The 111,015-nt window shown below is 39.9% G+C and overlaps 4 protein-coding genes and 2 long non-coding RNA genes across 6 annotated transcripts; 2 read left to right on the top strand and 4 right to left on the bottom strand.

Moving 5' to 3' along the window:
* Positions 1 to 17,158: 17,158 nt before the first annotated feature.
* LOC143414705 (uncharacterized) lies at positions 17,159 to 19,206 on the bottom strand. Its single transcript, XR_013095394.1, has 3 exons — positions 18,901 to 19,206; positions 17,937 to 18,698; positions 17,159 to 17,809 (listed from the first exon to the last, which is right to left on the bottom strand). It is a non-coding gene; the product is annotated as an uncharacterized LOC143414705 (long non-coding RNA).
* A 6,596-nt stretch (positions 19,207 to 25,802) lies between these two features.
* Positions 25,803 to 47,055, top strand: LOC106676135 (uncharacterized). Its single transcript, XM_076879335.1, has 2 exons — positions 25,803 to 25,817; positions 46,414 to 47,055. The coding sequence occupies exon 2, from the start codon at positions 46,428 to 46,430 to the stop codon at positions 46,815 to 46,817; it is 390 nt and encodes a 129-aa protein (XP_076735450.1). The 5' UTR covers positions 25,803 to 25,817; positions 46,414 to 46,427; the 3' UTR covers positions 46,818 to 47,055.
* LOC143414466 (uncharacterized) lies at positions 42,736 to 43,678 on the bottom strand. The gene is made up of 3 exons (XR_013095084.1): positions 43,606 to 43,678; positions 43,099 to 43,193; positions 42,736 to 42,991 (listed from the first exon to the last, which is right to left on the bottom strand). It is a non-coding gene; the product is annotated as an uncharacterized LOC143414466 (long non-coding RNA).
* Positions 47,056 to 48,163: 1,108 nt separating the features above from the next.
* On the bottom strand, positions 48,164 to 52,728 carry LOC106676131 (C-type lectin domain family 4 member E-like). Its single transcript, XM_076879414.1, has 7 exons — positions 52,389 to 52,728; positions 52,182 to 52,262; positions 49,462 to 49,575; positions 49,140 to 49,226; positions 48,750 to 48,901; positions 48,518 to 48,642; positions 48,164 to 48,434 (listed from the first exon to the last, which is right to left on the bottom strand). Exons 1-7 carry the CDS (start codon positions 52,447 to 52,449, stop codon positions 48,230 to 48,232), a joined length of 825 nt encoding a protein of 274 aa, XP_076735529.1. The 5' UTR covers positions 52,450 to 52,728; the 3' UTR covers positions 48,164 to 48,229.
* Positions 52,729 to 69,236: 16,508 nt separating this feature from the next.
* Positions 69,237 to 74,309, top strand: LOC112430133 (uncharacterized). The gene is made up of 13 exons (XM_076879612.1): positions 69,237 to 69,262; positions 69,617 to 69,654; positions 69,951 to 70,035; positions 70,135 to 70,225; positions 70,365 to 70,453; positions 70,534 to 70,661; positions 70,756 to 70,807; positions 72,128 to 72,225; positions 72,328 to 72,464; positions 72,548 to 72,613; positions 72,801 to 72,847; positions 73,013 to 73,161; positions 73,880 to 74,309. The coding sequence occupies exons 1-13, from the start codon at positions 69,237 to 69,239 to the stop codon at positions 74,200 to 74,202; spliced, it is 1,329 nt and encodes a 442-aa protein (XP_076735727.1). The 3' UTR covers positions 74,203 to 74,309.
* An 11,137-nt stretch (positions 74,310 to 85,446) lies between these two features.
* Positions 85,447 to 86,620, bottom strand: LOC112430248 (C-type lectin domain family 4 member E-like). Its single transcript, XM_076879693.1, has 4 exons — positions 86,547 to 86,620; positions 86,009 to 86,160; positions 85,802 to 85,926; positions 85,447 to 85,709 (listed from the first exon to the last, which is right to left on the bottom strand). Exons 1-4 carry the CDS (start codon positions 86,569 to 86,571, stop codon positions 85,535 to 85,537), a joined length of 477 nt encoding a protein of 158 aa, XP_076735808.1. The 5' UTR covers positions 86,572 to 86,620; the 3' UTR covers positions 85,447 to 85,534.
* Positions 86,621 to 111,015: the final 24,395 nt, after the last annotated feature.

The following is a 111,015-nucleotide window of genomic DNA, read 5'->3' as shown; positions in this document are numbered from 1 at the left end:
TGCAGTCTATTTACACCTACAGGCCAGTGGACACTCTTTCAATGATGAGGATGTTCACATCTTGGACAGGGAGGAACGCTGATTTGAGCGTGGAGTCAAGGAGGCCATTTATGTGAAAAGGGAAAGACCATCTCTGAATCGAGGAGGAGGCCTAAGGGTACATCGTTCGCCATCTTACAATGCTGTGATTGCAGCCATTCCCCAACTCTCTGTGAATGGTAGTCATGGCCATTGATCAGTGGTCTTTGATCAGGGGGTTTTGGTCAATGGTTGTTGATCAATGGTCATGAGAAGCCCATTGTTCCTTCAGTGGGCTGGTTTCAGTCATTATGCAAATGTACTGTTTATAAGATTTGGGGAAACCTGCAGTCAGCTGAGGCTGAAGAAGTCACTTGGATGAGAGACGAAACGTTTCTCCCACAAAACGCTACGTCCAGATGATCAGAATCAACTTTTGGAAATTTACTTTCCTGGATGATTGAGAATGCATCAAGAAGATTATGTATGAATGATTTTCCCTGGGTTGTGTGAAATCCCAGAAAAGAAATAAACCCATACAAACCGAATCGGTGCACTAAGGTGTAGGTCTGTTAGGGGATGGGTGTTGACACTGGAGTGCAAAATTAACACCAATGGAAGATAGACATGAAAAGGTCAAAGGGAGGGAGTGTTTGCCCAGGGCACGAAACAGGCTAGGACCGCTCCTGTGATCATGTGACTCAGATAAAGACATGAGAAAAAGTCAGTCCCTTCACTGCTGCTTTTTGCCTCATTATTAACATGTGACTGTTCTAATCTTTCTTTACATTTCAGAATGTATTCTTAAAACACTACAGGGCCGTCCAATTTGCTGGCATATAAATAAAACTTGCTAGTCTCACTGTCAAAAAAATCTTCACCTTCGTGTTGTTGAATTTAAAGGACTGAGAGTTCATCATGCTTAAATATTTTCCTTAAATTCAGATCAATGAAACATTTGTATTCTGTCATTTTTAGGATACAGACAATTTGTTGGTCAATAAGCTGATATCTTTTAGACATCTGGTATATTTAGCTTAAATTTATAAGACAGAGCGGGAATCTTTTTCTGAGAAAAGTATGAGAGTGTGCCCTGAAACCACACAGTACATAATCTTCGTCTGCACTGTTTGTGTGGAAAAATGTGTGAAAGTAACATCAACAAGAAGTCAACAGACTGAAAGTGTTTATTACTCAAAAACACAGCACATCTAATATATGATGTTAGTTAGTTACACTATATTTATAGTCAAAGGAGCTTGTAAAGAAAAGTGTCTGGACTTCTTTAAGTTGCTTGAAGACGTTTCACCTCTCATCCGAGAAGCTTCTTCAGTTCTAAGGTCAAATGGTGGGGAGTCCCAGATATAAACCTAGTGAGAGTATCTCCCCGCAGAGGGACAAAAGGACCCCCTGATGATCCTCTAATCGCCTGAGCCAAGGTGGGAAACTGGGTGTGGGTCCCAATCAGCCAGAGTTTTGGGTGAGCTCATTGTGAAACCTGGCCCCACCTTATCATGCGAATTCCTGAGGTCAGATGGCCCAGGATGTGAGTGGGCGTTAAGGCGTCTGGGGAGGGATCTCAAAACTGGATTATAGATGTCAGACAGTTGGTGTCGTAAACCAGCGGTCCCCAACCCCCGGGCCTCGGACCGGTACCGGTCCGTGAGTCGTTTGGTACCGTGAGAGTTGAGGCTCAGGTGTGAAATGTATGGTTTTCAGGGTTTTTATCGGTTTTCAGCGTTATTTTGTTATCGTTTTTATCGTTAACTCGGTTTTCCTGGGTCTTTTCACATGTGTTATGAATAAATCTTCTTTTTTTCGGTACCGGTACTAGTTTTATTTTGTTGTATTTATCCGCGACACCTTGAAGGCCGGTCCGTGAAAATATTGTCGGGCATAAACCGGTCTGTGGTGCAAAAAAGGTTGGGGACCGCTGTCGTAAACCACTGCCTCTGTTCAAAGATGGTCGCTCACAGTGGACATAGATGGCTTCTTTCACTCCTCTTTCAAACCATCCTAATCGAAGGCTCCTTCCTGCCAATAAAGACTAAAACTTACAACGATCTTTTTTATGTACAGATTCAAATTGGGCTTTAATTTCTGTCTACCTTCTGTTTTGTTGCATCTACAACCAAGACCAACTGAGTTTCACCAGTTGACCTAAAAGGTGTGTTTTTGGACTGAAGGGAGAAGCTGGAGTACCCAGAGGAAACAAATATATACACAAGACAAAATGCTTTTTCTGTGTTGTTCTGTGGACAGCTCAAAGTGTCAAGTTAGTCCAACTGAATCATAAAAACATTTATTTTGTGACTATTCATATTTTACTCAAGGTTTGATAACAGCGTAAGAACTGTTTGTAGTGCTTAGAGCTGGTACAAAGATACTAGCACTAAATATAATATTTTCCTCCTCCCATCTTCTCAAAATAAATACTCTATGTCATCTTCATGTTTCACACCATCGTGTTAGAAAAAACCTCTTCCTGTTAGATTTAAAAATGGAGAAGAGACTTTATCTACAGCCCACTTTATGTTTAATGAAATGTTTTTCTTTCCTTGTATTTTTCTTGATAACAGATAAACCAAATCATTACTTTCTTCAATTTTAACCTGGAGTTACACATAATATTTTGATGCATTTTATTTATTTTATCCTTCATTTCATTTTGGAACTCAGGCAGATGTGAATAAGTTGCTAAATGAGCTGTGGTTGTTTTTTTCTACCTGTGGTTTGCTAACATGCAAATGTCCACTGAAACTTGTCAAACCACACAACGACTAAACCTCTCCTACATGTCCTGTCTGTATAAAAAGCACACATGTAAGTTAAGTACCAGATGTGTTATAATGAGTACTCAGCTATAACTGAAGCTCCCCTTTTCTTTACTTTTCTGTTGATTTACCCACATTAATGCTTTTACTGTCTACGTAGCTCAGTGTTCTTATGTAGTGGATCTCAAAGTGTCTCAGTGTAGAAGAGTGTTGAAAAAGGTGGTAGGTAAGCAGACTCGGCAGACATTTCAGGTTCCCAGAGATGAGCAATTTATTTACAGTTACCTCCATTATACATAAAACTTAACCAAAACTTTAACATATTTCAAGACCCAAGAAAAGTTTTGCTGCATGCTAACAGTATTTACATGATCAAGTTCTTACCTTCTGTGTAGCTCTGTGGACGGCTCATCACACTGAGGCTTCAAGATCTCAACTTCAGAATTACTACAAGTGTCTCTGCAACACAAACAAACCCTTTTACTCTATAAATATTAACATCTGCTCAAGCTTTAACATACAACAGAAAAATATATCTTCGTAATTTGTAAAGAAATGTTTTTGTTAGCTAGATAAGCACTGAGACTCACTGTATACGCTTGCTTGCTACTATTTGCTGAGACTTCTTTGAAAGAGCTACTATACAACACTTGCATGACTCACACATTTGTCAGAAACTTCCTGTTCAGTTTAAATAATGAGGGGGGGGGGGGGGGCTTCATCTACAGTGTACTACTTCAACTGTTTTCACTTCATTTCACTCAGTAACACTGAGGATAATCTAATTTATTTTGCAATAGAATGCCTCCTTTATTGTCACTATACAGATGTACAATGAGATACACAGCAAACATGGTGGGGTGGGGTGTTTGGGGGGGGCACAGTTTCTGCAGCTCTATATGCATATGGACAGTATTTACGGAAAGAAAAATATAAAATGTGCAAGTGTACAATTGGGTTAAAAAAAGGAAATGAAATATCTAAATAAATAGTATATACAGTTTGGATTATTGCACTTGTTGGTTTATAGAGGGAATCCTTGGATTGAGGGAGAGTGGCACTGTGTTTATCAGTGCACGTGTGAGTTGAGGGTGGTTACGGCTTTTGGAAAGAAACTGTTCTTGAGTCTGTGGGTCTTTGTGCTGATAACTGAGGGGAGCAGGTTGAAAAAGTTGGGAACTGTCTTTGATGATGTCTGTGAAGGTTCTCAGTCATCCAGGTCATCGTAGTCAAAGGAGCTTGCAAAGAAAAGCGTCTGGACTTCTTTAAGTTGCTTGAAGACGTTTCACCTCTCATCCAAGAAGCTTCTTCAGTTCTAAGGTCAAATGGTGGGGAGTCCCAGATTTAAACCTAGTGGGAGTTTCCCCCCACAGAGGGACAAAAGGACCCCTGATGATTCTCGAATTGCCTGAGCCAAGGTGGGAAACTGGGTGTGGGTCCCAATCAGCCAGGGTTTCGGGTGAGCTCATTGTGAAACCTGGCCCCATCTTATCATGCGAATTCCTGAGGTCAGATGGCCCAGGATGTGAGTGGGCGTTAAGTCGTCTGGGGAGGGAACTCAAAACTGGATTATAGATGGCAGACAGTTGGTGTCGTAAACCACCGCCTCTGTTCAAAGATGGTCGCTCACAGTGGACATAGATAGCTTCTTTCACTCCTCTTTCAAACCGTCTGTCCTCTCTGTCCAAAATGTGAACATTGGCATCCTCGAAAGAGTGTCCTTTATCCTTAAGATGCAGATGGAATGTTGAGTCTTGTCCTGTGGAGGTGGCTCTTCTGTGTTGTGCCATGCGCTTGTGAAGTGGCTGTTTGGTCTCTCCAATGTAGAGGTCTGGGCATTCCTCGCTGCACTGTACAGCATACACCTGTATGCTGCTGCACAGTGCCATCTGACCTCAGGAATTCGCATGATAAGGTGGGGCCAGGTTTCACAATGAGCTCACCCGAAACCCTGGCTGATTGGGACCCACACCCAGTTTCACACCTTGGCTCAGGCGATTAGAGGATCATCAGGGGTCCTTTTGTCCCTCTGTGGGGGGAAACTCCCACTAGGTTTAAATCTGGGACTCCCCACCATTTGACCTTAGAACTGAAGAAGCTTCTCGGATGAGAGGTGAAACGTCTTCAAGCAACTTAAAGAAGTCCAGATACTTTTCTTTGCAAGCTCCTTTGACTGTCTTTGATGATGTTTGTTACTCTGTTGAGGCAGTGGGAGGAATAAATGTACATCAGGGAGGGGAGAGGGCAGGTGATGATCTTCTGTGCTACCTTGACTACACTCTGAAACCTCGCTTTATCTGCCTTAGTGCAGCTGCCGTACCATACTGTGATGTAGTATGTCAGCAGGCTCTCAATGGACGAATGGTAGAAGGTCAGCAACAGGTTGAAGTTCAGTTTGTTCTTTCTGAGGACCCTCAGGAGAAGGCCCCTGTTGGGTCTTCGTGATGACCACTGTAATGTTGTCTGTCCAGGAGATGTCAGAGGAGATGAGGACACCAAGGAACCCGAAGGTGCGGACCCTCTCCACACACTCCCCGTTGATGTATAAGGAGGTGCTGTGCCCCCTGAAGTTGACAATGACCTCGGGTTTTCTTGGTGTTCAGTGCCAGGTTGTTCTCTGAACACCATGCTGCCAAATTCAGGACTTCCTCTCTGTAGGCTGCCTCGTCTCCGTTTGAGATGAGTCTGACTACCATGGTGTCATCAGCAAACTTGATGATGAGATTGTTGTTGTGGGTCAAACAGGACGTACAAACTAAACAAAAGGAGTACCGAGACTGAGAGCCGTAAGCCACTGCAACAGTGTGCGCTGCCATCTTGAACATGACCTTCCTTTTATGAAGGAAACAGAGATCTGTATGTGCTGTGTACCTTTTATGTTTGTATTGTTTAATTTTAGTATCTTTCTCCCTGAGTTATTTAATTCATGTGAATTCTACATCAGGAGCTAAAGTCTAGTAAGCAGTTTTGATCTTCTTATCATTCTTTAACCTGTTTATTTTGTTTTTAGTATCAGGGGATTTATATGATCTGTGAGATACAGGGGATACAGATACAGAGTTCAGAAAAAGTGAGTTATTGAGGTCAAAGACAATATTGTAATTGTTTAAATGTTTGATTTTGTCTTCATAGATCAAAAATTTCCAACAGATAAGCGTGGGCTGCCCTCCTGTGGTTTAGTTTATGTTTGTCGAATTAGGACTGCATTTTTTCCACTCAGTATTTTACTCATGTGCATGGTTTTTGATAAAAGTAATACATAAAAAAAATATCAAACTTTGTATTGTATTAATTTTTAGTTTTGTTGTAATCAATTGTGCTGCAGAAAAAAAGATTAATTTGTCTCAAACACAAATACAATCTGTAGTTTGTGTAGAAACATGTAAATAAATGAATTTTGGTAACATATTATTGCTCAGTAATAACATGGCAGAATCAGGACTAGGGATGGGTACCGGTGTCCGGTGCCATGATGGCACCGGTTCTGACATAAACGATAGTAACCAGACCGAAAAGCAGCGCATATTTCAGTGCTTTATTTCGGTGCTTTTTTTTTTCCTGAGATGTGATACACTTTAGATTCTAGCCAATCATTTTACGTTTCCGAGGATAGTAGGCGGGTCCAGGTACGTACGTTCTTTTAGAGCAGAGCTACAGATTAAAAACACCCAAGGCGAAGCGGTCAAAAGTCTGGCTGTACTTCACAGCAAAATATGCAAACTCAGCTGCCTGCAACAAGTGCTTTAAGCTGATACTGTGATACTGTCAAAGGAGGTAACACCTCAAATCCGATTACACACCTGGCGACGCATAGCGTTTTTTTTAAAAGCCGAGCTATGCGCCGTATTTGATAGCTTGCTGCGAGACCTCACACCGTGCACATCTACTGCGGGTGTGGTGCCTGTTATCGGACCCGGAGTTAGCAACATCCCCCAAAAACCCGAAGAGTAGAGTCCTGGCCCCTAGCCCTGCCAGTGTAGCAGAAATGATGGTAAATGGTAAATGGCCTGTATTTATATAGCGCTTTACTAGTCCCTAACGACCCCAAAGCGCTTTACACATCCAGTCATCCACCCATTCACACACACATTCACACACTGGTGATGGCAAGCTACATTGTAGCCACAGCCACCCTGGGGCGCACTGACAGAGGCGAGGCTGCCGGACACTGGCGCCACCGGGCCCTCTGACCACCACCAGTAGGCAACGGGTGAAGTGTCTTGCCCAAGGACACAACGACCGAGACTGTCCAGGGCTCGAACCGGCAACCTTCCGATTACAAGGCGAACTCCCAACTCTTAAGCCACGATCGCTCGTTATCTCCATGATGACGGATGATGATGCAGCAGCAGCCGTTCTTCTCTGCGTGAGTAGCTTAATGTTGTTCGTGTGTAATTTACGTTGAGTAGGCTAACCACGTCATTACATTAATGCAGTAAGGTGAACTAGCAAACATCATCATAGCTACACGCGGCTGTCTTCTTGTTTGATGGCAGATACTCCCTTCACCCTGGCCAAAAAGGCTAAAATGACCAAAGAAAAAGTGGAAAACAGTTAAACATGAGGGGTTTTTGGACAAAGTTTGTGTTTTTTCCATTGATTAAGCACTGCTTCCAGCCAAGAGTGATACCATATATGCCCCATTGCTTCAGAAAAGGCTAACATTGTTATCTTTTTACAAAAAAACAGCTGAACATGAGAGGTTTTTTGACCAATTTTGTGTTCTCCATTCTTTAAGCACCGGTTTGAGCACCGTTTAAGCACCGGCATCGGATAAACCTAAACGATACCCAGCCCTAATCAGGACAATAATGTGGAAATAAAGAGGTAAAGATGGATGATTGTGCAATTTCCAAAAATAATAACAGAGCAATAGCTTGAAATCAACTGTATTTAGTAACATTAGATTAATGCTTATGTAATGATGTATAAAGGGAGCAGAAACTACGGTTAATAAAGTGGAAACAAATATGAAGATGCTATGAACAAATTAGAAGTGGAGAGTGCTCTCCAGGTGACAAACTATGCAGCATCATAACATGATTACAGGATGCTTCTTCCATCTCCTCACCATGTTCTTCATTTGCATTTACATGCAGGGCTGTACTGATAATCTGGCATATTGGGCATGTTTCTGATGGGCCGACCTGAAGGGCCACTGGGAACCGCCCCTTCCTCAAACGATGCTGTGCGCTCATGTGGCTTGTAAAAAGAAAAAGTTTGGTGTGGAAGAAGTGGTGAAAACATGCTTCTGGGGCTTCTGCACCGTGAAGCCATCAACAAGAGTAACCAGGCCTCACTGCCACAGGCAGCTGCTACTACTAGAACCAGCTGTGGAGAAGTGAGAAAGATATGGAGGAAGGTGAAATTATTGTGGTTAGAAATTAGATGGAGGGACATAATTAGGAAGGGAGTGTCACTGTGACCCAAATGCAGGACTCTGAGGTGGAGTATTTAGCATAATAATAATAATAATAATAATAATAATAATAATTCAAAAGACAAAACACTGGATCACTGACCCAGGACCGCAACAGAGAGATTCAAGGATTCAATGGATACTTTGACAATGACCAGTGCTAATAGCTAAGGCTTTTAATTGTCACATGCCACAGGGCAACTAAGAACTAACCCAACAGCATTTGTACCAACCTGATTAAAATATCAATAATCAAACATAATCAAATGTATACATAATAATAATAATGGATTGGATTTATATAGCGCTTTTCAAGGCACCCAAAGCGCTTTACAATGCCACTATTCATTCACTCTCACATTCACACACTGGTGGATATATGTATGTAATATATGTATGCATTTAAAAAAAAATCCCTCCTGCCCCTGCGGGCGGTCTATCCTTCAAACTTGTGTCCTCTACCTGAGACCTTATTTTGTACACCCAACATTGCTCAAGGCAGAGGGGCACACTCACGATGCATTAAGAAACTCCACGGTAACAGAACAAGGAATGTGATCTGTGCAGGACTAAGTTTTCCCCTTCTGTGTGTGCAGATGATATAATGCAGATGCTAAATCACTGTGCAACAACCGTATTCTTACTTGTTTGTATTCTCAGTTGTTCATTCTTATATACAGTCCTGTAAATACTATATTTATTTTATTTATGTATTTATTTATTTTATTGTACATACATAGATCTCTCTCTTAAAAGTCCCCGCTTTTTCACTTGTACTGAACGGGTTTGCATACAATTTTCATTGTTTGAAAGCACAATTACAATAAAGATTCTGATAATATAAATGTATATTTTGCAACATGAGCAGTCCCATTCTGCTGCTGTCTGCCTTTATGGAGTCGTTATTTCAAGTAAACACAGCATACCTTTTTTTTAAATCCAGTAAGCAAATGTTCTTCTACATTATTAAACTGTATCACTGGAACTTTTTTAAAGGAAACATTTTATAAATGTTACAAAGGGAAACATAACTGTAACTAATGATTTTATCTTTATTTATCAAACCAACTGTTCAGATCAGAGGTTTCATCTTTTACCCCCATTCTTGCACAATCCTCTCCATCAGGATAATCCCCTTTCCAATCGTCTGGCTCGTCGTAGCCCCAATAAGTCAAACTAAAAAAAAGAACAGAAAGAGGTGTTCAAGTGAAAACTGATAAGTTTGATGCTGTAAATGAACAAAAATATTCCCAATAATCAAACCTTTTGTCCAGTAGCGAGCCATCCACCCACAACCATCTACCCTCTTCTGCTGAGTCAGTCAGTCCAAACCAGAACTTATCCTGAGGATAATTCATTATGTCTTTCAGTCTTTGATCCAGGAATTTCTGAATAGGAAATTCAGATGAAAATTACCTTACAAGACTTCTAAATATGTGATAAAATAGACGTAAGAACATAAACCTGCAACAGCTTCTTATATCTGCTCCTCCCTGCTGTCTATCTTAACCAGGTCTCCTCCTTTACTGCTTCACTGAGTGAATGGGTTAAATGCAGAGAGGGATTTTCCCCACGGGGACCAATAAAGTACACTTTCTTTCTTTCTTTCTTTCTTCTTTAGATCTACATTCACCTCTGCTCACAGTCCAGGATGATTTACTGATGGAGAAATAATAGCACTTTCCTCCATGGTGCTCCCAGCCTTCTCCACATTTAGAACATGGCTCATCTTTGAAGATGTTAGAGCACAAAATTTCATTTAGGTGGAAGAAAGAACTGTGCATGTTTGTGTGATTTAGACTACGTTCACACTGCAGGTCTTAATGCTCAATTCCGATTTTTTTTTTTTTAACAAATCCAATTTTTTTTGTTTGGTTGTTCACACTACAAATAAAATGTGACTGCAAACGCGCTCTAGTGTGAACCCTCAAAGCGGCCCGCATGCGCACAAGAAGACGTCACACACAACACGCTCTGTTTAGACCCAGACCAAACAGTATTGTTTGACTGATGGCCTTAATACAAAGACTTGTTTCGGACTTTACGTTTCCCAATTTTCCTTTAAGTTATAAAGTTATTTTGTTATTTAGATGTGGTCTAATAATGATCCTTATTGGAGCGGTGCTTCAAAGGATAGTTGCAGATTTCTGTCAGAATCTGCAGATTATACAGTACAAATAAAATGTTCACGTTGTCTTCCCAACAGTTTCACTAACATCTACACGGGATGGCCAGGAAGCGTTCGCGATGTCTTCTCGGGCGCTGATTGTTGGCGTCTGTCTTGTGTCAGTGACGTAAAAGACGGATTTAGTGCAACATGACCATTTAAATAGCAGTTGCATTCTAAAACATCTAATATGGGTCGCATAGGGTCAAAAAAGTTGGATTTGATGCGCTTTCGCCTGCATTGTGAACGTAGCCTTAGATGTGACAGGAAATGATTTCTGTTCTGCGATTACAATCTAACTACTTCAGTCATCAATGCTAGGCTGGTTAAAGGTATGAACAGGGGTGGGCCTAGCCAACCCACTCAGGTCATTTTGCCCACCCAGTCTAATAAAAAGAAAAAAAAAATCTGTATTAAAAAAAACTGAAAAAAGTGATAAGCAGAAAAAAAAATTAGACAGAAAACACGAGTACTGTTTCTAAGATGTGGTTTGGTGTGCCTGGTTCAATGTTTTCTACTACCCACTCTCTTTACATGAACAGAGGTGAAATCTGAGGTGAGATCGGAAAAAGAAGAGACCACCAATCTGAAGTGGTGCTAACTCAGAACTCACAGGAAGAAGTAAATGCCGCACGCAGGCACGCACACATGCACGCACACACACACACACACACGCACGTGCACACACAGCCCTACTGCTTGTGAAACAATGAAAAAAAAATTGCTTGACTGTGACCACATTCATTCCAGCAGTATTTGAACTTCTTTTCAAAGAAGTAACACACTGTGCAGAGAGCCTTCATCTTTGTCTCTTAACTGTGTTTCTGATAATACACACACACACACACACGTATGTATGTAAATATATATATATATATATATTCTTATTTTGAACTGTTGGAACACTCAGAGCACTTTATACAACATGCCTGATTCACCCATTCATATCAGCACATTTTTCTACACCTAGTGCATTCTATCTAACATCCACATACTGGGGTTCAGCATCTTGTGTGATACCTTTGGTGTGCAGACTGGAGAAGCCAGTGATCAAACCACCAACCTTCCAATGAGCAGATAACCTGCATTACCTCCTGAGCTACAGACACCCAAATTGTACAGCTACAATATGTGGACCCAATAAATCAGTAAAAAATTGTATAATATAAATATTATTTGGGTGAAGTTTTTATTCACTATATGTTTTTTTTGTTGGAGATTGTGTACAAACAATAATCTCAGAAATCATCAAAACAGGGACTCAGACCAACAACCTACTGATCAGTATAGCACATCTATAACCTACTCAGCCTAAAGCAGGGTGAATCCAGGACTGCATCAGAGAATACACACATGTCAAAACAAAATCCATAGCTTACTTATTTTTACTTCAGGTTGGGAACATGGCTTTGATTCTGTTAGGAAAAAGAAAAAGAAATGCTTTTATCAATTTTTCAACAGGGTCATCTGTTTTTTATTTGTCTTGGGTTTTTTTTTTTCCAAATCCACTAAAGTTATTAAAGATGAACCTAATATAATTACACGAGTTGTTTAACTGAGGTAATCACTCTTTCCCCCACAGTCCTACGATTTTTCCCTTTTTCTGTAAAGCAATGCAAATACATTTTTAATACTTTCAGTCAAGTATTTAATATTCATACAGGAATAAACTACAACAGAAACACAGTCACAAATATAGGCATTAAATATACAGACACCATATTTACATACACATTTAGTACAAATATAATGTTTAAAGGGAGTCTGATTCTTCAACTGAAACATTTTTGTAGAATATATATGTACTGGAAGTGCTGGGTATACAAGTCTGGCCTAAGTCTTCGGTCAGAAAGACTGCAGCAGTCCAGGAGTTTAGTTCACCGTCTTTAATGAAGCTTCACAGAAGAAATGGTTACAGCAGGGCTTGCCAGGATAAATCCAACCGTGATACAGCCAGATATGCACTTATAATCGTGGCAGATGCAGTATAGGTGACTATAAGCATGGTTGTCTGGAAACAGAAACAGGTAATACTATAATTAGTAGGGTCCGCAAGGGGTCGCTGTAAGACCAGAGGTTGGCTAAATAGCACATATCTTCCCAGTTGCTAGTACTAAGGCAAGAATGTGGCAAGCTAACAACAGTTAAACTAAACAATAAACAACAGAAAAATCCTTTAACCGCGGGATGTAATCATTGGAGGAGATTCTGGCAGCAATAATTAAAGCTGACATGGGCTCTTTCACAAAATCAGGAGGATGTGTGCTCATCTTCCAGCACCACACAGCACAGAGGATGCAAATATCACTCAGTATAAACAGGTGAAACGGCGCAGTCCTGTACCGCGTCTTCACCTCGGCAAAATTAAACCAGTCGAAATACCAAATGAGGCCAACAGTGGCTCGATGAAGCCATTCTCCACAAGGACTTTCCATGAAGTTCGTCTTGGCTGTGCAAGCGAAGAAGAATAAAACTAGCCAAGTGCAGATGAAGTGAGCGAAGATGAACCAGGGTAGCACGGAGGCGAAAAGAACGAGGGCAGTGAGACGACAAGAAATGAGTACCAGTGTCACGGCCTTTTAAGTTCTGGCGTTTATTTCGTTGAAAAATATAAACAAAAATCAATCCAATAATTTCAAACATAAACGAAAGTTAACTTAACCTGATTTGAGAAGTTCAAAAAGTGGCAAAAAAATAAAATAATTTTAAACCCTCCCGTCGTCCCAGCTGATATTTGGTAAATAAAACTTTTCCACCACACCCTCCAGGGTGCTCTTAATCCCTTAATTAATGAGAGGGTCCAGAAGTAAACAAACTAATCACTTTTACAAACCTTTTCCAAAAGTAAAATTAATGGCTGGGGCAGCAGTCGTGTGGTGTTGCAAAGAAGGACCCAAAATGCAGGCACTTGCTGTGATGCATGGGAGCTTTATTGTGGACGGTGAAAATAACAAAAGCGAGGACAGAACTAAACATAAACCTAAACTGAGGAAACCATAACTCACGGAATAAGACACAGGGGGAAAACATATGGAGTTGATATGGGGATGAGAGCGGAGACTGGAGAGAGAGACGCGATTACCAAACAACACAGATGGAGCGACGACGAGCAGAAGCAAACACACAGTAGAAATACACACCAGGTGATTAGGAAAAGACACGCAGGGGTGGACACAGCTGAAACTAATGGCTATAACGAGACACAGACCTTCCATCAGCGTGAATGTGTGTGTGGATGGGCGGATGTCTGAATAGCGTTTTGGGGTCCTTAGGGACTATAAGTAAAGCGCTATACAAATACAGGCCATTTACCATTCAAAGTAAAAACACCAGGAAAGGAAACAGGTAGGGATAACAGAAACACTAAACACAAGACCCAGCCCCTAAGAACGAATACAAAAACAGAAGAAACTAGAAAATAAAAACAATAAACTCAAAACACTGATTCAGCAACCCAGGACCATGACAATTACAAATTTTCATAGCAAAACTAGGTAAGCATATTCTTACTGTTATAACAAACATAACTTTTTAACAAATCTGTATTTTTATTGCAGCGAATAGGTAAGGTTAAAGTTTAACACTCACTTTTGAGATTTGCAGACATGAAAAAACGGGGATCCAAACACTGTCTCGCAGCCTTTTCTATTAAAATACCTCATGTAGCACTAAATCCGGTATCTGAACATAGTGAAATATCTTCATTTTTAACATATTTATGGCTGTGATGAACCAGCATCTCTCTCATGTGTTCTACTACGTGTGACATGACGGTCATGAGTCTGCACACAGACGTCGTGTCGATGGCGCTGTGGTGAGGTCAGAATAACTAAGAGCTGATTGCGCTCAAAACGGAGACTTTTTTTTTCTGATTGTAAACAGCCTTGAAAGTTAAATGTTGCTACCAGGGGCGTCATAGTGGAAGCAAAAGTGATGCTCAGATAAAGACACCCAAGGAGCCAAAGGAAGGAGGCAGCCGCAGGTCTCTCTCTCAAGGATGTAACACAAGATGAGCTCATACAGTGGCAATTAAACGTTATTAAAACAGCAAATATATTTTATCGGTGTGGTTGGTTTTAAGGCTGATTTAAAAAAATGCGTTCTTTTCTAAACAGAGGAGAGTTCAGCTTTTTTCATTATAACACAGAAAACGAAGACGTCATTTATTCATTGTTGAAAATCAGCGCAGTTTCAAGTAAACTGTGTGTCGGAAACATTAATAGATCAGTGCGCCCGCTTGTTTGAAATATTATGAGTAAGCCACAGGACCACAGGCAATAATCTGGGAGTGGGCAAAAAGACGTGATAGAGGCGGATAGAAGTGAAGAGAGCGTGGAAACTAAAGGTTTTCTACCACAGAGAAGAGCTTTTGCGTAAGTGGTGAAAATGGTTTTCGGGCCTTTTTCAAACATTAAAGGAAAGAGAGAATCAGGCCATGACGTCAGAAACTCTGACAGCCCGTTCTTTGTGGGCGTTACCTATTTTCAATGAGCCAATATGGAACGTTGTTGTGGGCGGGGCCTGGTTCAAAGATGAAAGGCAAGAGAACCAGGCCGTGACGTCACAGTCAACCCAAGTCTATAAATTGCAGGTGAAACCCACACTGGACCAGCACGTTTCTTACAGTCACGAGCGATTCACTGGATGAGATTTTGTTCTGCGACCCTCAGTCATATTTGAATGTTTGATTCATTGTAACATCGTAGCTTAAATGTCAAAAACGAGTGACCAACAAGCAAAACCAGAATTAGTGTGCACTCTGCCAGAGAGTACACTGGGCGACCTGGAGGTCGAGGAGGAAGAAAATTTAAAAAAAGTCCTGGAAGAGCAGAAAATGGTGAAGGACACAAAAGAAATCCAGAACAAAGTGGACGAGCAGACAGAACCATTAGCCGAGGCTGAGACAGAGAAAAAAGACACGGCAACCCCAGATTCCTCCTCAAAGTTGTGTGTCAACAAAGCTGTTCAGTTGATGGTTTCAAACGCCACAGAAAAAGCTGAACTGAACCAAGTGAAAAATGCACTCGAAGAAACGACCAAACTGGCAAAGAAAGAGTGTGAAGAGGCCAAAAAAGCAGTGAATGAAGCACAGGCAGCACTGTCAGAGGAGAAGACAATGGTAGAGGACGCAAAGAGACAAACTGAACAGGAAAAACAAGTGTTAGAAGAAGTGCAGTTTGTATTCAAAGATGAGACCAATCGGGCTTCAGCTTCAGCTTTGGAAAAGACACTGAAGCTGCAGAAAAAGGTGCGCGTCAACTGGGTTATTCAGTTGGTGGTTTTACTGGCCAAAGAAAAAGTCTCCTCCAAATACAAGATCTTCACAGAGCGCCTCACTCCTAACTGCATCAGCCATCGTCTGATTGAGAAAATCTGGCCTGAAGTTGAGGAGAAACACTTGAATTTATCCCACGACAGCATTTTCAAAGTGGGCAAGGCCATTCTCAAGGATCTTTGCAACACACACAACTGCAAAGAAAACCTTTTGATTTTTAATCTGAGGGAAGAGCTTGACAATATTACCGTCTCAATCTTCACCAAACACCTCTTGGCATTACCAGCAAGAGTACTCAGTGTCTCTAAAAACAGGCAAGAGTACAAGGAAGTTGTAAAAAATGTGACCAAAGATCTGGTAATGCACGCCATGAGCGAAGGAAATGAGACGATGACACTGAATCCAGTAGCATCCGAGTTTATTGTAGAGAGGCTTTTCCAGAAGATCTGGGACAAAATTTTGTCAAAAAAGTACAAAATGTCCTTGGAGAACATTGGAGAACTCGCCCTGACAATATACAATGAACTCCATGACAGGTGGGATTCTCCAATACTCTTAATGTGGTCAAGAAACCCAGTAATGGATGAAGCAATCGTCAGCAGCTTCAAAAAACATGCAAAATTGAGGAGCCAAAACATCATCTTTAGGGCTTTCTCATGTGCACGCTAAAATCGAACCAACACGTGCATGTGAATATTCATTTCAATTGGGCTTTCTAAATTTAATTTTGAAACCAGAGTGGTTAAAAATCACTACTCTTCTTCTCCCAACTTCCTTCCCTCATCACCAACTGGCCGAGGCAGATGGCCACCCCATCCTAGAGCCTGGGTCTGCCGGAGGTTTCTCTCTTTTAAAAGTGAGTTTTTCCTTCCCACTGTCGCCAAAGTGCTTGCTCTAGGGGATTGGAGTCTTTGTGCATTATTGTAGGGTCTTGACATTATAAAGCACCATGAGGGAAGTGTTGTTGGGATTTGGTCTGTTTCTTAACTCAAAAAGTCCAGTTACAACAGGACATTTTGAGTTAAAAAACAAACAAAACAAAAAAAATTAATAAAAATAAAAATAAAAACTTTGAATTTGTGCTTTGTTTCATTTACTATTTAAGAAGTTTGTTCTTCCTGCAACTTTTACAAACCACAAACAACAAATAGCTGAGCTGTTGGATTTACTAAGTGCATCCAAGAATACAAACAAGCAGTCCTCACACACATTTGAGAAAAACTGAGAGACCTTTGAATCTTTATAGCTTACTGAATATTCATCTCTTTACTTTGTCTGCATGTGTCCACTTTTTTTCTTTTTCTATTTGTATTATTCTCATTTCAAAGACATTCAAAGCTATTTGGAGACATGCAGAGTTCCTTAAAGATGAACCTAATATAATTACACGAGTTGTTTAACTGAGGTAATCACTCTTTCCCCCACAGTCCTACGATTTTTCCCTTTTTCTGTAAAGCAATGCAAATACATTTTTAATACTTTCAGTCAAGTATTTAATATTCATACAGGAATAAACTACAACAGAAACACAGTCACAAATATAGGCATTAAATATACAGACACCATATTTACATACACATTTAGTACAAATATAATGTTTAAAGGGAGTCTGATTCTTCAACTGATAAACATTTGTGTAGAATATATGTACTGGAAGTGCAAACTGATGGAGGTCAAATAACAAAGTGTTTGTGAATAAGAGCAGAAATGCGAATAAACATGAAAAAGACTTTGAGGTTTACAAAAAGGTTTGACAGCTGTTGAATGCAAGGAGAGAAACATTTTGGACTTTTAACTGTTTCTTAAGTGTTACAGCATGAACTTCTCTTATGGCTGTTCATGCTTTCGCAAAGTAATTAAGTGAAAGAAAAACAACTAAATGACAGAAAAGTTCTCTTTATTTACTACTATAAAATACTATACTATAAAAAATGACAATGGGTCCACAGTAAGAAAAAGTATCTGATGACCAATCATAGAGGAAGGAGATCCTAGCAGGGACAGGAGTTAGAACAGGATCCCCAAAGAGTGAATAAGATCAATCTTACTGTTTCAATGAAGTCTGACTGTATATAATATAAAACACATGAATTATTAACAGCAATATTTCCAGAGGAACTGAATGACGGTGAGGCGAGGGAACTGAAGCAAGTGTCCTGAAGCAAAACAAAAACAAAAACACAGGACAAGGCTTTATGATGGAAATGTCTTTTTTAAATAAAAGCAAAAAACAAAAATAACACAAATATAATCTAAAAGAAATGTTCATTCTTTTATGCTCACAGTAGGCTGTAACATTGACACTTTCTGATGTCACCACTGGAGGGGGCTGTGGTCCAGCTGGTCTCAGCTCCAGCTTTGTTTCGCACCAGTACTGGGCTCCATCATCTTCTCTATTGGAGGTGATGTTCAGAGTGAAGGTTTCATTCACGGGTTTCTTCTGTTCACTGTTGGACTGTAGGTGACCCAGTGCTGTGTTTCCTCTGTAGAAGGTCACAGTGAGGCTTTGAACAGGAGCTACGTTCTGTACGCTACACTGCAGGGTGTACTGCTGATTCTCAAACATCATCTCAGTGTGGTTTACAAAGCTGATGGAGGCACTTTCTGGAGACTCTGAGACGACAGGGAAAGAAACAAAAATGTAAAGAACAACATGTAAGCTAGAGGCTTGAAAACATCAGCAGAATGACTTTATATTTACACATACAACAGAAATCAAATTCCGATTATAAATATAAAACTCACTAGCAAGTGTCACATGAACATACTTACGATACACATTTATACTGAGAGTGCTATTATAACACTGATCACCAGCATCAGTGTTATAATAGCACATGACATATGTTTCCCATTCAGTCAGTTTGTCAACTGTCCAGAACAAGGTGGTTATATATTCTGTGACTTTTCCCACAGCGTGCTCCAAACCAGAAAGATTTCCATGGCATCCCACCTCACATACAACACATGTAGCATTGGCTGGGTCACCATACTTCACTATCAGTGCAGGTGGAGTAAACACAGGATTGTTTGTGCAGCTAGAATCTGTAAGAAACACATTAAATGTATGAGACAGCACAATTAATATCAAACCGAAATGCTGCCAACACTCACCATGTTGTTATTTTTTCGTAATTTATTACAGATTTTCTTGTAGATAAAAAAAATAATGTGCACTTTGCAATTTAACTGCTTATTTCGTTCACCAGACGCTGACACCTGAAATAAAAGCGAGATCAATCCTTACCGCAGCTGGACACTTGGTGGATGCACAGAAAAGTAACTGAGGAGGAAACCAGACGAAAAAAAATGGTCAAATGTCATGATGAAAATGTTCAAACACAAAGTCCAAAGGTGGTCAGAGAGGGGATGGGCTGGTTTGTTTTTCTGTTGCAGAAGAACAATATTGGCAGTCTGGCCTGTTTTACAATGACACACCGTCTCTCTTTTCTTAATCTTGCAAATTGTGAAAGTCAAAGTGTAGCAAGTCACCGGTCAGGGAGCCTGAAAGAAGCAGGTCAAGCCTGTCTCCTAAGGGGGTTCCCATTTATATTTCCACCCACAGTTCATTTTAAATTGACTTTACAGAACATAATGTGAACAAGTGCAGAGTGCTGTAGAAATCTCCCCCTGACATACACAGCACATATAAAAATAATCTTCAATAATAAAAGAAAGATTAACAAGTCGTTATTATTCGTTTAAGAATCAAGAGTGTGAGAGGCAGGAGGTGCTAATCAAATGCACCTGAATATTTGATCATCAACACGTGGGATCACCTGTGTAAAAGCAGAAGCTTTATGCTATATGTTAGACTATACAGGCCTTAGTTAGAACATTAAATCGCTTTGCAGTCACCGTGAGTTCCTTTGTATACTCTGACCGCTTGGCTGAAAAATACCTCTATTGGAGTAAAGTCCCTTAGACACATTTATTTATGTATATAAATTTATTTGTGTATGATTATAGGTAGTCCAGATTTAGAGGCAACAATACTGAATGTTTGGTAGTTCAGGCTTAAGGAAGAAAGTTATGTGCTCATACGTCACAGTAAAAATGAATGGGCGGTACATTCCTTTCCTCTTCCCTTCCTGGAGACCTTTATCACTGTTTTCTAACACTCCTCGGATGCTGCCTATTGTAAGTACCAAGTTCCAGCCTTGCATAACAGTAACAACTGTATCAGTTGTCCAAGGAGCTTGGAAAGAACAGCGTCTGGACTTCTTTAAGCAAGGCTGGATTAACATCCAGCTGAGAGAACTCTTAACAGAGTTAAGAGAGTCCTAGTCTCTCTGCTTACCTGTGAGATTTTGATTTTTGATGACACGTTCACACTCCTTTTTGAGACCTTGCAGATTTTTTAGCATTTCCTTTGTTCTAATGTGTTCAAAAGCTGATTAAAGGAAATCAAAAGTTCATGTTAGTCGACAACTCTGCTAAGAAAGAGTAAAACACATCAGCTGGATTAAAACAGCTCAACCAACTGAAACTTTCATCATCATTAAATCTACAGTAAATCAGGTCATTCTGTTGAAGTGAAACGACACTCACAGAGACGATAAATCACAATGAAAGCAACTGCCAGGAGGGAACCGAGAACCAGCAGGGCAACTTTCTCTGTTGTGACCTTTGACCCTCTTTTTGATTTTGCATGTTGAGAGTCAGGATCTTCACCTGATGAAGATTTAGAGGAAATAGATGTGCAGAAGTTAGACAAAATAATAACCAACTATTATACCAGCTTTTTTGTAAAGTACTAAACAACCACAATGAACCAAAGTGCTGTACAAAAGAATAATTATATAAAAACACAACTGTGACACATGATCCCACCAGACTCCAAACAGCTCCACTGACGTCACATCAATATATCTGTCTGTATTCTGTAATATATTTGAATTTCAGTTTTACACAAAGTTTCTAATGTGATTTAAAAATTGCTTAAACAATCTTTCTTACAAGGACAGGAAAACCACAGTTCAGTAAATGACAATGTGCTCATAGCAGTCACATCACACATCCTGTCCCCCTCCTTAAGCACCTAGAAATCATTTGATGTCTTTAACTGTGTGTTTATCTATTATTTCTGGCAATACTTCACCTTAAAGTGTCAGTTTACCCTGAAAATAAGTACAGGCTACATATTTTTTCCTCCAGCCTGTAGTAATATTTACACAAGGTATGAATTTATATTTTGTAAATGTATTATTAGTATGAATGGCCAGATCCTCTTAGTATTTCTAGATATTTAATTCATGGTTGACATACATTGTAATACAGTTAGGTGCATATACCACAACTCTAGTGCAGAGAACCACAACTACATTAGACCAACAGGAAATATGACTCTTTTTTGTGTTCTTTCATAAACCTTCATGAAGCTTTCTTTGCGTCTCTTACTCAGTTGCATGTTAATGTATTAAAACATACTTAGTCTCCAGTTTGGCTTCAATTTATATGAAAGGACCACTCGGATCTGATTAACTGATTTACCACCAGATTTAATGTTCTTACCTTCTATGTAGCTCTGTGGACGGCTCGTCATGCTGAGATCCTGACTTCAGACTTAGTGACTAAGTCTGAATCACAAAAATACAACAGCCTGGTGTTATTTCTCCTGTATCTTTACTGATTCAGTTTGCATAGTCAGAACATCAAATAACCTTGTGAGGATCAAGACACATACTGAATGTCCTCTGCACCTCACTGGTTTGGGCTTTCAGAACAAACAAAAAAAAAAAAAAAAAAAAAAAAAAAAATGTGGAGATGAGCAGGCTTTTTACTACAGCCTGGGTCCTGCATTTTGATTTCTCATTTTATTCAGATTAACAAATAATTTCTTTTGACTTGAACTGAGGTCACAGATGATGGTTTCCTGTGTTTTCATTTATTTGATTTAAAGATTGGTTTTATTTTCATAGATGTGGACATGCTGCCCTCTGTTGGAACGGCAAGGGGGGTTACTGCCTCAAAAAAAAGTATTAAGTAGGACTTTGAGCTCCAGACAGAGAAACTGGCCAGTAAAGCAGGGATGAAATATTGCGGTTCTGGACTGCATCAATATTAGTCTTTTCAGTTTTGTATGTAGAAAATGGCTTTATTGGCAGTAAGTATTTAATAGATGGTTGTAACATACACTGTAGTTGAGTGCAGATACAAGAACATGTATCTGTTACTTCATGTATATTTGTCACAGTTCTACATGCTTTCCACAGCTGTATTACACCAACGTCTCATGTGCCAAAGTGCAGGATGCAGGAGACATAACATGAAAGCACTTTATTACAGTTAGGAACTAGGAAACCTAATGCTAAGGTTACATAAATGCATAAGAAGGAAATGGGCAAAGTGGAGATACCTGTGGAGAAACAGCTGAACTGAATGCACTTAATGACACAAGGGGAAGCAAAACTGAACATGATGCACTTAGGACAAGAGACTATCACAATAAAACAGGAAACACAGGGTATGACACATGAACCTGACAAAGGCACAAGAGAAACATGGTAGTTTTAAGTAGTATTATTTTCATCTTTATCACACCACATCCAGCATATCTTTAAGAAAACTTATGCAAACTCACTCTGCATGTTGAGAGTCAGTTTCACTCGATAAACGTTAAGAGAAGACATAAAGTGGACATGTAAGCTTTCAGTAACACAACAGTGTAGTTTTATACAGGTAGATGAACATTTACAGCTGTTGAGGACCACAGCTGTATTAAAGACTGGACATAGAACCTTGTTGCTGTGAGACAACAACGCTAGCAAATAATAGTTTTCATTTCTAGAAGATTCGATCAATTCATTATTTTAAGTAATAATTTGATTAATTTTAATAAATTTGACCTGAAATTTAAACCTTTTGGATGTTTTGCTCTCCTCTGGTAGATTTTCCATGTGTCTTTGGAATTCTCTGGAAATTCAACAACATATTTTTCATCTGACAATTCACACTTATGAATCTTTTTCACTGGATATGTTATATAACATCTTTGTACTTCAATATGAGTGCCCAAAGTGTCTCTCACACACACACACACACACACACACACACACACACACACACACACACACACACACACACACACACACACACACACCCCTTTTGATCAGCACCATGGACAGCAACCACAGTCAGACGTCAGAGGAAGACAGCTTATATTTAATTAAGTTCATGCTAAATCACCAGATTTTCAGATTTAACCTTACTAAAGTGAAATAAAGACAACTGTAATGTGTATAAGCATGTAACAAAAGAGAGAAGTCTATTAACCACAGGCCTTCACACACTGGATGGGTCACTGTAGCAAACAAGCACAGTCATTTATAGAATTCCACATTAAACAATCATTTCCGAAGGACGAGCTGCTGGATGAATTGCACACACATATTACAGTAGGAGTGCACATTTTCAAAGTATAACAATATTTCAGAGCTTCACAAAAACATAAACTACTTACTCATCAAAACATCTGCTCAACAAAGTTTTGCCAGCACTGCTTATTAGTAGTGTAGTCAACATTTAATCAGGAAATATAAGTAATATATTTTCCAGCATGCCTCTCCACCATCTAAACGTTACAGAAAAAGGAGCTTTGGAGTCAGCCAGTCCCCAAAGGTGTGTGATATTTTAACATGTGGTTACCTAAAATAACATGCTTTCTGTTGGTCTGACAGTCATTACAGTTAGCAGTATGAGTACTGAAAAAGGTTCACACGCTGGAAACTTTGAGAAACTAAAACAATATTACATCTGTGGGAGGAATCCCATACAGGCACAAAGAGAAGATGCAATCTGTCCAGACTCCAGATAAGATTAAACAGAGCCGTCATTCTGTGAGGTGACAGTGCTAACCACCACCATGATGCTTTAGTCATATTCAGATCATTTTGTTTTATATCAAATAGAGCTGGGCGATAGAACGATAACGATATGTATCGCGATATAACTTTTACTCGATAGAGAAATTAAGCTATCGCGATAGACTTCGCCGCTCTTGTCCTCTTAAAAAAAATAAAAATAAAAAAAATAAATAAAAAAGGTCAGCCAATCCAAATTAAGTAGCGCAGAGCCGAACCAATCACAGCCGCAGCGTCACGTCGCGTGACTTGTTACGTACAGCACAAGTGCCAAGCCGCACGTGTGTTTGTTTGGGAAGCAGCCAGCGGGTAATGGAGGAAATGAGTGTGCCGACTAGAAAAATCAACCGAGCGTGACCGAAGAGAAAACAGATGATGGTTCCAATGCCGGAGAGATTGTCAAACGGAAGAGCCATAGAAGTTCCGTAGGGTGAAGGTATTTCGGCTATTTCAAGTCTGACAAAAAACAGAGTAGCGTGCACTGTAAATTGTGCCGAAAGCAAGTCTGGAAATACAATGAACTGGTGCATGCGTCACACTGTGCGCCACGTTATTGTTTCGGTGAAATGAACTTCTACAATACTGTTACTGTTAATTCTACTCTCTGCAGTGTTTAAATGCTTACATATACACACAGTTACTGTCCCTCCACACATACGACTCGGTTCTGCTTCTATGCCCCAGCTTTGTTTACTTTTTCCCACGAGGCTTCTAGACTTCTGATTGGCCAACATTTCTGCACGGTTAGGAATCTAGCGCCACCTGCTGCTTTGGCATGTTCATAGCAGCGTTTTCCTTCATTTCTGCCTTTATGTGTGGACGGGATTATTTTTTAAAACGAAAACGGAAAATCTCCGTTTTCAAAAATACCCGTGTACGTGTGGACGTAGCCTCAGTCTCTGACTGGAAGCGCTAATTCGTCATTCGGCTTTTGTCAGACTAAAGTAACTGTTAAAACTGTTTGAAAAGCTCAGCTATACAACAAGGAGAGATTGAGAATTTCCTTTTAGTTCTCAGTTTATTTGATATTGACAAAAGTTAGTCAGTTTTGTCTGTTCTTCTGTAAAACAAACTAAGATTTATTTTTAGAATTAATACTTTATTTCTAAGTGGAATTGACAATTTAGTCAGTTTCATTTGTTCTATTTTGAAACTTAAACGCTTTAGCGGCTGCCTTTTGTGTAGTTTGCAATATTTGCCTTTATTTATCTGAAAAAGTCTCATGTTCCTTAAGTACATCTACCCTGTTGAACTTATTATGGGAAATAAATATTTAAATAAAAACAAGCTGCTGATTATTTCACATTTTACTTGTGAGCAACGGCACATTTAAATCTTACAAATATAGTTATTTGGCTGATATCGTGATATATATCGTTATCGCCTGAAATGAAAAAAACATATCGTGATATGAAAAAACTCATATCGCCCAGCCCTAATATCAAATGTTATGTTCTATAAGTGTTTGTTCAGTAAGTGACGGGTGGTAGTTTGTCTGATGACCGCTCAGATCGGACTAAATCTCTATCTTCTTCTTCACTTTCCTGCTCCTTTATCATCACATTGATGTTCTTGTCAGGGCTCTGTGTGCGGGCAGGCGGAGAGGAGGATCCAAGCGCAGGACTCAGACACTGAACTGTAACTCAAAACCTCAGCTTTATTGCTGGCATAAAACAAAACATAAACTGAGCAATGGCAATGAACGTGAACCACTGACACAAAAACACACAGGCAAAATCTGAGGGTACGACATGACACAGAGCATGGGAAAACACAGGGCTTATATACACAGGGTAGTAATGAGGGAATGGGCAACAGGAGGGAGACACAGCTGGGAGAGATCAGGGCTAACGAGACAGGGGGAACAAAGCTGCACACACTAACATAAGACAAAGACTTTCACAATAAAACAGGAAACATGAATCACTACTCAAAGACACAGACTCGACACAGAAAATAATACATGAAACTCAAACAATACATAAGACCACAATTCCTAAAACATGGATAAACAGAAACATGAAACTCTAATAATAAACATCATCATAATCATCATCATCAACACCAGCACAACAAGAGAACAAGAAAACAATCCATGATGCAAAATTAAACCAAAACATAATAAACTCAAAACACTGGGTCCAACGGACCCAGAACCGTGACAGTTCTTACCTTATATGCTATGTGTTATTCTTTTAAACCTAATTAATATTTTTTTTTCCCACAAGTGTTTCCAGTTCATGCAATCCATTATTATTATTATTATTTTTTTTTTTTTATTAGAGACAAGACCAAGCTACAGGTAAGAGTTTAGAACTGCCTTCTTGCTTTCTGCTCAAATTAAAAGTGTACAAGGAAGTTTTCCTTGTTCTAATCCAGTCAGAATAGCCTGTGCTGTAAAAGCCATTTGTGTCCCTCTGATTTACTAAGATGGATCCAAACTCATAACAATCACATGAGTTAGATCATGTTGTTACTGTTGTTGGTTATGTTAGATATATGAAGACATGTTGCACACAGCAGAAAACATTTGCTTTGAAAAACTTGAAAATTAATGAAGAATGTTACAAAATTTAAATCTTTTTGTCTTCAATTTATCATTTATATCTATTTAAACAGTTACATTTGTTTCCTGTATTTTTGCTCCTGCTCCCTATGTTTTAATAATAATCTGATCACAGAACTGATTTATGTGTGGTGAGTAAACCCACGTTCATTTGTACTATCTCACATGTCTGAGTTCATTTTATTACAACACTTTCTTTTATATTTTAAAATTAATTAAATCAATCTGCTGCCTTTTTTGAGCCCCTCACATCCCTGAACTGGTTAAGTGGTTGAAAATTTGATGTATAGATGCTTGAGCTTTTCATCCTTTCATCAGTGTTGGTAACATTTATGGAAAAGACCCCATTAATAAAGCATGTGATAACACCAAAGTGAACAGAAACACAGTCTAAACAACACCAGCTGTTAGCACACTAATCTTTTCACACACATTACCTTGAAACCTGAGGGCTCAGCGAATCATACTGTGAGCTTTTTAGCACCAACAGTGACGACATGTATGTGCACAAAGTATTCCAGCTTTTGTCCTGGGATACCTTCTTGTTTTTTGGGTATAGGTCACAGAGCTGAAGACATGTTACACACAACATTAAAAACCCTAACCCACGAACCTTCCTGAAACCCAAAGAATACCTGAACTATAAAATCTTAGCTTATTTTTTTTTTAATTAAAGAAGGCCTAATTCAGAATATGCACATGGAAAATTCAGTCAATATTCAAAATATAATTGTAATATCAATTAACAGAACAAAAAAGCTTTCTTTCTGGGATCAGGAGGCTAATATGTAGCATTTCTACAGGTCTCCTATTTGTAAAACCGGTTTACTAAGTTTCCTGTTCTAAATTTTAGATATTTATGATTTTACATACTTCTTTGCTATGTTTACTCTAAAGGTTCATGTTATAATGGCCTACTGCTCAGTTTCCAAACTACTGAATAGTGGAAGTGGATCACTCAGTTTTAAAAAAGAAAATTAAAAGAAATGAAATATTCTCATTTTGATGAGCTCAAGATCTTAAACTTGCAGGTTATTGCAACCCACAGATGCATTTAATTTTGAGAGTGGAGTCTATTGTGTAGTAGTTATGAGAAAAGTAAAGGAGAAGAAAGTTGACATGGTTATAAAGTCTGTACAGGGAGGAGGTTTTGAGTAAACAGGTAGGATAAAAATACAACCGATAAGCCACTTAATAACCCTGGAGCACTTGGAGCACTTAAAAACAGACACAGTTGTGTAGTGAAAAAGCCTGAACAGACTCAGGAACACAGTCCATTGCTATATACACAGAGGATATACAGACATCACTGAGGATTGCATAAATGTGCTTCATCCAATATAATATATAATAATAACATAATATTAAGACCTTCACTAGGGCTGAATCCAGGTATCCTGGCTAAAATGTAAAGCTCTATTGTTCCTTCTCCACAGTAATGTAGACTGTTATATGAGATCTGAAATCCATTTTCAGGGTTTTCATCATGCTCACATTAACCAAAAATGTTAAACCTCTTAAAGTCTGTAAACTCTTTCTACTACACTTCAGTACTGCTGCTCTGTTTCACCAATCAAAATAAAGTTTCTTGCAACAAAAAAACAATGACTAAGTAAATATTCAGACAATGTTTGACATGTATGATTTAATAAAATTAATTATATTGAGATTACAGTGATTGACAAACACAGAGTTTTGAAGAGTAAAAGTGAGGTATGATAAAGTGTGACTGGACATCAGGTTATTGTGTGTCAACAATGGTGATTGGATGTCCAGAGAGAAGGAGAAGAGGAGGAGAGAGGGGTGCTTATTTGGGTTGTCAATTCCTCTAGTGCTTGTAATGTGCAGAAGAAATCATCTGAAGATTGAGCTTTGAAATTATAGCAACCAATGCTTTCTCTGCTCACATCTTAATATTTCAGTGTGGCGGTATATGGAGCCAAAATACATAAACTGTCTTTTCCAAACAATTATGGCCTGAACTGTATATTTACTGTAAAAAAGGATTCCAAGAAACAAACAGAATGTAATAATAATTATTTCAGTTCATGCAAATCCAAAATGGCACCAAACAGCAAAGATTAGCAAATCTGTAGACTTCAAGGGAGCAACAAGTAGCACACAAGAGAAGGTGAAAAGACGCTGAGACAGTTACTGAGAGCAAGGACAGGACAATTTATAAACAAAAGGAGATCGTGGAAGACAAGAAGGAAGTAAAAATAGAAAAAGGAAAAGACAATGGAAGATGAGACAGAAAACACTGACCGGACTATAAATACCAACTTGCACTAAAATACAACAAGAGTTAATGACGCAAACAAAACCAAAACCTAAATATCAAACACCGATGAAAACACAAACAAGAATTCAAACGTCCATAAAATCAAAGTCCCAGTGTCAGTCAGTGAGAAAGACTGATGTACACTGCTAAAAAAAAAAAAAAAAAAAAGACGACGATTGTACCGCATTTTGCTCCAGGACTAAATCTGCATGAAAACAATCGCTCACTCTTCCTGCTCAACAAATGACAAGGGCAGAGCCTTATACCACGTGATACAGAAGCTGGCTGCTAAAATTGGCAGGGAAAAAACAACGGAGAGCACGTCAGGGATGATGAGAAAGTGACTGGACAAAATCCGTCCCGGTCAACCACCCAAACATCAATAACGGGAACCTTATACAGCGCTTCCCTATACCCGTCGAACTCCCGCAGGCACAAAGAAATTACGGAGGCTATTACTTATCACCTGACCAAAGATATGGCTCCCATCAACACTGTGCAAAACGAGGGATTTAGGAAAATGATCAACACCCTAGACAAACGCTACACAGTGCCGTCCCGCAACTATTTTTCTATTGTTGCACTACCTGCTCTATACACGCAGCGTCGAGCAACGGTGGAGACGGAATTTCAAGCAGTACAACATTTTGCGGCAACGACAAAATGTGAGACATTTGCTGTTTTTATGTTTATTTATTGTTTTTATGTTCAGTCTCAACTGTTACGAAGTTGATGTGCAGTTAATAAGCGCAATAAATATTTATACTGGAAAAGAAAATCGTGAGAGAATCGTGATCTCAATTCTAAGCCAAAAAAATCGTGATTCTCATTTTATGCAAAATCGTGTATCAAATCCTCACATTCTCTGTAAGATTAAGGGCGACTATATATATATATATATATATATATATATATATATATATATATATATATATGTATACACATATACACACATATATATATATATATATATATATATATATAAAATTAGAAGTAGAGGCTTTAAAACCAAGTTAACGCTGAAAGTACAAACATCACTAATGTTACATAACTTTGCCGACATGTTGCCAACAGTAATGTTTTAATGTTCTTCATTATTAAACATTCGCACATAAATAAGTGACATAGTATTCAGTACTTACTTTTGACAGTTCACTCTTCGGCGCTCCCTTCTGCCGTATTTTGCGGCAAAATTATCCACACCCACCGCCGCGCTATGAATTGTGGGATATATGGGACCACGAAGCGTGCACCGGACCACGCTTGATATTTGGGGAATTCGACAGCGCATTTGGAGTACGCATTTGAAGTACACTTCGAGTTGGGACAGTCGTCACGTGGCGGTGACGTAATTGCACTCAAAATGCATACTTCAAGCGTGTGGTCTCTGAATTGGGAGACAGCCCCAGTCTCCATTTCAACTTGTGTTGAAAGTGCGGACTTCAAATGATATTTTCTTAATTGTGTTAATAGGCCAGAGTTATGATTCAAAACAAAAGAAACAGTACAAACGGTGTTTTCTGAGGACAGCGCTACCAAACACTCTCCGTTGGCGACCAAAATTAAAAAAACAAAAACAAAAGAAAAACAAACAAAAAGGATGCATGTCTGCCATTGCCTGCCAAAACCGGAAGTAACGTAATATTCCGTGGGAAACGTAGTTTTTCCCCTCAGGGCCTTTATAAACCTATACTGGTGGTTTTAAGTTATGTCTGACATATGTCTGTGCAGTTTCTGGGATGCTTAGACCTCAAAATGCACTGTTGGAAATTATTTTATTTTTTATGTTTTGTTTTGTTACTTTTCTAAAAACAGATGGTGATCTTTTCTAAAAGCGATAGGACAGGTGTGGAGGAGAATGAAGCAAGAGAATGGGTTCCTAAGGGGGCAGGAAAAATCCAGCTAAGTTTCTTCTCCTGTAGTTAACGATGTAAATATGTTGTTTTCACAAATCCATGGAAAATGAGCAAAATATATATTTTTCTGCTCTAAAAGCAGTCTGTGAGCTCATCTGAAGATGATGGGACAGATGACTGGAAACCCACACAGGATGAATCTGAAGGCTATTCAGAAGAGGAGGAAGAACAAGAATGTGAAAGGATTCCTAAGGTAGCCATGAAAAACAAATCTGGGCGTCCTGTGCCACAAAGAGAGGTGAAATTCATCCTCAGTTTCAGTGCTTCCACAATCTATCAAAAATTGATAGACATATTGTTGTCTTCTCTTAAAACAGATGGCGGCAGCATCTGGAGAGGATGGGACACATGATAGCAGACCCACACAGGATGAATCTAAAGATGATTCACATGAACCTGGCACTTTCACTTAACAAATTATGCCTACCTGTTAATTCAGAGATGAGGAAAGAAACTCTGAGTCAATTTAAACCATTATGTTTAGCTTAAAACAGTAGATAGAGTCATTGTAGTCATCTAATGCTGGAATTGTCATAATCCTGGGTCTGTGACCCAGTGTTTTGAGTTTATTTAGTTTTTTTTAATTTTTCTTACGTTAGTTTAACATAATATATAGTTCTTGCAGTATTATTTAATTAGGATTTTGTTTCATCCATGTCTCCACGATTTACGAGTCTTTTCCTGTCGCCTATATAGTCTGTCTTTTCCTCTGTATTTTACTTTCTATTATGCCCATGCTTCAGTCTCTTCCTGTGTTCTTTGTCTCCTCAGGTATTTCATGTCTGCGTGTTCCATGTTCTAATTGTCAAGCTTGTGTTGTCATATCTATGTTCCACATTGTTTCCTGTTTTATTATGAAAGTCCCTGTCCTGTGTGCAGTATGTCTAATTTTGCTTCCCCTTGTCTCCTTAGGTCTGATTTGTCCCAGCTGTGTTCCCATCTGTTCCTCAGCCTCTCATTATCCTTTTGTTTATTTAAGTCCTTTGTCTTCCTCTATTCAGTATTGGGTCGTCTGTGTGTCTGGTTGTATGTTTCTGTGAGTTTCCTGTTTAGCTTAATGTTGCTATTTTAAACAAAAAACAAATCTGTGAACAAATTCACAGATTTGAACTTTTAGGTTTTTAGCAGATGCACATGTGGAGCAATGACATTAAAATCGCTCTTTATTTGCTCTTCCTTAAAATGACCTTATTGGTCAGTACTAACATATATACATTCATATTCTTTAGCCCAGGACGAATAGATCAGCGCCAAAATGGAGGTGCTGGTTTTGATTTACATGTTCGGATAGTTACTCTGATTTTGAAGTTTTTCTTAAACAAGGCCCTGGTGTTCATGTCACGTAAATGCCAGATAGCAGTGAATAAATAGATTATTTTCAAAATTCACCCTGGGGTCTGTTTGTTCTTAGAGAACAAATTAAAAGCATTTCATTTCATGTTCTGCTAGGACTACGTACACTATATGCCAAACGCATTCACTTTTCTCACATTTGTGAGATCACACACTAACGTTGGACAAAAAGGCCTGGCTTGCAGTCTGTCCCCCAATTCACATGAAAAGTGTTGTATCAGATCATATTACAATCCTGTACAGGCTTCCCAAGTTCTTCCACAACAAATTTGCTACATGCTTTTTATGGCTCTTGCTTTGAAATGGTTAGCACACGCCACGTGACAGGGGCATATGGAAAGCGTAAGGAGTTATCACAGAACCAAACTGGACTTCACTGAGCTCCTGAGAGCAATCCATTCTTTCACCACTGTTTGTAGAAGCAGTTTGCATACCTGTGCTTGATTTTATAAAACCTTTGGCCATGGAAGTGACTGAAACACCTGAATTCAATTATTTAGATGTGTGACTGAATACTTTTGGCAGTGTAGTTCATCTCAGAGAGACTGTTTTATGATTTATAGGAAATATGTAAAAATCATTGAGGAGTTTACCCGTGAGTCTCTGTGATTCACCTCACCCTCTGCCATCAGTGGTGTCTTTAAATCCAGCATACCTAATGGGGAAAACAGGATAAAAAACTATGTTGAAAGGCCTACTTTTTATTATTATTTTTATTATAACCATGTACCTGAGTGAGACTTTTTCACTTGTGTAGCCAACTAAAACTTCAACCCTAACAGCACAAAACTACATCACTGAATGAAGAAAAGCTTTGCAGTCTTTAAGAATTCTAAATTATTTTTTGGAATTTTTACAATTTGAGACCAGAGACTTTACTTAGGGTTGATCCTAACCCTTCTTTCCACTGTGTTCCTGTTAATGATAAACTACAATTTTACCCTAAATTATTAAAATATTGATATTTTAATGTGAGAATTGATTCTAGAACATAAATGACTGGTATCGGAGGAATTGATATTTCAGTATCGATCCACACATCACTAGCAAGCACTTAGACCTTTAAGACACATCGCAACCTTGATGTTTGAATGAGAATCCTTTTGTTTGGAAGACCACAACCTCTAGAGTACTGGAGCTGGAAAACCCTGCTCTAATGTCCTACAGCTTTTAGATGCATCCTTGTTCTGACACACCTGATCAAATAAATGGCCTGTTGCTGGGCCTTTGCCAAACTTGATGGCATGCTTAAGAGGTGATTCAACCATTTGATTCTGCTGTGTTGTAAATTTAAGTACCGTATTTTTCCCATTACAAGGCGCACTTAAAATCCTTTTAATTTTCTAAAAAAAATCTACAGTGTGCCTTATAATCTTGTACGCTTTATGTATGAATTAGTTGTGCTTACTGACCTCGAACCGATTTTATGAGGTATATGGCGCTCAAATCTGTCAAATCTTTTAGTAGGACTTTGGTAAGCTACAAAGCTGCACTTGATGGATTGTCGGAGCATTATGGCTACCGTAGTCAGGAGCCTCGTGGAGTAATCTAGGTCCAATCTGAAAAAATTAAAACGTACAGCTCTGCTATCACTTCCAACATAAATGAAGACAGAAAACTAAGCAGCAGGTTTTAGATTTGTCCTTGACCAACACAGCTGATTTAAATGACTAAATTACCTTCTCAAAATGTCTTGAAGTTCTCCAGAGGCCTGGTAACGAACTAATGATTTGATTCAGGTGTGTTGACCCAGGGTGAGATCTAAAACCTGCAGAATGTCCCCAGACATATTTCCCCTAATTTAACAGATTACCATCAACTGGATGTGGGTCCTTTTGCTCTCCAACATTAGTGCATTTCTTCTGTAATCCAGAGATTCACCTGTAAACCAATTTTTCAGATGACTTTAAAACTAATATTTGCTATTTGTGTTTTTAAAAGCAAACTAAAACAGTTCATTCTTATCTCTGATGTATCAGGAATCATACACATACACTACCAGTCAAAGGTTTGGACACACCTTCACATTTAATTGTTTTTCTTTATTTTCATGCCTATGTTCATTGTAGATGAATGGATGAAATATGGAATTCTGTAGTAAACAAGTCTGAAATGACTCAAAACACGTTTAATACTTTAGATTCTTCAAAATACCTTTTGCTCTGATTACTGCTTTGCACACTCTTGGCATCAGTTCGTGGGCTGTCCAAATCACGGACAAACAGTATCCCACAGTTACGTTTTTAAACCCATTTTGCACAAAGAGGCATTTTTTGAAAAATGTATTGATAGCAATGTTGAATATTATTACACAGGGGGAAAAAACCGTGTAAAATAATCACGCCATAAAGATAGTTTGTTTTTCTGTTATTTAAGGCTACGTCCACACGTACACGGGTATTTTTGAAAACAGAGATTATCCGTTTTAGTTAAAATAAAAAACATTCTGTCCACAAGTGGAGTTTTGAAAAAAATATCTCCGTCCACATTAGTGATGGGATTTCCGGCTCTTTTTAGAAGACCGGCTCTTTCGGCTCCCAACCAGCTCTTCGGGTTGTTTTGTTGCTTTAATTAATTTATTATTAACAACAATATAAAATTATGCACAACAGGAATTACTAATGTAAAAAGAGTTTTATTTATATATGTTTATATATAAATATTTACGGTGGCACCCAGAGACAAAGCATGTACAAAGTCCAAAATATATTTCTAGAGTTAACTGAACTTCCAAAACAGCGCTACCTAGATCACTTAAATTACACAATTGAAAGCATATGTGTATTGTTTGTGTACTTATACACAAGCAGTCCTATATATTCAAATAATTAAAAAAAAAAAAAAAAAAGTTCATTTACCTGTTACTACCACACACCAAATCCAATCGTTGGTACTTCTTAGCTTGTGTAGCCTCTATGTAACGAATGCTCAACACTGCGCCTAGCATCCTGGAGCACTAATGTTGTGGTTTGTACGTGCTATAGAGTTTTCACGTGCTTTGGAGTTTGTATGTGCTTTGTCTCTAGGGGCCACCGTAAATATACTTTTATTTATTCACTCCACATAAAATGTAATAAGTAAATCATACAATACAAAAACCAACTATTTACATTTCACATTATAACTTTTTAAATTTTCAGCTTTTTCCTTTTAAACAAATTTACAGTGAACACAAAAAATATTTTAAATATAAATTAAAATATGAAAACAAAAAGAAGATGCACATTCTCTGTCATATAGGCCTGCATGAATAAACTTTCTGAATCCTTTATCATCTTCAACTGAAAATAGTTGGGAATGATTACTATACCTTTACTATCCCCTGAGCCTCGGTCGCCCTGTGATTCATGTTTTGCAACATCGTGTCAAAGCTTACTGAAGAGGTGTTCCCCAAGTTTCAGTATGTTTTTCTCACTGTGGACAACATTGGTGATCTCATCGCCAGTCTTATCAAGGACCAGTTTCCAAAACCGTTCATTTACACCACTTGGGAGTGGTTCAGCATATTAACAAATAGACTGTACCCTGGATGTTCCAGGCTTCATGGCTTTGATTATTTCGTTCAGATGACATCTTTACATATACCTCCAAAGGGATTTTCTCTTCAGGTAATTCTCAGTTAGGTAGTCACTGGCCTTCACTAATGCACAACATTGTTGAGGTGGTATCACTAGACCTTTTCCTTTTTCAAGCACACGATTATTATGGGCCCGGTTACCTTTGTTAGTCAGTAAAGTAAACTGCAATCTTGGCTCTTTGGATTCCTTGGGGAATTTGATTGCTCTCAACACTTTGGGTTTATCTTTGTTTGGATCCCAAATGGCGTGCCATTTTGATCTATGGTTTAAAGCAAAAACAACAATAAAATGTTTTTCTTGTACAGTCCACCACCATGTTTTTTGTTTGGGTTTTTTTTGTTGAAGTGTCATGACCATAACAGATCTACAGCTGAGATGGTTTCTCCAGGTTTATTTAACCCAGACAAGGGCTCTTCAAAATCACGTGATTCAAAACTATCTCTAGTAGTAGTTGCTGTTATGGAACTTGCATCCGTTCTCTGAGAGTGCCTTTTAAGACAGCTTCTCTTTGTATGTTCCTGAGAGATGGGTTTATATTTTTAGTTGTGTAATTTCCTCTTACTTTTTCTCATACTTGTACTTTCTGCTGAACTGTCACTGTCGGAACATACCCATATGTTAAAGAAATAGAAAAAACTTAGAAAAGATTTGCATCAGCTTTAATTTGCTCCATATATAGTGAATCATATAAGGTTTGTATGATTTACTCCTGAAAGTGGCCACTTTCGGATTACTTTCATACATGATAATAAAGAGGATCACATAAGTTATATAAGGAAAGTACATGTCAAAGTATGTATTCCATAGATGTTCCATATAATTTTTTGCATAGTTTTTTAGTACATTTGTCATAAAGACATATGCTTTACATATATGAACAAAATCTGTTAGATACATTTTTTTTATATGTAGAGTAAATGTAGTTTGCAGGGCAATAATCTCTTTTTTTTAAATGCTTTTAATACATATATTCTAAGAATATGTTAGATTACATATGTTTTCTCTTTATGTTTAGGCAATACATTTTTATGGTAAACTTTTTTTTTTTTTTTTTTACATTTTTCTTCTAAGAATTCTTAAATCTCATCTCATAAAAAACCTATAAACTTAATTATTAATTTTATACAAATTAACATTACTAGAAAAAAAAATCTCACATATGAAAAAGACAACAGTATCATTTGCCCCTGCTTGACCAACATCAGTTAAAAACTAGCAATGCAAAGACAAACTCGTAAGCCAACATAACTTTCTTTGACAGGTCGGCAGTCAATGTATTGTAATACTGAAGAAAACAAAAACAAAAAACATGAATACTGGGCAATCTTTAAATTCAATTAACTTTTATTATTCTGATATAACAGTCACATACTGATATTTCACAGAAATATTTAACCAAATCTAAGCTCTATTGTTTAAAGAGCATGCTAAGCTGCATACCTTTTTGCTGCAAATTTGTGGAACTTTTACCTGCTAACATAAGTAAAACTTTGGAGGGCAAAAAACCTGCCCACTTAAAAAACAAAACAAAACAAACAATCTATCTTTAATAGATAAAACATGAATTGGCATTATAATAACATGCCAAACGAGACATTGAAAGTCAAGTTATGGGGATGCTGTGACAGAGACATTTTTATTTCTGGCCCGGAGTTCTGTGATCTTGGCATTGATTGTAGTACCAATGCTGGAAGGATGGGTCCCAGGCCACTTCTCAAGGGTTGCACCTATATACAGTGGGGCAAAAAAGTATTTAGTCAGCCACCGATTGTGCAAGTTCCCCCACCTAAAATGATGACAGAGGTCAGTAATTTGCACCACAGGTACACTTCAACTGTAAGAGACAGAATGTGGGAAAAAAAATCCATGAATCCACATGGTAGGATTTGTAAAGAATTTATTCGTAAATCAGGGTGGAAAATAAGTATTTGGTCAATAACAAAAAAACAACTCAATACTTTGTAACATAACCTTTGTTGGCAATAACAGAGGTCAAACTTTTGCTATAGGTCTTTACCAGGTTTGCACACACAGTAGCTGGTATTTTGGCCCATTCCTCCATGCAGATCTTCTCGAGAGCAGTGATGTTTTGGGGCTGTCGCTGAGCAACACAGAGTTTCAACTCCCGCCACAGATTTTCTATGGGGTTGAGGTCTGGAGACTGGCTAGGCCACTCCAGGACTTTCAAATGCTTCTTACGGAGCCACTCCTTTGTTGCCCGGGTGGTGTGTTTTGGATCATTGTCATGTTGGAAGACCCAGCCTCGTTTCATCTTCAAAGTTCTCACTGATGGAAGGAGGTTTTGGCTCAAAATCTCACGATACATGGCCCCATTCATTCTGTCCTTAACACGGATCAGTCGTCCTGTCCCCTTGGCAGAAAAACAGCCCCATAGCATGATGTTTCCACCCCCATGCTTCACAGTAGGTATGGTGTTCTTGGGATGCAACTCAGTATTCTTCTTCCTCCAAACACGACGAGTTGAGTTTATACCAAAAAGTTCTACTTTGGTTTCATCTGACCACATGACATTCTCCCAATCCTCTGCTGTATCATCCATGTGCTCTCTGGCAAACTTCAGACGGGCCTGGACATGCACTGGCTTCAGCAGCGGAACACGTCTGGCACTGCGGGATTTGATTCCCTGCCGTTGTAGTGTGTTGCTGATGGTGACCTTTGTTACTTTGGTCCCAGCTCTCTGCAGGTCATTCACCAGGTCCCCCCGTGTGGTTCTGGGATCTTTGCTCACCGTTCTCATGATCATTCTGACCCCACGGGATGAGATCTTGCGTGGAGCCCCAGATCGAGGGAGATTATCAGTGGTCTTGTATGTCTTCCATTTTCTGATGATTGCTCCCACAGTTGATTTTTTCACACCAAGCTGCTTGCCTATTGTAGATTCACTCTTCCCAGTCTGGTGCAGGTCTACAATACTTTTCCTGGTGTCCTTCGAAAGCTCTTTGGTCTTGGCCATGGCGGAGTTTGGAGTCTGACTGTTTGAGGCTGTGGACAGGTGTCTTTTATACAGATGATGGGTTCAAACAGGTGCCATTCATACAGGTAACAAGTGGGGGACAGAAAAGCTTCTTACAGAAGACGTTACAGGTCTGTGAGAGCCAGAGATTTTCCTTGTTTGAGGTGACCAAATACTTATTTTCCACCCTGATTTACGAATAAATTCTTTACAAATCCTACCATGTGGATTCATGGATTTTTTTTTCACATTCTGTCTCTCACAGTTGAAGTGTACCTCTGGTGCAAATTACTGACCTCTGTCATCATTTTAAGTGGGGGAACTTGCACAATCGGTGGCTGACTAAATACTTTTTTGCCCCACTGTATATGTACAAAAATGCAGGGGGGGGGGGGTGATGACAAGAACTGAATTAGTAGTGTAAAAGAACCCAATGATCTTAAACAATAGTGCAATGATCCTGCATTAATCAGTCTTAATATCTAATGGTGCCAGCTTTGAAATTTGCAGACGATGCATGGAGAGGTTCACTACATTGACTACATTTACATACAGCCAATATTCAGGTTATGGTTGAGTGAGGCTCACTATTCAGGTTTCTGAAACATTCGGAATAACTCATTCACATGCATGAGATGAGAGAGTCACAGAGAGCCAGACGGCACATACGCAAAGTTCCTCTACTCAAAAGACCAGGATTCCGTGGGAATAGAACATGTGCAAAACACAAATCCATTTTCATTTTGATGGCGATATGCCGATAGAGGTTTTACATGACCCTTTTCTCACCAAAATATTTGGTAACTCCAAAACTTATATTTGGATTTTTGCCAGTATTTTAAAGCCATGTGTGACCGGGTTATTGCTAACATTCCAGTTTTGAATGGGTTATCGGCTGCATGTAAACGCAGTCACTGAAATACATCCAATGCAAGAACATTCAGAATGTAAAATACTTATCTACCATCATTTGTTACTTTGAAGTTGGACAAACAAAATGCACCATAAAGGAAATGAAACACCAGAGAAATCTAAGGCCTACAATAGTATGTCACGAAAAGACCATTCATTCATCTGGATACAACTCAAAAAAGATCAACTAGAATCCTCTATTTGGTGGAGGCCTTTCTTCATCAACAATAATATATGCATAAATGTTAAGAAGATATTCTTCATATGTGTGGCCCTTGTTTTTCATTGGTCCTTTGTTATCTTTAAATGCCAGAAGTGTGGACAACTGCGAAAACATGCCATAAAAAGCTAAAAACTTACTGTAGATGGCATCCAATTTATTTTTGTCGAGCGGTAAACGTGCATCTCCTCTGCCTCGTTTTCCCCCTCGAAGATTGCTCACTAGCAGTATTTCCACAGGGAAGACTGCTGTGAGCAGATGCCTCACAAAGGTTGTAGCTGAATTTGCATTAGTAGCATATTCTTCTTGGCTGTATTCAGAACTTGATTAAAAAATATTTTGAGTATTCAAACATTCCTCTTTTAAGCTAAAAAGCAGAACAAAAGAAAACCGCAATTACAATTAAATCTATTCCAGGAAGAAGTTAACTACCTTCACACAGAAAAAAGGGTTAAACCTGAAGTTACCACATGATCTGATATCCTCATGTTGGTGTTGTTCCCACATCGTCATAATTAATGTTGTTCCAGATTCAACATTGCAAGTGATGGAGCTCATTGTTGTGACGTCAAACTTTTGCAACTTCGGGAAAAAAACGCCTTAAAACTGCACTTGTGAGAAACCGCCTCTATCCGCTGATCCAGCAATTTGAATTCTTTGGATTTCAAGATACTTTTCTTTAATAGCCGGTAAGCATTATACATATTTTCATGTAACATTGGAATTTCATATATGAATTAATCGTTTGGCTTGCTGTTTGTTTGCTAGTGATAGGGTACTTGACAACAGCATTAGCTAACCAGTGTTCTCTAGACAGAGAATTGAGTGTCAATGTATTATGATATATGTGAAAGTACAGGCAAATATAGCTGTCATAAAAATGTTGTCAGGCAAAATTGCAGTAGCTTCAATGATCATTTTACCAACATAAGTAAAGAGAAAAGGATCTACATAACCTAGCCTAGTTGTGTGCTAAATCAATGAATAAAAATATCAACAGTATCAACTCATAATTGGCCTATAGCTGTGAAAATTGACTTCTTGAGTCTGTGGAGATTAACAGTAATCAGTGCCCTGCTTCCCATAACAGTTCGGATAAACATAAAAAATATATCTTTGTAGTATTCAGAGCTATTTATTTAATGTCTACACTCATAAGTATTTCCTTTTCCACTTTTTTCAGCTTTAAAAGTACATACTGTGTCGTTGCTTAAACCTTTGTGGTGGCAATTTCTTTTTTCTTTTTTTAATAAAGGGAAACGTTTCACAAAAGAGAAGCAAATTTGCCACACTTCAACCTTAGAGAGCTGTTGTCATTTTTTTTTTTCTATCTGTGGTTTCCTTCGTCACAACTTCCGCTGAAACCACAAAGTGACTAAACCTCCTCCACACTGTGTGTGTGTGTGTGTGTGTGTGTGTGTGTGTGTGTGTGTGTGTGTGTGTGTGTGTGTAAAAACGCATGCAGGTTCATTTTGCAGTCTTGTTATTGTTTGATAATGATCACTCAGATCTATTTAAAGCTCTCTTCTCTTCACCTTGCAGTTGAATTACCACCACATCAATGTTCATATCTTCAACTGCCCCTCGTATGTATGAGAGGGAGCAACAACAAAAAAATGGAAGTGTCATTTAGTGAAAAGATGTTTGCTGTTTTGTACATGGTGCAGTTTTGAGGTTGACCAAATCCTTAAATTTGAAAATATTAATTTTACTAAAAAAGCGGATTTGATGGTTCTCTTGAAGTGGTTTTATTCATAATCCTCATTGCTCTTTTTTTCAGACTGTACCTTGGATGGATGTGTGTTGCTTCTACACTTCCACACAATATATTATGTCTCTTAGTCTTCTCTCCAGGAATATCAAAACTAGACTGGGAAATTATAAGAACACAGCTGAAGCAAATTATCATGACGCCACAGGGGAAACACAACTAGACACACCGAACATGGAAACAGGAGAACATGATAATAATAAAACCTAATAATCCAAGAACTGAACAGGGACTAAAAGAAATGCAAAAATAGAATAAGACTATAAATAAACGTGAACATAAACCAAAACATCACTAGGATATAAGAAACTCAAAATGCTGGGTCAAAAGGAAGCAGAATTATGACACTTCTGTACTGGAAAAAAATACAAAGAAGTGCTCAAAAATATGAGAATATAATTTTTTTTATTCCTGTTAGATTCATATTATATAATGGTGAGAGTGGAGCAGGTTGTGTGGCCATTGTATTGTTGACATAAAGCTGATAAGTCAGCCTCTAAAACGTCCCTAACAGCAGGTAATGTGGTGAGAGACAAGATCGAGCTACAGGTAAGAGTTTAGAACTGCCTTATTGCTTTTTTCCTCAAATTAAAAGTGTACATTACAAGGTTTTCATTGTTCTAATCCAATCAGAGTAGCCTGCGCTGTAAAAGAAATTTGTGCATCAAAGATAAGATGGATCCAAACTAATAATAATCAGATGAGTTAGATCATGCTGTTACATAGACATGGACTTTATTTAATCCCACATTGGGGAAATTCACTTATTACAGCAGCACAAATGTGAAATTGAGATATTATATATTAGAAAACTAAAAATAGAAAAAAATAATAAGAAAAATCGTGTACAACAAAGGTCCATCTGCAGACGGCTACAAGGACGTAAGTACATGAGTACACACGTGCCATAGGACACACTTACAGTGCAGTAATGTTTAAAACAAATGTTGCATTTACTGACAAGGTTCGGGAGCATTAATAGTTTTCTTTTTTTTATACTTCTGTAATATGTAAATGTATTTATTCTTCTAAAATGTCAACTGCTTGTTTTTCTACTACACATCTGTCAGATCTGATGACTTTGTGGCCATTGACTGATTGACTTAGTAGCCACTTTATTAGGTATAGCTGTATGTTAAAGCAAAAATCTAATTAGCCAGTCACACAGCAGCAACTCAAAACAACCCGCTGACGTTGACACTGAGCACCAGAACGGGGAATAACTATTTCACACACTGATGATCTACTACGATTTTAGCACACAACCATCTCATACAGACAATGCTCTAATCGCTGGTGAGATTGTAACTCCACTTTCTATGTTGTAGACAGCAACAAGTCTTTAACATCACAAAAACACAATACACAAGCCACACACTTCAGTCAAAAAGGAAAATTTCTTCCCTCTGCAAAAAAAAAAAAAAAAAAACTGTATAAAGGTGAGCTGTGGAGACCAAGGACAAGTGCAGTTCACAGGTTTTGTATCTAAGGAATCCCAGAAGATTGCATGGTGTCATTGCCCAGCAGTTGTTCCCAGGACATATGGACTCAACCTCAACAATCCCTCACACTGAGCAGCATGAAGTGACAGCGCAGAGGAAAAACTCCCCTTTAACAAGAAGAAACCTCCAGCAGAACCAGAACTCGGTTCAGTACCAGCAGCCATCTGGGTTTGGAGGAGAGAGACAGAGACACAGAACTACCAAAAGTTTTTTTTTTTTTTAATGTGATTGACTGTTGTTGTAATTCAAGCCCTGAGTGTAGAGCAGGTAAGATATAAAGTTGCATCCTAAATTCCATGCTCATGCGTTTAGTTTATGACTTTTTCACCTGGTCATTTCTTGATGAACGGATGGTCTTTCAGGGTTGACCAAGCTGGTACCCTGGCCACCTTGACTCTGTTCTCTGCAAGATGTTGCAAAAAAACAAAATCATATGGAGACAATATTGGACACAAAAAATATAGCATTTTAGTTAAATGTAGCATTAACTCATAAGTCTTGCTAAAGTACCTTGTATTCTGATTCATCACAGCAGCAGTTCAGTTGGATGATGTCAGTAACTGCAGCAAGTGTCTTGCTGACTGAATAATTTCATCTTGCATAATCTGAAACAAACACATAAAGACAGAAACAATTTATAAATTAACATTCAATAAAATCTAAGAATTAATCATTTATTAGATACCAATATGAATATGTCCACCACAAAACTTGTGTGGAGCGAAGTTACATTCAATCAAGATGGTCTGGCCGTTCTCGTTTACAACATTATATTTGCAGTGTTCGTCTATCTATCAATATCTGCGGAGTATTTTTTAACGAGTATCCTATTTTCTAAAGCACAGCATGTAAAGGGTAGCTCGGTTAGCGAGATGCTAGCATGTAGCGCTTAGTGAGACACGCCTCAGACGAGTTGAGCAAAGACCCCGTCTGTGTACTTTATACGTGAGCAACGGATTTAAATAAAATTAACGTTTCAAAAGACAAACTTGAAGATAAAAAAAACAATATACTTACCGGAGAATCGCCAGGGTTTGCCGCTGCCATCTTGCCGCTCCTAAATTCAAAACTGCCTCTGCAGACAGGCAGGGGAGGCGTGGAAATTGTCTTTGAGTTAGTCAAACGTTTTCCTTAGTTCGAGTAGATGATAAAAGAAAAGAAAAATGAATGGGATTTTAAGTAGGACTAGGCATTCTGTAATGATTTCTATTTAGGAGAAAAACTTTAAACCTTTAAACAGCTCTCTTTTAAAAGAAAAGATAAAAGAGAATAAAAAAGAAAAAAAAGATCATGCTGTTACTGTTGTTGCCTAAGCTAGATGTTTTATAATGTGAAGACAACAAAAAATGTCGCTTTGAAAAATGTTTTTTAATTTTATTAAATTGTAATGATAGTAGAATATTATAAAATGAAGATCTTTTTGTCTTCAATTTATCATCTAGATCTATTTAAACCTTTAAATTTGTTTCCCATAATTTTGCTCACACTTCCTGTGTTTTAATAATAATCTGATCACATTGTGTGGTGAATCAACTCTTTTCATTTGTACTATTTCATATGCCTGAGTTCATTTTGTTACCACATTAATTTGAGGAAAATATAAAAGATAATCTGCTGCCTTGTTCTTTTTAAACTCAGCATTCTAATAGAAAATATTATGTTTGAGACCCTTGCAACCCTGAACTGGTTAACTGTTTTTTTGTTTGTTTGTTTTAGAGCATAGAGATGCTTGTCATCAGTGTTGGTCACATTTATGGAAAAGACCCCATTAATAAAGCATGTGATAACACCAAGGTGAACAGAAACACCGTCCAAACAACACCAGCTGTTAGCACACTAATCTTTTCACACACATTTCCTTGAAACCTGAGGGCTCAGCAAATGATACTGTGAACTTTTTGGCACTAACAATGATGACATGTAGATGCACAAAGTATTCCAGCTTTTGTCCTGGAATACTTTGTCCAATACTGTTGTTGTTGTTTTTTTCCGTATAGCACGCAAAGCTGATGACATGTTACACATATGCACATGGAAAATTCAGTCAATTTTGACAATGAGTTTTACAGCTGGGGTGGACAAGGTTAAGCATCAGGCTTTCAAATGAATTAAAAGCCTGTCTTGGTCTTTCGTTAATTAATAGGCTGGTGTGAAAAACTGCTGCCACACCGCCCCCTCGGCCTGTGCTTCGAGGTTTCTGGTAGTTAGAATGACTCGGGGGTGTTGATTCATTTAAACTAACATAATCATCCTGCTGCAACCAGGTTTCTGTAAGGCAGAGTAAACCGATTTGTTGATCAATTATTAAGTCATGTACTAACAGAGACTTGGAGGAGAGAGACCTAATATTTAATAATCCACATTTCACTGTTTTACTCTTTGGTTCAGATGTGGATACTTTATTGTTCTTTCTTTGTAATTGTTTATGTTTAAGTTGTTTGTTGCTGGTTTTTAGTTTGTTTTCTGTCTGTTTGGGAGCTGACACAGTCTCTATGGAGATGGGTTTTTGGGGGGGTAGCAGGAGGAGAGAAGCTGCAGAGAGGCGTGTAAGACTGACACTCTGCTTCCTGGTCCCAACTCTGGATAGTCATATTTTGGGGGGTTTAATAAATTTGTCCATATTTGTAGAAATGAGAGCTGCTCCATCCAAAGTGGGATGGATGCCGTGTCTCCTAACAAGACCAGGTTTCCTCCAGAAGTTTTGCCAATTATCTATGAAGCCCACATCGTTTCTGGGACACCACTCAGACAGCCAGCAATTTAAGGAGAACATGCGGCTAAACATGTCACTCCTGGTCTGATTGGGGAGGGGACCAGAGAAAACTACAGAGTCCGACATTGTTTTGGCAAAGTTGCACACCGATTCAATATTGATTTTAGTGACCTCCGATTGGCGTAACCGGGTGTCATTACTGCCGACGTGAATTATGATTTTACCGAATTTACGTTTACCCTTAGCCAGCAGTTTTACATTTCCTTCAATGTCGCCTGCTCTGGCCCCTGGAAGACAATTGACTATGGTTGCCAGTGTCTCTAGCTTCACATGTCTGAGAACAGAATCCCCAATTACCAGAGTTTGACCCCCGGCGGGTGTGTTGCCGAGTGGGGAAAAACAGTTAGACACATGAACAAGTTGGTGGTGTACCTGGGGCTTCTGTTTAAGACTATGCTTCCTCCTCACCGTCACCCAGCCACCCTCTTTCCCCAGCTGCTTGAGGTCTGCCGGGGAACAGCTAGCGGGGCCTATGCTATCTTCGGCTGCACCAGCTACAGGGGCCTGGCTAGCTACGGGTGAATGAAGGGTGCGAAGCCGAGTCTCCAATTCAGTAATCCTGGCCTCCAGAGCTGCAAATATGCTACATTTGTTACAAGTATCATTACTGTTAAAGGAGGTTGAGGAGTAACTAAACATCTGACACAATGTGCAGGAGGGACAGGTGAAGTAGCCATGGTGTTAACGAGTCGGCTACAAGCTAAGCTAAGCTAAACACAGTGAGTGAATACTTTGGCTATAAATTAGGTAGTGAGTACACAGAAAGTGTGCTTCGGATAAAGCACGTGAAGATTATACTATGAAAAAATAATGTATTTAAAAGTTTTTAATTAAATTGCTAAGCAGATGAGCTTAGCAATTTAAGTTGTGTAGTGAAAAAATCTGTACAGACTCAGGAACACCGTTCACTGCAATATCCACAGAGGATATGTAGACAATGCTGAGGATTGCATAAATGTGTTCCATCCAATATAAAATAGATCCTCACAAGGCTGACTGTGTCGATCCAGGTATCCTGGCTAAAATGTAAATCTACTTTTCCTTCTCCACAGCCTCCAGCAAAGCCATGGACTCTAGTGTGCCCCTCGTCCTTTTGCTGCTGATGTGCAGTTCAATCATGGTCGAAGCCCAACTCAAGGTGTATGATCTGCGAGCCAGCAATCTTCCCACCGTTATCCTATTAACCACAGATGCCTATGTCACGGTGTCCTGTGGTTCTACTTCTCTGGGTAAAACATCTGTTCGCTACAATGACCCGAACCCCTGGTGGAATGAGGAATTCTCCTACTTCTATGCTGAGGAAAATGACATGCTGACTCTCGAGGTTTATGACTTGGACTTGCTCTTTGATGATCAGCTGGGAGTCTGCCAAAGGCAGCTCAAGGTGGGAACCTATCAGCATGACTGCTTCCTGACCAAAGGCGGGACTCTCCATTACACTTATACTCTTGGTTAAAACAATCAGTAGGCATGCAGAGATTTGTATGACAGCTGATGTCCATAGGCAGCCTTCATTTACCACAGCTTAACAATGTAGACTGTTATAGTAGATCTGAAATCCATTTTCAGGGTTTTGATCATGCTCACATTAACCAAAAAATCAAACGTCTTAAAGTCTGTAAACTCTTTCTACTAGACTTCAGTACTTGCTGCCTGTTTCACCAATTGAAATAAAGTTTCTTGCAACAAAAGAGCATGACTAAGCAAATGTGTGACTTAATAAGAGAAATTACATTGAGTATACAGTGGCTGACAAACACAGTTTTGACGAGAAAAAGTGAGGTATGATAAGATGTGGCTGGACATCAGGTCAGCAATGGTTATTGGATGTCCAGAGAGGAGGAGAGACGGGTGCATAGGAATATTCAGTTTATTTCTTCCTCTGGTTTTTTCAATGTGCAGAAGAAATCATCTGAAGATTCAGTTCTGGCAACCAAGAAAGTAATGTCATGGCAGATTTCTTTTCTCATGTATTAATCCCATATTTCAACCATATCACTTTAGTATAGTAAGAGCACTCCTGTCACCAGTTTGTATGCATGTGGAATGTGATCGTAAGTGGGGCTCAAGTTTTATTGCACCTCCACATCAGACTCAGGGCTCTGGACATCCTGTTGCAGATGAGGTGATGGTTGGTCGGAGCTTTTCTTAGACTGAACAGTTAAGGATCTGCTAATAGTTGATCTGCTGTGGAATGTTCTTTGTTTAAGAGTGTCTGTGTCTGCGTATATAAGATGTAAGGGCGGTGGCCACAATTCAGAGATGGTCCTGGTGTGGTTTAATAAACACATTGCAATGTGTTTATTAAGCTCACTTCAAATCAAGCTCACTGGATGTGTTGCAGGTTATTGTTAAATTTTCCACAACAATTACCAGGAAAATAATCACATTGTAGACCCGCTACTTGGATTTATGATTTTTGACTTTTTCTTTGCTCACATCTTAATAGTTCATTGTGGCGGTGTATGGAGGCAAAAAACAAACAAACAAACAGAAAAACAGTGTAGTTGTCCAAAATTATAGCCCTTACTATAGATTAACTGTAAAATGGACTCCAAGAAAGAAAGTAACAAAATAAAAATACGTATATAGTTAATATCTAAATATTATTTCCTTGCAACAAATATATTTCCTTATAACATATATATTTCAGGGGTATCAAAAAAGGTTTGGGATGTTATAATTCCTTCAAGTTGTGCAGGTGCTCCCACATTTCTTGTATATATTAAACAATTAAAAAAGGAAAAATATCAGATGCAAAATATTACTCAAATTTTATTTTAATATGTTGATTTTATTCTGTTTGTGAGACAACTTAAAAATAAACCGCATCATTCCACTCTGGTGTTTATTAGACTGAACTGAATTTCAGTCACATACCTTTTTAAACTTTCCCCTTACTCCTGCTTTCTTACAAATACTTCTGTGAGGCTTTGAGCAAAATGCATCAAACCACCACTCCAGACTACCAGCTTCACTTTTTTCTCCCATCCTCACACAGTCCTCTCCATCAGGATGTTCTCCATGTGTCCCGTTCCAATTGTCTGGCTCCTTCATCCTCCAAAACGTCAAACTAAGATATGAAGAACAGACAGAACTGGTTCAGTGAAAGTTTAATACAGGAAATTAACAAATATATTTTCACAACAATCAAACCTTTGATTTAGTTGTGACCCATCCACCCACAACCATCTGCCCTCTACTGCTGAGTCTGTCAGTCCGATCCAGAACTTGTCCTCAGCTTCATTCATTACATCTCTCAGTCTTCTGTTCAGGAAAGTCTGATCAGTAAAAGAAGATTAAAATTACCTTGTTATAATTTCTGTGATGAGAAGGTGAAATATAAAGATGTGCTAAAACATTTGAGAACGTGAAAAGTGTTTCATACCTGCTCCTCCCTGCTGTCTATCTTAACCAGGTCTCCTCTTTTAGCTCTACACTCATCTCTGCTCTTGTTCCAGGATGATTGACTGATGGAGAAGTAATAGCACTTTCCTCCATGTTGCTCCCAGCCTTCTTCACATTTATAACATGCTTGATCTTTGAAGAGATTACAGCAACGACTTAAGTCAGGTGGATGAAATCACTGTTCATGTTTGTGTGATTTGGAGGCAGCAGGAGGCCAACCTTTTTAAACAATGTGTACACTATAGAGGGCGAGTCAATCAGCAGTCCAAAAGTTTAATCCAGCGTTGCAACGTTGGAGTCTCTAATGCTTACATCCAAGCTCCTTCAACTACAATGGCCTAGATCACTGAGAACATTCACATACGTTTACCTGAGACATTTGTGTTTCCACTTTCATTTCTGTTTTGGAGATCATCTTGTTTTTTGAACATTTGCTTCAATCTTATGTTGTCAAACACTGATTAAAAAAGAAAAATACAAATTATTCTGTGTCATTTTTGTTTTTGTTTTTGTTTTACTTAAATAAGACAGATTCTCTTTTTGAATTCTTTCAAAATGTTCACAATTTTACAAAAACAGCTCTTAAAAAGTAAAAAGAAAAGTTGGAAAAAAACCCACATTATAAAGGCTAGTTATAAATTATACACCATGTGTATTTACTAGTAAGAAGAACTAGCATCGCATCCACTCACCAGTAACAACAAGACCAATGACGGCAGCAGCCAGTAGACCACTGACAACCAGCAAGGCCAATCTCTCTGTGGTGACCTTTGACCTTTTGCTCAACACATCTTGTTGGTACCCCTCTGAAAAGTTAGCAGAGAAAGAAATGTTATAGAGATGTGGAAAAAGTTAATAAATGTATAGTTTATACAAACCACACATATAAAATAATCATACTGATTTAAGACAACGATGACCTTTCAACATGTTTGAAAAATTATAAGTAAACATCAGCTACTATAAGGAGAAAAAGAACAGTGACCACAGTGGTTTGGCACTTTAACAAGAAGTCACCCGCTGACACATTAGTGAACAGCAAAAATGTTCCTCAAATGACTGTTTGAGGCTTGTTTCAAAAGAAAGCCATTCCCCATGTTTACAGCCTTGTTCAAATGTCAGTGCAAAATAGATTAAACTGTGAAATCTGATTATTAAAGAAAGTCTCTAGGTTCAGTAAAAAAAATGTAAGCAAGTGTGAAGCAGATATGATCAACATTTTTTAAAATGCAAAATAAATTGCAGACATGGGCACACAGAGACACCCACCCACACGCTAAGCGAGATCTCACTCCTCAGAGCAATTTCCTCTTCTTTTCTTTTTTTAAATGTCGACTTCTCTTTCACACTTGCTAATTAGAAACAAGTATGAACTATATGAATAGAAATTCACCACTACATATGTTGTATGACTTTACTGTACTGCATTATCTTTGTTCAGTTGTCTGATGCATGTAGTTTAACATTTATCACCATTTATCATATCTCACATTTTACTTTTCTTAATTTCAGTTCTAGTTATTTATTTATTTAGAGCCACATTTCATGATTGTGTCTGAACACAGTCCGTCCTCAAGGTTTTGATGAAAGTAGAAAGAATTTGATGTCTTAGTGTTAGTGGTGAAAAAGATTTTTATTTATTTTTCAAAGAGTGATTGACCAATATTTTTCTGAGATATTGTATTTTGACAGGTGAAAAACATTTTGACTGGGTTTCTTTTTTCAGTAAAGTCACACTACTTCACTCTATTAATTAACTCTGATTGAAAGCACACAGCAAATTCAAAAGTGTTAAATGTTTTGGTGTTAATAGTCTTCTTGCAAAAGTAGAGTTAATTTTACTCTAAGTAGAGTCACATTCTTTTAATGTAACTCTGAGGTGTAAAATGATAGTAGTTAAAATCGAGTGTTAAAAATGAGTGTTTCTCTGTCAAATCTGGAGGTGTTACAATGGAAACATTAACTCTTGACCTCTTAACTCTGAACTCCTACAGGAGCTATGACACCAACAGAGTAAATTCACAGACTCCGCCCCCAGCACGGCTCCAATCGAAGCTGAAGTGAAGCCGTTTCGGAACATTTTGCTCTACATATTTGAGTTGTTTGCCATGCTTGGTAAGTCATTTTTTCAAAGATTGTTTCAATTATTTCTATTAGCTTTTACTTCTGTGGCTCTTTGGAGTTGAGACAAAGCTGTGTGAAAGGCATTAGCCATGTTGCTCGGTGATAGCATAATATTCTGTTTTAGCTAGCTGAAAGGTATTGTTTGCGGGCAAATACCACAGCCTTGAAAAAAGCTTGCATGTGAATTTTCAGTCAAACTTTTGGTCAAATACACTTAAAACAATGTGTAGAATGTGAAATGTTGGTATAATGGTGCTACTTGAAGCCTGAAAACGATCGCCCATAAAAAAAAACAAAACGAGCAAACAGCAGTAGCAGACGTCCTGACTGGATTCTACGTTAGCATAAATCCCTCCAGAGTTTTGTGCACACGGTTTAGGTAAAAATTAAAAAGGTTGAGGTTTTACATTTAGTTCAGTATTAACTGTTGCCTGTGTCTTTGTCTTTTGGGAAAATACTTTACACAAGTAATGGCTCAAAGAGGATTCCTTTTTCTTTTTTTTTTTACTGTGCTGCAATTGTTTACTGGATTATTTGTGCCATTAATTAGTGTCAACTAATTTTTATTCAATCTCCGCACAGGATATGCTTGTGAAGATGGAATATGGGGGACAGCAGAAGTACGTTGAAGTTTCACAAAGGGATGAATGAAGGACATGCATATTGTATTGAAGAAATAAATGTTGAGAATGCTGTTATTTGCATTTACCAGCTCACCTATGTCAGACCTTTTGATAAACACAATTCTAATGAAAGTGAGAACATGTATACTGTTACATCTTTCAGAAAATGTTTTGAAATTGTGGTGCACAGTTCAGAATAAATGTTTTTCAAAAAACATTGCGTCTTTTTAGTAAATGTTTATTTCCAAAAGAAATTTCTAGAAGTTCAGAACAGTAAAATTCCCGCTTTTTAGAATTAATTAGAAGATAACTCTTACATAGTTAAACTAAAATACTCTTTGAGAGTTAATATATAAACTCTTAACACCAAGTGTTAAATTATCAACTCCAGACAGATTTGGTGTTTAACACTAAATCAGAGTTAACGTACCAACTCTCCAAAAAGAGTTAAATTAACACTCTCTGGTCTGGACCCATATAGACACTTTAATAGTGTTGAAATCAAATCCGACAGTGTTAATTTGGACATGCTGGATTTGCTGTGCAATACTGCAAAACACACACACACACACACACACACAGTCTGCAATCTGCATATGCGTATTATATAACACAAGATATAACTATGCAATCAAGAAAATCTATCATTACTGCTCCATACTTACCAAGTGACTCTGTTGTGGACCGCTGAGTCTTTGAGATTGTTACTTCAGAGTAAGTGGTGTCAGGCAACGAGGAAATGACAACTGTAACAAAAATATGAAACCAGATTTCTGCTCAAAGTGATGAAGCCTGGTGATTAAATGCAGGCCAAAAAAAAAAGAAAAATAACAATTTTTAGGAGATTTTCTCCAATGATGAGATAAACTCACCATTAGCTTTCTTCTCTCTTGTAAACTTCACATCAGAGTATAGCACTCCAGCTTCAGACATTTTACTGTTGTGTGACTTTCAGTGAGTCTGAAAGAAACTTTTCACAAGATTCAAAATAGAAAGCATTTCCTGTCAAACAGAAAGAAGAGGAGGGCTTTAAAAACCTCCTGCCACAAAATGATTTCCGGTCTCTTAAATTCACAAACAGACATAATCCAAAATGAATTCCTATGACAAGAAATTTTCACATTGTCCAGTGTTGGTCTCGTGTCACAGACATTTCAGGCTGACTCTGTCTAATGGAAACAGAAAGAGTCCTGTCCACCACCTTGATCTTGGGCTCAGCTTTCATTACTAACAAAATGGTCTGACACACACTGGTATCTTGACACAATCTCCCACTGATCCATTCAGCCACAAAAATCCAGCATATTTGTTTGTCGTTTAATAATGACTCAGGGTTCGTGAATATCATCGAGCATCATTTACTTCGAAACAAAGCAACCATTACACGTTAGTCATCACATTCCAGGGGGCGGGTCCCTTTTCTCTTGCCCCGTCTCACTGCGTGCATGCGCAGCATACTAATACGGAACAGGTATATTAAAGCAGCATTAATGAACAACATTGGTCAGATGTTCTACATCCCCTCTCTTTAGCTTATGGCTGTATAAACTGCTAACAACACCTTTAGCAATAACACATTAACAACATGTCCATATCATAACATTCTAGCCTAAACATTAACGAATTACTTCACACCTTGAACTGTGTCATTGGTAAGGACACGGTGAGCATTTAACTTTGCTGACATCACATCACGTGTACTGTCCACTTTTTTTTTTCTTTCGTGTTACAGTCCATCTCTTATGCCTTAGTGTTCGTACTTGGGGTTTGGTTTGCAGACTCTCCCATATCGTGTGATGTAAGCATCACGTGCCGGGCGACAGGGGGACTGGACTGGGGCTTGTGTGAAGTGTTGCGTGTGGCTATGTGTTTGTTCGTCGGTGTGTGTCACGGGTTCTTGGATGTGCTGTGGGGAGTCAGTGGTTGGTGGTTGGGCTGCGGTGTAATCATCATGGGAATCTCCGTGTGGTGGTGGCGGTTCAGAGACTGGGAGGATATGTCTGCGGTTTCGCCTGTACTCTCCAGCTCCTGACTGGACGATGTACGATCTGGGCTCTTTGCAGGCTTCCTTGATGGTTCCTAAGGAGTCATGTCCTTGACGCGTTTGCATCCGCACAACCTCACCTGGCATGAGGGGGCAGAGGGGTCTGCTGGACTTGTCATAGTATCTCTTTTGTGCCTGGCGCTTGTGAAGTAGGTTTGTTTTAACTGTTTTGTTGCTTTTGGGGCTGGGAACGAGCAGACGTCTACACACGGGTAGGGTCGTGCGCGTCTGTCTTGACATCAGCCTTTCAGCTGGGGAACCTAGTGTGTTGTCACGTGGCACGTTGCGGAGATTGAGTAGGTTAAGGAAGACATCCGTTCCATCTCTCTTTGATCTTTCCATCAATTGCTTTGCACTGCGAACCGCACGTTCAGCCAATCCATTGGCCTGCAGGTATTCTGGGCTACTTGTCACATGAACAAAGTCCCATGCTGAAGCAAAGTCTGCAAAGCGTTGGCTGGTGAACTGAGTGCCGTTGTCTGATATTACTTTGTGCGGGCTGCCATGGACAGAAAAGTGTCTTTTGAGCTTTGTGATGACAGTGTTGGCAGTTAGGTCTGGAAGCAGGTCTACTTCGACCCAACCTGAGTAAGAGTCGACTACAACCAGGTGATGTTGACCGTTCCACTCGAAGATGTCGGTGGCGACGGTTGACCAGGGTAGGTCCGGCACTGGATGTAGCTTTAACGGCTCTTTCTGTTGATGTGGCCTTGTGCTGTTGCACACTGGACACGCAGCTGTTTCTTGCTCAATATCTGCTGTCATTGTGGGCCAAAACACAATGCCACGGGCCCTGCGTTTGGTAGCTTCCATGCCTGGGTGCCCTCTGTGGAGGATGACGATATAATCTTTTTGCAAAGATTTGGGAATCACTGTTTTCAGCCCTTTCATGACAATGCCATCTTCCAGAGTGAGTTCGTCTCGATATGGGTGGTATTGACGAAGTTCTGTGGGCAGCTGAGTTTGTCTGCAAGGCCATCCTCTCATTATGACAGTGCTCAGTTTCTGTAGCTCTGGATCTGAGGCAGTGTGTTCCTTTAGCTGCATCAGCCTGTAAGAAGAGATTTGCTGGATCGACATGATCTCGTAGTCAGCTGTTTCATCACTGTTCTGATCCGTCGAGGGTGTGGGAGCACGGGATAAAGTGTCGGCGAGGTACATCTGCGAGCCTTTTTTGTACACTATCTGAAAGTTGTACTTTTGTAGCCTAAGCATCATGCGTTGCAGTCTGGCTGGAGCTGAATGTATTGGCTTGTTCAAGATAGTGACTAATGGCTGATGATCAGTTTCAATTTGGATTTGTTTCCCATAGATGTAATCATTAAACTTGGAACAACCAAATACGACTGCAAGAAGCTCCTTCTCAATCTGTGCATAGCGCGTTTCTGTCTGTGTCAGAGTACGAGATGAGTAGGCAATCGGGGCGCCTTCTTGGAGGCATGCAGCCCCGAGTCCATACTGCGATGCGTCACACGTTAGCGTGACGGGTTTCTTTACGTCGTAGTATCTGAGGGTAGGAGGACTGGTCAGGCTTCGTTTTAAAGCATCGAATGCATCTTGATGCTGCTTGAGCCAACACCACTGTACGTCTTTGCACGTTAGCTCCCGAAGTGGGGCTGAAAGCTCGCTGAAATTAGGAATGAACTTTCCTAGGTAATTAATCATCCCTAAGAAGCGTTGGAGAGCTGTGACATTTTCAGGTGTGGGCATCTCTTCAATTGCTTTGGTCTTTGCTGGGTCCGGCTTCAAGCCCTCGCTTGTGAAGACGTGGCCAACGTAGCAGGCTTCTTTGAGACTGAATTTGCACTTCAGGGGGTTAAGTCTCAGCTTGACTTCCCTTGCACGATCGAGTACTTTTCTGAGATTGTGTTCATGCTCTTTCATATCTCTTCCACCGATGAGTATGTCGTCGACAATGATAGCACAGGGGTATCCAGCAAAGATCTGCTCCATTGCACGCTGGAACACCTCACTGGCTGAGTTTATTCCATATGGCATTCTTAGAAAGCGGAATCTGCCAAACGGTGAGCTGAAAGTTGTGAGCATGGATGATTGGTGGTCAAGTGTTATCTGCCAAAAGGAGCATTTCGCATCCAAGACGGAAAAGACTTTGGAGTTAGGCATTTGGGCGGCTATCTCCTCTATAGTACGCATAGGATGATGTGGGCGTTTTAGTGCTTTATTCAAGTCTCTTGGATTGATGCAGAGTCTGATCTCATCTGAATTTTTCTTGTGGGTCGCCACCATGGACGACACCCATTCTGTTGGCTCTGTGACAGGGGTGATCACACCCAACTCGACCATACGGGTTAATTCTGCTCTAACCTAGCATTGGAACCGGTATTTTGCGTGCTGGCTTTATTACTGGTGTGACTTCTGGGTCTATTTTCATGGAATAGGTAACCGGAAGTTTACCTTCGAAGAGGTCTGAATACTCTGAGAAGATCTGTTCTGAAAAGGTGCTTTCCACTTCCTTAGTCACGTGGTGGACTTCTTTGTTTAGTGTGATTAATTGTAAGTGAAGTGAGTCTGGTAAGCCAAGTAGGGGTTGTACGTCTCGTTTCACTATGAAGAACTGCAGAGGGTAGTCCTTGCCTGCAGAGTGGCATGAGAGTGTTGCTGTGCCAGCTGTTTGGATTTCCTCTCCCCCATATGCCACCAGTTTAGTGTTTCGTGATGGCATGAGTTTTTCATCATGTCTCAGTTGTTCAAAAAGGTTAGCTGGCATGACATTACATTTGGCGCCAGTGTCCACTTTGAGCTCTAAGGGTTTTCCATTAATATGCACCGTGGTGAAAATGTCATTTTTGTATGGAAAGCAGGGATTTATAGTGTCTATGTCAATTCCATTCACATAGAACATTTCTTCATCGCTGCCGTGCGCCTGCATTTCAATGTGGTTTACGGGTCTCTTTTTGAATTGCCGTGTTTGTGATGACTTGCAGCATTTCTGGAAATGATTCCATTTTTGGCACTTATGGCATTGCTGGCCATATGCTGGGCATTTGTCCCTTTTTGCCTCGTGGCTGCCCCCGCAGTTGTTACAGTTTGTGATTGCGTGAGCGAGCCTATGTTCTGGATGCGTTGCACGCCGTACATTGCCTGTCTTTGTCTTGACTTTGTGTGGATGTTTTTTCTTTATTGTGTGATGCAAAGTGTCGACCTTTGCTGCCATTTGCTTTGGAGCCGCTAGAGCTTTCGTATGTCGATCTGTCTGCTCGAATATCTGGCACATTTCAATTGCTTTGCTCAAAGTTAAGTCGCTGTCGCGCAGCAATTGCTTTCTCATGCTGTCGCTGTTTATGCCACAAACGAGTCTCTCTGATGAGCTCGTCTTTAAGCTGGCCAAATTTACAACTGCCTGCCTTACTTTTTAAGTCACTCACATAAGACTCAATTGTTTCATCTGGCCGTTGGTTTCTGGTGTTAAACTTGTGCCTTTCCATTGTTATGTTTGTTTGGGGATTACAGAGTTCACGAAATTTGCGCTTTAGACATTCCGGGTCTTCTCTCGATTCTGCTTCGGTCACCAGTCGTCTGTGTTCTCCTTCCCCCGCGTGCGCAGCGGGTGTATAAACGAATGCGCGCTCCCGCTCGATGGCTTCAGAGCCGGCTAGGTTTAGCAGGATGAACGCTCTGGTCCGAGCATCCTTATCGGAATGAGCAGCGGCTATAAATATGTCATATTCCTGCTCAAATATACGCCACTTCTCGGCGATGTTTCCACAAAACACCAATGGGTCTGGTCTACGGAATCCGTCCGACATGGTCGTTGACGTTTAATAGTCTCTTGCTACGATAGCCTAGCAACGCTAGCTGGTTACTTGCTTGCTTCGTCCGTAAAGTGTTGGGAAAACTTTAGTCTTACCACTCCGTCAGCAGTGCTGGAGTAGATGACCGAACCACAACTTCTGACACCATGTTTGTCGTTTAATAATGACTCAGGGTTCGTGAATATCATCGAGCATCATTTACTTCGAAACAAAGCAACCATTACACGTTAGTCATCACATTCCAGGGGGCGGGTCCCTTTTCTCTTGCCCCGTCTCACTGCGTGCATGCGCAGCATACTAATACGGAACAGGTATATTAAAGCAGCATTAATGAACAACATTGGTCAGATGTTCTACAATATTCAAGTGCAGAAAGTGGACACAACAACATAAATAACTCTACAACATGAAGCTGCCAGACACAGAAATTAAAACCAACCAGACAGGAAGCACAAGACTTGTTGCATCCGATAACAAATAAAAAAAAACACACACACACACACACACATAGTTAGCAACAGTTCCTCAGTTTGTTCTGCTGTTGACCTTTGCCTTAAATGCTTGAAACTTTCAAAGCTAATTGAGTTCTCTCTTTTTTTCTATAGTCAAATGATATCATTGGTTTTAGTTTTACGTTATTTTAAGTTACAACACTGGCATGTACACAGAGCTTTTCTAATCTTACAAACCACTCAGTCTACTTACACTACAAATAAGAATGCAGGCAGTTTAGAGTAATAGAATAACCTAAAATGCAGATCTGTGGACCGTTCGTGACGCCATGTTAAAACTGTCTCTCCATTGTAAGAACTGTAGTCCTGTAAACATTAACTTTTTATAAATCATTTGACAACCAGCAGAAAGTTTTTGTAGTATTTAGAGCCATAGTGAGATATTTCTTTAAACAATGTATTTTTATTAAGAGTTTTTTCTTCATACATATAAACAGAAAGAGAAGAAAAGGGTTACATATGATCTATACATTTGGGGTAGTTAGCCCAACACTTCCCACTTAGCAAAATTGGTATGGCCTAGATCTGGCCCACACAATGTGCCCAGATCTGGTTTGCCAGATGTGACCCCACACATGGGCCAGCACAAGGCCACTTGCAGACACACTGGTGGTTCTGTGTTGGCCCATGTGTGGACTACCTCTGGCAAACCTAATCTTGGCCACCAAAGGGCCGTCATTCTTTGCGGTATGTGGGCCATGTGTAAGTTGTGTGCAGCCACGGACCAGTTGTAGACACACTGTTCTGTGCTGCCCAGATGTAAGCCTATTGTGTACTTTAATCAAGCCATGTCATAACAATATGTGCCAGAACATGCAAAAGTAACATGATGAAACTCAGTGAATGGACTGACTCTTATATAGCACTTTTCTAGTCTCCCAGATTACTCAAAGTGCTCTGTACAACATGCCACATTCACACACTTTCTCTAAACTGAAAGAGACTGGGACAAGAGACAAGACCAGCACATGTGGATCAGTGAGGCTTCAGCAGTTTTGCATCTGTCACAAACAATATGGAGAGAATTTAGGATAGATACAAGTTAATCTGGATTTTGAGAAATGGGTTCTTTGCACCACTGCAAACTGGATTAAACCAGGGCGGGCACATAATGATGTTGTGTTTACGTGTTTGAATATGGAGGCACATGTTTCGTCAGAGATTGTCATGTCTAAATCTTCTACTACAGTGTCTTGAGTTTTGATGAGGTATGTGTCAAGTTTCATAGTAAGATATTTCTTTAAAACAGATGGGCATGCTGCCCTCTTCTGGTGTAAGTACAATTTTATTTATATAGCACATTTCTAGATAAAAGATCTCAAACTGCTTCCCAAAGTATAAAACAAAAACAGAAGTTAATAAAATGCAATTCTAAAAAGATGTGTTTTTAGTTGTTTTTTAAAAGTGACCACTGAGTCTGCAGATCTTGAATTCCGAGGAAGAGAGTTCCACAGTCTGGCGGCCACAGTGGCAAAAGCTCTACCACCCTTGGTTTTCAGCCTTGTATGCTGAATAACAAGTAGGCCCTGTTCACAAGGCCTCAGGGACCTACTAGGGACATAGGGCTGTAAAAGTTCAATGATGTACGCTTGTGCTTGTCCTTGAAGAGCTTTAAATGTCAGAACGAGTACCTTAAAATGGACTCTAAATTCAACGGGGAGCCAGTGCAGCTGTATAAGCAACAGTGTCACATTGGACTACTTAGATGTTTTTGTCAGAAGCCTTGCAGCAGCATTTTGGACAACCTGCAGACGCTCCAGGGAGTTTTTGTTTAGACATGTAAACAGTGAATTACAGTAGTCCAATCGTGATGAAATGAATGCATGAATAACAATCTCCAGTTCAGTATGAGATACTATAGGGCTCAATTTAGAGATGTTTCTTAAATGATAGAAGCAGGAAAGAACCAGAGATTTGATGTGAACATCCAGAGTAAGAGCAGAATCAAAGGTTACCCCGAGGTTCCCGATAGACGATTTCACAAATGTTGAAAGAGGACCAAGTGTCACGGTCCGCTGTGACGGACCGAGTGGAGAATGCGTGTAATGGACCCAGGTGCGTACACAAGTGAGCAGACGGGAGTGAGCTTTAACAGAAGGCGAGCCTTTAATATGGCTGAAAACAAGGTGTACAAATACAGCAGGGATAACGTGGCTAAACAGAAACCTAAACTGGGAACAAACGATGGTGAGGCTATGGCTTGGAAAACAACAGACCAGGCATGGAAACACGGAGGGGGGGAACACAGACGACGCGACACAGACTGTAAGAAACACAGAGACTAAATACACATGAGGGATGATCAGGGGAAGTGGCCACACATGGGAACGCAGCTGACAGACATGAACTTAACGACAGGACAGGAGGAGTGAAACTGAATACACAGACAGTGAATGCAGGCCTTCAAAGTAAAACAGGAAACATGAGACACGAACCGGGGAGACGTAGTACAGGGGGAGGTGACAATACTGACAGCATGAACTTGACAGTACAAGACGCACAGACATAAACACACGAAGGGCAAGGGAGACGTAATGCAAGGGTGATATATACAAATGGCTGGACTACCTTAATGAACCTAAACAATCAATAAACATCAAAATAGACCAAACACAAAACACCGGGTCGCACGACCCAGGACCATGACACCAAGAGCATTTATTATGTTAGGTACATGTCTGTCCGGAGCACATACAAGGACTTCAGTCTTTTCTTCATTAAGTTGAAGGAAGTTGTCAGCGATCCAGCCTTTGATGGATTCTAAGCACACATTTAGAATCTGCAGCTTAGAAACATCTTCAGGTTCAAAAGAAATATATAACTGGATGTCATCTGCGTAGCAGTAGTAGCAAATGTCCTCAAAGGGCTCAAAACATGCTGGAGAGGAAGTAGATATATTAAAAACAATAAGGGCTCCAGCACAGAACCTTGTGGCACACCATAAGACAGGGATGTGTACTTAGAGACCGCGAAAGAAAAATATTGTTCATAGAGATACTATGAAGCAGAGTTGCAGTCTTACACGCCTCTCTGCAGCTTCTCTCTTCCTGCTACCCCCCCAAAAACCCATCTCCATAGAGACTGTGCCAGCTCCCAAACAGACAAAAACAAACTAAAAACCAGCAACAAACAACTTAAACATAAACAATTACAAAGAAAGAACAATAAAGTATCCACATCTGAACCAAAGAGTAAAACAGTGAAATGTGGATTATTAAATATTAGGTGATCAATTGATCAACAAATCGATTTACTCTGCCTTACAGAAACCTGGTTGCAGCAGGATGATTATTGTGGGTGATTTTAACATCCATGTAGATTCTAAAAATGACAGCCTCAACATGGCATTTAATCTGTTATTAGACTCAACTGCTTTCTCTCAAAATGTAAAAGAACCCACCCACCACTTTAATCACACTCTAGATCTTGTTTTAACATATGGCATAGAAACTGAACATTTAACAGTGTTTCCTGAAAACCCTCTCCTGTCTGATCATTTCCTGATAACATTTACAATAATTGATTACACAGCAGTGGAGAGTAGACTTTATCAAAGTAGATGTCTTTCTGAAAGCGCTGTAACTAAGTTTAAGAATATAATCCACCCACTGTTATCATCTTCAATGCCCTGTACCAACATAGAGCAGAGCAGCTATCTGAACGCTACCCCAACAGAGGTCGATTATCTTGTTAATAATTTCACCTCCTCACTACGTATGACTCTGGATACTGTAGCTCCTGTGAAAACTAAGGTCTCTAATCAGAAGTACCTGACTCCGTGGTATAATTCTCAAACACGTACCCTAAAGCAGATGACTCGTAAGCTGGAGAGGAAATGGCGTGTCACAAATTTAGAGGATCATCATTTAGCCTGGAGAAATAGTTTGCTGCTTTATAAGAAAGCCCTCCACAAAGCCAGAACATCTCACTATTCGTCACTGATTGAAGAAAATAAGAACAACCCTCAGTTTCTCTTCAGCTCTGACTGTTTTGGAGTGTAATTTGTTTCATAGTTAGATGCCTGACTGACAACTGTATAAAACGAAAACTACACACAATATTCGAAGCACATTGCGCACACTATGGGAATTTACGACTGTGCGTAAATTCCCCCTAATTTTGGTATGATCCGAGCTTGGGCACTAGGCGACTAAGCGAGGGGGCGGGGGGAGCTACTGCCTGCGAGTGTGCTGTTGGAAATGTGCAGCCAGGGAGACAGAGGAGAGCTTCAGTTTGACCAGGAAGCAAATCATCCGTACTGGACAAATAATGTAAATACGACGGTTTATCACAAAAGATTGATATCAAACTGATCACTTGACCCATATTACGTTACTTGCTCTTTGAGTGAATCAACAAATGGCGAAATGAAAAGCCGAACAACAACAATACTGTTTTTTAGAGAGTCTTAGCTTAGGCCTACATGTGTGTTTATTTCATATTTTCAGTTATTACCCTCCACGGCTAAATAAAGCTCTCTAAATCGGTTTCAGGTATGTACTGATGAACACAACAATGGACATAAGGGGCTTCTTTCAAGAAAAAACTCAGGTAGATGTTATTTTATATATTATGCTTTGTATGTTGTTTAGTATATTTCTATGCAAAACAAGAGCATTTTCAGCACACAGCAGTATATTCACAGTTGAAACCAGATATTTACATACACTTTTTTTTTTTTACTGTTACTGTTAAACATCAATTTAGAGTAAACTTGTTTTGTTTTAAGATAAATAAATATTGAAATATCATTTGAATTAGTTAAATGTCAGAATAACGAGAGAAAGAGCTGTCTATTTTAATCACTTTCATCAAATTTAGGAGTACATCTACAATAAGTTTATTGTTAATTAATAAGAAACTCCAGACGATTCGATTCTGAGCTTAAGAAGCTTCTGATAGGTTAGTAGAGTCCATGTGAGTAAATTGGTGGCACACCTGTGGATGCATATAAGGCAAAACACAGAGCCTGTTTCTTTGACATGGGAAAATCAAGAGATGTCAACCAAAACACCAGGAAAAGAATTGTGGAGCTCCATAAGTGTGGCTCAATTGTGAATACAATTTGGGTAATACAGACAATTTCTCTCTTTACTCTTAATTTTAACAATTTCTTAAAATATTTATTAATGTAAAAAAAATAAACAGTCTGATGTGATGTTACAATTAAAAAAGTGTTTGTGTTTTTATCTGAAGAGTGTGTAAATATCTGGTTTCAACTGTATATTTGATGATGTTGGTGTTTGGCTTGATTGTCAGCACAAAGAGGGTAAGAGAGGAGCAGAGAGGGAACAAGAGCAGGTGAGACATGTCAGACATTCTCTAAATATTTGCTTAGTCATTCTTTTATTGTTTTTATGTTTTCATTGCAAGAAACTTTATTTCAATTGGTGAAACAAGGCAGCAAAGACTGAAGTGTAGTAAAAGAAGCTTTACAGGTTTTAAGAGGTTTAATATTTTTGGTTAATGTGAGCATGATCAAAACCCTGAAAATGGATTTCAGCTCTACTATAACAGTCTACATTGTTAAGCTGTGGTAAATGAAGGCTGCCTGTGGACATCAGATGTCATACAAATCTCTGCATGCCTACTGACTGTTTCAACCAAGAGTATAAGTGTAATGGAGAGTCCCGCCTTTGGTCAGGAAGCAGTCATGCTGATAGGTTCCCACCTTGAGCTGCCTTTGGCAGACTCCCAGCTGATCATCAAAGACCAAGTCTACGTCATAAACCTCGAGGGTCAGCGTGTCATTTTCCTCAGTGTTGAAATAGGAGAATTCCTCTTCCCACCAGGGGTTCGGGTCATTGTAGCGAACAGATGTTTTACCCAGAGAAGTAGAACCAGAGGACACTGTGACATAGGCATCTGTGGTTAACAGGACAACGGTGGGAAGATCAGTCGCTCGCAGATCATACACCTTGAGTTGGGCTTCAACCATGATTGAACTGCACATGAGCAGCAAAAGGACGAGGGGCACGCTAGAGTCCATGGCTTTGCTGGAGGCTGTGGAGAAGGAACAATAGAGCTTTAAAATTTTAGCCAGGATACCTGGATCGACACAGTCAGCCTTGTGAGGGTCTATTTTATATTGGAACACATTTATGCAATCCTCAGCATTGTCTACATATATATTCTCTGTGGACATTGCAGTGAACAGTGTTCCTGAGTCTGTACAGACATTTTCACTAAACAACTGTGTATGTTTTTAATGCATTGCTCCATATCAACTCTCTTCTCCTTTACTTCTCTCATAACTACTTCACAGTAGACTCCACTCTTAAAATTAAATGCATCTTGTGGCGGAGGTGTGGTCCGGGGCGCGGCTGCAGGGGAGAAGTGGTGCAGTGAGCTCAACGGGGCGGTGCTGGTGAGAACAGCTGATGGCGATTTGGACTGATGGTGGTTTTCCTTCCTTTTATATAGTGAGGTGGAGAGGAGCGGAGGAGGAAGACGCTGCGGGAACCGACCGCTGTCAGACGGTGTTCTGTTATAATTCCGTGGACACTCTCAATAAATGTGGAATCTGATGATAACAACCTGTGTGTGGGTGTATCTGTGCATAGCATACGTCATACATCTATTGGTAACAGTAAAACTGAGTGATCCACTTCCACTAGCCAGTAGTTTGGAAACAGCAAAGTAAGCCACCATTACAACCTTTACAGTCAACATAACAAAAAAGTATATAAAATCACAAATACCTAACATTAAACAGGAAAAAAAGGTTTGACAAATCAGAGACCTGTAGAAATGCTATGTATAGTCCTGATCCCCCAAAGAAAGAAGCTTATTCCTTTGTTATTTAATATTAAACAATATTTTGAATATTGAGTGAATTTTCCATGGGCACAGTTCAGGTATTCTTTGGGTTTCAGGAAAGTTCTTTAGGATTTTTCATGCTATGTGTAACATGTCTTCTTGCCTATTCACAGTCAATTCTGTGTGTTACAGGAAAAAAGCTTTTTCAAAGCAAAATGTTTTCTGTTGTCTTCACATTATAAAACATTTAGCATAACTAAAAACAGTAACAACATGATCTAACTCAGTGGTCTCCAACCTTTTTTGCGCCACAGACCGGTTTATGCCCGACAATATTTTCATGGACCGGCCTTTAAGGTGTCGCGGATAAATACAACAAAATAAAACTAGTACCGGTACTGAAAAAAAGAAAATGTATTCATAACACACATGAAAAGACCCAGGAAAACCAAGTAAACGATAAAAACGATAACAAAATAACGCTGAAAACCGATAAAAACCCTGAAAACTATACATTTCACATCTGAGCCTCAACTCTCGCGGCCCGGTACCAAACTACTCACGGACCGGTACCGGCCCGGGGGTTGGGAACTGCTGATCTAACTCATCTGGGAATTATGAGTTTAGATCCATCTTAGTAAATCAGAGGGTCACAAATGGCTTTTAGAGCACATGTTATTCTGATTGGATTAGAACAAGGAAAACGTTACACTGTAGACTTTTAATTTGAGCAGAAAGCAAGAAGCAGTTCTAAACTCTTACCTGTAGCTTGGTCTTGTCTCTCGCCACGTTACCTGCTGTTCAGGATGTTTTAGAGGCTGACTTATCAGCTTTATGTCAACAATACACTGGCCACACAACCTGCTCAACTCCCATGATTATATAATATGTCCGAATTGGAACATCTGCTTATGGTGTCTTGTTTGGCCACCTTCTCCAAACTCTCAGAGTGCTGTGAAACCGTGTCACATCCAACTTGTTGCATAGGCCACTGTAAGGATCACTTGCTGTCACTTGATCCTCCTTAGCTGTTAGTTTTCAGTGTGCAGGGCAGTACAGTTTGTTTGTTTTTACAGTCTAGGTATGCATGTGAGGAAGTAAAAAAGACAAAAATTTGTAACAGCCAGGCAGAAGCTGATTTTGTGAAGAGTGAATAATGGATTTAAATGCTGACAAAATGGGACGTGGAAAATAACTTGAGTAAACCAAAAACGAGCCTTTATTGTGGCTGATACCAAAACACAAGAAACAAGGCGAGGTAAATATCCTTCGTGGTCCAACCTATCCCAGAATTCATAGTGAGCCATCCGTCCACAACCATGTGCCACCTTTATATTGTTAAATTGTTTGTTTGATATGCTTTTACATTTTCATGTGAAGCACTTTGTTATAGTTTCTTGTCTTAAAAAGTGCTATATAAATAAATTTTACTTACTTACTTACTATTCAACTCAAGCAGCTGAAGTTGTAGGATTAACAGATGCATATTAAATGATTTAAAATCCACAACTTACCTTATATAGATATACACTAACAGTCAAAAGTTTGAACACAGCTTCTCATTTAATGTTTTTTCTATATTTTTACTACTTTCTACATAGTAGAAACAAACGGAAGACATCAGATATATGAAGCAAGATATATGGAATTATGTAGCAAAGAAAAAAATGATAAATAACTCTAAATGTGTTTTATATTTTAGATTCGTGAATGTAGACACCCTTTGCCTTCTCTCAGTGAGCTTCATGATGTAGTCACCTGAAATGGTTTTCACTTCACAGGTGTGCCTTGTCAGGGTTCATTTGTGGAATTTCTTGCCTTCTTAATGGGGTTGGGACCATCACTTGTCTTGTGGAAAAAGTCAAGCTAGTACACAATACAATACAATTTTATTTGTATATCACATTTAAAACAAGAGGTATGCCAAAGTGCTTCATAGAACCAATTAAGAGCAATAACAGGTACAAATACACTGACAGGTGGGAGACATAACTAACCAATAATACAACAGACACAGTAGGCACACAGTAGGCACAAGCCAAAAGGCTGAAGGTTAAATCATTATAAACATTAATCAGAGCAAAACGATAAAATGCAGTACACTTACAAATGCGGGCTCTAGGCAGCCGGGAAGGCTAGGCTAAATAAACACGTTTTTAATTGAGATTTAAAAGATTGAATTGGATCAGACACTCGAATAGCTTGAGGGAGATTATTCGAGAGGTAGGGTGCAACAGAGGCAAATGTGCGGTCACTTCTGGTCTTAAGCCGAGATCTAGGTCCCACCAGGAGCATTTGGCCTACTGATCTAAGCGCTCTCCTAGGGGTATAAAGGCTGAGGAGATCAGTAAGATAGCTGGGCACGGTATTATTTATGATTTTAAAAGTGATCAATAAGATTTTAAAATCAATACAATATTTAATAGCCAGTGCATGTCAGAAAGAACTGGAGTAGTAGACTCAAACCTACCAGTCCCAGTTAAGAGACGCGCAGCAGCATTTTGAACAAGCTGCAGTTTGTGAACTAGGGCAGCAGAGGTGACAGCCCTATTTGACAACTGTTAGAATTCATATTATGGCAAGAACCAATCAGCTATGTAAAGAGAAACAACAGTCCTTCATTACTTTATGAACTGAAGGTCAGTTAGTCCAGAAAATTGCTAAAACTTTGAATGTGTCCCCAAGTACAGTTGCAAAAATCATCAAGTGTTAGGACGAAACTGGTTCACATGAGGAAAGGAAGACCAAGAATCACCTCTGCTGCTGAGGATAAATTCATCTGAGTCACCAGCCTCAGAAATCCCAAGTTAACAGAACCTCAGATTAGAGCCCAGATAAATGCCACACGGCGTTACAGTAGCAGACATAGCTCTACATCAACTGTTCAGAGGGGACTTTGTGAATCATGGTCAAATAGCTGCCCAGCTGGTTTGCGCTGAGTTGGACCATCGTTTATTTTTCAACAGGACAATGACCCCAAACACACCCCCAGGCTGCATTTGACCAAGAAGTAATGGAGTGCTGCACCCGATGGCCTGGCCTCCACAGTCACCTGACCTAAACCCAATCAAGATGTTTTGGGATGAGATGGACGGCAGAGTGAAGGAAAAGGGCCAACAGGTGCTCAGCATCTCTGGGAAACAATTTCAGGTGACCACTGAGAGAATGCCAAGAGTGCGCAAAGCAGGAATCAAAGCAAAGGGTGGCTATTTTGAAGAATCTAAAATATGAAACATTTTGAGTTATTTCACACTTTTTTGTTCAATACATATGTGATCATTCATAGTTTTGATGCCTTCAGTGAGAATCTAAAATGTAAATATTCATGAAAATAAAGAAAAACCATCAAATGAGTGCGTGTCCAAACCTTTGACTGGTAGTCTGTGTCTTGCTATCGCTGTCACTGTCTCTGTTGCTCATTCACTCTTCCTCTTACTGGCTGCTGATGTCACTTTTCACCCTCACAGTCAGCTGCTCAAAATCCAACTCCTTCTTTGGGCCCCAGCAGCTACTGAAATACTGAAATATGGCAGGCATGATTAAAATGATGGATCCCGGCTGTCTCGGCCAGCCTCCCCTATCACTGCCCCTGAACACACTGGACTGCCCCTCCCTTGTAGCCGAGCTGCAGACCAAACTGCCACACATATGTATTTTTAATATTTTCCCTTTGACTTGCTGGGTTTCAGAGTTGTTTGGTTGTGATATTTGGTTCAGAAGCAGTCAGTGAAACCCATTCCACAGCTGGCTGAGAATCAAGATCATCATTTTGAGAGAATTTTGAGTTCCTTGGAAATCCTGTGTATTCTCAAAATGTAGAACATCATGAGCATGCTGATCATCCTGCACCCATCACTCAGGCAAGAACCTTAACCCCAGCCTCCAGAGTTGAATGTGGGCCTCGTGCAGCCCCAGCCTACGGTGTACATTTTAGGACATCGTCAGGTATCAGACAAAAAATTGTCAGGTGTCAGTTGTCAAAAAAAAAGTTGTCAGGTATCAGAAAAAAAATTGTCAGGTGTCAGAAAAAAAATTGTCAGGTGTCAGTTGTCAAAAAAAAAAAAAGTCAGGTATCAGAAAAAAAATTGTCAGGTGTCAGAAAAAAAGTTGTCAGGTGTCAGAAAAAAAATTGTCAGGTGTCAGTTGTCCAAAAAAAAAAAAGTCAGGTATCAGAAAAAAAATTGTCAGGTGTCAGAAAAAAAGTTGTCAGGTGTCAGAAAAAAAGTTGTCAGGTGTCAGACAAAAAATTGTCAGGTGTCAGTTGTCAAAAAAAAAAAAAGTCAGGTATCAGAAAAAAAATTGTCAGGTGTCAGAAAAAAAGTTGTCAGGTGTCAGACAAAAAATTGTCAGGTGTCAGTTGTCAAAAAAAAAAAAGTCAGGTATCAGAAAAAAAATTGTCAGGTGTCAGAAAAAAAGTTGTCAGGTGTCAGAAAAAAAGTTGTCAGGTGTCAGACTAAAAAGTTGTCAGGTGTCAGAAAAAAAATTGTCAGGTATCAGAACACAAGGTACCAGAGAGAAAATCTTCCTGCAGGTGGCGCTGTTGTCATGTCCCACCCGAATTGATTTCCAAATACGTCATCAACGTGTGACCGTGGGAGAGCGTAAGGTCATTGACCTCACCGGAGTTTTACCATGGTTCAGGCTCCTAACGACACAAGGTAAGTTTAACTTTTTCTCCCTTTTGTTCATATTTTTGCCACAGTTGTGTTATATTAAGTTGCAGTTATGTTGTGAAAGTTACATATCAGAGACGGAAAGCCAGTTTTGTACGAAACCAAATCAGTACTATTTTTGTCTGGCTAATTCATTCTAGCTAGCGACAGTGGTGAAACGTGATTCAAATTTAAACTGTTCAGTAATTGTTTTGTATACATTTCAGCAAATGGACAAGCTGAAAGCTTACGAGCAGCCTGCATCCTTTCTGTCGCTCTTTTTCTTTATTTCTCTTTTCTATATTGCTACTGTCGGGATATTTTTTGATCCTGATTTTTTTTTTCTGTTATTGTTTTTAGACTTTGCTGCAATATGTCATCTGACGATGATGAAAGGAGTATCCGACTCTGGCTGGTTCCCATGACTGTACCAAAAATACTTTTTTTTTTATTAAAAAAAGAGCATTAAAAATAAATGACTAAAGTACAACTTATTTATTAACTACTGTTCACCTATTTAATATCAAAGAAGTGTATTTTTTGCTACACGTTTTATTTGTGGGCACTGAATTGACGATGCTTTTAGTGTAATTGCCACATAAAAAGATTTAGTACTTTACTGGTTAATTACTTATGTTCAGTGTAAGAGGTGGGTGATCAATTAGACTGTTGTTGTTACACTTAACCTTTCAAGATATGATGATAATAACATTGTTCAACAAAGGCTTAAAACAAAAGGAAATCAGCTGTGCACTGAATTCATATGGGCATAAAATAAGGTAAGTCTGCATTTCAACAGTTTCCGTGACAACTCTCTAAAATGACAAAACATGCAGTTTGCATTCAATATAATGTAAGTCTGTGTTGTCTTTTAACAGTGAGAGGCATCTGAGACGAGTTTTAAAACTTCTAGGGTTGAAGCGAAGATGCCCCCAACGACCTTTTACTGAAATCCACAAAGCTGTGGAGGTAAGCGTTAAAACATCAGTGCAAAAAATATATATTTTCCTGAAGTCTGTGTCATGAGCTATTGTAGAAACAATAAATGTTATTTTCTGTAGTGATTAAAAAAAAAAAACATTCAATTGTCTGTTTGTTTGTTTTTTAGAGTGAGATGAAACAGTGGTCTCCTGAACAAGGAATCAGGGCAATGGTAAAGCGGGTAAGGGATGTCAGAGGAGTGCGGCCTTGTTACAGGTTGGTTAAATAGTGTGTATATAATCAAGTATTCTCTTGTTTTACTGTTGAGCTCATAGTAAAATCTATTGTTACTGTAGAGACGATGTTGCTAATATAATGAGGTATATGGATGCAAGTGGTCTTCAGAGGAGATCTCCTGGAAAGAAGAAAATTCCCCGTCGGAATTACATCAGCCGTGGTCCAAATGACACATGGCACATTGATGGTATTTATTTTATCTTTTCAATTAACCTTCCAAACATGTTTTGATGGTACTTCTGTTGAAACAAATTGTAATTATTATTTGTTGTTTCATATAGGCAATGATAAACTGAAGTTCTTTGGAATGTGGATACATTTGGGGATTGATGGGTAGGTTTGAATATGGCATTCGCTACTTAATTTATTATATTCAGTGATAGTACAAAGTTGCTTCAAGATAAGGATGTGCGGTAAACTGAGGTGTTATCTCTCCTGAGGAGTCTAGGGCAGGGATGGGCAAGTCCAGGCCTCGAGGGCCGGTGTCCTGCAGGTTTTAGATGTGTCCTTGATCCACAGCTGATTCAAATGGCTAAATTACCCTCACAACATGTTTTGTAGTTCTCCAGAGGCCTGGTAATGAACTAATCATTTTATTCAAGTGTGTTTACCCAGGGTGATATCTAAAACATGCAGGACACTGGCCCTCGAGGTCTGGATTTGGCCAAGCCTGGTCTAAGGGACCAAGATAAAGTATGAATAGTGAAGGAGTATTCAAGATGGCGGTTTTTAAAAGGCTTATTTCCTGCTAGTCTTAAAGTTCCATTTCAGACTGGCAGTTAATTTCAGGGAGGGCCAAGACCAACACAACAAACAAAACATCCCTGATATAAAGTAAACAGAATTTAACTCCAAAGAAAATAAAATGTACAATTTACGATAACCTACCTAACCAACACATAAACAGGAGAATACAAGGGATTACAAAACAAAAGGCAGCTCTCCCCTCGCGTCAGTCTGAACACAGTCAAGAGTCACATTCAATTCCAAAGGCATGTAAGCCTACACAACTATGGCAGTCAAAATGGCCGGAGGAACCAGAAACAACGCCTAGACATAATACAATGGAAAACCAGCATACTCTTTGTCAGGGGAAGACATTTGTTCAAACACAAGCAAGAGAAATAAGACACTGCAGACCAAACTCAGAGTGTATAAGAGCGTGCGCACGGGTGAGTGTCTCTGAGGAACACACACACCGAATGCAGGCTTGCTTCCTTTATTTATAGGAAAAAGCAGGTTACATAGTACTTTCTCTTTTGTGAGAAGTCGAAGAGAGGTTAGGCATTAGATCAGCTTATCTGATCTTTCACACACTGGGGTAAGAATACAGAAGTATATCATGCTTTATCTGACATCACAGACACTGAAGTAAAGAATGCATCATTATATCATGTTTGTCAAACATCTCAGACACTGAGGTAAGGAATGCATCATGTTTTCCTTTCAATAGACTTGGTTAGGTGATTCTTCAACAATAGGCTTGGTTATGTGAAAATATATGAACACTTGAATATAAGGCACACTTGATTATATTGTATTTCATAAAAATCCTCTGTCACTCTTGGGGAATGTAACAAAAACCAAACATAGTGCCAAAACATGATTAAATCATATGTACAAGTGGCCACTTTTCTGTTTCTTTCTTTTCAGATTTTCCAGGAAGGTTCTATGGCTAAAGGTGGGCACATCCAACCGCAAACAAAACTTTGTGGCCAGATACTTCTTTGAGGCTGTTCAAGAACAGGGTGGTATGCAATATACTAAAAAAATGGGGGGTTAAAAAAGATTACATTTTGTTAATAAATTTATTTTTTCATCATTCACTAATTATCTTCAGTTTGTGTCTTTAGGCTGTCCTCAAATGATTCGGGGGGACAGAGGAAAGGAGAACCTTGTTGTGGGTCAAATGCAGATGGCATTTCACATGCGAGATCTTGGGAATCAGGCATGGAGGTGCTTCAGAATGGGGACATCAGTGCACAACCAGGTATGTCTTTAAGCTGGTAAATGACTATTTCTAAAGTAACAACCTGACAACAAAACTGATAATGTCATGTTTCTGTTGTTTAGAGAGCTGAATGTTTCAACAGTATTTTAAAGCGGACATGGATTAAGAAATGGCTGACAACATTTGAGGTAAAGCAAATCTTTCACCTGTAAAACCTATTAACAAAGACTAGCCATCAAAATTTCGTTAAACATACGATGGATTAGTTTATCTGAAAACACAAGGCCAGAATCTGTGTTTATGTACATCTGTACCTTTTCACTAATGAAATTCTCACCTTCACAACTTATGTCTTTTTCAAAACAACATGCGTAGGCCATGATGGAGTCTGGGATCCTTGAACTGGACAATCCTGTGCACATGTAAGTCAATATTTTTAGACATGAAAAATAATCAAGCAGCAGTATGAAAGTATGTGGTCTAGGAATGCCTTTGTTTTTTGAGTACTGATTAAAATTTAGCTTTTACTTATTCTACCTCAAAGAAGCAGATGAACATATTAATTTTTTAATTCTCCTTTTTCATAGCAACTGCTTGCAGTACTCACACTTGCCACTGCTTCAAAGAGACTTAAAAACGGAGCAAACAGTTTGGAACACCCATGACATCCGCAAGCAACGCAATGCACCTGGTCCATTTGGGAAACCCGACCTTCTGTTTACCTCACCACCTCCTGGTATGTCATTTGAAAGCCTGTGGGGTTTTATTTTTTTGTTTGTTTTTTAACTTTCATTAGTTTACTTTTACTTTGATATAGCACTCTTCACAGGATAAAAACCACAAAGTGGCTTCACAATAATATAAAACAGATGAACATAAAACAGCACAATCGAACATACAGAATAAATGCAATCAAGGAAACGTAATGATGGAGGCAGAGCATTCCATGACCTGGGAGCCACCGCTTTGGAGAATCTCTTGCCTCTGGTCTTCTGGTGGGACTACTAACAGCCATTGATTAGATGATCACAGGCTGGGAGAGGGAGCGTGGGGTTCTATAAGATCAGAAATTAAGGCAGGAGCTTCACGATTCGGAGCATTGAAAGTCATTACTAAAATTTTAAAATGAATTTTCTAAAATATACTGGAAGCCAGTGTAATGAGCGTAAAACTGTTATAATGTGCTTTCTCTTTTGTGTCTTCCGAAGAAGCCTACTTGTAGTACAATAAGAGATTTCTGAATTTCTACTGTCAATACTAAAATGGCTTCATATTGACACCTTTAACTAAAAATTTATCTAATTGTTTGAGTGATATTTCCATCTTTAAGTTTCTGTAATAACATCTGTAAACACTGACTGCTTCTTATACAGGTTCTAGAACAGCTTTGTCATTATTCATTTATTTTTAACATTCAAAGTGAACATCTTTTCAATATTGTCTTTCATTCGCAGGATATGGCAATGTGCTGCACATTGTTGACCCAGACCTTTTAGACTATGCCAAGCAATTAATCTGTGAGAGGGAAGAGCCTTCACTGGTAGCAAACCAGGAATTCAGAGACATGTGCCAGAACATTTTAGAAAACAGCCAGTTTCCCTGCACACCTGATGGTTGCCTTGCTGCATACCTCATGCTAGTCCAAGAGCTCACAACTGCCATGAACAGAAATGCAGTTCCTACACCTTCTACGTTTGCCGAGGCAAATGACATATACATCTTTCTGAAGAGAGAGAGGATGGAAGGTGCACCAGTAAACATTTCCAATGACCAATAAAATCATACAACAGTGTTTGTTAACATTTATTTATCCTTGTTTAAAATCAACAGGTAATTTGAAAACTGTCTGACCAACAAAATGTACAATAAAATTTTGAAATACAATTGACAAGGTGCCATCTTTCATAATGATTCAGTGTTTCATTTACCACAACTTTTGTTAACAAAATGTAGAACATAATTCACATTGAAAGACTTTTGAACTGCAGACTGTAGCACCATTACCACTTGTAGCCATATCGGCTCGTAAGATCAAGGCCTGACTTGAGAAACTTAACAACATCAGATGCGGAAGGCCTTGAGTCTGGGTCATAGCTCACCAAACCACCAAGAAAACTGTTTTTGTCACTGAGATGTGATAGGGCATGTGGTGGGGTTTTGGTGGCCATTAGTGCAGCCAGTTCTCTTTGTTTTTTAACCATCCACGGAGCGGAACCCGTCAGGATCTCCAGATATGTGGCTCCGAGGGACCACATGTCTGTCTGGAACGAGGCCTCTTCAAACATCAGTATGCATTCAGGGGCCATGTAAAGATATGTGCCACCAGCTGGACCAGTAGCCTGGGCAGTGAACTTACTCCCTTGACGAAGCATCACAGTGTCTCTTATGTTTGCCATGCCCCAGTCTGTCAGGACTGCCTTTTTAGAAGGGTGGTGAACCTATAAGGTATACATATAAGAACTTACCAGGTTGTCTAAAATTTCACAAATGTTATCAAAAATGTCATTCCAAAGACCACAGCTCATAATTGGGGAAAAAAAAAAAACCCTCAAAGCTTTTAGCACCCAGATCACCCAATCACTGCAGATTTATTCTGAGATTGTTTATTATACCAAACATTAAAATTAACAGATTGGTTAATGATCCAACCCGGTTTTATAGTCCTGTGCATTTTTTAATCCCCATTCCACTTAAGCAAGTGGTACAGACTAATAAAAGAATAGAAACTTTCAGTTTGTAAAGCCTAAACTTACAACATGTTTGGGAATTTTGTAGGTGTGCAAGAACCAACATATTAAAGAAAAATTGGACTATTAAAGAAACAATGTAAGGCTTCTTACTTTAAAAAAAAATCCTTTATATGAATATGCCAGAAAAGTTTCTCATTGTTCAAATGTAGTGTTTAATAGACTGAAGAGAATAAAGTTAAATAAATAATATACTATTTTTATTTTGATCTTCAAAAACAAAGTGGAGAAAAAGAAAAATACAGTATGGCTTACCATGACATTTGCTGGCTTTATATCCTGGTGAATGATTCTCTGTGCATGGATGTACTCTACTGCCATGGATAAGTCCAGTGATATGAAACCGGCATCATCCCCTTCAAGCTATCAAGACAATATATAATATTAATAAAACAATGCGTAGCCAGGTGTGACAATCTAACATGTCTACCACTGGAAATGTATTACTTCAAATAGGATTAGTATTCAAATGCAATTGCCATTTCAATTTCAATAAATTACAATGGGACCTAAGACCAACAAAGTCAATGTTTGGCGGTGACAATCAAAAAGCCCTGATTGCAGTCCTCTTGCGAAACTGTAAGCAGAGGTGAATGGTGTGTGTGAGCAAGGTGGCCAACCAATCTGACTCAGTTACACCAGTCCTGTCTGGAGGACTGGACAGAAATTCCTGAAAAATATTGTAAGAATATTGTAGAAGAAAACCTAAAATGTCTGGACCTCATCCAAGTAAAAACAGCAATTCTACCAAAACAGTAAGGGAGCTTATTATTAAAAATTTAAGATTATTCTTTTACTAAGTTGATACTTTTCTGGCATTTGACAATTAAAGATCATTTTGGTAATTCTAAATGGTTGAAAACATGAGAGAAAAATAAAGGAATCAGTCTTTTTATATGTTGTACACAAAGATGGTTTCAAGTACATATTTAAACAAATGCCAGCAATAAAAAGTTCTTTTTTAATATGAGGGTATTAAGATAATTAACATCTACCTAAATGTATTAAACATAAAGTTATGAGTATTGGTACCTTCAACAAGCAGCTGTCTGTGTGAAGCACTTGCTGCAGGGTTGCGCCATGAATGTATTCAGCTGCCAACAAAAAGCAGGACTCAGTGCGGGCAACTGCCATGAGTCTGACGATGTTGGGGTGAGACAGTCTCCTAATAAAACAGAAACATGTCCGAATAAAAAAAACAAAATAGAGGCATATTATGTTACAGCTTGAGGAAGAATCGATTTTGACAATGAAAAAAAAAAAGTGTGTCAAAGTTCTTACAGTGAAACATTTATCTCATGATGAATGTCGCTGTCCTCCATCCCTTGTTGGCCACACATGATCCTTTTAACAGCTGCTGGAGTACCATGAAAAGAACCTCTATATACCTTGCCAAATGTTCCTTCTCCCAGTAGATTGTCCTCACTGTATGTAATTAAAGCCTCTTCCACATATGGAACACGTGGAAGATACACTTGGGGATAAAAAAAAAAAACACAAAGTAACATCCATTAACATACAGCTACTGCTAATCATTCTTCTATTAACTGCTGGATCACTAATATCTAGGTTTACTCCAGGAACTTGAGTACCAAATAGTGAAGAATGAAAACCTTTATTTACAATTTTGTCTGATGATATGATGTTAGCCCTAAATGGGAAAGAATGCTTACATGATGGCGATTTTGGAGTTGGGTTGAAAGACTGTGCAAAATCTATCAAAAGCCCACTACTTCCAGCACCTTCAGATAGCTCTTCAGCTCCCTCCATAGCTTCTTTTGACTCAATAACTGCATGTGGTAACATGTCTTGGCTCACTGCTCCACCTGGACCTAGAGATGACCCTACATTTTCCTCCTTCCTTTGCTTGGACTGGCTTTTCTTTCTGACTCTCCCTGTTTCAAATTCAGCTGAGCTGGATGTTTCTGCATGGAAATCCTATGAACACATTCAGCCAAGATATACTTTTTGCAGGGTGCACTGTGAAAATATCCACATTTATGACAATGATAAGAAATTAATTGTTCTGTTCAAGATGAAGCCATGGTTTTACCTGTTCTGCAACACTTTGTCCTATGAGGGTTTCAGGAAGTTCATCTGCAGAATAAGATGCATATTATATACAGTAACTGTGCAATGACCAAGCATAGTAAACAAGTGTGTAAAGGTTGGAAATGTAATGCAAAACAAAAAAGAAGTCAATTTTAATGATTTAGTTAGATGTCCAGGCATTCACCTAAACTGCAACTTTCATCACCACCCACTTTAGTTACAGGGTCTTCATCTGTAAAATAACACATTAATTGCAATATATCTGAATAATGCCCAACATGGCCAGTGTACCATGTTCAATCATAACATCAAAAATATTCAATTTGGTTTGGGCAGGCACACACCTGAGATGGAACTTTGATCATCCAAACACACGACCTCTGTACAAAAAGTAAAATTATTTCATACCATACAAATTCGAGTGCTAGACAGTAGTTAATAGTAATATTGAACACTTTATTACCCAGTTGTCGTCGCCCGATGTATATTGTTCTTTTCCACATATGTGTAATATCAGAAACAGTTCCGTATTCTTTGTGGAACTCCTGCTTACTCCACCTGGTCCCGTCAGAATGGCAAAGAGTGAACTCACTCCCCTCAGTACGCTCTGGCCAGAAGCGTTCTTTGCCTATGGTAATTAAATCATCATAGGTTTCATGGCCTTGAAGAATGATTCGAGGTGGAGCTTCGTCCATTATTAACTTCTGGTACCGTCCACATTTTCTATGAGTTCTTGGCTTCCACTCCATGGGAGCCAGTCTGACCTAGCATCAAGGAAAAAAAGGGAAATTTATTAAAAAATAAGCCAAATTTAGAAAGTTATTTTTTAATATATTGCTGATAGTCATACAGGTAGCTTCACTTTTTAACTAACCTTCAATAATGATTTGGCATGGTCCAAACGTTTATCATTCAGTGGAAACTGCCTTTTCTTTACTTGAGGCTGTAGTAGTTTCTTGGCTTTACCAAAGGCCTCTGCTGCACCTGTAATGGATGAAGCTGAAAGTTAATCAAACTGATCCACAGCGAGTTCTATATTACAAATGACCTTGAAGCAAAATAATTGTGGTTTTCTTACTGAGAAATTCATTGCCACGTGTTGAAGTAGTGTCATCTGCAATATAAATAGGGCATTGATGTGACACATGTGGTTTATAGAATTCTACTACAATCACAGACTACTGCACAGTCATCTGCTTTCAAAATGTATTGCATCTATTAATAAAGTGGTTATTCAATCATAACCTGCTAAGCATATCATGTTAAATAAAGGAGATTGTTTTGCATGTTGTTCAAAAGTATCAAAACCTACCTGATTTTTCTGCTGTCAGGAGCTTTTTTATGTTGTTATCAAAGCCTTTTTGGGTAATCTCACCTTCAAATAAAATTTTAAAAGGGTAAGTAGTTATAGATTGACTGTAGGAGACAGATCCTACATGACTATCTAACTTTTAAATTGCAATCTTTTAATTTTGTGAGAAATTTAACTTTTGTCATTTTTATTTATTTATTTATTTTTTAAATCGGGCACTCCAACAATATCATAAAGTAATAACTATATACATCTGTTAACATGCATATTAATAAAGAGAAGTAAATATGAATACCATACATGTTAAATAATTAAAGCATGATATTGTCAGGGTTCTTTGCAGTTAAAAAAATTAACTTGCAAGCATTACCAAAAAGTTTAATAAAGTGTTGGATTACCATTTTCAAGGTCTTTTTTAAGCTGCTCGTAAGCTTTCAGCTTGTCCATTTGCTGAAATGTATACAAAACAATTACTGAACAGTTTAAATTTGAATCACGTTTCACCACTGTCGCTAGCTAGAATGAATTAGCCAGACAAAAATAGTACTGATTTGGTTTCGTACAAAACTGGCTTTCCGTCTCTGATATGTAACTTTCACAACATAACTGCAACTTAATATAACACAACTGTGGCAAAAATATGAACAAAAGGGAGAAAAAGTTAAACTTACCTTGTGTCGTTAGGAGCCTGAACCACGGTAAAACTCCGGTGAGGTCAATGACCTTACGCTCTCCCACGGTCACACGTTGATGACGTATTTGGAAATCAATTCGGGTGGGACATGACAACAGCGCCACCTGCAGGAAGATTTTCTCTCTGGTACCTTGTGTTCTGATACCTGACAATTTTTTTTCTGACACCTGACAACTTTTTAGTCTGACACCTGACAACTTTTTTTCTGACACCTGACAATTTTTTTTCTGATACCTGACTTTTTTTTTTTTGACAACTGACACCTGACAATTTTTTGTCTGACACCTGACAACTTTTTTTCTGACACCTGACAATTTTTTTTCTGATACCTGACTTTTTTTTTTTTTGACAACTGACACCTGACAATTTTTTTTCTGACACCTGACAATTTTTTTTCTGATACCTGACAACTTTTTTTTTTGACAACTGACACCTGACAATTTTTTGTCTGATACCTGACAATTTTTTTTTTGACAACTGACACCTGACAATTTTTTGTCCGATACCTGACGATGTCCTAAAATGTACACCGTACCAGCCTCACTGTAACCTCAGTATCACGAGTATCATTTGCAACTTGGGCAGCCTGGACAGCTTGCATATCCAGGGCCAGTCTTTACTATTTAATGGTTTCTGGTGTTTCTTGGCTGGCTTTTCATTTTGTGATTCATGACATTTTGTTTTTTATTACAACATAAAAGCTTGGCCCAATTTAAGTCATGCAACAGGACAATGACTATTTTCATCTCTCTGTTGAAGATAAACATCACAGTCAACAATGAAACATATTCACTGGATTAAAACGATGGTGCTGCTCTATTTTTACCTGTTACCATGGTGAATCCTGATATCACAGATAGATTTAGTGTGCATCTTTCCGTATATGTTTAGTATGTGTGTCTTATCATTTCCTGTTTTATTGTGAAGGTTTATTTTCTTGTATGTGATCACTCTGAAACACTTAAAGCCTTCATTGGAATATGAAAAATAACAAACACAATGAGAAGAAATGTCACGCAGTGGCGGTCCTAGCCTGTTTGGCGCCCTGGGCGAAGACTCCCTCTGGACTGCCCCGCCCTCTCCTCCCTGTGCCGCAAGCAGCAGGCGCACCTCGAAAACGGAGGGCGCCCTTACTCCCACTATAAAGCCATAAAAAAGACAAAAAGGATTGTCCCAGTTTCTGGAACCTCAGAGGGGGAATGTGAACCAGGAGGGGACTGGGGGCTTTGATGTTTCACTCCAGAATTTGTTTTTTTAACCATTCAGAGGTGGATTTGTTGCTGTGTTTTTGATCATTGCCCTGTTGCCCATTTTTGCTTGAGCTTCAAGGCACAAACCGATGGTCAGGCATTCTTCAAGTGACTTATTATTAATTCCATGTATGTATATGAACATACAGTCACTTCGTGTTTCATTCAATTTATCCTAGTAACCATAGGCTTATTCTCATATAAACATTAATTTCAACATTAGACTTAGACTTAGTTCCTCCTACGCCGGGCGGCGCATCGGGCAGCTAGTGGTCTCCATCGATGTCTGTCAGCAGCGACTGCTACAGCTTCGTCCCAGGCAATGTCAACAGTTCTCAGATCATCCATGAATGTTCAAGCCAAGTGGTCTTTGGTCGGCCTTGCTTTCGCTTGCCAGTGCGTGGACGCCATGTCATGGCAATCTTAGCTGGGCGATGAGGGGGTAGGCGTAAAATATGGCCCGCAAAGCCATAATTTACGCCTACCCCAGTAGGCACTGGACAATTTCAACATAGCTTCTTTTAAATTCAAATGGATAGAAATATTTTTTCTCTTCAAAAATCTGTTTGTCAGTCACAATATTCTCAATATGTTTCTTTTATTAAATCATACATGTCAGACATTCTCTGAATATTTGCTTAGTCATTCTTTTATTTTTTCATGTTTTCATTGCAAGAAACTTTATTTCAATTGGTGAAACAAGGCAGCAAGGACTGAAGTGTAGTAGAAAAACTTTACAGGTTTTTTAGAGGTTTAATATTTTTGGTTAATGTGAGCATGATCAAAACCCTGAAAATGGATTTCAGATCTACTATAACAGTCTACATTGTTAGGCTGTGGTAAATGAAGGCTGCCTGTGGACATCAGATGTCATACAAATCTCTGCATGCCTACTGACTGTTTCAACCAAGAGTATAAGTGTAATGGAGAGTCCCGCCTTTGGTCAGGAAGCAGTCATGCTGATAGGTTCCCACCTTCAGCTTCCTTTTGCAGACTCCCAGCAAATCATCAAAGACCAAGTCCAAGTCATAAACCTCGAGGGTCAGCGTGTCATTTTCCTTAATGTTGAAATACGAGAATTCCTCTTCCCACCAGGGGTTCGCGTCATTGTAGCGTACAGATGTTTTACCCAGAGAAGTAAAACCAGAGGACACCTTGACATAGGCATCTGTGGTTAACAGGACAACGGTGGGAAGATCAGTCGCTCGCAGATCATACACCTTGAGTTGGGCTTCGACCATGATTGAACTGCACATGAGCAGCAAAAGGACGAGAGGCACGCTAGAGTCCATGGCTTTGCTGGAGGCTGTGGAGAAGGAAAAGTAGATTTACATTTTAGCCAGGATACCTGGATCGACACAGTCAGCCTTGTGAGGGTCTATTTTATATTGGAACACATTTATGCAATCCTCAGCATTGTCTACATATATATTCTCTGTGGACATTGCAGTGAACGGTGTTCCCGAGTCTGTACAGACATTTTCACTAAACAACTGTATGTTTTTAATGCAGTGCTCCAGGGTCATTGAGTGGTTTGTCAAGCACATTGTATTGTTATCCCACCTGTTTACTCAAACCCTCCTCCCTGCACAGATTTTATAACCATGTCAACTCTCTTCTCCTTTACTTCTCTCATAACTACTTCACAGTAGACTCCACTCTTAAAATTAAATGCATCTATTGGTAACAGTAAAACTGATTGATCCACTTCCACTAGCCAGTAGTTTGGAAACAGCAAAGTAAGCCACCTTTACAACCTTTACAACCTTTACAGTCAACATAACAAAAAAGTATATAAAATCACAAATACCTAACATCAGTTTGGTATTTGGACAAAGTATTCGATGACAAAAGCTGCAATACTTTGTGCACATACATGTCGTCACTGTCGGTGCCAAAAAGCTCACAGTATCATTCACTGACTGAGCCCTCAGGTTTCAAGGTAATGTGTGCGAAACGATTAGTGTGCTAACAGCTGGTGTTGTTTGGACTGTGTTTCTGTTCACTTTGGTGTTATTGCATGCTTTATGAATGGGGTCTTTTCCATAAATGTGACCAACACTGATGAAAGGATGAAAAGCTCAAGAATCTCTATGTAAAAATTACAACAACAACAACAAAAAAAAAAAACGTTAACCAGTTCAGGGTCTAAAATAGTATTTGTAATTAATATTTTATGTAGGAAAATAAAAAGGCAGCAGATTAATTTAAGGAAAATGTTTAACGCGATGTGGTAATAAAATGAACTCAGTGAAATACTACAAATGAAAAGGGTTAATTCACCACATAATGTGATCAGATTATTATTAAAACATACAGTGGGAGCAAAAAATATGGGAAACTATTTAACTGTTTAAATAGATCTAAATGATAAATTGAAGACTATTGAAAATATTCTTCATGAATTCATTTTTTATCCAGTTTTTGGGTCTTTACCTGATTACACTGACCATCATTACAATTTTTCAAAGCAAAATGTTTTCTGTTGTCTTCACATTATAAAACATTTAGCACAACTAAAAACAGTAACGACATGATCTAACTCATCTGGGAATTATGAGTTTGGATCCATCTTAGTAAATCAGAGGGTCACAAATGGATTTTAGAGCACATGTTATTCTGATTGGATTAGAACAAGGAAAGCATTACACTGTAGACTTTTAATAATAATAATGGATACTTTATTGATCCCCATGGGGAAATTACTTTTTTAGTTTTTCTCTGCATTTGACCCATTCACTCTGTGAAGCAGTGGGCAGCCCACTAAGCAGGCGCCCGGGGAGCAGTGTGTAGGGACGGTACCTTGCTCAGGGGTACCTCAGGGTAGCCGTTAAGTGGATTCGAACCGCCGACCTTCCGATCATGGGGCGACCACTTTACCTACTGAGCTATCCCTGCCCCAGGGAGCAGAAAGCAAGAAGCAGTTCTAAACTCTTACCTGTAGCTTGATCTTGTCTCTCGCCACGTTACCTGCTGTTCAGGATGTTTTAGAGGCTGACTTATCAGCTTTATGTCAACAATACACTGGCCACACAACCTGCTCAACTCCCATGATTATATAATATGTCCGAATTGGAACATCTGCTTATGGTGTCTTGTTTGGCCACCTTCTCCAAACTCTCAGAGTGCTGTGAAACCGTGTCACATCCAACTTGTTGCATAGGCCACTGTTGTCACTTGATCCTCCTTAGCTGTTAGTTTTCAGTGTGCAGGGCAGTACAGTTTGTTTGTTTTTACAGTCTAGGTATGCATGTGAGGAAGTAAAAAAACAAAATATTTGAACAGCCAGGCTGAAGCTGATTTTGTGAAGAGTGAATAATGGATTTAAATGCTGACAAAATGGAACGTGGCAAGTAACTTGAATAAACCAAAAACAAGCCTTTATTGCGGCTGATACCAAAACACAAGAAACAAGGCGAGGTAAATATCCTTCGTGGTCCAACCTATCCCAGAATTCATAGTGAGCCATCCGTCCACAACCATGTGCCCTAAGATGCTGAGTCTGTTAGTCCGATCCAGAACTTGTCCTCCAAATCCAGCATTTTGTATCTTATTTTTTCAACCAGGAATTCCTAAAGGGAAATTTTGATTAAAATTACTCTGTTTTCTGTGCCAAGATGACAAAAATGTAAGAATCAGAAAACATGAACCTGCGGCAACGTTTTATACCTGCTCCTCCGTGCTGTCTATCTTAACCAGGTCTCCCCTTTCAGCTCTGCAATCGTCTCTGCTCTTGCTCCAGGACAACTTCCTGGTCGATAAATAATAGCAGGTTTCTCTGTGTTGCTCCCAGCCTTCTTCACATCTTAGAAAGGGCTCAACTTTGAGGGGTTGCAGCAAATAAGAATTTACTGTTCATATTTTAGGAGTTGGAGACAGCAGGAGTGAAAATGTGCATTTAATAATAATAATAATAATAATAATAATAATAATAATAATAATAATAATAATAATAGCTGTGTCTCAGAAGATTAAATTTCACTGATGGTCACACAGTTCAAGGTTAATATAATGCTGCAGTGTATGAGCTCCATATTCTTACCTATAGGAGAGGGGTTTTTTTTACAGTTTCCAGCTTCAATTCAAGGTTTCTGAGGGTTCCCATGGTTCTTATGAGTGCAAATACTAGGAAAATTAAAAATAACAAAGAAAAACAAAAAAACCCTTTCGTGTTGGTGGAAAAATGTACAATATCGACAAATTGAAAAATGATATGGCAACATAACATTTGGTTGTTTAGGTAGAGGGGGAAGTTTTAGGAGTGACGGCGAGAGAGAGAGAGACAGCAGAAAAAGAGAGAGAGCGAGTATTGAGATGTGAGAGATTTGAGACGTTTAGCGTGTTTGGAGTGTGTAGTTAATGTTTTGTCTTGTGTAGTGTTGTGGATAGTTTTGTGTTGTGTGTCAGCACAATGAGACGACTGCTGTCTCCAGGTAGAAAAAGGAATGATACACCTGCTGCTGTCAGACCTGCAGGTATCAGGCTGTGATGTTCTCCTTTATAGTGGACAGAAATAATTTTTTTGGAGTGGCACAAATAATTTGTGTGGCATCTTATTGAATGCAGAACAGCTGATTGTTCTGTGAATAGTTTGAAATGGTTAAAAAAACTGTAATGTACACTGTAATGGTCAATTCCACTTCTTTTTCAATGATATCTATTACTTACTCCATTTTAACACTTAACATTTCTTCCATTCTGCTTTAAATGTTATAATAATTAATAATTCCTTCAATAGCTATTTTGCATATTTATATATTCAGTGAAATCCAAAATGTGGTGGATTTTTTTTCATTGCTTAAAAGTTGTAAAAATTGGGACAATTTATAATTGAAAAAAATATTGAAAATTTCACAGGAGCTCTCACATTCATTGTACAAAAATAATGAGAGCAGTAAGGAAGATACCAGATACAAAATTTTTTACTTTCATTTATTTAATCATACTCTTTTTTTGTCTGTTTGTCTGTTTGCAACAATTCTTTTAAAAAATTGCATCACTCCACTCTGGTGTTCAACATGGTGAACTGTATTTCAGAAAGATATACATTTAAGTTACACAGTTACTCCTGCTTTCTCACAAATACTTCTTTGAGGCTTTAAGCAGGACTGATCAAACCAACACTTCAGATCTTTATTTTCAAATTCTTCTCCCATTCTCACACAGTTCTCTCCATCAGGATCTCCCTCTGTCACGTTGTTTGGCTCTTTGCCAGCCCAAAACTTCAAACTAAAAGATGAAGAACAGAAAGAAGTAAAAACTGGGAATATTAATTCTGGAAATTGAATTTTTTTATTTTTATTTTTTCACAACAATCAAACCTTTCATCCAGTAGTGATCCGTCCACCCACAACCATCTGCCCTCTACTGCTGAGTCTGTCAGTCCGATCCAGAACTTGTCCTCACCTTCTTTCATTAGTTCTCTCACTCTTCTCTCCAGGAATGCCTGATCACAAAAAGATGAAGAAAATTACCTTATCTGACAGTTCTGTGCTGAAACATGTGGAAACACGACTAGTGTTTCATACCTGCTCCTCCCTGCTGTCTATCTTAACCAGGTCTCCTCCTTTAGCTCTACACTCATCTCTGCTCTGTTTCCAGGATAATTGACTGATGGAGAAGTAATAGCACTTTCCTCCATGTTTCTCCCAGCCTTCTTCACATTTATAAAATGAGCCATCTTCGAAGAGATTACAGCAACAATTTCAGTCACATGGCAAAAAAAAAATCACTGTTCATATATATCTATAAGGATGCAAATGTGTCAAAGACCAAATTCATCCAAATGTATTTATCATTTGGGATTTCGGAAAGGTAGGGTGCACCGTCCTGCATGATTATTCTAACAGAGACTCTCTCTAAAGGATAACTAATAATTAACTTTAATTTAATCAGGACTAGTTTTTTCTGATGCTTGAATGTAAAAAAAAAAAAACTACATTCTTTGTATCAGGTAAAAAAAAAAAAAAAAAAAAACTAGGCAAGCTTGGCTCATACTCAGCTATGTGCCAGCAGAACAATCCAAGCATAGCCAAATATCACAGCATATCATCTTTATTTGCTTACCTGTAAGAACATTTTGACAGTTCATTCTGAGCTCTTCCAGTTTTTTCAGTGATTCTCTGATTTTCGTGTTTTCAAGCGCTGAGTTAAAAAATAAGAGAAACAAAGATTTTGTAAATTAACAAGGATTACAAAAAACAAAAGAACAAAAGCCCTGAAAAAGATAAACACATAATCTTTAATTTGCTGCTAAAACACTGAAGTGACATGATGGCTTGGCCAGTGTACAATATGCACCTCACCTGATTCATAGAAAATGTAAAAATAAAAAATAAAATAAAATAAAAACTCACTCGCAAACTCACTGAGACGATAAATAATGAGAACAGCAGCTGTGAGCAGAAGACAGAGAACCAGCAGTGCCACTCTCTCTGCCTTGACCTTTGACCATGTGCTTGATTTTGCATGCCAAGAGTCAGTTTCACCTGATGAACATTTAGAGGAGAAACAGATGTGAACCTTCAGAAAAGTGTGTATTCATCTGTTATAACAGTTTTTAAAATTTTCTCAAAATATAATACTATAGTACTACTATAATAGTACACTGTATTATAGTAGATTGTCAATGCAAGAACAGTTAAGTTGATTAAGATGCTTTCCTCCAACAGGAAACATCCCATACGTGAATATCACCCATGTTAAAACATGTTTACATGTCACACGTCCTTATGGTCAGTTCCTCTTTGTATTTGGTCTTGGTTACTTCCTTTTTCACACCTTTTAAACACTTAACAGTTTATCGTATTTTTCTTTCTTGCATATTTGTACATTTTGATTCATCCTCTCTGAGAACAATTACTTCGAATCTTTACATTTTTGATAACTGCAAGGACTAAAATAAATTGATATGATTAAAGAATGACTGGCACCCCTTGTCCCTCACCTTATAAGAGAATGAGTGGATGAGTAAAGAATTAACGTGGGCTTGGAATATTTTTAGGTTATGTACAGTTAATGTTGTTCTATTTCAGTATACAAACCTTATTCTGTCACGGCTAGCGAGGTGTAGCAAATATGATGCAAATTAAAAATCATACATGGAATTTTTTTAAACAAATTTGTCAGATGGTTAAATAAACTTTCTGGCAATGATTTCATACGATTTTAAGGGGTTACTGGTCTTACCTTCTATGTAGCTCTGTGGATGGCTCATCATGCTGAGGTTTCAAAATCCTGACTGCAGTGTTCGTCCAAATGTCTCTGAATCACAAAAACAGAACAAAATATTGATAAATTACTCAGATAAACTCTTTTTGTTATTTATTCTATTACTATGCATTTAATATAGATGTAGATAATCACTGGTCCTCATTCTAATTCTTTCCTTACACCTTACCGTAGGCTTGTAATAAGTATTAGATGACAACTTCATGTTTCACAGCTTTTAAAAACAACAACTTCCCTAAACTAAAGCGGTTGGAGGAAGCATCATCGATCGTCTTGTAACTGCTGTTATTAACTAAGGCAAAGTTGTTGATTTGTTGTTGAGATGTGTGCCCGGTGGTCTAGTGTGCTGCCTTCTCACATACAAAACATCTGAGTTCTCTCAGATTGCTATTAAAAAACAACACAAGTGTTTCAAATAAGAAGTGAGCAGGTCGAGGCAGAAAAAAAAGAACTGTTGATTGGATGAGCTGTTAGATGAAAAACAACACAAACATTGATCTTAAATTTGAGAAAACATATCTAAACATAGCCATGCGAACATATTTCGCAAAGAGATGTTGCTGTGATAATGTAATGTGTGTGCGTTTGCGTTTAGCACACACAGCAGCCATATGTACTTTGTTAAGCAAATGTTGCTCATATTTTACAGGCTGAACTCAGTTTCAGGCACATAGATTTAAGTTGTCCAGTTACTGCTGGTTTTTCACAAATAGTTCTGTGAAGGATGATTTAAACCAACACTTCTGGCCATGAGCTGTTCATAGTCCAGTATATTCACTATTTGTTCCATTTAAATTGTTGGTGTCCAGTTGCTGCTCCGCCATCCACACACAACCATCTGCCCTCTATGGCAGAGGTCTCGAACTCCAGGCCTCGAGGGCCGATGTCCTGCAGGTTTTAGATGTGTCCTTGATCCATCACAGCTGATTTAAACGGCTAAATTACCTCCTCAATAAGTCTTGAAGTTCTCCAGAAACCTGGTAATGAACTAATCATTTGATTCAGGTGTGTTGACCCAGGGTGATATCTAAAACAGGCAATCGTGGCTCAAGAGTTGGCAGTTCGTCTTGTAATTGGAAGGTTGCCGGTTCGAGCCCAGGCTCTGACAGTCTCGGTTGTTGTGTCCTTGGGCAAGACACTTCACCCGTTGCCTACTGGTGGTGGTCAGAGGGCCAGGTGGCGCCAGTGTCCGGCAGCCTCGCCTCTGTCAGTGTGGCTGTGGCTACAATGTAGCTTGCTGTCACCAGTGTGTGAATGTGTGGATGACTGACCGTGTAAAGCACTTTGGGGTCCTTAGGGACTAGTAAAAGCACTATACAAATACAGGCCATTTACCATTTCTTAAAGAGCAGATTAGTGGCTCTATTTAATTGAGAAAATGTACTGAATAATCTAAAATGCATGGAAACACTGATCTATTAAAACCTGTAGGACACCGGCCCTCGCGGCCTGAAGTTCAAGAATCCTGCTCTACCATCTTTCAGTCCAATTCAGAACTTGTTATCAGATTCATTAGGTTTCTCAATTTTGTCTCCAGGAATGTCTGAACAGAAAAGCTTTAGGAAGATGACACTGTTAGACTTTTTTGTGCTGCGATCCAAACAAAACAGATCGTGTCAAGGCTGTGTCCAAATTCAGGGTCTGCACGCTTGAAGTACGCGCACTATGCGTACTACGTACGATGCGTACTATAAGTATGAGAAGTGCAGAAGTGAGAGGCTTGTGAAATGGGACGGTCTAGCCTTCGTCGCGCTGTTCAGGTTGCCTAGCAACCATGATACTAACCGCGAGAAATGTTTCATACAGCGTTGTTTGACTGAAATGAAGGAGAAAAATGTTTTTTTGGTCATTGATTTTTGTCATGACATCACTTTGATTAGTTGAGTATCTGAGGCTGAGACCACAGGACTGTAAAACATGATAGTTGGGCTTCACAGTCGTCACACATGGAAATCAAATGTGTGATAAGCTGCAAGATTCAAACACAAGTGTAACTTATAAATACATTTTCATACATTTATTCCACAATCAGAGAGAAAGAAAAGGAGAGAAAGTGCAGGACAGACAGACAGGTGACAGTCTCAGGTGTACACACTGCTACACAACAGCACCAGAGAAGGAGGATTTAGTGTTTGTGTTATTATGAGTGCTAAACAAACAGAGTTCCCAGATGGTACAGTGGACACATGTGTGACTCCTGTGATTAAAGCATCTTTCTTTCAGCTTAACGAGTGAACCGTCAGCTCGTTCAAACACACATTAAAGTCCGTTTGGCTCGACACCACCGAACAGAGGCAGCAATATAACATAGCTAACATTAACAGTGCAGTGAATCCTGCTTGTGCCGTGATATTCAGGACTGCAAACCGAGCAGCATCACTGACTTTCAGCTTGTTGTGTTTGTGGTGTTGTAATCTCCCAATTCTTTTAATCTTTGGGCTGAAGGAAGGACAATACTCGGTGTATAAATGCTCAATCAACAATCATTTATTTCCATACAATTCAACACTTATGAGCATTAGAACCATCATGATGGGGAGACCTGCCTGCAGAGGGTCACAGCAAGTCTCAAAATGGTGACGGGTTACCCAGCTTTTTATACTCTCTAGTGGCCCCCACCTGGCCGTAAAAGCCTAAACCTTCACATTCTTTCTCTCTTACTGCGCCTAAGTTATGACCTCGGCTCCCTGTCTTTCTGCTCTTCTGAAAGGTGGGGGTCTGGAATGTGGTCTGTTTCTTCTATTATCTGCACAAGGTCCTCTGCACACAACATTCTCTTCATGATTCAGCAGTATGACATGTCCACAAACAGTGTAACACATTCACAGCAGATCAAGGATACAGAGTGATGCACACTTATCTAATGACCTACGAAAATGATTATGTTCTTTTAACCCAAAAGTATAATGAGGACTAAACTACATACACAGCACACCATCTAAACTAAAGGATAATATATGACCTACAGCAGTTAACATAATTCAACTATTTTGATTACATATATAAGGTAACATATGATAACAGAATAATATCACAGTGGATATATGACTGACTTTAATTATCCACAAAATCATCACATTCTCTGTAAGATTAAGGTCGACTTTATATATATATATATATATATATATCAATCAGCTGGATAGCGTAGTGGTTAGACTACACGCCTTTGGAACAGAGGATCGCAAGTTCGATTCCTGCCTGGGGCGTCTGTATCCAGTAAGGGTCCTAAGGCTAGACCCCCTATGCTAAGCAAGCCTACCGCAGACATGAGCGAGACAGATAAATATGAAGGCATGCCGGCTCGGACGTCGCCCGGATCAACAAGGTCCGCGTCAGGTGTTGAGGAACCAGGGCACCCTGACGAAAAGTGGGCTACTGGAACAAGAAGGCATCAGTGGGCAAGGGACGAAAACAGGGCGTTGTTGGAATGCTACTACGCAAGTAACCCCGGCGGAAGGGGCTACATGAATAGGATGAGGGACCTATGGATTCTTCGATACCCAACATCCACAATGACGGCGAAACAACTAGTAGCTCAGTGTTCCAACATTCGAAAGAAGGGACTGCTCTCACAGCTAGAGATTGACGAGGTACAACACAAATGCTACGGCAAGGAGGAGTCAGGACGCCAGGTCAGGGGGGAGATATCATCACCCCCACCCGAGATTGGGTACATAGCCCCAAGTGTGATAGGAGAAGGATCGTTGAGTGCGAGAGGAAATGACCTGAAAAATAGGATCATGGCCAAGCTTGAAACCTGGATCCCCCGTAGCCGGTTACCAAGATTACGTGAAGTACCCTCAGAAGGTCTGCTAGATGATGTTAATGCAGCACTACGGGCAATACCTACAACCACGATTACCGACACTAACAAGCTGATCTACAATACGGCAACAGTGATCAGTGAGATGCTTGGCTACAAGTTGAACAGCCACAAGGGGCAGTACCCTCCATGGAGAAGGAGGCTAGAGGGCAAGATCAAAGTAGCACGGAGAGAGGTTAGCCAACTAACGGAGTTGCAGAAAGGTGTGACGAATAAGGTGCCTAAGAAATACAGCAAGCTGTCCATACCTGAGGCCTTGGAAACTGCCAAGCAAAGACTCACAGCCTTGGCCAGCCGCTTGAGGAGGTACACCAGAGAGATAGAAGGCAGGAGAATAAACCAGCTGTTCTCCACAGAACCAGCAAAGGTGTACTCTCAGTGGCAAGGGAACAATAAGAGAACAGCACCACCAAGGCTGGAGACGGAGCAATACTGGAAGAGCATATGGGAGAAGGATGCAACCCATAACGGCAATGCTCAGTGGCTAGAGGATCTGAGGGCAGACCACAGCGACCTCCCTGAACAGGGTCCAGTAACCATCACAGTGGCAGATATCCAAGAAAGGGTCTCCAGTATGAAGAGTTGGACAGCACCAGGGCCCGACATGGTTCACGCCTACTGGCTGAAGAAGCTAACTGCACTCCACGAGCGTCTGGCAGCACAAATGAACCAGCTGCTAGTTAACGAGAGACACCCGGAATGGCTAACTGAAGGCCGGACGGTCCTGATCCCCAAGGACCCCAAGAAGGGACCGGTCCCCTCCAGCTACCGACCAATAACCTGCCTCAGTACTACATGGAAGCTCCTGTCAGGCATCATATCGGCTAAGATGAACAGGCACATGGGTCAATACATGAGCGGGACACAGAAAGGAATTGGCAAGAATACCAGAGGCGCAAAACACCAGCTACTGGTAGACAGAACAATCAGCCGAGACTGCAAGACCAGACTGACCAACCTGTGCACTGCCTGGATTGATTACAAGAAGGCCTATGACTCAATGCCCCACAGCTGGATACTGGAATGCCTAGAATTGTACAAGATCAATGGGACCCTAAGAGCCTTCATCAGGAACTCAATGGGGATGTGGCGTACAACACTAGAGGCCAACTCCAAGCCCATAGCACAAGTCACCATCAAGTGCGGGATCTACCAAGGAGATGCTCTGTCCCCACTGCTGTTCTGCATAGGCCTGAACCCCCTCAGTGAGATCATTAACAAGACTGGCTACGGATACCGACTACGGAACGGAGCAGTTGTCAGCCACCTCCTGTACATGGATGACATCAAGCTGTATGCCAAGAGTGAACGAGACATCGATTCACTGATCCACACTACCAGGCTATACAGCAATGACATTGGAATGTCGTTCGGACTGGAGAAGTGTAGTCGGATGGTAACAAAGAGAGGGAAGGTAGTCAGAACTGAGGGGATTGAACTACCAGAAGGCAACATTGCAGACATAGAGGACAGTTACAAGTACTTGGGGATCCCGCAGGCGAATGGGAACCATGAAGAGGTCGCTAGAAAAGCTGCAACCACCAAGTACCTGCAGAGGGTCAGGCAAGTCCTGAGGAGTCAGCTGAATGGTAAGAACAAGATCCGGGCCATCAACACGTACGCCCTGCCCGTGATCAGGTACCCTGCTGGGGTAATAGGCTGGCCAAAGGAGGAGATAGAAGCCACTGACATAAAGACAAGAAAGCTCCTTACCATGCATGGAGGGTTTCACCCCAAGTCCAGCACCCTGAGGCTGTACGCTAAGCGGAAGGAAGGGGGCCGGGGACTGGTGAGTGTCAGCACCACAGTCCAGGATGAGACAACGAACATCCAAGAATACATTGGGAAGATGGCCCCAACTGACCGAGTGCTCAGTGAATACCTCAGGCAGCAGAAACCCAAGAAAGAGGAGGGAGACGAGGAACCATCATGGAAGGACAGAGCCCTGCACGGTATGTACCACCGGCAGATAGAGGAGGTGGCTGATATCCAGAAATCCTACCAGTGGCTGGACAAAGCTGGACTGAAAGACAGCACAGAGGCACTAATCATGGCAGCACAAGAACAAGCTCTGAGCACAAGATCCATAGAGGCTGGGGTCTATCACACCAGGCAAGACCCCAGGTGCAGGCTGTGTAAAGATGCCCCAGAGACAATCCAGCACATAACAGCAGGGTGCAAGATGCTAGCAGGCAAGGCATACATGGAACGCCATAACCAAGTGGCCGGCATAGTGTACAGGAACATCTGTGCGGAGTATAACCTGGAAGTCCCGAGGTCAAAATGGGAGATGCCCCCAAGGGTGGTGGAGAATGACCGAGCTAAGATCCTGTGGGACTTCCAGATACAGACGGACAAAATGGTGGTGGCTAACCAACCGGACATAGTGGTGGTAGACAAACAGAAGAAGACGGCCGTAGTGATCGATGTAGCGGTTCCGAATGACAGCAATATCAGGAAGAAGGAACACGAGAAGCTGGAGAAATACCAAGGGCTCAGAGAAGAGCTCGAGAGGATGTGGAGGGTGAAGGTAACGGTGGTCCCCGTGGTAATCGGAGCACTAGGTGCGGTGACTCCCAAGATAGGCGAGTGGCTCCAGCAGATCCCGGGAACAACATCGGAGATCTCTGTCCAGAAGAGCGCAGTCCTGGGAACAGCTAAGATACTGCGCAGGACCCTCAAGCTCCCAGGCCTCTGGTAGAGGACCCGAGCTTGAAGGATAAACCGCCCGCAGGGGCGTGCTGGGTGTTTTTTTTATATATATATATGTAAAGTGTAGAAGTAAATTTAAATCTACTTTGATATACAAAGAGGTGTTTACAAAGGTTATAAAGCTAGTTATGTAGCTATTTGGTGGTTACGTGTTTTGATATTTACATGTTTACATGTTTGAATGTTTAGACATGCATGTTCAAACCAGTAATAAGTATGTGTTATATCTACCTGGTTGTTTTCCCTGTTTTGATCTGAGTATAAGATTTCCTGGCTTCTGAGAGGCCAGTGAAGTATTCATGAGGGCGACACACAGGAAGTGTGGGTTGTTGTTGCAGGGTGCTAAAAGTAAAGAGGCTGCTAAAAAGTTATCCGTCTCCGTCTTGCTGTTCCTAATTATTCAGAGAGATTCCCAACCATCTAGTGAACCCTCACGTTACATCTGGTGGCAGCGGTGGGATTTATTTTCTTGATGGATCTGTGTATTTGGTGAGTTTTACTCCCAAGCTGCGGATAAGATCGTTTTTTTCCCCCGCTGGGATTTATCCCTCTCTGTGAACAGCTGATGAACTGAAAATAATAATAGTAATAATTTTTGGAGATAGGAAGGATTGTTGCAGCTTTTCTCTCTGTTTTTGTGATTTTTTTTTTTTTTGAGCTGGATATTTGTTGGGAACATGTCGGCTGACGAGAGTGAATCTGTGCATGAGCTGCGCTCTTCTCCTGTGCCACATTCGAGGTCAGTGGATGCAATGCGGACTGTTGCTGCTCCCGCCCACCATACCGTTTCCAGTGCCCTGACAATAGATCTTCCACCTGTTTTTAAAGGAGATGGGACTGAATCTTTTACTAGTTGGTCTCGTCGCTTTGAAGTGGCAGTGCAAGCTATGACTCCACCTGAGGTAGATTTGCCAACTGTGATGTCCTCTGTTCTGCCTACTTGTCTAGCAGATGCTGCATTTTTGTACTGGGACAGTTTGCCTTCATCAGCCCAGAAAGACTATGATCTAGTGAAGGATAAGCTGAAAGAGGTTTTCGGTCCAAAATATTCTCTGCCATTCTTCCAGACACATGTGAATGCTCGCCCCCGGAAACCAGGTGAAAGTTTAGATGTGTACAGCGCGGATATTACCCGTCTTGTGCTTGAAGCTTTCCCTAACTATGACTACAATGCCTTGGAAGGTGAAAAATTTCGCCGTTTTGTTGCTGGGTTGGACCCCACCTTGCAATCTAAGATTCATGAGATGGGTGCAGAGGATCTCGACGGAGCCCTGCGCATTGCCAGCCGTTGTGAGAGAGCACGGGCAGCATTGCAACTTACAGCTGCAGGATCCTCTCATATTCCGTCTTCAGAACAGGTTGCTATGATACGTCCTCAGCCTACTGATGCTAAACTTCTTCAAGCGGTTGAGGAGCTCACGCTTACTGTAACCAGCCTGAAACATGAAGTACAGCAGTTACGGGAGAAACAGAGTTACCTTGCCCAACGTTTGGACTCCAGTCGTGATAGATCCTCCTCTTCCAATGTTCAGTACAGCACCCGCAGTGCGTCCCCGTCGCCTTATCATGCCAGACAACATTCCAGAGACTATTGCTCGCCTGAGAGGCGTTATCATCGTGATCCAGAGTCTCACCGTGAACGTTCTTCTTCCCCTGTTCCCCAGAGGTTCAATGAGTGGGACAAATGTGAGAAACACGATCAACGCACATACCCTTCCCAACAGCCCCCCCAGTATTCCAGGTACAATTACCCTGACAATAACAGATACCGACGCAGTCCCAGTCCTGCTCCACGTAGAGTTAGAGATGCTGCGTCCTACAGTAGGACCGGTGTTCGTTTCCAGTCCCCGGAAAGGCCTGCACATTTCACCTCCGGCCCACAGGGAAACTTTCATTAGCTGCTGTTGAGGGGCAAACATCAGCTACAGTATCAGGGCCCCAAAACCACATCCCCCAGTTCCCCTCAGAATCTGATGGATCAGTCTCCTCTAATGTCTTGGCTATTGTCGAGGGCATTGAAGTGTGTGCTCTAATTGACTCTGGTTCCTTTGTCTCCCTTGTGAGTGAAGATTTTCGAAACGCTCATCCAGCTTTGAAAAAACGGCCTATGGTAGCATCCTCTGTGCCAGCTCGTTCGGTCAATGGAGAACGTCTGGAAATCTTAGGCAAGTTAACCGTTGGTATTAGGCTTGGGACTCAGGTATGGCAGCAGGACTTTGAAGTCCTCAGAGGTGCTTACCAGCCAGTCATTCTAGGTTGGGATTTTCTGCAGAGGCACCATGCTCTTCTCGACCTCAAAAACAAAGTGCTGCAACTGTGGGACATGAAAATTCCCCTGTTGCCCAAAGGACATGAGGTGGCTGCCTGCTGTAATGTTTCCGTGTTAGCGCCAACCAAAATTCCAGCTATGAGCGAAACTCTGATCACAGCCTGTGTGTCAGCAGCCACACCGGCTTCTCCTGTTCCAACAGACTACTATGGTGTCTTGATCCCTAATCCAACATGTGACATTGTTGTGGCTCACACTCTCAGTGAAGTTCAGAATGGTACTACAGTGGTTCGAATGCTTAATCCCTCCAGTGATGAAATCGAACTGTACCCTGGACAGCATCTTGGTGAGTTTCATTCAGGCTCATCTGTTGATATCATTCCACTGGAGCAGACATGTTGTGCTACTTCACCTGTGTATGATTCGACTCTGCCGGTAGAAATAGATGAAACAAACTTGTCACACTCCCAGGTTCAGTCCCTGAAATCACTTCTCCAGAAGTATTCAGGAATCTTCAGTAAGCACTCAGAGGACAGAGGTCACACAGGCATAATTAAGCATCATATTCACACAGGTGATGCTACACCGATTAAACAAAGAGCCTATAGAGTGACACCTGAACAGAGAGCTGAAATACAGACTCAAGTTGACAACCTTTTAAAGGCAGGTGTCATCGAAGAAAGCTACAGCCCATGGGCCGCCCCAGTTGTTCTGGTGCGAAAGAAAAATGGTACGTGGTGTTTCTGTCTCGACTATAGGAAACTCAATGCAGTGACAATCAAAGACTCTCATCCTCTTCCAAGGGTTGATGATGCACTGGATGCGCTGTCAGGTTCTGCCTGGTTCTCCACAATGGACCTTCAACATGGCTATTGGCAGGTTGAACTGGAAGAGAAGGATCGTGAGAAAACTGCTTTCACAACCGGCAGTGGACTTTACCACTTCACTGTTATGCCCATGGGACTCACAAACGCTCCAGCCACATGTCAGCGGTTAATGGAGATGGTACTTCGTGGCCTTCCCTGGAAAACCTGCTTAGTGTATTTGGATGATGTCCTCATTTACAGCCGCTCTTTCGCAGAACATCTCCAGCATCTGGAAGAAATTTTCGGCAGATTCCAGGCAAGTGGCTTGAAGCTAAACCCCTCAAAATGCTGTTTTGCCAAAGATCAGGTACAATTTCTGGGCCACATTGTATCAAAACATGGCATCCAGCCTGACCCCAGAAATGTGAACAGTGTGCAAGCCTGGCCTATTCCACAAACAGCGACAGAAGTAAGGTCATTCCTTGGACTTTGTTCATATTATCGCAAGTTTATTCAAAACTTTGCGCACCACAGTGTCCCCCTACATGCTCTCACTGAGAAGCATGCAACTTTTCAATGGACTTCTCAGTGCCAGGATGCATTCATGTATCTGAAACATGCCCTCTCAAACCCTCCAGTGGTTTCATTCCCTGACTTCACATTGCCATTTTCTCTGTATACTGATGCTTCTAGCACAGCTATTGGCAGTGTACTAGCTCAAAAACAGGGACAGCAAGAGAAAGTCATTGCCTATGCTAGCCATGCGCTTACAAAGGCAGAAAGAAAGTGGTCGACTTATGATCGAGAACTCTGGGCCATTGTTTGGGCAGTTAGACATTTTCGGCACTACCTCTACAAGCAGCCATTTGTTATTGTCACGGATCACAAGCCCCTCCTGGGTCTTCGGAAAATACCCATTGACAGTGATAGAACTGGTCGCCGTGCTCGCTGGGCTCTTGAACTTGATCCTTTTGAGTGGACTGTGATTCATAAAGATGGCCACCGCCACCTCAATGCGGACGCACTGTCACGTCGCCCTGTCACTGGTGAAACCGTAGAGCAGGACACAGTCTGCACTGCTTCTGCTACCTTGAAACCTGAAGAGAGGTGCGTGGGTCCTGCAGGCCCGCCCAACCATAGTCCCTGCAGTACTGACCAAAAACACATTCCATGCAATGACCTTCCTGATCCACGACTGCAGTGTGCAGCGCTATCTGTTTCATCCACATTTGTGCTTGAGCTGCCTGAAGATGATCTCAAAAGTGAACAACAAAAAGATCCTGTACTGTCAGAAGTCATTGGCTGGAAAGCTAAGGGTCAGAAACCACCCTACTGGCGTATGAAAAAATGCCCACCTCAGGAAAAAGTGCTATGGCATGAGTACTCTAGACTTACCTTTCACAATGGCTTACTCTGTCGTAAAGCTTTCAACCCGTCCCAAAAGTCAGTGTTGCATCAGTTGGTTGTTCCTGAATCTTTAAAAGACACTGTCCTACAGCTGCTGCATGGCAACCCAGTGTCCGGTCACCTATCAGCAGATAAGGTCCTGAAACGTGCTCAGCAGCTATATTACTGGCCATTCATGTCACGTGACATCAGAATATGGTGCACACAATGCACTCCATGTGATGCCAGACGGAATCCCACACCTCATCACAGAGCTCCAATGAAAACAATTGTTGCTGCGGAGCCATTTCAAAAGGTGGCAGCTGACATACTTGAACTCCCCATTACGAGTCGTGGCAACAGGTACGTGCTCGTTGTTCAAGACTATTTCTCGAAATATGTCAATCTCTATGCTATCGCAGACCAACGTGCCACAACAGTTGCAAAATGCCTGTTTGACAACTTCATCTGTCAGCACGGCGTCCCTGAAATGCTACACACGGACCAAGGACGTCAGTTTGAATCTGACCTGGTGAAACATCTGTGTCAGCTGCTAGGCATCCAGAAGACACGGACCAGCCCATATCACCCTCAATGCGATGGGATGGTCGAGAGGTTCAATCGAACACTTATTGACCAGTTAGCTAAGTTACTCCTTCAGCAGCCTGGCGAATGGGATGACTGCCTCAATCAAGTTGCTTTGGCTTACAACACCAGTCCTCACTCTACCACGGGGTTTACGCCATTTTTTCTCACACATGGACATGAGGCACGGATGCCTGCTAATATGCTGTTGCCTACCAACATGTCAGCATCATCTACTTCTGTTTCTCCTGCTGACTACGTCACCCAGTTGACTCAGAGACTTCAGTCTGCCTTCAGCACTGCTGCATGGAACAGAGATTGTGCCCACAACCAGCAGAAACAATTGTACGATAGGGGCATCAAACACACTCCTTATGTTCCGGGTGACTTGGTGTGGTTAAATGACCCCACTACAGCAAAGCAGAAACTTGCTCCACATTGGAAGGGCCCCTTTGAGATATTGGAGTGCCTTGGAACAGATGGAGAAAACCCTGGTGTCACGTACAGGATTCGCTACCTCCTGGACCAATCAGACAAGACTCAAATTGTTCACTACAATCGTCTCAGGCCGTACAAAGCACCTGTTCCTAAAGGTGGAACCAACTCACCTGCTGGTGACATACCTGTACAGCCCCAGATTCCACAGTTGACTGCATTATCAGGTGCGTTGCCCTTCACAGCTTCAAAATCTGCAGCTGAAGGGAGCTGGAATGTTCAGGGCCGCAGCCCTGCAACCTCATCAGACCCTCAGGTTTGTCAGCCACCACCTCTAAACCAGTCACGACCCCATTCCCACTCTCCTTTGTCCCCTTCTCCTCGGTCTGAGACTGTAACGACTTCTCCCTCTGGCCATGTGGTGATACACCAATCAGACATTGTCCCTTCAACTCCTCATCGAGTATCTGGTGTTTCACGGCGATGTGGGAGACGTCAAGTTGTGCCTCCCAGATACCTCAAGGACTATGTTTTGAACTGAACTTGTTTTTGGTTTTGCTAATGTGTTATTGTTGTCCCCTTTGCTTGCAGCATGTTGGGGGTTTTTTTTCTCTTCCTTTTCTGTAGGGAAACGGGGACGTTTCTTATGTGAGGGGGGGAGGAAAATGTAAAGTGTAGAAGTAAATTTAAATCTACTTTGATATACAAAGAGGTGTTTACAAAGGTTATAAAGCTAGTTATGTAGCTATTTGGTGGTTACGTGTTTTGATATTTACATGTTTGAATGTTTAGACATGCATGTTCAAACCAGTAATAAGTATGTGTTATATCTACCTGGTTGTTTTCCCTGTTTTGATCTGAGTATAAGATTTCCTGGCTTCTGAGAGGCCAGTGAAGTATTCATGAGGGCGACACACAGGAAGTGTGGGTTGTTGTTGCAGGGTGCTAAAAGTAAAGAGGCTGCTAAAAAGTTATCCGTCTCCGTCTTGCTGTTCCTAATTATTCAGAGAGATTCCCAACCATCTAGTGAACCCTCACGTTACATATATATATATATATATATATATATAGAAGTAGAGGCTTTAAAACCAAGTTAACGCTGAAAGTACAAACATCACTAATGTCACATAACTTTGCCGGCATGTGGCCAACAGTAATGTTTTAATGTTCTTCATTATTAAACATTCGCACATAAATAAGTGACATTATATTCAGTACTTACTTTTGACAGTTCACTCTTCGGCCGCTCCCTTCTGACGTATTTTGCGGCAAAATTATCCACACCCACCGCCACGCTATGGATTGTGGATTGTGTGTGTGGATATATGGGACCACGAAGCGTGCACCGGACCACGATTGATATTTGGGGACATCGACGGCGCATTTGGAGTATGCATTTGAAGTACACTTCAAATTGGGACAGCCGTTGTCGCGTAGCGGTGACGTAATCGCACTCAGAATGCGTACTTCAAGCGTGCAGACCCTGAACTGGGACACAGCCCACAACAACACAACACCTTCTTTGGGTTTTTACTTTTGTTGTTCCCGCCTCCGAAATATCTGGGGGTTGACTTGAGTCCTTCTAAATTAAACTATTTGTCATTGTTCGGGTGAGTGGCAGTATTTTTCTACAGTGCTGTGGTCTCCACCTCTGGAGTCATCATCATCATCTCACCCAGTATCCACACCTGGTGATGATTGAGCCAGCTTTATTTAAGACCAGCGCACACATCTAGCCTTCGCCAGATAGTCTGCTAACCCACCTACGTCTTGATGCATGCTCAATCATTCAGTAAAGTAAATCCCCAAAGTCTGATTCTGTTCAACTGGACGTAGCGTTTTTAGAGGAAGAAACGTTTCGTCACACATCTAAGTGTCAGACTCACTCACTCATCCAAGTCCGACTGAAGAAGTAACTTGGATGAGTGACAAAATGTTTCCCCCACTGAAAACACTGCATCCAGATGAACAGAATCAAACTTTGGGGGTCTGCTAACCTACGTTAGTGCTTGGCCTTTCATTCCTCTTCTCCTCTTACAGTGTCACCTAAAGATCGCTCCCTGCCTTTTCCCCCCTCCTGAGAGATATAAAAAAAAAAGGCTTCACAACCAGCTGAATCCCCCCACTGTGTGTCTTCAATTGTCTCACAACGCCTAACAGTGTGCAAGTTGTAGCTAAATGCTGTCTCACACATGTACAATTAAGTGACAAAAAAGCAATATTACCATAACATGTGACCAATAGATAAAATGAAATACATTTCCATGTTTTCTCTGTGCAATCTCAGCCACAACTCATACTACGTCTGTTTCCAAACTTCACCTGCCTGCCTCTCTGCCTTCGTTATATAGAATCGCTGGATAACTCCGCCTGAAATTCAGATACTTTATCTCCGATTGATATTCAGTCTGGTACAGTACCTCCATCTAAATGTGCTTTTGGTTCCACTCTCACACTCTGACCTACGCCGCCATAACACTATCATTTTTCACAGTTTGCTCTGTTTGGCTTCTTCTTTTCCTGGTTATAACTTTGTTACTCCTCGTATCCCATAGGCCTTATTCAGGACCAGAAGAAAGCAGGTGGTGGACAAGAACCACCTCATCTGTCAGTCCAAGACATGAGTCACAAAATTCAGCAAGGAAGCAATTTTGTTTTACTCAGTGTGGTTTTAATAAGCTTTGAATACTATTTTGTCTGAACTTTTTTTTTTAAACTGTTTTGTCATCTGTTTTCAACTTTCTCTTAAGCCAAATACTGAAAAGGCTGTACGATATAAAGCCAACAACTTTTCAGTCAATATTTTTCAATTTTATTTTTATTATTATTATTATAACAATGATTTATTCTCTTCAATCTAAGAAGTATTTATGTTCGAATTCTGTGCTGTGTTTAGTATTTCCTTGAATGTCAGTTTTTTTAATGACTATAGTTTTGGGGTGGGGGGGTCATGTTGGTTCCCCTTTCTTGTCCAATTTGTATATCTTTGGTCAGCATCTATACTCATGAATATTTTCTTTTACACTTTTGTGGCTTTAAAAAGTTGTTCAAACCTTTATGATGGAGAATACAAACTTCCTGTTCAAGTTAAAGAATGGAGAGAAGACAGCCCTACAGCTTATCTTTGAATAACTGAACGCAGAGACTAAGACTGACAAACACAGGAAACACTGCGGACAACACAGAGGGAAGGTAAATACTAAGAGAACTAAACCAGTACCACAAGAGAAAAAATTGTCTGTTTTTTTTGTCGCAATCATCCACTGAAACCACACAGTGACTAAATTTCTACACTGTGTGTATAGAAAACAATACATGCATAGCATAACATTTTCGCTGCTGAGCAGATGAAACCCAACTTTATCTATCCATGAAACCAGAGAACACACACCAGTTACTTAAAATGAAGGAATGTCTTAAAGGTATAAAGACCTGGATGACCTTTAATTTTCTGCTTCTAAATTCAGATAAAACTCATGTCACTGTATTCGGCCCTGAAAATCTTATAAACATGGTGTCTCACCAGATACTCACTATGGATGGCATTACCCTGGCCTCTAATAACACTGTGAGGAATATTTGAGTCATTTCCTTTAAGGCACATATTAAACAAATATGTAGGACTGCTTTCTTCCATTTGCACAATATCTCTTGTGTATGTCTCATTATCCTGTCTCAAAGCGATGCTGAAAAACTAGTTCATGCATTTTTTTTTACTTGCAGGCTGGACTACTGTAATTCATTATTATCAGGATGTCCTAAAAGTGTCATGAACCGTAGTTTTAGCACGCAAGCTGGACCCAAAAGCAAACACAATACGCAGAAATGCACACAAAACAAACTTTAGTTTTCAACCAAAGGTGACCCGGAATAACCAAAGACAACACGCTCCTTTGGCGCTAAATAGAAGAGACCGGGAAATAAACGACACGGGGACGCCGTAATCGGGACCGTTTAAACCTGGAGGAATGAGTGCCCGCAGGAGAGGATTTCAGGGAGACGAAGAGGATGATACGCGGTTTCTCTGAAATCTAGGCGGTCAGGAGGACAGGCAGGTGAAGGTACGAACTTGCCGGACAATAACCACTGAGTGGCGACTGACGGACTGCATCCCATGATGCTTTAAGTATTTCTTCTTCAGTCTCAGTTCTTATCTTCAAATAGCCTTGGTACCCATGAGAGGGGCCAACAAACAAAAGAAAATAATCATGCACTGAAAAAAGAACAAACAACAAACAGCATGCAGACACATGACCACAAAGGAAGTGTTTGAAGCTTGTGCAATGTCTAGTTGCTGCTGGTTACTTCGAAATATGTCTGTTAGGAAATTTGCACGACAAAACTGAACATAACACACATGAGACAAGGTAGCTTCAAAATAAAACACTTTGAGCTTAACAATAGGAGAGGGAATAAGAAACAAGACATGAAATACACGACAGACTGTGGAGATGAGATGAAACACAAGGAGAGCAACACCGGAAAAGGCAAGGGAGATGAAATACAGAGACACCACCAAGAGGGCGAGGGAGACTATAGAGTGTGCTAAATGCAGAGAAGAAGACTATAATAGATGGGACATGACAACAAGTCATGTCGTACCCTCAACTAGCTGTGTGTTCTGCGTCTATGTTCCTAGTGTTTAGTCTCCTGCTCCAGTTTTGTATTTCTTTTCCAGTGTCTCAGTCCTTGGTTCCTCTGTTCAGACTTTTGTTTGTCTTTTGGTGAGTTTAGTTTGTACTAGGTTTTTCCCAGCAATAAAGCTGCGCTTTAAGTTTCACTTCTGTGTCTGAGTTCTGCATTTTGGGTCCACCACTCCTGCCTGCCTGCCACACAGCGATTCATGACACTATGAACTAATGCTGACACAGCTATTGAGGAAAAATGTGTTTCAGCATTCAAATTGGACAATCATCTGCCCTCTTACGATGAGTCTGAGAATACAATCCAGAAATTGTCGCCACCATCCTTATCGTGTCTCTAAACACTGGGAATATCATATTCTGATTGCTTAAGAGCCAACGCTTTAAATGAATGTTTATAAAATACATGTTTCTAACACACTGTAGTGTATTTATATCAGATAGAAGAGGATAGAAGTTTCTCATGCTGCCATATGTGACAGGCACAAACACTTAAACCAACAGGAAACATCAGACATTTGGTATCAGCTAACCACATGTTAAAATTTCACTCATGGTCACTTCCTCATTTATTTCTGTCTTGATACCTCAGTCATCTGTTTAAATGGTTGTCTTTCGTTCTTTTGTTCAAACTGATGCTTGTCCGATCACACAGAACTTTTTCTACTTCCTCATGATTTACATTTAAGTTATTTTCTTGTTTCTTTATATATTTACATGCATGTACTTACCTTTTATGTTCCTCTGTGGATAGTTGCGCATGCATGCTCAACTATTGGATTGGGTGGATTTATCCGTGCTTGAACAAATAAAACTAATCATAGATGTATTTATATTACAGCTGTGTGTGTGTGTGTGTGTGTGTGTGTGTGTGTGTGTGTGTGTGTGTGTGTGTGTGTGTGTGCGCGCGCACCTTTTAGAGAGGAAGGGGAGATGGGCAAAGGCGGCAGTTAGACCATTCAAGGGTGTCTGTGGATGCAAGAGGAGGACCGCTAGTCATCATGATACTTCTGCTGGGGAGGGAATCCAGAAAGTGTGTTTTTGCAGCAGATGTGCACCAGAGATAACCTGTTAACCTCGGCCTCCAACTCATTCTTTTACCCCGATGGTTTTTTACATTGTTTTCATTAAATCTTACCCCTTAACCCCAAGACCGTCTGGATCATAACATATACATTTTGTCATTTTGTGGTGAATAAATGGACAAACACATTGTCTGATTCTCGGCACCACACATATTGGTGTGAGCAGTGATTTTTTTTTTAATTCTTAAAAGAAAAAACAAGGAACAATCTTTTATTATTTCACAGATGTAAACACTGCTGCAGCAAAACATTACCTCAATAAACACATCTCATAAAAATATAACACATACAGTTTTATTCTGTCCTTTCGCTGCTGGTTTCTCACAAATACTTCTGCGAGACACTTTGCAGGATGTATCAGACCAACTCTTCTGGTGACGATCACCTTTATCACCCATCATTACACAGTCGTCCTCTCCCCAGTTGTCCGGCTCCTTGTAGTTCCAATAAGATAAACTAGGAGATGAAGATCAAAAAGAATTGTCTCAGTAAACGTTGCTAACATTAATTTTGAAAATGGGATTTTTTTTCCCCCACATCAATCAAACCTTTCGTTCAGTGGTGATCCGTCCACCCACAACCATCTGCCCTGCTCTGCTGAGTCTGTCAGTCCGATCCAGAACTTGTCTTCATGATCCTTCATTATGCGTCTCACTTTTTTCCACAGGAATTCCTAAACAGGAAAAGTTGATCAAAAATATTTTGTGACACTTCTCTTTGCTAAAGAAATGTAAAGATGTGGTTAAATATGTGAGAACCAAAACTTGCAGCAGTTTTTTATACCTGCTCCTCTCTGCTGTCTATCTTAACCAGGTCTCCTCCTTTAGCTCTACAGTCATCTCTGCTCTTCGTCCAGGATGATTTATTGGTAGAGAAGTAATAACACTTTCCTCCATGATGCTCCCAGCCTTCTTCACATTTAGAACATGGCTCACCTTTGAAGATATTAAAGAAAAACTTTCAGTCAGGTGGAAGAAACTGTTCATATTTGTGTGATTTGAAGGCAGCAGGAAGCTCCTTCTGTCCTGCAGGTACAAACTAAGTTACTGTTTCTGTGAGTCCATCAATGTTTCTTTAATCATCATCAGAGGATACAAATGTTTAAAAGAATAAATCCACAACTTATGTACCTGTAACTTCAGGAGGTTGTGGACATACAGGCTGCACTGTGCTGCATGGTTTTGCTTCAGAGTCTCTTTCTTGTACCATAAAGGAAATGTAGATTAGAGTTTTATTGGTTATTTAGTCTTTATGGCTTTTTTGCAGAACATAACAAAACTCTAACTGAAGTCAAATCATCGATGAATTGTTCTTAAATTAGTTTTAGTTATGCTGCAAACATTACTGGGAAAAATCTTTTTTTTAATCAGAAAATTGTGCACACTCACTGGTAACACAGAGGACAACAACAGCAGCAGCCAGAAGAGCACTGATAACCAGCAGGGCCACTCTCTCTGGGTTGACCTTTGACCTTGTGCTCTTCACATTTTGTTGAGAGGCCTCTAAACATTCAAATGTAACACATATCACCAAGGTGTGACATATGAGCATAAATATGTACAGGTTTTTGATACAACAATATGAATGCATGATTGAATTCTTTGTTACTTTGTGCAAATAATAATATGATAACTTATTTTTGTTTTTGGCGTTTGTATTCTGTGGTAATATTTCTACCAAATCTTCACCAAACATCATGCAAACTAATTACTTACAGTGGGGCAAAAAAGTATTTAGTCAGCCACCGATTGTGCAAGTTCCCCCACTTAAAATGATGACAGAGGTCAGTAATTTGCACCAGAGGTACACTTCAACTGTGAGAGACAGAATGTGAAAAAAAAATCCATGAATCCACATGGTAGGATTTGTAAAGAATTTATTCGTAAATTAGGGTGGAAAATAAGTATTTGGTCACCTCAAACAAGGAAGATCTCTGGCTCTCACAGACCGGTAACGTCTTCTGTAGGAAGCTTTTCTGTCCCCCACTCGTTACCTGTATGAATGGCACCTGTTTGAACTCATCACCTGTATAAAAGACACCTGTCCACAGCCTCAAACAGTCAGACTCCAAACTCCGCCATGGCCAAGACCAAAGAGCTTTCGAAGGACACCAGGAAAAGTATTGTAGACCTGCACCAGACTGGGAAGAGTGAATCTACAATAGGCAAGCAGCTTGGTGTGAAAAAATCAACTGTGGGAGCAATCATTAGAAAATGGAAGACATACAAGACCACTGATAATCTCCCTCGATCTGGGGCTCCACGCAAGATCTCATCCCGTGGGGTCAAAATGATCATGAGAACGGTGAGCAAAGATCCCAGAACCACACGGGGGGACCTGGTGAATGACCTCCAGAGAGCTGGGACCAAAGTAACAAAGGTCACCATCAGTAACACACTACAACGGCAGGGAATCAAATCCCGCAGTGCCAGACGTGTTCCGCTGCTGAAGCCAGTGCATGTCCAGGCCCGTCTGAAGTTTGCCAGAGAGCACATGGATGATACAGCAGAGGATTGGGAGAATGTCATGTGGTCAGATGAAACCAAAGTAGAACTTTTTGGTATAAACTCAACTCGTCGTGTTTGGAGGAAGAAGAATACTGAGTTGCATCCCAAGAACACCATACCTACTGTGAAGCATGGGGGTGGAAACATCATGCTATGGGGCTGTTTTTCTGCCAAGGGGACAGGACGACTGATCCGTGTTAAGGACAGAATGAATGGGGCCATGTATCGTGAGATTTTGAGCCAAAACCTCCTTCCATCAGTGAGAACTTTGAAGATGAAACGAGGCTGGGTCTTCCAACATGACAATGATCCAAAACACACCGCCCGGGCAACAAAGGAGTGGCTCCGTAAGAAGCATTTGAAAGTCCTGGAGTGGCCTAGCCAGTCTCCAGACCTCAACCCCATAGAAAATCTGTGGCGGGAGTTGAAAGTCCGTGTTGCTCGGCGACAGCCCCAAAACATCACTGCTCTCGAGAAGATCTGCATGGAGGAATGGGCCAAAATACCAGCTACTGTGTGTGCAAACCTGGTAAAGACCTATAGTAAACGTTTGACCTCTGTTATTGCCAACAAAGGTTATGTTACAAAGTATTGAGTTGTATTTTTGTTATTGACCAAATACTTATTTTCCACCCTGATTTACGAATAAATTCTTTACAAATCCTACCATGTGGATTCATGGATTTTTTTTTCACATTCTGTCTCTCACAGTTGAAGTGTACCTCTGGTGCAAATTACTGACCTCTGTCATCATTTTAGGTGGGGGAACTTGCACAATCGGTGGCTGACTAAATACTTTTTTGCCCCACTGTAACAGGGCAGTGAAAGTCCTGATATTATGAATCTCCTTTGTTATTTTGTCTTTTAATATTGTACGATTGAACAGAATAAATACTGAAATGTTATAAAGTGGTTTGAGGTAACAGTTCTTGTCTTTTGTGACTATGTAAATAAACATAAATAGAATTGAATTCAACTCAATTAAAGCTTTTGAAATAACTTCTTTGGCTGAGATAGGTAAATGAAACCAAGCACAGAAAAAGTAAACAGAGACAATAATTGCTCATTACTGCTCTTTACCTACCAGGCAGCTCCTTTGTGGGCGGCTGAGACTTTGAGATCCTTACGTCTGCATGAGTGGTGTAACCCTCTGCAGCAAAAACATGAAGCCAGAAATGACTGCTTACTTTGAAGTGAGTTACTGTTTGCTGCTAATAACGCCTTCAATTCACAAGAAGACTAGCTTCAACAAAAAGAAGTGTAGAAGGAGAATTTTCTTATATATCTCATATGTATCACAGTAAGTAGACAAGACTCACCGTTGGCCTCCCTCTTCCATCTAAAGGTTACGATAGAGTTCAGTACTTCATCTTCAGACATTTTACTGCTTTGTGACCTTCAGTTAGTCAAAGAGAGTTCAACGAGATGTAGACATAAACAAACTTCCTGTTAAACAGACGAATGGGGAGGGTTTCATAAACCACTGCTCCACAAATAACAAGTGTTACTGGTTATATGCACTGTGGCTGATAAGAACAAAAGGCTTGTGATTTGAATTCTTTTGATCTCTTCTGAATTTATTGTAACTAATTGTTTAATCTCCTCCTATTTCAATACCCTGTCTTATAGAATAAACCTGCAAAGTGTTTCTTAATGATATGTAATTCATAATGATGGATAGACTCACCATTAGTTTCCCTCACTTGTCTTTTTAAATCTTTTCAGTTTCATTGTACAGGAGTACAAGACTTCATTTTCAGATATTTTACTTCTGTGTGACTATCAGCGAATCACAAAGTAAAGTGTAAAGCAATATAAAAATGCCTTCCTGTCAAACAGAAGAATGTATGATTTCACACATTTCACACACTTTACATATGTGAACATTTAAAAAATACTAGAATTTTGTCCTGTTGTACCTACGGGCAGCTATCATCACCATGATGAGCTTAGTCTTTGTTAGAGTTTATGGTTCGTCTGTTTCCTGTATCTCATTTTTATATCCATCTGAACTAAGAATACCACAAAGAACAAACATGAGAAGGATGAACAGGCAAGGTGAAAAATGAAATACTGAGTATTCACAGAAAACTCGAAACACTCCAAAACGTAAAATACTTACAACAGAAAACCTAACTATGAACTCAAACTAGGAACTTTGCACAGCAAACAGGTCAAACTCAAGGACTATGAAGATCCCAGGTTATAAATAAGTGTTAGCTTTCTAATGACTACAACTGGCTCGTGTTTTCTTTTTCTTACCTTACAACTAAGTCAGTGTTGGGTTACATTAGGATAATTCTGAACATCTGATTTGAATCAGATACTCAACTTTTTGACTTTTCTAACACACTGTAGTGTATTTAGATCAGATAGAAGAGGATAAAAGTTTCTCATGCTGCCATATGTAAGAGGCACAAACACTTTAAACCAACAGGAAACATCCGACATTTTGGTATCAGTGGTAACATTTCACACATGGTCATGGTCACTTCCTCATTTATTTCTGGCTTGATACCTCAGTCATCTGTTTAAATGGTTGTCTTTCTTTCTTTTGTTCAAACTGATGGTTGTCTGATCACACAGATCTTTTTGAAGCTTGAACTTTTTCTACTTCCTTTTAATTCTACATTTAAGTTATTTTCTTGTTTCTTTGTATATTTACATGCATGTACTTACCTTTTATGTTCCTCTGTGGATAGTTTGCCATGCTGAGGCTTCAACATGACCAGAGTTAGTCCAGTTGTTTCTGAATAAACAAATAAATAAACTATAAATGATGTATTTTACTCTTTAGATAAACACGAGGACTTTATGATTGGGTGGATTTATCCGTGCTTGAAGAAGTAAAACTAATCATACATTTATTTTTGTTACAGCTGTGTGTGTGTGTCTCTCTCTCTGTCTCTCTCTCTCTGTCTCTCCCTCCTCCCCTGCAGGACTTTTTAAATTTCCTTTCAGAGATAACCTGTTAACCTCGGCCTCCAACTCATTATTTTACCCCGATGGTTTTCTACATTGTTTTCATTAAATCTTACCCCTTAACCCCAAGAC

Source organism: Maylandia zebra, linkage group LG22 (assembly GCF_041146795.1).
Source record: "Maylandia zebra isolate NMK-2024a linkage group LG22, Mzebra_GT3a, whole genome shotgun sequence".
Classification (NCBI taxonomy): domain Eukaryota; kingdom Metazoa; phylum Chordata; class Actinopteri; order Cichliformes; family Cichlidae; genus Maylandia; species Maylandia zebra.
This window is presented reverse-complemented; position numbering and strand designations above follow the sequence as displayed.

What these genes read in the sequence shown, in the direction of transcription:
- LOC106676135 (XM_076879335.1), top strand. Translation starts at nt 46,428, where the DNA reads ATGGACTCTAGTGTGCCCCTCGTCCTTTTGCTGCTGATGTGCAGTTCA.
- LOC106676131 (XM_076879414.1), bottom strand. Translation starts at nt 52,449, where the DNA reads ATGTCTGAAGCTGGAGTGCTATACTCTGATGTGAAGTTTACAAGAGAG. An exon ending in AAGAGAGAAGAAAGCTAATG is followed by an intron (nt 52,263 to 52,388) that starts GTGAGTTTATCT and finishes TTTTTGTTACAG; the next exon opens with TTGTCATTTCCTCGTTGCCT. An exon ending in GTCCACAACAGAGTCACTTG is followed by an intron (nt 49,576 to 52,181) that starts GTAAGTATGGAG and finishes CTAACTTTTCAG; the next exon opens with AGGGGTACCAACAAGATGTG.
- LOC112430133 (XM_076879612.1), top strand. Translation starts at nt 69,237, where the DNA reads ATGGTTCAGGCTCCTAACGACACAAG. An exon ending in CAGGCTCCTAACGACACAAG is followed by an intron (nt 69,263 to 69,616) that starts GTAAGTTTAACT and finishes TATTGTTTTTAG; the next exon opens with ACTTTGCTGCAATATGTCAT. An exon ending in GGAGTGCGGCCTTGTTACAG is followed by an intron (nt 70,454 to 70,533) that starts GTTGGTTAAATA and finishes TTGTTACTGTAG; the next exon opens with AGACGATGTTGCTAATATAA.
- LOC112430248 (XM_076879693.1), bottom strand. Translation starts at nt 86,571, where the DNA reads ATGAACTGTCAAAATGTTCTTACAG. An exon ending in CTGTCAAAATGTTCTTACAG is followed by an intron (nt 86,161 to 86,546) that starts GTAAGCAAATAA and finishes ATCTCTTCGAAG; the next exon opens with ATGGCTCATTTTATAAATGT. An exon ending in GGATCACTACTGGATGAAAG is followed by an intron (nt 85,710 to 85,801) that starts GTTTGATTGTTG and finishes TTCATCTTTTAG; the next exon opens with TTTGAAGTTTTGGGCTGGCA.